A 144,179-nucleotide genomic window follows, 5' to 3' on the forward strand; every position below is an offset into this window, starting at 1 on the left:
TGCCTTCAGGTGTCACTTTGGGCGCTTGAAATCACCGATAGTGAAGCGTATTTATACCATGGGCATTGGCAGATGTTACAAAGGGCTACTTTAAAAAAAATTCAGAGCACTGATTTTTTTTTTTTTCTTTTTATAGCCACACTTGTACACGTGGAATTTCCTGGGCTAGGAGTCAGATTGGAGCTACAGCTGCAGGCCTACAGCACAGCCAAGACACATCTGTGACCCATGCTGCAGCTCACGGCAATGGTGGATTGTTAACTCACTGAGTGAGGCCAGGGATTGCACCTGCATCCTCTGAGACCACATTGGGTCCTTAACCTGCTGAGCCACAGTGGGAACTCCACTAACTATTAAAACATTTACCAGCATACCAACAAAAATGTATAAAAAAAATGGTTATTGAAACATTCTTTGTGATAAAGGACAATAGAAGGGCTAGGTGATTAACTATAGGGAACTGTTGAATTCTGAAGAATACTATGCAGCGTTAAAAAAAGAATCAGGGAGTTCCTGTCGTGGCGCAGTGGTTAACGAATCCGACTAGGAACCATGAGGTTGCGGGTTCGGTCCCTGCCCTTGCTCAGTGGGTTAACGATCTAGTGTTGCTGTGAGCTGTGGTGTAGGTTGCAGACGTGGCTCGGATCCCGAGTTGCTGTGGCTCTGGTGTAGGCCGGTGGCTGCAGCTCCGATTTGACCCCTGGCCTGGGAACCTCCATATGCTGCGGGAGCGGCCCAAAGAAATAGCAAAAAAAAGACCAAAAAAAGACTCAGGTATAGCATTGAAGGACATGATTGTTGAGTGAGAAAATATTGCAGGATAATATGCATAGTATGATGCTATCTTTTGTAAAAATAAACAAATATTTGTGTATGTATGTATATATATGTTATATATTAAATGACAATTAGGGAAATAGAATAGCAGGGGTATTTCACCATTTATTTTACATACTTATGTAATGATAGAATTAAAAAAAAAAATCCAGCATGTGCACGTATAACCTTTGCGATGGACAATATTTTTCTGCGTGATTTTTTTTTTTTTTTTCTTTTTTGGCCTCCTCATGCCATGTGGAGTTCCCAGGCTAGGGATCAGACCTGAGCCACAGTTGCATCCTAAGCTGCAGATGTGGCCATGCTGAGTCCTTAACCCACTGTGCAGGCCAGTGATTGAACCAGTGTCCCAGCGGTCCCAAGACACCGCCAATCCCATTGCACCACAGTGGGAGCTCCGGTGTGATTAATTTTTAAAAATCACTATTTTGGATGGAGTGATCATTGTTCGTAAATGCTTATCTTTGTCTCTCCCAGTAGACGGTGAGCTGGGAAAGACAGGAGTCTGTCATCTACTTCTTCCTGCTTCCATGGCGTCTGGGTACACAGAAGGAATCCAAGTAATGTATGTTGCTAAAGGAAAAAGTAAATAAATCTTTAACATTTGCAATGAAGCTGTTTGGTTAGCCCTGTACAGCTCCTTTACGGAATAAGCAAAAGTATTGTTGCTATATAATAGGTTACGGGTACACACTACAGTAATTCACAATTTTTAAAGGTTCTATTCCATTTATAGCTATTAAAAATATTGGCTGTATACCTTGTGTTGTACAATACATCCTCACAGCATATTTCGTATCTTAAGAGCTTGTACCTCTTCATCCTTCATTGCCCCTCTCTGCTTCCCTCTCCCCACTGGTAACCACCGGTTTGTTCTCTGCAGCATGAGCAGTCTTTACACCTCGGAGCCAGATTACATCTTGGGATGGAAGATCCAGGAAGACAGGAGAAGAGACATTGGTGGGACCTCACCAGGGAGGCCCCTGGCAAGAGCTGCGAGACTGGGCTTGCTCCCGGACAAGGGGAGCTACCGTGTGTCCTTTAGTAATCCAGGACGGTGTTCGGTGATGAACTGGCGAGGATTGGGGAGACTGGAGGCAGGGGTGGGCAGGGAGACACAGCTCCTGCAGCCACCCAGACACGAGGTAGACTTGGGCTAAGGTTGGCAGGGTATCCACCCCCTTCCTTTTATAATTAGAGAGAAAAAGGTACCTTTTGGAGGTGGTTTGAAGGGAAAAAATAAGACTATGGTGACTGAACAAATAGGGAGCAGGGAAAGATAAGACAAAATTAAAGATGACTCTGAGATTTCTGGCCTGGGCATCCACACAATGTCAAGACATGCAGCAGTGGTAAGGAGAGGTGGTTCTGGAAAATGAAACAATTACCTATGCTTGAATGGGCTGAGTTGTACATGCATTGGGGGCAGACAGGTAGGTGGCTGAAGTGAAAGGCTGGGGATGAACTTTTAGGGACCAACATGGATGTGGGGCGGAAAACTCCCAACAGACCAGCTTCCCCACAGAGGCAGTGATGGGGAGCGGATCAGGCGGCCAGCTGCTTGGGAGGGGAGAGGGTAAGGAGAAGGAAATGGGCCTGACAAGAGAGGAGGCCAAGGAGTGGCAAGAGAGATGGAAGGAAAACACTGTCACAAAAATCAATGCGAGGCCAAATTTCCAGGAGTGGGTGGACCGTAGTGTCAAATGCTGCAGACAGTTAAAGAAGACGAAGTGCTGAAAAGACTCCAAAACGGGAAGAAGGAGGTCGTTTTTAACTTTCCTGAGAGTTGTTATTTGCGTGGGGGGATGTTCGTGGTGGAGGGCGGTGGAAGATTTAAAAGAAATCAGACATTGAGGGATAAAAATGAGAATGCAGAGAGTTTTGCAGCCAAAGTCAGAGCGGATAAGAACCAGAAGGGTCCAGGAGGGTTAATTAATACTTGGCTAGCTTTTTAGAATAGGAGAGAACAGAGACGATTTCAAGGTTTAATGGAAAGGGCTAGCAAACGAGAATGAAAATGGGGGAATTCCCTTGTGGGTTAAGGATCCAGCATTGTCACTGCTGTGGCTCTGGTTACAGCTGTGGCTCTGATTTGATCCCTGGCCCAGGAAATGCCACATGCATGCACATGGCCAAAAAAAAAAAAAAAAAAAAAAAAAAGAATTCAAGATGGCAGATAAGAAGGGATTATTGCAGAAGAGGGTTCAAATAAGTAGGACAGTGTTACAGGGAAGATGGATCTTGCCTTCTGAGATTGTAGCTAAGATTAGGAGGAAAGATGTGATGTGTTGAAGACCTGGCTGCATGAAGGAACTTAGATTGGGTGAGCTCCAATTTCCCTGGGTGGTCGAGCCTTAGCCACACTCCATGGACAGAAAACACAGCAAATAGGGTCTTGAGGAATGAGGGAAGGTCTGGGGAACAGCCATGAGTGGTGGGATGGGAAGTCCACCAGAGATGAACCAGGAGGGCTGTAGAGCACCAGCTCGGATCACACCCAAACTGGGTAACAAGATTCAGTCATGAGTGAGAGTGGCAGGCTCTTCCACGGTGCGGTAGAGATAGAGCAGAGAGAGCGCAGGCTTGGGAGGAGACCAGCTGGGGTTTGAATCCTTTCCAAGCAGCATGACTCTGGTCAAGTTATATAATCTTCTAGGGTCATAGTTTTCTCATTTGTGAAATAAGGATTTTAGTAGCTTTTCCTTAAGGCTATTATGAGACTTAAATTAGAAAGCATCTCACCCAGCTTGAAGTAAGGTAGCAGTTAAATGGCTTTTTTCCCCCCTCTCTGGGAGGTGAGTAATGTCACCAAGGGAAGCAGGCAGCGGATGTAAACCTGAACGGGTGACTTGTGCACAGGACAGGATAGACGGTCAGGGGACAGGGAGAAGGGGGACACCCCGTGGTGGTTAATCATGCGGTCCAGCACTCAGAAGAGCTAATGAGCGGGGTGAGGGACAGACCCAGAGGGTTTTAGGTGTGGAACGAGCTATGGGAGGGTCAGCTAATGCAGACACCCGAACTAGAGAAACAAGCCCTCTTAGAGTGACACTGGCCAGGGAGCAGACCAGGATTTAGGGGCTGGTCTTCAATCCTAAAGGCACAGAGTCGGTTTTGTCAGGATCTCCAGAGGCCATCAGATCTTGAGGATAGGTTTAATGCTTACTGTAATAGTTAAGGTAACTTGGGTAGTAAATCACTTAAAAGCCAATTCAAAATGGCTTGAACAGGCAATCTGTTAGCTCATATATCAGAAAACGCAGCAGTTGGGCTCATCAGTGGATGTTATTGCAGCCCGCTTTATGTCCATTCCATCCTTCCTTGTTGTGTAGCAGCAATGCGAGCTGAGGGACAAGACCCTGAGGGTTCATCTTGATTCATTTAAGCCAATCAGGATATAATCTCCCCTATTCCTCTTCCTTGACAACGACTGGTTCAGTGTTTGGCAAACCTGCACCATCTGGACTAATGTGATATGAAGGAAGAATCATCCTCACTTTTGAGAGAATTATGGAAATTCAGTCTCCTCCACTGGATGAGAAGGAAGAAGTGGGTAGCTCTGATTGTTATCAATGTCAGCCAGTACGTATGAGAGTAACAGACCTGGGACGAGGAACTGTGGAGAGTGGGGCAGAGAAAAGCAAAGAACCCACTTCTTTGATGATATCACTGACCTGCTGGACCAGAAGCTGTTCTACCACTGGAGTTTCTACTTTGTAAATCATACATTCCCACATTGTTTAAGGCAGTTGGGCTTTTTGTTACTTGCTTCTAAAATATCCTAATTGATACATGTGGGCTTCAGACTGGGTTTGATACAGGCTGGCTTAGGTCCCTCATAATTGCCTTGGCTCTTCTCTTTTCTGTGTGTCTGCTTTGTTCCCTGACAGGAGCTGTACTAGTTGTACTAGTTAGAGTTCTCTAAAGAAACAGAACTAATGGGAGATCTCTCTATCTACATATCTACCTATATAATCTATTTTACAGGTTTATAGGGACTGGCAATCCCAAATATGTAGGATAGGTTGGCAGACTGGAGACCCAGAGGAGTTGATGTTGCATTCTTACGTCCCAAGGCAGTCTGGAGAAGAAATCCTTTTGGGGGGGTATCCCAGTCTTTTCTCTTAAGGTCTTGAATTGATTGCATGAGGCCTACCCACCTTTGGAGGATAATCTGTGTTACTCAAAGTCCAGTGATTTAAATGCTAGTCACATCTAAAAAATATCTTGACAGCAACAGCTAGACTGGTGTTTGACCAAACAACTGGGCACTATAGCCTTACCACACTGACGCACGAACCTAAACACACAGCAGCAAACTGGATCCCAGTCATGTCCATGCTTCCTTTCTCATCCTTAGGAAGGAGATGATCTGTTCCAGTTTTGCGAGAAAAACTCTTGAATTTCACTTAGACCACTTTTGGCCATGTGCCAACATCTGAACTAAACTCTATGGCCCCACTTAATTGTGATGCTTGACTTTAGACTCCCAGATGGAAACAACCTAAATGTCCATTGACAGACGAATGGATTAAAAGATGTGGTATATTGGAGTTCCCGTCATGGTGCAGTGGTTAACGAATCCGACTAGGAACCATGAGGTGGTGAGTTCGATCCCTGGCCTTGCTCAGTGCGTCGAGGATCCAGTGTTGCTGTGAGCTATGGTGTAGGTTGCAGACACGGCTCAGATGCCTGCGTTGCTGTGGCTCTGGCATGGCCGGTGGCTACGCTCTGATTAGACCCCTAGCCTGGGAATCTCCATATGCTGCGGCAGCGGCCCTAGAAAAGGCAAAAAGACAAAAAAAAAAAAAAAAAGATGTGGTATATATACATAATGGAATACTACTCAGTTATTAAAAAGAACAAAATGACGCCATTTGCAGCAACATGGACAGAACTAGAGACTCTCATACTAAGTTAAGTAAGTCAGAAAGAGAAAGACAAATACCATATGATATCACTTATATCTGGAATCTAATATATGGCACAAATGAACCTTTCCACAGAAAATAAACTCATGGACTTGGAGAACAGACTTGTGGTTGCCAAGGGGGTGGGGGAGGGAGTGGGATGGACTGGGAGTCTGGGGTTAATAGATACAAACTTTTGCCTTTGGATAAGCAATGAGATCCTGCTGTATAGCACTGGGAACTATATCTAGTCACTTATGATGGAGCATGATGGAGGATAGTGTGAGAAAAGCATGTATATATGTATGCGTGACTGGGTCATTTTGCTGTACAGTAAAAACTACAGAACACTGTAAACCAGCTATAATGGAAAAAATAAAAATCATTTTTTAAAAAAAGGACCAGCTGGAGGAGGGGTCAGCCCAGAAGCACATCGACTACATGGTGGAGGGATAGGTAACTAAATGGAAAAACAGACTTAGTGACTGAAAGAGGAAGGGGAGACAGATGCTAGATAAACAACCCCAAGTGTCCATTATACTGACCAAACACAACACAGATGGATACATCAATCATAAAGCCAACTTAATCACTTATGGCAAAAGTAGAAATAGAAACCAGGCTGGAAAGTTGGTGTCAGATCATCAGTACATTTTATGCTCCCAAAATATTCACAGGAAGCCAGATTGTGATCAGAAAGTTGCTTGTGAGCATGGAATCCAATTTAACCCAATTCACTTCAAACAAATATTTATTGACCGTCTACTAGGCAGGATGAAATTAACAGCTGGAGCCATTGAGTTATTATAGACTAATATACTCATTTATACCATCAGCTACACCTGCAGATCTGGACGCTGCTGCTGAAGACACACTACTAAATGCTCACTCTTTTGGCTCCTACTGTTTTAGCCCCCAGGCTGGCTGCCCTTGTGGTAAGGTGGTCTGTCTTCAGACTGAGTACATACAATGGAAAAGATTTCAACTTTTGTGTATAGCAGTCACCTTTCTTCATTAGGATTTAGAGGATCCCTCATTCATCCCTCATACATTTCAAAACCTTAACATCAAGTTTCAGGGGCACTTGGTTGCCCCAAATAAATTCCTCTCCATGATTGTCAAAACTATTAGTTTTCCAGCCCATTCTCTGCCCAGCATCCAGAGTTCTTCTTCTTTTTAAAAATTTGTTTAGCATAGTTTTAGGCTCATAGCACAATTGAGTAGAAGGTACAGAGATGTCCCGTGTGCCCCCTGACCCCACACATGCATAGGCTCTCCTATTACCAACACCCCCCACCAAAATGGTACATCAGTCACAGGCGATGAACCTCCACTGACATGTCATTATCACCCAAAGCCTATAATTTACATTAGGGCTCCCTTTTGGTGTTGAACATTTCATGGGTTTGGACAAATGTATAGTGACATGTATTCACCATAATAATAGCATACAGAGTAGTTTCACTGCCCTAGGAATCTTTAATTCTCCACCTACTCATCCATCCCCCCACCTCTAATCTCTGTCAACGACTAATCCTTTTACTGTCTCCATAGTTTTGCCTTTTATAGAATGTCACATAATTGTTATCATACTGCATGTAGCCTTTTCAGATTGGCTTCCTTCATTTAATAATACGCATTTAAGCTTCTTTCACCTCTTTTCATGGCTTGTTGATCATTTCTTTTCAGTGCTGAATAATATTCCAGATGTACACAGTTTATTTATCCATTCACCTTTGGAAAGACCTCTTGGTTGCTTTCAAGTTTTGGCAATTATCAATAAGCACGACAAATATCCATGCGGATGTTTATGTGTGGACATAAACTTACAGTTCCTAAGTAAATACCAAGGAGAGCAATTGCTGGATCATATGGTGAGAGTATGTTAGTTTTCTAAGAACTGTCAAAATGTTTTTTTTTTTTTTTTTTTTTAGTCTTTTTCTGGCCACTTCCATGGCATATGAAGGTTCTCAGGCTAGGGCTCAAATCGAGCTACAGCTGCTGGCCTCTACCACAGCCACAGACACGCAGGATCTGAGCCGGTCTGCAACCTGCACCACAGCTCACAGCAGCGCCCACTGAATGAGGCCAGGGATCAAACCTGCGTCCCCTCATGGATACCAGATTCATTTCCACTGAGCCACAATGTAAACTCCCCTAAAAATGTCTTCCAAAGTGGCTGTATAATTTTGCATTCCCACCAGCAAGGAATGGAAATTTCCTGTTGCTCCATATCCCTGCCAGCATTTGGTGGTGTTGGTGTTTCAGACCTTGGCCATGTAATAGATATATGGTAGTATCTCACTGTTATTTTATTGTTAATTCATTAATTAATTTTTGGCCATACCAGCGGCATGTGGAAGTTGTCAGGTGAGGGATTGAAACCCATGCCACAGCAGTGATCCGAGCCACGGCAGCAACAATGCCAGATCCTTAACCCCCTGCACCCCAAGGGCACGCCTCTCATTTTTATTTTAATTTGCAATGCCCCGATGAAATATGATGTGAATCCAGAGTGATTCTTTAAGATAGACCCTGTCATTCTTCTGCTTAAAGGCTTTCAGTGACTTCCAGTTGTCCTTGACATGAAATTCAAACATTTGTTCATGGCTTTGAAGCTCTTCATTTCCTTTTACTTGCCCCCTGAAGCCTGAGAGCTCACCTCATTCTTGTGTTGCTTTCTCATCTCTCAGCCTTTGTACACACTATTTCCCCTGCCTAGGTTATTTCCTCTTCTTCAATGGTTTAACTCCTATGCATCCTTCAGGTGTGGGCTTCATTGTCAATTTCTCCAGGAAGCCTCTTTCACCACCAGGTATCCTCCTGTTGTGCCTTCCATAGCTTCCATACAGCTTCCACCCCAACACACATCACTTGTGCTATGGTTTCAGTTCCCCTCTAGACTGTAAGCTTCTTGAACAAAGGGCATGTCTCTATGTCTGACACTCACTCCCAGAGAGTCAATCAACAGTGAAGGAAGTGGGTAAATGAAGAGGCAAGTGACTTATCTATCGATGTCAATTTCTTAGTATCACTGAAGCCAACTAGAAAAAGATTGTGTGATGATGCAGTTGGGGATGGCAGTCTTCTGGGTTTTGAGGGGCTGTGCTGGGGTCGCGGCATCACTGTGGCTCACACAGCCCTTAGCACACATACCGCCTTACGTAAGGCAGTGCTGTAAATGTTTGTGGAATTGAACTGAACTGCCTTAATGAACTTCAAACAAGACTTCAGGTGACTTTGAATTAAACCAAGCCGGTTCCCCCCACCTCCTGTGGCTCATTGATAACCAGAGAGAACACATTTCACATTTTCAGCTCTGGAAAAAAAAAAAAAAAAAAAGCCGCTGGCTTAGACACAAGTCTTGTCTCGTGCTTCAGTAACAAGTTAAAAATCCATCTCCCAATAGTCTCATGATTCATTTGCTCCACTGAGTTTGTTAAATGAATTTTTCAGTTGTGATTTGCATTGTTGCCTGTTATTTCAAGGTAGAACAAAGAATGCCACCATATGATTAACTTCAGGAGAAAACCTAGATAGGATGGCTAAAAACAAAAATCAAATTCTCGAGTGGTGGACTGTGTCTTCAGGATGTGTTTTAAAGAGCTGCTGAAATCCTCTTCTGTATAAGAAAGCCAGAAATACCAAACTGAGATTTTTATCATAGCATTTTCTGAATCAATTCAAGCTCTGTCGATGAGTCAGTACGTTTCTATTATGGGCTTCATAAAAATTCAATGCAGTCATGTACACAATGGAGATTTTTATAAAAAGCAAATAAATATATATTGATGGACTGCTAATTGCATTGTAGAGGTTGGATAGTTTCTTGTTCTAGGATTTCCCAAGGGTCTTTTATCCTTAAGAATGTTATTTTCAAGCAGAATAAATCCATCCTATTTTTGAAATTCATAGCAGGAGAGAAAGAGAAGTTTCTAATTATGGCACTTGTTATATAGTCATGATAGAATTACTGTATAATTTTTTCCTCAGGGTTCACCATCTTGGCTTTTTCCCTCAGTATAGACTTTGGCTTTCTTATCACCAAAATAAATTTTAGAGTCAGAAGTCAATAGCTCCCAATTTTTTTTTTTTGAGTGAAAAACCCTTGAATCATTTCTTTTCTTTTTTTAAAATTACTCAATGAATTTTATTACATTTATAGTTGTACAATGATCGTCACATCCCAATTTTATAACATTTCCATCTCAAACCCCCAGCGCATCCCTCTCCACCCCCCAACTTGTCTCATTTGGAAACCATAAGTTTTTCAAAGTCTGTGAGTCAGTATCTATTCTGCAGAGTTCACTGTGTCTTTTTTTTTCAGATTCCACATGCAAGTGACAGCATTTGATGTTGGGGTCTCACCGTTTGACCATTCCACTAATGGTGATTAGCCTTGCCCATTTCTGCTCCATCTCCTTCCTAACAATGACAGACAAGATAGTTTGGCTTTCTGGCGTGCTGATGACGAATGCTAAGAGACAGGTGACAATAAGCACCAGCTTCAGAATGTGTTATCACTGAGATTCTGAAATGATTAAGCTCTGATTTACTCGGGAGGGAAAGAAGTTTATAGAGGCTGCTCTGGACAAAGATGAAGGGTTTTAACCTCCACTGCGTTCTCCTGAAGAAAGCCAGTTGTTTGGGTGGGAGGGAAAAGAATTGAAAGCTAGAAGAAAAGCCCAAAGTATTTAATAAAAATGATATCATTCAACACATAGAACATTCTTATTGGGCACGAGGTGTAGGGGACTCAGTTTCTTCTTATGTTTTTCTTTTTCTTTTGGCCATACCCACTGTGGCATGTGGAAGTTCCAGGGCCAGGGATTGAACCCACGCCACAGTAGCAACTCAAGCCACTGCAGTGACAATGCAAGGTCCTTAACTCACTGCACCACAAGGGAATGCCAGGGAACTGAATTTCTGATGAGCATGCCTACAGAAGATAAAAAGATTGTGACACAAGGGTAGCAGGCAGTAAGTATTTGTTGAATGAATGAATAAATGAATGAGTAGCTGAATCAGACTGTGGCAAAATTTGTCCAGCTCAGTTATTCTTTTTTTTTTTTTTTTTTTTTAGGGCTGCACCCACGGCATATGGAAATTCCCAGGCCAGGGGTCAGATTGGAGCTGTACTTGCCAGCCTGCACCACAGCCATAGCAATGCAGGATTGGAGCCTTGTCTGGAGCCTACATCACAGCTCATGCCAACACTGGATCCTTAACCCACTGAGTGAGGCAAGGGTTGAACCCATGTCCTCATGGATCATGGATACTAGTTGGGTTTGTTACCATTGAGTCATGACCGGAACTCCCCAGCTTAGCATTTTTTTTTTCCTGTATTTTTGCCTTTTCTAGGGCCGAGCCTGAGGCATATGGAGGTTCCCAGGCTAGGGGTCTAATGGGAGCTCTAGCCACAAGCCTACGCCACAGCCAGAGCACCAAGGGATCCAAGCCGCATATGTGACCTACACCACAGCTCATGGCAACACTGGATCCTTAACCCACTGAGCGAGGCCAGGGATCAAACCCATAACCTCATGGTTAATAGTCGGATTTGTTTCTGCACACCACAACAGGAACCCCTTTTTTATTTTTATTTTATTCTTAACTGTAAATTCAGGACACACTGATGTGTTGTGCCAAGTTAAGAAACATATAACAAATAATTAGTTAATAATTGTACAACAATCAGGTTCTGGAGTGATTTTTCTTTTTAAAAAATAAATTGGAGCTGACTTAAGATTACGTTTATAATGCTCCATCCTTTCCCATTCTAATATGATTTCTTTTGATAATTACTGATATGCTGTTGTAATCGTGCTTACAAATGACTGTAGAACCTGTGATCATAGCTACTTCTGTTTATTTTTTAATTTTACCCATGAATAAATTTTAACAAGCAAGAAGGCAAGGGTAGATGAAGGGCATATGTAAAGTACATCTGTATCGGCATCGCGTGAGAGCAAAAAGGATGCCGTGACTATATCTCTTAATGATGACATATGAGTTATTATTCCTGAATCAAAGGTAGAGCAGTGAGGCAAATGAAACTTGGAATAACATTATTCATAATAATAACTTTAACTTTCATGTTTTGATTTCAAGTTTTAACAGTAGAACACCATGGCTTTATATTTATTCTTTAGTGGTATTTACTGACTTGAATATTAACTTGGGAGTAGAAGTCTAGAGAAAAATCAAGTCTTTAAAAAATGTTCAGTGAAATAGATTAGCTATATTTATTATTCAAAGTCTTTGACTGATATATATAAATACCTTAATAGTGCCATGATTGAAAATAAAAGTGTGTGGAGCTGTTTATTTCACTGCAAAAGTCAGAGGAGAGGGCCAAAATTTGAGGACATCTGAACATGCCCTCTTTTGTATGTATCATGTTATACCTGCCAGAGTGGGAAAACCAAGATTAAGGACTTCTGAGAGGCAGTAAAGTCTAGCAGTTAAGACCATTCTTTGGAAAAACATCTATTCAGGTCCTCTCCCCATGTTTTAATCTGGTTATTTGCTTGTTTTGATGTTGAGTTGTAGGTATACGTGTATATTTTGGGTATTAACCCCTTATCAGACATGTCATTGGCAAATACATTGTCCAATTTAGTAGGCTGTCTTTTTGTTTGGTTGACAGTTTCCTTCATTATGCAAAAGTTTTAGTTTGATGTAGTCCCATTTGTCTATTTTGGCTTTTATTTCTCTTGCTTAAGGAGACATACCCAAAAAACATTGCTAAGACTAATGTCAAAGAGCGTACTGCCTATATTTTCTTCTAGGAGTTTTATGGTTTCGGTCTTACATGTAAGTCTCTAATCCATTTTAAGTTTATTTTTGCATATGTTGTGAGAAAGTAGTCTATTTTGCATGTAGCTGTCCAGTCTTCCCAATACTGTTTACTGAAGAAGCTATGTTTTCCTCATTGTATATTCTTGCCTCCTCTGTCATAGATGATCTTTTTTTTTTTTCCCTCGAGATGCTGGAGTCTGGACCCAAACACTTCTCTGGTAAACACTGAGCCGGTAATCTTGGAGTATATTTTTATCATGTTTTGTTTCAATTACAGCTGATTTATTTTTTATTTATTTATTTTTGTCTTTTTGCCATTTCTTGGGCCTCTTCTGCAGCATATGGAGGTTCCCAGGCTAGGGGTCCAATCGGAGCCATAGCTGCCAGCCTATACCACAGCCACAGCAACGTGGGATCCGAGCCGAATCTGCAACCCACACCATAGCTTGCGGCAATGCCGGATCCTTAACCCACTGAGCAAGGCCAGGGATGGAACCCACAACCTCATGGTTCCTGGTCAGATTCGTTAACTGCTGAGCCATGACAGGAACTCCCATAGATGATCTTTTGAGTGCATTCTAACAACTCTGAAATTTTACTCCTCTATCCCATGTTTAATATTTTTGACAGCATATTTTACATCTTTGGTTTTGTGTATCACTTAACTTTTTGTGGATATAGTTGATTTTACTACTTTGTTAACCTTCTTACCAACTTTATAAATGATTGATCTACTACCTTTACTGTATGTTTGCTTTTACTGATGAGATTTTTTTTTTTTTTGTAATTTTCCTATTTCCAGTTGTGGTCTTTCTTTCTTATTTGAGAAGTTCCTTTAACATTTCTTATAAAACTGGTTGGTTTGTGGTGCCGAACTCTTAGCTTTTGCTTGTCTGTAAAACTCCTTATCATTCCCCCAAACTGAATGATAGCCTTGCTGGGTAGAATATTCTTGGTTGTAGGTGTTTTCCCTTCATTACTTTGACTATATTATGCCACTTCCTTCTGGCTGGCAAGTTTCTGCTGAAAAGTCAGCTGAAAGCCTTATGGGAGTTCCTTTGTATGTAATTTATTGCCTTTTCCTTGGCACTTTTAAGTCCTCTATCTTTAATTAGTACCATTTTAATCATAACTTGTCTTGGTGTGGATCTCTTTGGGTTCCTCTCTTTGGGTTCCTCTCTATGCTTCCTGGACTGGATGTATGTTTCCTTCCCACATTAGGGAAGTTTTCAGTTATTATTTCTTCAAATAAGTTTTCTGCCCTGTTCTCTCTCTCTTTTCTTTCTGAGACCCTTCTATAATGCAAATGTTAGTATGCTCAATGTTGTCACAAAGTTTCTTAAACAATTCTCATTTTTAAAAAAATATTTTCTTCTTTTGTTTAGCTTGGGCATTTTCCATTACTCTGTCTTCAAGCTTGCATGTCTGTTCCTCTGTATCATCTAATCTACTATGGATTCCTCCTCATATATTTTTTATATCAAATATTGTATTCTTCAGATTTTTTTGGTTCTTCATGTAATTCTTTGTTAAACTTCTCATAACTCTTTGTTAAACTTCTCACTATGTTCATCCATTCTTTTCCTGAGTTCATTGAGCATCTTTATGATCATTACCTTGAACTCTTCGTTGGATAAATTTATCTCCAATTTGCTTAGTTCTTCTTTTGGGGTTTGGTATTGTTCCTTCATTTGGAACATATTTTTCTGTCTCCTCATTTTGCCCAATTCTCTCTGTTTATATCTAAGTATTAGGTAGGTTGATTATGCTTCCTGCTCTTAGAGAAGTGGCTCACATAGGAGATGTCCAATGGAGCCCAGTAGCACATTCCCCTCTGGTCACCAGAGCTATATGGTCTAAGAGTGTTCCCACATGGGCTGCACAAGTCCTTCTATGGGGTAATACTGATGCTGTGGGCGTACTGGTAGGAAGGACTGGCCCTTTGCCAGGTTGGCTGCCAGGTCCTGCCTAGTGTCATGGCTCCTGGCCCACTGATGGGTGAAGCTGTGTCCTGGCTGATCATGCAGCCTGGGGGATCCTTGGGCTGCTGCTGGCCCACTGGTGCCAGAGCTGAGTCCCAAGGTGAATGACTATGGGGCCTATGGGGGTCCAGGGCTTGTGTAAGCCTGATGGTAGGCAGAGATGGGTAACAGGGTGGCTGGCTGAGGGTTCAGGGGGTCCTTGCAGCTGGTACCAGCCTTCTGATGGGTAGGTAAGCTCCTGGCACTAGTATGGTAGAAGGAGGACTCCAAAATGGTCCTTACCAGCCCCAGTATCCTTGTGGTAGAATGAGATCCCTGATTTGTCTGCTGCCAGTCTGTGTTCCCAAGGGTGTCCCAGTTACCTCCTGCTTCCCCAGGAGGCTTCTCATTATCAGCAAGTGGGTGTGACCAGGCTCCTTTCAAATGACTGCCTCTGTCCTGGGACTCAGAGCATGTGATATTTTGCAAGCACATTTTAATAGCAAGTCTCTGTTTCTATAGCCCCCCAGTTCTCCCATATGCAAGCCTGCTGCCCTTTGAAGCCAGACACTCTAGGAGCATATGTTCTCCGTGCAAGATCCCTGGACTGAGGAGTCTGACCTGGGGCTCAGGCCCCTTGTTCCCTGGGAAAAACTTCTGCAATTATGATTATCCTCCTCTTTGTGAGTCACCTACCTGGGGGTGTAAGTCTTTATTTACCACATCTCTGCCCTCCTACCTGTCTCATTTTGGTTCTTTCTTTACATCTTTGTGGAAAAATATTTTCTGCTAGTCTTCAGGTTGTTCTTATGATAGTTGCTCTGTAAATAACTATAATTTGGTGTGTCCATGGGAGAAGGTATGCTTGGGGTCTTCCCACTCTGCCATCTTGACTACATTTGGAGACAGCATGCATTTACATTTTGGCTTTACCACTTGCTAGGTATGTGACCTTGAGAAAGTTACACACCTCTCTGATCCTTAGTTTCTGTATTTGTAAAGTGGAATTAAGAATATACCAATACAGGAGTTTCCACTGTAGCTCAGTGGGTTAAGAACCCAACATAGTGTCCTTGAGGACACAGGTTTGATCCTTGGCCTCACTCAGTTGGGTAAAGGATCCAGCATTGCCTCCAGCTGCAGCATAGGTTGCAGATGTGGCTTGGATCTGGTATCACTGTAGCTGTGGTGTAGACTGAAGCCACAGCTCCAATTTGATCCCTAGCCCAGGAACTTCCCCATGCAGCATGTGCAGCCATAAAAAGAAAAACAAAATAGAAAGAATATACCAATACATTCAAAGCACTTAGAACACAGGTGGCATGTAGCAGGCACTAGTGAATACAAACAATTACAATCTAATTCAAATCTCTATTATTTGAATTTCATTCATTCATTCAGTATTTTTTTCTTTTTCTTTTCTGCACCTGTGGCATATGGAAGTTCCCAAGCTAGGGGTCAAATCAGAGCTGCAGGTGCTGGCCTACGACACAGCCATAGCCATGCAGGATCCAAGCTGTGTCAGTGACCTACACAACAGTTCATGGCAACCCTGGATCCTTAACCCACTGAGTGAGGCCAGGGATCAAACCTGAGTCCTCATGGATACTAGTTGGGTTCATTACCGCTGAGCTACAAAGGGAACTGCCATTCAATCATCTTTAGCCTTAAAAAAATTTTAAGGCCGGCATTCCCGTTGTGGCTCAGTGGAAATGAATCTGATATGATTGAGGATGCACGTTGGATCCCCGGCCTCACTCAGTGGGTTAAGGATCTAGTGTTGCTGTGAGCTGTGGTGTAGGTCACAGATGTGGATCAGATCTGGCCTTGCTGGAGCTACAGCTCCAGTTCTGATCCCCACCCTGGGAACCTCCATATGCTGAGGGTGAGGCCCTAAAAAGAAAAAAAAAAAGAAAAAAAAAATCTAAGGCCTTTACATAAAAGCACGTGGCAACAAAAGTCACTTTACAACTCAAATACTGCTGACTCAGACTCTGTTACATAGGACTTCTACGTCCCCTCGGCTCCATGGCTGTGTGTTTTGGTAGCAAATACAACCTGTACACCTTTTCACTCCATGAATCTTTTTTGCTGGGGGACCGAATTAAGTTTTGTAATTCCTCCCTGGAAAGAAAATGGAACGGCATGCTTTCCCCTTTGACTCTCTTTCTCTTAAAACAGTTCTGAATGTCTCCCTCTCATTCCTGTGGGAGCATCACCTTCCTGGCAAATTAAGACAAATAAAAAAAATTAAAAAAAGAGTTATGTTTGTGGCTCTTTAGAATCTTGCCAAATTGGTTTTAATTTTCTTTTGGCAAGAGCAGTGGTCCCAAGAGATGGCACAGCCTGTTGCATCTGAGCTGAATGCAGAATGGGGGGAAGGTGCTTTCATCTTGGCGTTTTGGGGACTCGTGATATATCCTTTGGAGAGAACAAACACTTCAGCATCTGTCTCGGTGAAGACAGAATAGCACCGTGAGGGCAATCTCCTTCTGCTTCGGACAGGCCCCAGGATGAACTCGAGATCAGTGGACCTCACAGCAGCAATTACAGAGAGGGCTGTCCACAGATGCTGAGCCTGCCTAAGGCGGCTTCCTGCTGGGTGCAGCGCCTCCAGCTTCTCCAGATGGGGAGCTGGCGTTTAGGAGGAGAAACGGCAGAGTGACCTGGTCACCTCTGCCCCGTCTTAAGATCCAGTTCCCGCTTGATCCTGTCTTGCAGTCATTTGCAAACTAAAACACCTCACCCAGGAGAGAATTTTTGTGCTGCCTGCCTGGGTTTTTAGTTCCCTGATGCCTTGGTGTAACTACCAAAAAAAATCAATATGCCCTGAGCTGAGTTGTACAAACACAAAACCAGGCAGAATGCTGCCAGCCTGTTCCTTTCTGGAGGTGACATCAGAGTCCGGCCCCCTCCTCAGGCCCACATCTGTATTCCGCATTCATCCTGCTCAACACCAGCTGGGTCGGGCTCTGCAAATTAAACCGTACGCACAGGCCCAGACGGCTCCACCTTCAAGGGATGCAAAACCGAGCTGCTTCTTATTTGGAGGCCCTCCCTCAAGTGTGCTGATCTGTGAGCAGAAACAGGACAGTCTGGCCGCAGCCGCCAAGCAAGGTGAATGGGATGTTTATTTCGAAGTGTATCTGATGGTTCTTCTTTGACAAAGCTGTCACCAGAGAGGCCCTTTGGAAGGCATTCTTTGAAAGCATGGCGGTCTCGGCAGCCCCATCGTTTCTCTATTCTGCCTCTGGAGACAGCAAAAAAGCAATCTGGAGCTTATCATGCAGTTTCTCTTTGTACCAAAGCCCCGGTGGGCAATTGAATAGAGTGTCTGCATCCAGCCAGGCTAATTTACAAATGTCATGTGTTTCTCTGCCTGAGGTCTTATGCTCACCAGAACTTTTCCTCGTGGCATCCTGGCTTCCCTCTACCTCTACATTAAGGCTGTCTTAGTTTTGTCCCCTCGTCAAGACGGTTCACCTATTTCCAGAGTGGAGGATGATCCAAGCCCGTTCGGACGTGATTGTTTAGTTCTTGAGCTGGGAGACACACACTGGCAGGACCTTGACTCCAAAGGCGCCCTGCTCAGAGAGGGGCTCTCAGCTGGCAAGTCACAGACTTCTCTGCTCTACGCAGCCTCCCAGACAGAATGCAAAGATGTCAGCCTGTGCATTAGAAGTTTGTTTTCATCATTATACCACAACACCTACTTTATCTGTCAGGGTACTTTGCCAGATAAAGGAAGAAGGTATTTCCAGATCAGTCTAGTCTGAAGTTATTGGAATATTTTCACCCTAAAAAAAAAAATACACTTTTGGGGCTTGGCTTCATGGCTGGCACCTGTACTGAAGAACTTAACACAAGTGCTTATGGCTTGGTCTTCTCGATAGATTCCTAGATACCTTCCATGTCCTGGGTCTTCAATAGGTTTCATAAAGGATTATAGTTCAGACAATTGTGCCATAGTTGCCGACAAAGAAAACGGGTTCAAATCTATATGCACCCTTTTATTTCACGTGGAGGTTATGTCTCTTTTGCTTTGCAGTGAAATGGAATGTCTCCCACACAATATTACAGCTAGAAGCTTAAGACGCTAATAACCTGTTTCCCTTCCAGTGTGTTTTAGAAGGAGGAGCCAGGCAAAGGATAACTTTGGACCAACTGCAGACCTGTTTCTAAATAATAAGCAGTGTTTTATGAATCATCCTCTACAAGGAACTTGACCCAAAGAGAAAGTATTCTGAGTCTAGATAAGAAGATTGAGTTTTACATATTTTAAGAAGTCTGACTGTTTTAGAGAGAAAGGGGTTTTACCGAAAGACAATTTGCATCCTGGCTGGGCTGGAGAGAGAGAGCGAGCTGCAGGGCTGAGGCAAAAAACATCCAATCATTTGGCACAAAAACAACATGCAAAAATTAAGCCATTTTGAGTTTCACTCAGAGTGTTAGGAAAAACAAAATCAACCAAGGGGCTTGTTGTTTTTTCCTTTCCTCTCCCTTTGGAATCTCTCTGGAGCCAAGAACAAGACCGAGACACACACAAGCAGACAGTGAGAAAGTCACTTGTATTTGTTCTCTTGCCCCAGGTGCTGTTTAAAGGAACATTTTGAAACTAGCCCACTCCTGCCAAGGTGGTCTCCAGCCAGATTCGGATGTCTTAGGTCATATAAGCTGCCTGCTGTGAAGCTCACGTGTAATAGAGGCTTTCCTTTTAACAACCCCCCTGCTTCTTCCTTTCCCAATCCTTGGCTGCATCCCCCAGGGAATTTCCAGGCAATTTGAAAACCCATAAGAGATGAAGGACTCCACATGAGAATAAAGTCCTCAACGGAGACAGAGGTGGTATCATCCAGTAAGCCTCCCGATTCAGAATCTGAGACCACAATTCTGGCTCTGACAACGACTTTCCGTGAAAACTAAGGGAAGGAACTCCATTTCGTTCAGTTACCTCTCTAACCTGACAGCAGAGACAAAATTGGATCAGAAGTTCCATCCAATACTGCGTGACTGCTAATGAACGGTGCTTTGACATTTGAAGTTCCTTCCGCAGTATTAATCATGAGCCTGGATTTCATGATGTGCAAGGGGATGAGACTGAGGGCGTGTGTCTAGTGACAGCTGAGGAAAGGTAATTTGTATGGAAAGCAAATCCAGAGGGTGCCCCAGAAGAGGATCGCCAGAACATACACGAGACATTGTTAAATTAGAATTTCACATAATGACAAATATTTTCTTAGCCTGAGTATGTCCCAAATAGTGCTTGGAACCTGCTGATCCTAAAAAGAATGATATGCGTTTATCTGAAACTCAAATTTAATGGGGTATATTGTGTTTTATTTGCTAATCTTGCAAGCCTAAGCGAAACCGAGTTTGATCCACGGGGGAGGAGGAGTGGGGTTAGAGACCACGGGCTCTCTGATCAGAGGATTATTCTGAGTTGGGAAGTCTGAAGTCAGGGTTAGGGATGAGTTCCTAGGACAATTAGGACAACTGGGGCCTCAGTGTTTGCGTTGTGCTTTCAAAAGGATATCAGGTTCTACCATTAAGGCTTCCTGCAGCCCCCGCTCTTCTCCTCTTGCAGCCCTACCCAGAAACAGAGTGAATTAAGTGAATTCCTTTGTTGGAGGACTTGTCAATTCATCCATCGCTCCACAAATACTCACTGAGTGTCTATCACGTGCTAAATAGTCTTGGTTTCTGAGGAGTAGGAAGAGGCTACATGGCCTCTGCCCGTGGGGGTGCCCAGTCCACGGGGGACCAAGGTCAATTTTCCCCTTGCCGTTGGAACTCTAAATCCATCTCCTGGATTCAAAACCCCAACCTACGCTTTTTTTCTTCCCTGCCTGCCGTTTGATACCTGTTATGTTGGTCACTGTCACCTAGCATTTGGACGCTACACGTGCAAGAGAAATAAAGATAAACAAAATGTGGTTACTGAATGCAAGAGTCTAAAGGCAAAATGAGACACTAATGCCAACAAATATAATAAAAGATGGACTATGATAAGAACAGTGAAGGGACTGAGTGAGTGGGGGGATTTAGAGGAGCCGTCTTGTCAGTCTGGGAGGAAAGTTGCCTGTAGGAGGCTGAGTTGGGCTTGAGGAATGCTGAGATGTTCCCCCGGTATCTCTGGACTTAGAATCATGCAATCATGGAATCCTAGAATTAGAACTGTCCTCAGAAGTCCACACAAACAAACATTCCTTCTGTAGCCTCCTTTGCAGAGGGTCATGTGACTTTGCTTGAGTTCTTTCCCTAGCCTCCTAAGAAGTCCATTCCATTTTTGGAAAACAAATGATTAAAGATAACATTTTGGAGTTCCCATCATGGCTCAGCAGTAACAAACCCGACTAGTAGCCAAGAGGACTCAGGTTTGATTCCTGACCTCCCTTGGCAGATTAAGGACCTGGCGTTGCCATGAGCTGTGGCGTAGGTTGCAGACATGGCTTGGACCTCCTGTTGCTGTGGCTGTGGTGTAGGCTGGCAGGTGCAACTCCGATTTGACCCCTAGCCCGGGAATTTCCATATGCCACAGGTGTGGCCCTACAAAGCAAAAAAAAAAAAAAAAAAAAAAAAAATTCAAGAAAGCTGAGTCTCAACCTACTATCTCTGAGTTCCCCTCATTAACTCTCCATCTGTGGTTTACCCTGTGTACTACTTTAATCAAATACCTGAATGAAGATACTGAATATAAGCTTACTAATTTTTCCCATGATAGAGGTACAGAAGTGGTAGCAAATACTACAAATGACAGAGAAAAGATTCACAGCTAATATAGTGAGATGTAATCGCCATACATGTAAAATCCCCTATTTAAATTCAAAACATCGGTTATAGAATAGGAGAGAACTGGCTTAGTATAAGCTCCTGTGAAAAAGATCTAAAAGTTTAAATTAGTTCTTAACTTCATATGAGTTAACAATGTCATGTGACTGCGGAAAAAGCTCATCACCTTGGCCCGCACAGCTAAAGCAGTGTCAAGATCCCGGAAAGTAACTGCGCCAATATTTTTATATTGCCTCCATCAGATTGTATTTCTGGGAATTCCTGTTGTGGCACAGCAGAAACGAATCTGACCAGGAACCATGAGGTTGCGGGTTTGATCCCTGGCCTCATGCAATGGGTTAAGGGTCTGGTGTAGGCCAGAAGCTATAGCTCTGATTCAACCACTAGCCTGGGAACTTCCATATGCCGTGGGAGCGGCCCTAAAAAGAAAAAAGAAACAGATTCTATTTGTGAAGTGTGTTCAATTTTGCATGCTACATTTTAAGAGGTTGGTGGATACAAGCGCTGCCACCATTACTCTTGTCAAGAAGGAAAAAAAAAAAAATGGAGTTCCCGTTGTGGTGCAGTGGTTAATGAATCCGACTAGGAACCATGAGGTTGTGGGTTCGGTCCCTGGCCTTGCTCAGTGGATTAAGGATCCGGTGTTGCTGTGAGCTGTGGTGTAGGTCGCAGTCGTGGCTCGGATCCCGAGTTGCTGTGGCTCTGGCGTAGGCCGGTGGCTACAGCTCCGATTAGACCCCTAGGCTGGGAACCTCCACATGCCACGGGAGCAGTCCTAGAAAAGGCAAAAAAAAAAAAAAAAAAAGAAGGGCTCACATGTCATAATCATTAAGACAGAAAACCTTCTTTCTCCCGCTTTAGGTCTCCTAAATTTTTTTTTCAAAGTTTGGGAATTTGGGGAGAGGGACACACATGTGGAGCTAGACCCTGCCTCAGCCTCGCCTGAGGATGGAGGATGCTGTGGGCTACAAGCAGGATGGGGCGGTGGGTGCGAGCGTGGGTATTAGTTGCAAGAAAATCACAGCCTCTGTCTAGAAACCAGAGAAAGATCTGGGCTGCTCTGTATAATATTGGCTGTTTCAAATCCCCCAAAGCAGGTGTTTAGGCGACTGGGGTTCCCAGCTGATGGAATAATTTGGGGAAGCACTTAGAAGGGCTTCAGTTGGAAAAGCGAAGCTGTGTATTAGGGGATTAGCCTGCTGGGCTCCCTGTGACCGTGGTGACCGGGGCGATCAGGTCTGACCCTACCCTAATACCACGTCCTGGGCTCCTGGACTCAGCACCAGCTTCCACCTTGCTGCCCGGCAGATAAGTGCTACCACTTAGGAGAGCATGACTCTTTTAGCCTTCGGATTTCAAGGGTGAATCCATTGGATGGCCGTGGAGCACTGGTTGGAAACCCGGGCTGAATATGAGCAAAGCTTGTCTTATAAATTTTAAGCATTAGACATACGGTGAGTGGCCTTCATTTATATTCATTTACTCAAGGCTGTAAGAGTCAGGATATAGACAAGACATTATGATGCCTCTATTAGGGTTATGATAATTTCCGCAAACATCTCTTAACCACTCGCCCTTCTTTGTTAAACACGTGTTAGTCTATGTAACATATCTAGTACACACAGTAGGTGCTCAATAAATGTTCATTTTCCCCCCCTTCACATTCTCTTTCCTCATCTTCCAAGCACACCTGCAAATGTCAACATTTTCCACAAGTTTCACCTTGATCTGAGATTTCAGATCCTATTCATGCCGCATCTTTTGCCTTTGGCCTTGATTCTAAGACTTTCTTCCATTTTGTACATTTTTTTTGCACATGCTTTTAAAAATAAGGACCTTGCCCAACATTCTTGATAGTGACAATGTTTTCTATAGATGTTTCTTTCTTTCTCTTTAGATTTTGTGTGTGTGTGTGTGTTTGTGTGTCTGTGTCTGTGTCTGTGTGTCTGTGTGTGTGTGACATAGAAAGAGAAAGGAGAAAGAGAGGGAGAGAGAGTAATAGGAATTCAGGCAGAATTTTCTTTCCTCTGATCCTCCACTGTTTATGAGACCTACTATCCCCTTTCAGAGTATTTAGTCCAGAGTTTCATCGTAAAATTTTCATACCTATGTTTTCTTTAGCCACTTGGAAAGCAACTTAAAAAGATCAGAAAATATAGCTAAGTATGCTTTAACTCTCCTTTGTATTGAGATCTTAGATTTTAGGTAGGAGAAATAGATTCTGAAGCAAGGGAAAAAAGGATTCATTGAAAGCATGATGGGGCTAGGGACACAGACTTAAGGGAAGAAGGGTAACCCCAGATGCTGGGAAGAGCACTAATCACGCCAGCTCTAGGAGTCTGAGAAATGCTTGGGTGATTGAGTAACTCAGCTGCAACTGCCTGCCTGTGTGTCTGCTCCACATGCCGCATCCTGGGAGTGAGACTGATTGGCCAGTGTGATCAGGTGGTGATTGACAACCCCAGCAGAACTTCAGGGCTTGGACGCGGCAGGTCCCTAAAGGAAGGAAAGCCTGGGGAAAAAAATCCATGTTTGAGATCAAGGTTGTGGTCTCCTGGGTTTCTCCATATTGTCAATTTGTTGAGATTGAAAGTGAGAAAAATACATTTTTTTTTCATGGCTGCTGGTTTTCTGCTCCAAACTCTGCCTGCTTGAATCTTTAAGGCTTACTTAGATGGGGGATGGATCAGTTAGGGGGTTGGTACGGATATATACACACCACTACATATAGAATAGATGGGTAATGTGGACCTACTCTATAGCACAGGGAAAGTTACTCAATACTGGGTGGTAACCTATATGGGAAAAGAATCGGAAGAGGAATGGATAAATGTGTATGCATAATTGGTTTACTTTGCTGTATGCCTAAATGAACACAGCTTTGTACGTCAAATATATTTTCATAAAATTAAAGAGACTTACTTAAGGAGAGGCATAGGAAGAATGGGGGAGGACGGGCTTACGTGGGGCAGGATGGGGAAGACAGTGAATTTGAGTTGAGATTTGTTTGAAGTACCAGTGGGGCAGGCAGGTAGTGCTGTCCACCATCCAGTAGGAAATATGGGTCTTGAATTCATAATAAAAACTAGGACAAAGAATGTAGATTTGGAGGATATCATTCATTCAGTATTTTAATTAGAGATCCAAGAAGCAATTATTAAATACTTACAACATCCCCGACGGTGCCAAGGGCTAGGATTAAACTATTGAATAATTTAAGGGAGCAATTATTAAGAAGCTTGTTGTCTTTAGGAGACCATGGCCAAGTAAATCAATAATTGCGATAAAATAATGTCCATTAGGGTGATGTTTGAGGTTTCCTATGGTTGCCAGGGGGATACAAAGAAAGGGCACTTAACGTGGTTCCAGACCCTTCGCCTGGCTGTCACTTGCATTACCAGGGTATGCGCCACCTCCTGACTCTGCTTTGATCACATTATAAATTGCCTCTGCCCTGGACCCATCCTGTGCCCCTTCCTTGTCTGACTTACCCCCATGTAGCATCTTCATTGGCCTGAACCAACCTGTAGCCTCCGAGCCTGGCACTATCAATAAAATACCACAAGGGTAGAGCTTTTGAGTATACGTGAACAATTGATGATATTAAAAATATACCATTAAATAAATTAAAGATATGCAACTATAACCCCCCCAACTTTTTAGTCTTTGTCTATTATTTTTGATACTTGTATTCATTTCTCAATGTTCCTTAGGCAACCCCTTCTTTTTCAGACCAATTAACTGCTGTAGCAGCAAAGATATTCTTTAAAAAAACAAAACAACCTTCTACTCATCCAAGGAAAATTACTATTTAGTTGTACTCTTTAACTTCATTAGGGACCTGGAAGAGATGACCTAGAATAGAAATAATTCAGAATCCATTTTCAATTTTCTCAGCTACGAAACCTCTTTGAATGCATATTTGTTCATTAGTTTTAAACACTTGTTCTGAACAGAGAGTACAACATCATGTTTTTGCAAGCACTGCTAACATTCTTTTTAATCCTAATGCTTAATCTGCATTTTTTCCTTTTAATTACATTGTATAAAAATCTTCTACACATCAGTCTTAAAAGATGTTAATGAGTGTTGTATAATAGTCTCCTTTCCTAATTATACAAAGTACCCTTTTCTTGGCCTTAAGACTTTATTATCTTTTAACAGAATGCTTGATGTTTCAAAAAAAAAGTATTTAAGTATTTATATGTAAAAGCTTATTTATCAACTTTTGGGAGAAATTTCCGTGTTAAGACCCATGTACCATCTCCAAGTTAAGATGTTAAAATTAAGCCTGTAAACTTAAAGGCAATTTTTAACTCCCTATTTTTCCTGTCTTACCTAGTCAACCTTTTCCATGGAGTCTTGACACTTAACAGGTGACAGCAAGAGGTTGGGAGAAGAATCCTGGTGTGATGCTGGCTTGGGACCCGCCACCAGTCCATATCAACCTATGAAGATCCCCAGGAGAACAAGCCACACTGACCCACCCTCCAGGCACTGCAGTGCCAGCACTGGTGAAGTGATGGGGTTCCTGGAACAGGTCATTCATTTACTCTGCTTTCCATATATACCGGTACAGGTGTCTATAGACTCTAAGATATTCTGGGGCCCACAGGCTTCTTGTACCCTGCTTTCCCTAATAACTCAACTATATTTCCATGGGCTTCCAATGTTTGTCTCTTTCTTAAACACCCAAACTCCATCTAAGCTTCTTTCTCCTGTGAACCTAAGACTGACATAATTATATAATTTCCTTTTATCAGGACTGTTCTCCCAGAACCTTTATGATACAGATTCATTCCTTTTCTTTTGATATAAATATAATTGATGTGCAATATTATATGTTACAGGTATACAATATAGTGATTCACAATTTTAAAGGTTATATTCCATTTATAGAGCATAAAATAAGGTTATAAAACATTGGCTAATTCCCTGTGTTGTAAAAGATATCCTTGGAGGTTATTTATTTTATACATAATAGTTTGTACCTCTTAATCTCCTACCCCTATCTTGTCCCTCCCCGCTTCCCTCTTCCCACTGGTAACCACAAATTTGTTCTTTATGTCTGAGAGTCTATTTCTTTTTTGCTATATTTACTAGTTTGTTTTACTTTTTAGATTCCACACACGTGACAGCATACATTATTTGTATTTTCTAACTTATTTCACTTAGCATAATACCCTCCAAATCCATCCACATTGCTGCAAATGGCAAAATTTCATTCTTTTTTATGACTGAGTAGTATTCCATTGTATATACATACCATATCTTTATCTGCTTATCTATTGATGGATACTTAAGTTGCTTATATATCTTGGCAGTTGTAAATAATACTGCTATGAACACTGGGATGCAGAGTCATTCTTTTAAAAAATATTTTATTTTATTTTTTTTTGTCTTTGTCTTTTTAGGGCCACACGCACTGCATATAGATGTTCCCAGGCTAGGGGTCCCATCAGAGCTGTACCACCAGCCTACGCCAGAGCCACAGCAATGCTGGATTCCTATACTACAGCTCACGGCAACGCCAGATCCTTAACCCACTGAGCAAGGCCAGGGATCAAACCCGCATCCTCATGGATGCTAGTTGGGTTCGTTAACTGCTGAGCTGTGATGCGAACTCCTAAAAAATGTTTTATTTTTAATTGTGGTAAAATACACATAAAATTTATCACCCTATTTTTAAGTGCACAGTTCAGTAGCGTTAAGTACATTCACATAGTTATGCATCCAATCTCCAGAACTTTTTATCTTGCAAAACTGAAACTCTAGAGCCCTTAAACAGCTCCTCTGTCCTCCTCCCTTTCTCCCCTCCATCCCCCTCCCCTCCTCCCTTCCAACCCTGGCAACCACCTTTTTTTTTTTTTTTTTTTTTTTTTTGTCTTTTCAGGGCCACACCCACGGCATATGGAAGTTCCTAGGCTAGAGGTCAAATTGGAGCTATAAGTGCCGGCCTACATCACAGGTGCAGCCACACCAGATCCAAGCCCCAGAACTACACCACAGCTCATGGCAACGCTGGGCCCTTAACCCACTGAGAGATGCCAGGGATCAAATCCGTGTCCTCGTGGATACTAGTCGGATTCATTAACGCTGAGCCACGGCAGGAACTCCAGCCACCGCCATTGCACTTTCTGTCTCTATGAGTTTGATCACTTTAGGTGTCTCATATAAGTGAAATCATACAGTATTTGTCTGCTTGTGACTGGTTTATTTCACTTAGGATTTGTCCTCAAGATTCACCCATATTGTAGCATGTGTCAGATCTTCCTTGTAAAGGCTGAGTGATATTCAGTTGTATGCATACATGTTTTGTTTCTGCAGGTTCATCCGCAGGGGTACATTCGGTTGCATCCACCGTTGGGCTATTGGAAATAACGCTGTTATGAACTTGGATGTAAAATACCTCGTGGAGCACAGACTCATTCTTTTTGATAACATAGACTTATTTCTTAAAAAAAACACACACACACACACACTTTTTTTCATGGAAAATTTCAAACGTGAAAAAGCAGAAAGAATGGTATAATGAACTTCAAAATACCTGTCACTCAGCTTCAATAGTTATCAACGTGTAGCCTGTCATTATATTTCACCTACACCTCTACCCACAGTACCTACTCTGGATTATTGCAGCAAATCCCACACATCATACAGTTTCATCTGTTAATATTTCAGCACGTATCTCTAAAAAAAAAAAAAGGACTCTTTTAAAAGGTAAAGCCATAATATCATTTTCACACCAAAAATGTTACCAATTCCTCTTTATCATCAATTATCCAGTTAGGGTTCACATTTCCCCAGTTATTTTAAATTTTTAAAACAGTTGGTTTGTTTGAATTGGAATCCAAACAAAGTTCTTATATTGTGATTGGCGTATATGTCTCTTAAGTGGCCTTTTATCCATATGTTACACTTTCTCTTCTTTTCCTTGAAATTTCCTTGAAGTTTTTTTTTTTTTCCTGAGTTTTTCCAAATTTTAGACTTTTGCTAATTGTATTGCTGCAGTTCATTTAACATTGTTCTTGGTCTCCTGAATTTCTTATAAATTGGTAGTGGGATTTATATGCTTGATCAGATTTAGAGTCAATTTTTTTTTGTTAAAATTAACTTATAGATAGTGTTAAGTTTTTTCCATTGGGCAATACTTAATTTCTGGTTGACTTTCTCTCTCTCTGGCCACATTTGTGACATGCAGAAGTTCCCAAGACAGGGACTGAACCAAATCCTTAATCACCAGAGCCACCAGGGAACTCCTAGTTGTCTCTTCTTAAATGATTGATATTGATTAGATCCATAAATTCATTCAAAATTGCAAAATGGAGATATTCCAGTTCTATTATTCCTTCTTCATTTATTAACTAAAATGGTTCCATACAAAGTAATGTCTCTCATCAATTATTTAGTTTTTCTAAGTTACAGTTCTAATGGAGAAAGAAGGAAAAATGCTTAATTTTTCCCATTTACCAATTTTCTAAGTAATGATCTGGCTCCTAGTATCCTCCAAAAGTGGCCAATAATATTTTTCTTCTTTTAGTATAATTTTGAACTCATTTAAAAACCTACTTGATGTGTTTGAATTCATTGCACTTATTTTCTTTATTGACGTTGGCTCCTGACACCTTTCGTTATGAGCCTGATGGTCACTGATAGAATTTGTGTTATCTGTTATGGAAAGATATTCTGGGCTCCTTTTGTACTTTTTAATCCTAGGCCTGGAATGACCCTTACCTCTAAAGAACCTTGATTCCTTTATTGGGAAATGGTATTTAGAAGCCATAATCTGAGGAACAGGGATGCTCACTGCCACTGGCTGGGTTGTTTTCAGTGGTTATTGCTAGTAATAATGTTTTTCATTTTAAAGATAAAATATCTCATGAACTCATACTGATACTTGTAATTCAATCTCAGGTTTTTACATAATCTCATATATAATCTTACATTTATATCTCTTTTTACTTAATGCCAAATATAACTGCTTCTCAATTACACCAGTATAATTTCTAGTTTTTAAAATCTCTGTAATATGTGTACAACACTCTCAGAATAGGAACACCAAGACTACTACCAATCATAAGAATACTGGAACAGTTTAAGATTATTTTCTGTAGTAGTTATTTTTGTTATGAAGGTTTATCCCACTAGGAATATGTACAATAAGTTACTAGGTTTAAAACCACTTAGAAAATTTTTTTCTACGTGGCAATGCCACCAATTAGATATATAGTTAAATTCACTGTTTTATTTTGCTTGTATTTATGGATGTTAAAAATTATTCATAATTATGCAAAATATTTACATGGTCTGAAAATCAAATAAAAGTTAGATATAGTTTTAAAAGTTTAGCTTTTATTCCCATTATTTCTACCTGAGTGCCTTATAATATTCATTTTAATCCATTATTTATTTTAAATATAGCACTTATTTATTTTACTGATTGAATACATTCTATTTTGACCAAGGTATATTTAACAATTCCCAAATATAAAATATTTGATGTTTGTATTTTTGAGATCATGAAGTTCGAGGAGATGATGCTAACAGAGGTGTAGAAAATGAGAGAGGTTCAGATGGCTGTGAAAGAGTGAGAACGGGAGAGAATAGTATGAGATGACGTTGGTAGGATCACAGGAGAGGAACTTGGCTTTTATGTGGAGTGAGATGGGAGCCACCGGAGGTTTTCTGAACAAAAGAGCATCACGGTCTGACTTAGTTTTAACAGGAACACTGGGCTGGTGGGTTGAGAATAGATGCGGGGGAAGCGTAAGTACAGGAAGACCAGTTAGGATGTTATTCATCTATGAGAGAAGATGGTGACTTGCGTCTGGTGGGAAGAAGTGGCTGAATTCTAGGAATATTTTGAATACAGATCCTCTTGGGAGCAAATTTATGGCAAGGTAAGAAGGACTCAGGTTTATTTGTAGGTGGGGAGTTGGAAGAACTGGGGAGACAAAATGTGCGATTTCACTAAACCTCGATGACATTGCAGTCCAAGCAGCCCTGGTTTGGGGCCTCTCTAACCAGAGGGCAGCGGACAGCGGTCCATGGGACATGGTCTCTGGGGCCTGTCTGCCTGAAGAACGCAGGACTGATGGGAGATGTGGGTTAGAGGGGCAGCCAGGCAGAGCCAGGGGAAAGACAGACATGAGTGTTTGGGCCACCTGAAGACTCCAAATGCTACTCAGCATAGGGGACACACTTGATACTCTGTCAAGGTGGGCATGAAAGTCAGGGAAATTTGGCGTATTACCCTTAACAGGACTCCATTTATGTCCACAGGCTTGTGAAGTCGAGGAACTATGGTTATAGACTGACTCTACATGGACTTATGGAAGAACATTAGTTGTGTCCTCAAAGGATAGTGAGAAGTTAGGCCTATCAATTATCAGGCCAATGAATGGATGGATAACTGGGAAAAGATCACTCGGTGGCTAGATAAGGCAGCCTCTGGAGCACGTCATATCTGTGTGGCAAAGATGCCATGAGGAGAAGATCTCAGACCCAGGAAAGTGACAGGCAACAAGCAATGAGCCTCACCACAGCAAATCACAGATGGCCTGCCCACACCCTCTGCACAAGTTGGCATGTGACTGCTGCTTTGTTCACGTGAAGGTTGGCGTGAAGTCAGTGGTACCTACCCTCTTTCCATTTTCCCACAGCCTAGAATGCCAGTGCCATTTTTCAAAGCATTCTGGCCCTCAAAGTAGAGCTTAATAGTGAGGTTTAACCCAAGTGGACCTGTAACAGATCCTCAAGCAACTTGTGCCTAATTCAGTTAATTATTCAATTAACTGAAACACAGCCTGAAGGTTTGTTAGATGCCAGACACCACGCTAGGCTCTGCGGATGGAGAAAGGAGGAAAACATGGCCTTGTGTTTTTTTGTTTTTGTTTTTGTTTGGGGGATAGTTTGACAGGAAGCAGGCACAGAAATTAATTATTTCGGTACAGTATGTTCTAAGGTAAATCATGCATAAGCCACCGCCAGGCGTATAGACGTGGGGCCCCCAACCCAGCTCAGGGTTAAGAAGAGGCTTGCTAAGCAGGAGATGCTTACACTGTGCTAGAAGCTGATGGAGGTCAGTGGAGGGACAGTGGCCCAGAAATGGGTCCCCCAGGAAGAAGCAGGACAAGCATGAGAATGATGTGGAATCAGTCCCCGGAGTGCAAGGCAGGAAGTGGCCAAGGCCTGGGCTGGCTATCTCAGCAGAGATCCTCCCTAGAAAGCTTAAATGCCGTCCTAATGTGCATGACCTTTCCTTTGGGGCTGCCAATAAGCTACTTAAGCACTCTCAGGGTGGGGTATTAGGAATGAAGAGGCCATAATGGATATGAGAAATATCTGGTATAACTTTTGAGCCAGAAACAAAACATTTCTCTTATGCAAAATTCAAACATTACTGAGACATATGGAAAAGTGAAATTTCATTCGCCTTCCAAATGGTTTGGTTGCAATTCCTCCGATTTGCTTCTTTAAAGAGTGTAAATGACTTGTGAAGGTTGTGATGGGGGAAGATCAGATAATAATCTTTTTGCAACTAGCGTTTTGCATTTTTCAATGTATTTTGGACACTTCTGCATTATCTCATGATCTACCTTATTTTTCTAAAAAGTGGTATATATTCTACTGTATGAATGAGACATTTTTTATTTAACTATTTATCTACTGACAAATATTTGGGTGCTTCCCAACTTTTCTTTCTTTTTTTTCTAAATCACAGCAGTGTGTACATCTAGTCCAAAAAAACCAAATAACACTTCTGGACTTATGATAAACATAGGAGTTTCCCATCCATTTCTTCCTATTTCTGTTCCCTCTTTTCTTGGGCACATCAACTCTTCTGGTTCTTTTTTCTTTTTGGCTTTTTACGGCTGCACTCATGGCATATGGAAGTTCCCAGGCTAGGGATCGAATCAGAGCTACAGCTGCTGGCCTACACCACAGCCACAGCAATGCTAGATCTGAGCCATGGCTGCAAGCTACACCATAGCTTGCAGGACACTGGATCCTTAACCCACTGAGTGGGGCCAGGGATTGAACCTGCATCCTCACGGATTCTAGTCATGTTTGTTTGTGCTGAGCTCATGAGAACTCCCTGGTTCTTTTAAGTGCTATTTCTTGATTTTTCAATTTTAGATTATTTATTCATATTCTAAAATGGAAGATAAGAAATAGGCTCACTTAGAGTCCCTCCTCCCCCAACACATATACAAAACACTTTTCTTTTTCTTTCCAGTATAGTTATGTTTATATTTTAAATTAAGTCAATCTTCAGTGCTGATAATATTGTGATTGAGGAATTTTATTCAGAGTTGGCCATGTAGGTTTTCATGAGGGCAATTCTATACACACACACACACATATATATGTGTGTATACATACATATATTACATGTATATAATTTGGGATGAAATAATGATAACTTCACAGAAGTATATACTGTATATTTTTGATAGTACTACTCCCCTATCAAAAGTGACACAGATTATGCTTTTGAAGCTGTCATTAATTCATCTCCCAACATTGCCAAACTGAAATAACATCTTCCAGTGTTTTCCAACGTATTACATGCTCTAGCAGTCTCACTCCAGAAGTCCTCTGTCACCTCATTCCCTTGGGTGGGCTCTTCCCCGGGCTGTTGAGCAGCCATTGTCCTGGAACTTCTGTCCTCATAACTCTGGGAATCCCCTCCTCCTCCCTCCTGTATCCTGGTTACGGCATCTTCCTCTGTCTTACTTCCTTGTTTTGGTGTAGAGCATCCTTCAGTACTTCCTGAGAAATGCTTTAAGGCATTTCATGAAATTCTTAGGAGGGAGAATTCACAGACTTGGTTGCTGATTAGATGTAGAGTCATGAGAGAGAGGAAGGAATGAGAAATGACCATCCCACACTTTTGTATGAAGTGTCTGAAGGGCTGAGTGAAGAAGAGTTGAGGTGGGTTTGAGGGTAGAGTGAAGATAGCGGATGCACTGAATTAGCTGAGATCTCTGGGTGCAGGAGCCAGCAGGTATCAGTGTGAATTTCAGGAAAAGATGTTGGGGATAGAGATCTTGAACTTGTAGTTATCCATCTGGATGTGGTTACTCAGCTATGACAGTAAATGAGATCAGCTGGAAAGAGGACGGAGAATGGAAGCAAGAATGAGCCAAGGATAAAAGCCAGTTTTACGAGGATGTTCACAGGGTAACCAGGGAAAGAACTCGTGAAGAAGAAACCATGAGATAGGTGGGAGCACCAGGAAGAATCAGCGCCAATGGAACTGAGACAAATTATACGCATGTACAAGGTACAGCAGAGAATTTTAAGAAGGAGGGAGTCTACTAAAATTATGAGATACTGGCAAAAAGATAAAAAATGTTTACTGGAACATTATGAAGAATAGTAAAAAATGAAAATACACTTTAACATTCATCCTCTAGGGAACATGTTATATAATTAGTAGTACACAGAGTCGTTGGAGGACTATGTCCTGATCAAAAACTACACAGATTTATGCTTACTGACATTTATGCTTATTGTTCAGGAAAAGCAATGCAAGTTACTGACGAATGCGTATTACATGTTCCAATTTATGTAAATCTCTATACACATAGCCATCTGCTTGCACAAGTAGACACAGACTAGAGGGGTGTTTGGGAGAATGTTCACCAACATGTTAATGGTGATTGTCGCTGGAGAAGGAGATTTGGGGTAAGTTCTACTTTCTTCTTTGCATTTTAACGATGGCTTAAATTTATTACAATAATTACGTAATTTAAAAAAATAAGCTGCCTGTGCGGGGGGGGGGGGACAGGAAGTATATAGGGAATCGCTGTACCTTCTCGATTTCACTGTGAACAGAACACTGCGCTAAAAAATAAAGCTGAATAAAATTAAAAGATCAAGCTGTTTTTAAAAGATAAAATGCTAATGTTGAATACTTCGGAGAGATTGAATAGTTGAATACTGCGAAGTGGGAACAGAAGGTAGGTCAGAATGAGCTGAGGCGTGAATGGGGCTGGAAGATAATGAGATTCCCAAGATCCTTCTAGAAGCTTGAATGAGATGGGAGACAGAAGGATAGGTCGCGTTAACAATCACTCCCTTTTTCCTTCAACTCTCCCCCGCCTCTCCTTTAATTCATTCCGAACACCGTTGCCAGGTACATTCTCAGGACAGTGTTAGCTTGTCCTTCCTACCCCAGACTTCAGGGGTTCCCACCCAATGAAACCGAAATGGCCCAGTTGCCTTTCAGGGCCTCCCAAACCTGAATTCAATCACCATGGCTTAGATTAACGTGCTTTTTCACTCGAACCAATTTTTTTTTAAAAAAAGAATCTTAAATATGTATTTATTGAACATGTACTATAGCCCAGGCACTCATAAAACCACTGAATATTTAGGGACAAATTCATGATGATCCCTGGTATCACTGAAGTCGTAAGCCAGAGGGAGGTCAAACTACACACACTAATGGCAGTACAGAGTAACCGGGGCTGTAACTAAGTTATGAGCCAAGGGTGTTGTCCCCGCAGCAAGGGGTCATTAATGTCCATATTTGCATCTGCTCTCACTTCTGCCGTCCCTCTCCCCACCTCTTTGTTATTTTTATTTATTTTATTTATTTTTTTGTCTTTTTGCTATTTCTTTGAGCATCATCCCCCAGGACCTCAGAATGTGTGCTGATTTGGAAATAGGGTCTTTTTTTTTTTTTTTTTGTCTTTTTGCCATTTCTTGGGCTGCTCCCGCGGCATATGGAGGTTCCCAGGCTAGGGGTCGAATCGGAGCTGCAGCCACCGGCCTACGCCAGAGCCACAGCAACGTGGATCCGAGCCGAGTCTGCGACCTACACCACAGCCCACGGCAACGCCGGATCGTTAACCCACTGAGCAAGGGCAGGGACCGAACCCGCAACCTCATGGTTCCTAGTCGGATTCGTTAACCACTGCGCCACGACGGGAACTCCTTTTTATTATTTGTAGACACCCAACTCTCCTAAGCATTTATATCATAGATCAAGTCCAGTCCTGACAGCTTTCTTCTTGACTTTGGTGGCACTTACTTTTTGATTATTCCCTTGTCTTTTTGATCAGACAATACCTCCTCCTCTTAGTCAACTACTTGCCTGGATGAACAACTTCTTCTCAGTGACCATGAACTGTGAAAGCTGTCACAGGATCTAGCAGAGGGTTAAACAGGCAGCAAGTGAGCAAAAATGCCTGCTGAAACTTGTCAGGAAACTTCCTGCCCAAGCTACGTACTATTTAAAAATGAAATTAACTTCAAAAGTGGTATGTTTAGGAGTTCCCACTGTGGCACAGTGGGTTAAGAACCTGACTGCAGCAGTTCTGGTTGCTGCGGAGGTGCAGGTTCAATGCCCAGTGCAGTGGGTTGAAAGATCCTTTGCTGCAGCCGTGGCTCAGATTCAATCCCTAGCCCAGCAACTTCCCTATGCTGTGAGTGTGGCCATTAAAAAAAAAAGATGGTATATTTGAAAGCATCCTAATACAATCTATAGGTAACAGCGGTTCTGTTGGTTGGAGGAGTAGGGGGTGACAGAATGGGAGGTGCTTGCTAAGACATCAGAAGGATGGAATTTAAAATGATGAGAAAAAATTTGAGAAAAAAACCGGATAGTCAGAACCCCATCAAGACAGCCTACGAAGTAAATATATCCAAACTCAATTATCATGCAAGACGGAAAATAAAAGCTCAATTATTATGCAAGACTATAAAAGCACAAGTATGCTCTAAGCACGAGGTGGCATTATGAGTCTGTGGTTAAAGAGACAATTGCAATCATGAATATGTAAACAGAAATATGACCTTGCCAAGGCTGGGAAGTTATCTTCACACCGAGTGATACAAACAATGCCTTTACGAGGATATCACATCTAGCTTTTATCTTCATATTTAAAAGGGAATGGAGCCCTGTTTCCCAAAGTTTATTCCTCTGAACATTAGGTCAGAAGGATATTAATGGGTGTTCCATTTTTAACATGGCCTACCGAAACTGTGAAATGTTGTTTTAGAAGACCCTGAAATCTTTTGATTAAAATGACATGAAGGTCCTATGAATAGAATTTAAGGGAAAAGGCTTTTTTTTTTTTTTTTTCCAGGAGAAAAGTAAAACTGCAGGGAGAAGAAGTTGCTATATATACTAGAAGGGTTATTATAAGATAGATGCTTTATCTCCATAAAGTCAGAAACTGACATATCGCAACAACAGAGAGATGACTTAGACGTGGACTGCCTGGTGAAGGTGTGAGAGGAAGCTATTGAATTCTTATGTGAGAGCCTGTATATCATCTTCAATCTTGGACATACGATGGGAAAGACAGAACACTCTTAGGGATCATTTATGTGTCTTGCTGTCTGGAGCTGCCAGGCTAGTAACCCTTTGAATTTCTTTCTCTTTCCAGAATTTCATGAATCTAGGACTCCAGACCCTAGGATGAGGGCTATGACTGTAAAAAGATCTGGTTCCATCTCTGCTTCTGCTACCAACCCACCAAACCGTCTTAAAATGATGATCATGACCTCTCATGCCATCCTACAGGAATTTCCCCAGGGTTAGCTGTACCATGCTTGTGAGCTGCTTTCAGCTGCACGAAAAAAGACTCTGAAAACATTTACCGTAATGATTTGAGCCGTATGAAATTGCTGGTACTTGACCATTGGTAGCCTAGAAAAATGGCAGTTTCACATGGTTTAGGTGAATAAAATTCATCTTTTATCCAGCCTGCTGTGTGTCAGTGATGGGCTGGTTCTGAGGATTTACAGATGAGGAGGACATTATCCTTGACCTCAGGGAGGTCTCAGACCAGTGTGGGAAATGGACACTTGAATAAAACATTGCAATGTGGGTGGGCAGGTGCTCTGGTGGAAGTATTACAAGATGCTGTGGATAACAGAGAGGAAGCCAGAGAGTCTACTGGGCCAGGAGGGGAAGCCTGGAAAGAGGTGAGTGAAGAGAGGCTTTGTAGAGGACATGACATGAGTTTAGGCTGGATTTTTTTTTTTTTTTTTTGCTTTTTAGGGCTACACCTGCTGTATATGGAGGTTCCCAGGCTAGGGGTTGAATCAGAGCTACAGCCACGGGCCTACAGCAACAGCAACGCAGGATCCAAGCCATGTCTGTGAACTACACCACAGCTCACATCAACGCCGGATCCTTAACCCACTGAGCGAGGCCAGGGGTCAAACCTGAGTCCTCATGGATACTAGTCAGATTCGTTTCTGCTGCACCACAGTGGGAACTCTGGCTGGATTTTAAAGGTTGAGGAATTTGCCACTGGGAAGGACCACCTTAGCCAGAGGAAATAGTTGTACAAAAACGGGTATGAAAAGCCTTCTGGAGAAAAACTCATTTAAATATTAAAAAATACTGTGATAAGGAGATATAAGTCATTCCTGTTAGAATACCCTATTAATAGGACATAATTAATATTTATCATATTTTGTTCTTGTTTTAGGTCTTGCAAGTTTTCCAGAATGGCTCCAGCCCAGGATGCCTTTCAGCAGAAAGAGATATGAAGCTGGATGGATTGCCTGGAGTCCCAGGTACAGCAACAAGAAGGGGTTTCATCCTGTGGGTGCTTGAAAGGCGCTAGAGGATTTCAGGTACAGCAGTGACATGATCAGCTTTGGGAAAAGAAAGACCCCTCTGGCAGTTTCATGGAGGAGAGCTGAAGAGCAGTTGTCAACAGAAGCAAGAGCAGTGGGTGGGGAAGAGTTAAAAGGGGGAGATGCTAGCAAGTTGCCATATTTAAGGGACCAGACTAGTCTGGAGTCAGAAGAATTGGAGAGGATGAGCTACTGAAGCCAAGGGAGAAAAAGACTTCAAAAAAAAAAAAATGAAATCCATGCAATGAAATAGAAACCCAATATTATCCCTCAGGTCCAGAAGTTGGTCACTGGGGATCTTAGAAAGGGCAGTTCCAGTGGAGTGGCTGGAAGTCACATTTCTATGGATGAAGGCTCGAATGGGAGATAAGGATCTGGAATCAAAAAACATATTAATAATTTTAAGTATGTGTTTTATTGAGTTATATTTAACATGCAATATTATTACAGTAGTTTCAGGTGTACAACATAGTGAGTTGATGTTTTACTTATTATGAAATGATTACCAGAGTAAGTTCGGTTACCATCCATCACCAGACAAAGCGTTTACAGCATTATTGACTATATTCCCTATGTGTACATCACATCCCTGGACTTATTTCACTGCTCGAAGTTTGTACCTCTTCATCTGCTTCACCTATTTCACTGATTCCCTCATCCCTTCCTCTCTAGCAACCACTAATTGGTTCTCTGTATCCATGAGTTTGTTTATGTTTTGTTTTGTTTGGCCATTTGTTTTGTTTTTTGGATACTACGTATAAGTAAAATAATATGGTATTTTTTTTCTTTCTGATTTATTTAGCTTTTTTTTTTGGTCTTTTTAGGGCCACACTCATGGCATATGGATTTTCCCCACTAGGGATCTAGTTGGAGCTGTAGTCACCAGCCTATGCCAGAGCCACAGCAACACAGGATCTAAGCCATGTCTGTGACCCACATCACAGCTCATGGCAATGCCAGATCTTTAACCCACTGAGCGAGGCCAGGGATTGAACCCATGTCCTCATGGATGCCAGTCAAGTTTGTTAACCACTGAGCCACAGCGAAACTCCCCTATTTATTTAACTTAGTATAATAACCTCCAGGTCCATCCATGTAGCCCCAAATGTCAAGATTTCATACTTTTTATGGCTGAGTAATATTCCACTGAATATACATATACACCACATCTTTATCCATTCATCATTTTATTGTTGGATACTTAGGTTTCTTTCATATCTTGACTGTTCAAATAGTGCTGCAGTGAACATAGGGGTGCAATATCTTTGTGAATGAGTGTTTTTGTTTTCTTCAGATATGTACATACTGGAAGTAGAACTGCTACATCATATGGTAGTTCTATTTTTAATTTTTTGAACCTCCATGCTGTTTTCCATACACCCCTTTACGTTCCATCAACAGTGTACTAGTGTTCCCTTCCTCCATATCCTTGTTATTTGTCTTTTTGATGACAGCCTTTCTGACAGATAGGAAGTGATATCTCACTGGGTTTTGATTTGCCTTTCTCTAATGATTAGTAATGTTGAGTGCCTTTTCATGTGCCATTGGCCATCTGTATGTATTCTTTGGAAAGATGTCTATTCGGGTCCTCTGCCTGTTTTTGAGTCTAGCTGTTGCTTTTTTTTTTTATACATATATTGAGTTGTATGAGGTCTGTATTCTTTTTGGATATCAAACCCTTATTTGATATATCGAAAATATCTTCTCCCATTCAGTAAGGTATCCAAAAGGACAACTTTCTTTGGTAGTTTTGTTGGTAGTTTCCTTTGCATTGAAAGCTTTCTGGTTGGATGTAATCCCATTTGTTTATTTTTGCTTTTGTTTCTCTTGCCTGAGAAGACATATTCAAAAAAATATTGATAAGATTGATATCAAAGAGTATACTGCCTATGTTTTCTTCTAGGAATTTTATAGCTTCAGGTCTTATGTTTATGTCTTTAATCCATTTTTATTTATTTTATTTTTTGCTTTTTAGTGCTGCAACCACAGCATATGGAGGTTCACAGGCTAGGGTCAAATAAGAACTACAGCTACTGGCCTGTGCCACAGCTATAACAATGCAGGGTCCGAGCTGCAGCTGCAACCTATACCATAGCTCACGGCAATGCTGATCTTCAACCCAGTGAGCGAGGCCAGGGATTGAATCCACAACCTCATGGTTCCTATTCACATTTGTTTCTGATGTGTCATGATGAGAACTCCCTGATTTATTTTTATATATGGTATAAGAAAGTACAGTTTGATTCTTTTGTATGTAGCTGTTCACTTTCCCCTACAGTATTTATTGAAAAGGCTGTCTTTCCACCATTGTTATTCTTGGCTTTTTTGTCATAGATTAATTGGTTTATTTCTAGGCTCTCTATTTTATTGATCTATATGTCTGCTCTTTTGTCAGTACCATATTGTTTTGATTACTGTGGCTTTATAATATAGTTTGAAGTCAGGGAGCCTGATACCTCAGGTTTTTGTTCTTTCTCAAGGTTGTTTTGGTTATTCAGGGTCTTTTGTGTTTCCGCACAAATTTTGGGATTACTTATTTATGTGAAAAGTGCCATTGGTTTTTTTTTTAATTAAATTATAGTTGATTTACAATGTTGTGCTAATTTCTGTTGTACAGCTAGTGACCCAGACACACAAACATATATTTATACATTCTGTGTCTCATACTATCTTCCATCATATTCTATCCCAAGAGATTGGATGTAGTTCCCTGTGCTACACAGTAAGAGCTCATTGCTTATCCATTCTAAATGGATGTATCTACCAACCCCTAATTCCCCAGCCAATGGTATTTTGATTAGGATGGCCTGAAATTTTCCTTGTATAGAATGGTCACTTTAATAATATTAATTTGTTCAGTCCATAAGCATGGTATATATTTCCATTTGTTTGTGTTGTCTTCAGTTTCTTTCATCAATATCTTAACAGTTTTCAGAATACAGGTCTTTCACATTCTTGGTTAAATTTAGTCCCAAGTATTCTATTCTTGAACTATCTCAATATAATTCAAGATGTGCAAGAAAGAAAGCAGAGCCTCCCGATAAATGCTGGGTCTGGAACAATAGGTAGATTCAGAACACAGACGCTGAAGTCTTAGGAAGTCTCAAGAGGTAAGTATAATACGAACAAAGACAGAGGGAATTGTGTTTAGAAGGGGCTATGGCTGGGGAGTGATCAGAGTTCAAGGTCTCACAGTGGAATAGTCTGGAGGAGTTTCAAGATCCTGGTGTGGCTCCAAAGTGGGATACTCAAGTGAGGCTTAGATGAAGGTGGGAGGAGTGAGTAGCTTAAGAAACTTTCAAGCAACATTGAGAGACAAGTACTCCCAAAGATTTTTTTGTTGTTTTTTAGGATGGCAGGAAAGTTAGAGAAGGTAGAAATTGTAGATCAGGTTCCAAACTATTGTTTAAAAAAACACCCTCAATAATGTTCACTCTCTTTTTGAGCATCGTTTTTAGCCAGTGGGTTTCATATGCCATAATCTCCTTCTATAAAAATTATTTCCTCTTCTTCCTTGGGATGGGATGGGAATGATTCCTCTTCTTTGGCGAGGCTATGGCTCGCTCTCCTCTCTTTCCCAGTCTCCCTCCGGTTTCCCCATTGTTTGCTGCCCTCTGAGGCTGGCAAGTGCTTCAGCAACAATACCTTCTGATCTGCACAATTATCATTTACCTGCCTGAGAAGCTGATGTCAACATTTTAGGTGCCACAGAGGTTAACTTTCATGTAGGAGTGGGCATTTCAGAGCCCAGATCTTGTTTCTCTTTTGGCATCCTTTTCCACTCTAGGCTCAGAGGTTTCTAAATGGTTCCACCCCCACGCATGGGGAAGCTGTCTGTCTGCCAACCCCTTCTGTTCCTGCCAAGGCTGCTTGACAAGTTCAATGTGAACAATTTGAAATAGATTTCTCATCAATATAGCACATTAAATTCTTAACCCACAGTGCCGTTTCTCAATCCTTTTTTTCCTTTCTTTTTTTTTTTTTTTTTAAAGAAAGGATAGTATCTCAAACATCAAGCTTTAGGATTTTTCTGTGCACAAATGTTGAATAACTCCACTTCAACTCTACTCTGTTATAGTCTTTCCTGCAGCAGGAAATACAAAAATGCATCAAGTTAAAAGTTCTGGGGATTCTAGTCTAAGATCATGAAACCTCAGCTTAGCTTTTTGTGTTCCTAAGGCAGGGCCTCTGCAGGCGTCTTTCTTGGCTTCACAATGCCCCTTCTGAAGTGAGTCAGCATTTCTGTGTTTGTTTAACTTCTAAGGTTACTGAAGCACCAGGAGGACAGAGTTTGTCCAAAGTCATGCTGCAGGATCGTGGCAGGCGAAAATCAGGCCAAGAGCGTGTTTCCACCAGCCAGTACTCCTTGAACTGTTCCGTGTCCACTGGACACAGTGATGTTGATACCAGCCCTGTCTTTAAATAGACCCCTGGCAAGCGTGAGTGTAAGTGCCTTTGTGAGATGAACTCAGGCCCTGTGTGAAGTTAAGACTGCATTTTGAAGGGAGTCTGACGGTTTCTGACAAATACGATACTTTGCGAGGTGGCCAGGATTTCAGGTGGAGATTAAAACAGGTTGGTTCTTCTTCTGCTTTTCAACTGGCGGGCATACCCCACAGTCTTTTCTTCCTCTGGATAATTCTCCTAAATCCAAATTCATTTTTCTCTTGAAGCAATTAGACTGGATGTTCAGGATGCAAGCACTGTTCTTATTGTCTCCAGAAACTCTCATAGCGTGTGCAGGGACATGGGCCAGGGAAGAAGGTGGCTCCAGATGAACAGCATTCTAAATGCTTCATGTATTTTCTTTCCTTCTTTTCCTTGAATGTAATTTTGAAGAGACAGGAATCCAGTAGAGTGGACGTGGTCTTTGGTTGCTTACAGTCTGTTCCTTTCCTCCATGTTAAAAATGGTAGCCCTCTTTCCCTAATAATTGATCATAAAGTTATTGATAAGTCACCATAAATGACCACCCGCACAGTGAAGGACCTTAGTCAGCCGAGCAGGCTTTAGAAGGGGATGAGGGGTTGGAGATAATCTGGACCAACCCTCTCCTCAAAGCAGGAACCTGCTCAACAGCATCCCTGATGAGAATCCAGCTCAGTGCTTCTCACGTTTCACTGGGCATTAGAGTCCTCAGGGTGGGCAGCGGGCAGGGGTAGTTTTTAAAGACCCCGGGCTAGGGGGCTGTACCCCAAATCAGTTAAGTTAGAATTTTGGGGAATGGGGCCAAGGAATCAGTATTTAAAGAACTTCCCTGGGATTTGCCATGTACAAACAAGTTTTGTTTTTTTTTTTTCCTTTTTACCTGTGGCATATGGAAGTTCCCAGGCTAGGGGAGGAATCAGAGCTGCAGCTGAGGCCTACACCACAGACATAGCAACACGGGATCTGAGCCCCATCTGCGACTTTCGCCACAGCTTGTGGCAACCCTGGATCCTTCACCCACCGAGCAAGGCCAGGGATCCACCCCGCATCCTCATGTGGACTACCTAGGGTCCTTAGCCACTGAGCCACAGTGGAACTCCTACAAACAAATATTAACCAATGATCTAGGTTCTAGCCGTGCTCAGTAATGAAGAGTCCCCACTTGTGGGTTGGCCATTCCCTAATGGACACAGCCCTTTCTTTCAGAATAAACAGGAGTTAGTGCCTCTCTGGAAGCCACACAGAACCATTCAGCTCCCTCCTTCACTGGCTAGCCCTTTCAACATTGGAAGGCAGTAAGCAATTAGCAACATACTTAAACTGCATTAACTTTAATTATTTCCTTTCTATGGCCCCATATACCAATTTAAGTTAAACTTTATTTATTTGTTTATTTTGGTCTTTTTAGGGCCACACCCATGCCATATGGCAGTTCCTGGGCTAGGGGTAGAATCAGAGCTGTAGCCTCCGGCCTACACCACAGCCACAACAACGCCAGATCCAAGCTGTGTCCACAACCTACACCACAGTTCATGGCAACTCTGGATCCTTAACCCCTTGAGCAAGGCCAGGATTGAACCTGTGTCCTCATGGATACTCGTTACTGCTGAGCCACAACAGGAACTCCTGAATTAAACTCTTAAATATACTATTTCATAATGTGAGTTTTGATCCACTATTATCCTGTCCCAGTTTCATTACTTTGACTTCTTAATGCAACAGTTTGACAACTGAGAGAAAAATGTTAGATTTCTCTCCAAGTTGAAGTGATTTCTGAAGAGCCAGCATGGGACGTGAGGTGTGTTTTCCTTCTGCCCATCAGCTGCCTGGTCCTTCCTCTCCGTGGGCCTGGCACTGCCTGTCTCATTCCCAACTACCTTCCCGCTTTGCCGTCACACTCATTTTGCCCTCCCGTTGTGGGCACTTGAGCCGGGGGGACGGTCAGCCCTGCAGGAGCGCTGCTGAAGGAAGAAGAATGGGAGGGATGAGGGGGATGCTACTGTCGCATCACAGGCTAGGACCTCAGCTGCTGTGTGTGTCCTAGCAGTTTGATGTAGCACCGCAGGATGAGGTCAGTTGCAGGAGTCCTATCTTTTGGATGTGAGTCCGGGTTCCCTCGCTCACTGCAGGGTGACCTGGGGAAGACTTCATCTCTATAAGCCCCAGTTTCTTCCTATGTAAACCAAGTGAGATAACAGTAACTAACCTCTATGAAATAAAAAGATTATCGGTGCAATGTACTGGGTATCATGCCTACTGAATAGCTAGTGTCCAATAAGAATTAGCTTGTATGGTCTGTTACAGCCCTCCGCCCACCCCTACCCTGCCTCCCCATCCGCAGACTGGTCCCTTACACTCCTGTAATCTACGTTCCAACTCAGGCTCTCCACCACATTGTCAACCTGAGCTTTGCCAGCCTTGTCTCCAAGCACCCGTCGAGTGCTTAGATTTTCAATGTTAGATTTTCAAGTCTTTTGGCACTTCACCTGGGCTCATAATGTATCCCACAGGCGCTGAAAAGAAGAAGAGTTAATATTAGCTCTTGTTCCACCCGCTCACGTGGTTTGAAAAGAGAGAACCAGCAGCAAAAATCTTGCTCCTGATCAGAATTTTTCTTTTCTGCTTTCAGTTTTTCTTCTCAGGGGGCCATAGGAAATTGAACTTGAAACTATGATTTGTCCTTTCTTTTCCAGTCTCCCAGGAAAATCATTAAGTTTTTTAGCAGATGCTGGGGAGAGACTCATTTTCTTTTCCATTTAACAAACGATACATTTTTGACCAGGGTTTCTTGAACTCCACATACTAGCAAGATGGTTTTTGCTTTACTGCCTTCCTCATTTCATTTTATCAGCACTGCCAGCAAAACTCTGGGAATGCGATCTGTTAGGCCATGTCTTCAGCAGCCAAGATTTGAAGGGTGCAACAGATTGAAGGTTTTCAAACCACAGAACAATGCTTCCAATTTTTGTTCGGTGAGCAATGAAATGCTTTCTTGTGGGAGCCCTTGCTCCCTCTGTTGGGTAAATGGATGACTTTCCTTGGATGCTGTATAAAAGACTGATTAAAGAAAAATGGCTGCAGGCAGCTGCAAGATGGATTCTTCAGCCCAGTATACATTCCTTGCTGTTAAAAGCAAGTTTAAATCAGGTCCGATAACCATTCACTACATCCCTGAAGTCTGCACATAAGTCACCCACTCGGGAAGGGAGAAGGAGGCTGGTATATTAAGTGCTGGTGCACAGGTCTCAAATACCCGGCACCCCAAATGTCAGGTGAGTTTTACATGGGTCATGCTTAAATCCTCCATTTAATTGTGACTGTTGGTTTGTCCAAGTAGCAGAAAGCAAGCAAGAGGAGAAAAAAATGTTTGACTCTAAGAACTCTGACTCACTATAAATAAAACAAACTCCAATATTGCTTCCACTTTAGTTTATAGTCCTTTGATTTTTCCACTCTAATTTCCATTCACTTGACTTGCAGTGGGTAAATCTTGCCTGGCTTAAAGATGGGCTTGTATGCCTTTGTTCAAACCATGAATTTCCTACCTGGGCAGGCAGATAGATACATCCATAAACACACCTCTGGGTATAGGTGCACAAAGAGATCCCAGCAGCTAATCCTAGCCTTATAAAAAAGATGTGCATTCCACATGCACTCTCTAGAAGATAGAGTGCACTCCCTCCCCATCAATCCACAGTCACACAACATTGGGAGAAGTCATGTTTTTTTTTTAAGCATAAGCAAGATTTTTTTAGTAAATAACTATTTACTAAGCATGTACTATGTGCTATGAGTCCTTCTGGGTGCACACAGATATAAGACACTGATGAACAAAATCCAAAGAGTTGAGACACATCAGTGAACAAAGCAAAGACCCTCACTTTTGTGGAGGGAGAAACACCACAAGCATAATAATGAAGATAATTACATAGTATATTAGAGGATGATGTACACTATTTGGGGAAAAGAAAAAATAAAGCGAGGTAAGGTGGTTGGAAGTAAGGAAGCAGTTTTAAACAGTGGTCAGGATAGGCTTCAGTGAGAAGGTCATCTCTAAGAAAAGACGTGAGGGACTTGGGTTATAGCAGAGAGAGGATGGAGCTGCATCAGCTGAGATTAGGAAGGCTGAGTGCACTGCACATTTGTGCTATGACGGGACAGCTCAGGTTTAGCCATATTGGATTTCAGATACCTATCAGACATCTGAGAGGGGGATAGTGTTAAATAAGCAGTGGGGTGTGTGAGCCATGAATTCAGTTGACAGGTCTACACAACAGCTAAAAATGTGTGACTCATAGCCTATAGGTGGTTTTTAAAGTCATAAGGTTGTAGGGGTCACTAAGAAGGTGAGAGGAGTTAGAGACAAAAGAGGACCAGGATTCCAGAGCTGACATGGCACAGCTTTAAGAAAGTGGAGAGAAGAGGTACCTGTGGAGGGGGACTGAGAAGAGGCAGCCGGTGACGGAGGAGGAAAACCGAGATTGAGGTGACCCAGAAGCCACATGAAGACGTGCACTGAGGAGGAGAGAGTGATCACGGCTACAGAGGCTCAGGAAGGTGAGAAGTCAGAAGTGATCCCTGGATTTCGCAACAGTGAGGTCTTGACAAATAGCACTCGTGAACTGTTGGGGAAGAAAGCCTGACGGACATGGGTTTGAGAGTTAAGAGCTCACTAATAGAGGCTCCTTTGAAGAGTTTGGTGCAAAGGTGAGAAAGAAAATTACAGTCTATCTGCGGGCGGTCTTTTTAACGTGGGAAAATAGCCACATGTTTCTGGAATATTGGAGATGATCCTAAGGAGTGACGTAAAGACGGACGATGGAAGAGAAAGGGGGGCACTTGCTGGAGCACCGTCCGGAGTATCATCGGCGGAGTTCATTTTCTGCAGTGTTATTTTGAAAACATGTCCATAAATATTTAGACACATCTCCTTTTGAAAGAGGGAATTTCATTTTTCCTCGCCCTGAATACAGGCCGGATTTGGTGACTTGCTTTTAACAAAGAGAATAATGGCATGTGACTGTAGAGACTAGGTCATAAAAGGCATTGCCAGAGTGGTATGTGGAATAGTTGGCCAACGGGGATCTACTGTATAATACAGGGAACTGAACCCGATATTCTGTGACAATCTATATGGGAAAAGAATCTGAACGAGAATGGATATATGAATATATATAATGGAATTACTCTGTTGTACAGCAGAAAGTACCACAACATTTAAATCAATTATACTTCAATAAAAGTTAAAAAGTAAAAGTTCAAGGGACTCTGAACTGGTGCTGGAGAGACCAGAAACCAAGAGAACAGAAAAGAATCCAAGTAACTTTTGGTAAATTTTAGCAGTTTTGAAAACACATATTTAATATTAGTGCTTATATATACATATACTCTAGTTACAATTCTAAAGCTATTAAAATTATTTATACTTTCTTTAAAAAAGGCATTGGAGCCTCCCTCTTGTTTGCTCATGGTTCACCCCCTCTGGGGAAACTTGCTGCCACGTTGGGAGACCTCTCAAGCAACCCTGTGCAGAGACCCATGTGGTGGGGAACTGAGGCTTCCAGCCAACAGCCAATTGAGTGGGCCATCTTGGAAGCAGATCTTCCAGAACCAGCCAGGCCCCAAAGGACTGCAATTCAAGCCACCCCTTAATTACAACCTCATGAAAGCCTCTGAGCTAGAACTATCCAGCTCTATGTGGCTCCTTAACTCCTGACCCACAGAAACTGTGAGATAATTAATATTTGCTGTTTTAAGCCTCTAAGCACTGAGAGTAATTTGTTATGTATCAAGATAGGACTAATGCAGATGGAAACGGAGGACAGATCCTGTAAAGCAACGCACAGGCAGACAGAGCACATGAATGAGTACAGAGGTTGCGGTAGGGAGCAGATGCAGAGAAGGAACTGGGGGAGCTTCTCCTCTGGTTGCTTCAATTTTCTCAGTGGCATAGGAAGCAGGGTCAACAAGCATATGAGTGAGAGTGGACTTCTGAGAGTGAGACGCAGAGGAGACACTGGAGGATTGAGGGGAGAGGAGAAACTGCAAGTTAGGTGTATGGGGCAGGGATGGGGGCAGGTAGAATGGACCAGGGAGATGCAGTAGGAATACAGGCAGTGTTAAGGAAACTCAGAGAGCAGTGTATGCGGTCATCAATCAAGTAAAAGGAGACCTTTCAGTGTGGTTGTGTGTGTCTGCTCCACACAGATTCACATGCAGCCCTGCAGGAGCACAGAGTAGGTGGAGAGTTGAATCGAATTAGCAGCAAGTTCAAGAGTTGAGATGAAGCAGTTTTGCCAAGTGAGTGCTATGATGCAAAATAGGGCAAGGTGTTTGTAAGGGAGAGATTACAAAAATGAGGCTAGTTGCCTTAAAGTCATTTCAGCTTTGCTGCTTCTGGGAAGATGGAATAGACATACTTTGCCACTTTCCTCCTGCTGAGCTGTTTTGTGTCTGGGTCTTAATTTATAAAGGTGATTGAGTGGTCGTTGCCATTGCGAGGAAAGTTGAATATTATTCACAGTTCCCCTAGAAACAAGAGGCATGGCTCTCCAGGAGGGTTGCTTTTGGTTAGGAACGGAAGCAGAAGTGAGGCTAGAGCACAGGCCAGAAGCCTTTTCTGGGGTCTCTGCAGCAGAGGCAAGACAGGGCAGGGGTCTTTAGGATAGCTAGTTTCAATGATTTCAGAGGGCTTGGGGCCATAGGGTGGTCTCTAGTTTTCTCATCGCTGGCTCTGGAATGATTAAGGCAAAGGAATATTGCCTCCTGTGGTGCATAGACCTCAGAGGAGAGATGGGGTTCTGAATTGGTTAATTTGCATTTCAAAGGCCTGTTCCTAGCTGAGTGCTTAGCTTGCTGTCTCTACCCCGCCCCATTCTCATTCTCTCTCATTCTCATTCTCTTTCTCTCTCTCTCTCAGAATGGCCAGCTCAGGGAGGGACAGTCTCTCCTCAGCCAGAAAAGTATTTCAAGATGTCAAAACATCATAACTTACAGAAAATAATAAGTGCATTATTACACAAGGACAGCTAAAGCGCCTGGACATTACATATAAAACAAACATACAAAGACTGAAATGTGGAGAAAAGAAAGCAGATTGGCAAAGGACTCCAGGACCCAAGAAATGACCTTCTGGTGAGTTTCCCGGGTTTTCCTATTGCCTCATTTATCTCAGACTTGGAGCTGGCATCTGGGAATGCCAACAACAGGAGCAGACCAAAAAAAAAAAAAAAAAAAAAAAAAAATCCCAATAAAACCCTGATCTTTTTAGTAAAAGGATCAGGAAGAGGGCAGTCTTGCAATACAGAATCTTTTAGACAATAATGACTTTGCTCCAAACAGAAACAAAACTGTGACTCCACCCCACCCACCCCAGCAAAGGCCAGTGGGAAAGTAGACGTGCATCATCACAAAACTGCAAAAAGGCAGTTCACCAGCTGCATCTGACTCCCCCACTGGTATCGGAATGTAAGCAGATAGGGCAGGGGGTCTCCAGAGGAGGGAAACCAGTCTAGCTTTTGGGCACAAGAGAAGCCATTTTAGGCCTAAGCCATTTTGTTATCTCAACCTGACCACAAGGCCCCTGGACAGGTCTCAGTAATAATGTTCTTGTTATCCGGCAAGAGGAAAAATAAGAGCAAAGATGCTACATCAGTTGTAAAGACTCCCAGTTCTGTTTCAGCGGTAACGATTAGCCTGAAGTACTCAACCGCAGATCAGCTGGAACCTAAGGGCTGATGACATTGACCTTTTCTGGCACTTGTGACTTCAATCAATCAAAGCTTGGACTCCATTGACCTTTTCCCCAATTCTATGCTGAACTTTCCTCTGCTCAAGTCCCTTCCCACAGATGCACATACCTTTAGCTTAAAACTTCCCCAGTTTTGCTCTTTGGGAAGACACTGCTTGGGGAAAGATGACCGGTGTTCTGCTTTCTTGCAACAAGTAATAAATCCTTCCTTCTGCCAATCTTCGGCTTGGTTGTGTTTTTTTGGCTTGACACGCACAAAGAAGTGAACCCAGTTTTTGGGTAACAAGAAGAGCCAAGAAGGGAGTTGGGATTTCACAAGCCAGTAATGAGGCCCACTCTTTCTGTGATGAACTTCCATTTCTGCCCAGCAGCAATGTGGTGCCTCTCCCTCTCCCTACTAGAGTGGTTTCAGAGAGGCCTAGTGGAGAGTCATGACTTTCACCATCATCCAAGAGAAATTAAATTCTTCCCACTGCAAAGTCAGTGGAGACCACTTGGGAGGTTAGAATTCCCATTTTCATTTATATCCTGCAGTAACAAGAAATACCTCCTGCCCTCAGGGTGGCCAACTTCAGCCCTAACATATCAATAATTACATTTAATGCACACAGTCTAAATACATCAGTTAAAAGGCAGGAGTAGGCAGAATGGATTAAAAACACAGCCCCATATGTATTGGCGGTGAGAAACTGCTTCATACGCAAAAATATGGGCAAGTAAATGTAGAAAAAATAGAAAAAGATATACCATGCAAACATTAGCCAAAGAAAAGCAGCAGTAGCTATATTAATTTCAGATCAAGTGGACTCCAGAATAAAGAAAATTACCAGGGGCAAAGAAGCATATTTTGTAATGATAAAAGGGTCAATTCACCAAGAAGACAGAGCAATCTTAAGTATGTAGGCACCAAACAACAGATCTGCAAAATATGTAAAGTAGAAACTGATAGAACTGAAAGACATAGACAAATCAATGATTACTTCAGTGTGTCTCTCAACAATTGATAAACAACTGGACAGAAAATTAGTAAGGACATATAACTCCAACGGCATCATAAGCAGCAGGATTGAAGTAACATTTATAGAAGACTGCCCAACAATAGCAGTATCGTGGAGCATATACAAAGACAGACCATATCTTGGACCATAAAACAAATCTTTTTTTTTTTTCCTTTTTCAGCTGTGCCCATGGCATATGGAAGTTCCCAGCCAGAGATCAAATCTGAGCTGTAGCTGTGACATGCCACAGCTGTAGCAACACTGAATCCTTAACCCACTGCCCAGGCCCTGGATCAAACCCATTGCCACCTCAGAGACAACGCCAGATCCTTAACCCAGTGTACCACAGCAGGAACTCCCATAAAACGAATCTTAACAAATTTAAAATAATTGAAATTGTATAGAGTATGTTTTCTGACCACATTGAAATCAAAATAATAATCAGTAAAAAACAGGAAAGTCTCTAAATACTTGGAAACTAAACAACATACTTCTTTTTTATTTTTTTATTTTTTTGGTCTTTTTGCCTTTTCTACGGCTGCTCCCGCAGCATATGGAGATTCCCAGGCTAGGGGTCTAATTGGAGCTGTAGCCGCTGGCCTACACCACAGCCACAGCAACACGGGATCCAAGCCACAATTGCAACCTACACCACAGCTCAGAGCAACACCGATCCTTAACCCACTGAGCAAGGCCAGGGATCAAACCTGCAACCTCGTGGTTCCTAGTTGGATACGTTAACCACTGCGCCACAACGGCAACTCCTAAACAGCACACTTCTAAATAATCCATGGGATCAAAGAAGAGGTCTCAAGGGAAATTTTAAAAATACATTGAATTGAATAAAAATGAAAACACAACATATGAAAATTGGTGGGCCATATCTAAACCAGTACCAGATGGACATTTATAACACTAAGGGCATGCATTTAAAAAAAGGGAAAGTTTCAAATCCATAATCTAAGCTCTAACCTCAAGAACTTAGAAAAAGAGTAAAATAAATTCAAAGCAAGCAGAAAGACTAAAATGATACATATTAGAGTAGAAATCAATGAAATTGAAAATGAAAATAAAAAGTAGTGAAAAATCAAAGAAAGCAAGCACTGGTTCTTTGAAAGAGCAATAAAATTGACAAAGCTCTTCCCAAAACTGACCGAAAGAATACCGGATCTGCTCTAGACACTGAACACACTGAAGGAAATGACAACTTCACACACATACATCCGACAATTTAGACAAAATAAACCAATTCCTTGAACAACACAAACTACCAAAACTTACCCAACATGATGCTGATCATTTGAATAGCCTTATAACTATTAAGAAAATTGAATTGTAATTAAAATCTCTCCAAGACAAAGTCTCTGGACCCAGGCAGCTTCAGCAAAGAATTTTACCATAGGTTTAAAGAATAATTAACAACCAATTTACACAAACTCTTTCAGAAATAAGGAGAAGAAGGAGTTCCCGTCATGGCGCAGTGGTTAACGAATCCGACTAGGAACCATGAGGTTGTGGGTTCGGTCCCTGCCCTTGCTCAGTGGGTTAACGATCCGGCGTTGCTGTGAGCTGTGGTGTAGGTTGCAGACACGGCTCGGATCCCGCGTTGCTGTGGCTCTGGCGTAGGCCGGGGGCTACAGCTCCGATTCGACCCCTAGCCTGGGAACCTCCATATGCCGCGGGAGCGGCCCAAGAAATAGCAACAACAACAACAAAAAGACAAAAAAGACAAAAAAAAAAAAAAAAAAAAAAAAAAAAAGAAATAAGGAGAAGAAGAAACTTCTTGATTCATTTTTTGAAGCTAGTATGAATTTTGATCTCACAACCCAAGAGAGTCCAAAAAGGAAAAATGATTGAACATTATCCCTCATTAACATAGAAACAAAAGTCTGTAACATTAGCAAGTAGAATTTAGCAACATAATAAAAGAATTATACACCATAACCAAGTGAGACTTATTCTATGGCACAAGGTTGATTCAGTATTTGAAAATAAATTAATGTAATCCACCACATTAACACACTATAGAAGAAAAATCACATGATTATATCATTTGATGTCGGAAAAGTATTCAACAAAATTCAACATCATTTAGACTAAAAACTCTCAGAAAAATTGGAATAGAGGAGAATTTTCATCAACATGGTAGGAGTTCCCATTGTGGCTCAGTGGAAATGAATCTGACTAGTATTCATAAAGATGCGGGTTCAATCCCTGGCCCCACTCAGTAGGTTATGGATTCGATGTTGTCATGAGCTGTGGTGTAGGTCTCAGTCATGGCTTGGATCTGGCATTTTTGTGGCTGTGGCTGTTGCTGTAGCTCCCTAGTCTGGGAACTTCCACATGGCACACCTATGGCCCAAAATTAAAACAAACAAACAAAACCATGATAAAAAACACTTAAAAAAGAAAAATACTACTGCTAATATTATACTCAATAGTGAAACTTAAGGCTTTCTTCCTAAGTTCAGGAACTGAGCCAGGATGTTCACACTCACCACTCTTATTCAACACAGCGCTGGAAGTTATAGCTGGTGCAATAAGGTAAGAAAAGGAAATAAAATTCAAACATATTGAAAAGAAAAAATAAAAATGTCCTTTTTTTGCAGATGACATGATAATCTACTTAAGAAATCCCAAGGAATCTACAAAACTTCCTAAACAAAGAAGTGAGTTTAGCAACATTGCAGAATACAAGATAAGCATTTAAAAATCTATTGTATTACAATACATTGCCCATGAATCTGTGGATAGTAAAATTAAAATTCTAATGCCATTTATAATTACTCAAAAACAAAAGTGAAATACTTACATTTAAATCTCATATAACATGTTTAGGTCTCGTAAAATGAAAACTATAAAATTCTGTGAAAGATATAAAAATAGATGGAGAGAAGATGGTGTTTATGGATTGGAAAATTCAATATAATAAATATGCCAATTCTCCTGAAATTAATATATAGGTCTAACCCAATTTCTATCAAAGTTCCAGCAAGAGATATATATATATTTATATAAGATTATTCAAAAATTCATATGAAAAAGAAAAGCAAATAGAATAGTTAAAACAATCTAGGAAAACAAAATAAAGTGGGAGGAATAAATCTACCCAGTTTTAAGACTTATTAGGTAACTACCTTAATCAAGACTGGTATTGGTGAAGAGACAGACACATAAATCAATGCAACAGAATAGGGAACCTAGGAATAGATTCGCATATGTATGCCCAACTGATTTTTTTTTTTTTTCTTTTTTGGCTGCCCCATGGCATATGGAGTTCTTGGGCTAGGGATCAGATTCGAGCCATAGTTGTGACCTATATGACAGCTGTGGCAAGGCTGGATCCTTTAACCCACTGTGCCAGTTTGGGGATTGAACCTGAAGTCTGGCATTGTGGAGATGCTGCTGATACCATTGTGCCAGAGTGGGAACTTCTGCAACTGATTTTGACTACGGTACAAAAGGGATTCAGTGAAGAAAGATGCTTCTTTCAACAAATGGAGCAACTGGACATCCATAAGCAAAACAATGAGTCTTATGGCAAAACTTACCCCTTATACAAGAAATTAAGTCAAAATGGATAACAGACTTAAATGCATAACTTAAAATTACCATGCTTTTAAAAAATCATGGGAGGAAAATCTTTAGGATCTTAGGACTCTTTATAAAGAGTCATAAACTTGACAGCCAAAGCACAATCCATGAAAGGGAAAGCCAATAAACTGGATTTTATAAAAATTAAAAAGTTTTGTTTGTGAAAGATTTAATTAAGAGATGAAAAGATATGCTCTGAGGGAAGACATATTGTGACCTACGTATCTGAAAAAATCTAAAATATATAAGATACTCTCAAAATCTGACTTAAAAAGCCAACAAATCAATTAGAACATAGGCAAAAGACATGAAAAGGCAATTCTCCGAGGATTTGCAGGTGTCCAAGAGGCATATGAAAAAATGTTGAACATCATCAGTCATTAGGAATTGTAAATTAAAACCATAATGAGATTATATACGTATCAGAATGGCTAACTTAAAAAGTAGCGACACTGCCAAATTCTAATGAGGATGTAGAAAAATGGATTACTCATATACTGTTGGTGGAAATGTAAAGTATAAAATCACTCTTGAAAACAATTTGGCAGTTTCTTGATAAACTGAATAAGCAACTGCCTTGTAATGCATCAATTATACTCCTATGTATTTTTCCCAGCCCAATGAGGACACACAAAAACCTGAACATGAATGTTTATTGAAGCTTTACTTAGAATAAACCAACACTGGAAACAGCCCAGATGTATTTCAGAGGGTGATAGGTCAAACTGTGGTGTATCCTACGATGAAATATTACTCAGCAATGGAAAGGAATAAATGATACACAGAACAAACTGGATGACTCTTGAGAGATTTATGCTACGTGAAAAAAAGTCATCTCCAAAGTTTACATATTATGTGAGTTCACTTACATACCATCCTTGAAGTGATGAAATGGTGAAAGTTGATTACAGAGCAGTGGTTGCCAGGAGTTAAGGATGGAGTGGAAAAGGGAAGAAAGTGAGTGGGAAGGTGTGGCTAGAAAAGGGCAGCATGACGAATCCTTGTAGTGATGGAAATATTCTGTATCTTGACTCTATCCCTGGCATTCTCCTGGTTGTGATACTGTTCAATAAATTTACAAGATGTCAGTCACCCTTTGGGGGAAAGTGGATAAAGTGTATGCAGGCCTCTGTATCCTTTCTTACAACTGCAGATGAATTTACATTTCTCTCTCAAAATAAAATGTTCAATTAAAAACATTGTTTCACTTCCTATTGTTTTTAAAATAAAATGCGAAAGTCTTACTATGGTCTATGAGAGTCCACTTGATCCTGACCTCCGCTCATCTCACCTTTTGTCACACTGCTCTGCTCTTTCTCACTCTAGTCACATGACCGCTTTACTCTCTTGAATCACATGAAGCTCCCCCTGCCCCTCCTCTGCAAGGAAGTTCCCTGCCATCTCACTTTGGAGGAGCCTTTTTTCACCTTGGGTTTTAGTGAAGAGAAGATTCAGTGCGTTTGTGCCCACACACTTCCCTCTCAGCTTTTCCTGACATGCCTCTGACAGTTCCACCTCTGTCTCCTCCATGGGCTTCCTGTCCTCAGCTTCTTGCTGCCTGAGCGTGCATGTTTTCAGGGGTCTGACAGTTTCTTTATAGGCACACTCCTTGAACAACCCTTTTTGCCCCACAGCAGCATTTCTAATTCACACCCCTTTGTTGGCATATCCTTTCCACGAAGGTGTCCCAGAGGAACCTGGGCGCAACATGTCCAAGAGGAAACGTCTTGTTTTTCCCTCTTCCTTGTCATCTTATACTGGTTAGAGGTGTCATCGTTTACCCTGTTACCCAAGGTAGGAATTTGGGAGCCATTCTTCTTTCCTGCATTTGTCTCATTTCCTTTTTCTAGTCCTTAAAATGGTACCCCCTTGTCATGCCTCATATCACCCCTTTACTCTTCCTCCAGTGCTACTCAAGGTGCTATAGTGCATGACGTGACCATCCTGTACAAAGCTTCAAGTATCTCACCTACTGTTTGAACAAACTAATACCTTTGTTCTTGACCGTATAGCTCTATACATCCTCTACACAACCACATTACAATTAAATTCTTTTTGAAATGTACATTTGACTTCTTTTGCTCCATTGATTAAAATTATTTCAAAGGTCCCATGTTACAGATATGAGACCCCTCAGCACTCTGTCCTAGGTCCAGTCCTTTCTTACCAGTCCAGAAATCTCAATCTCTGCACCTTGCTTCAAAACCTATATAATCTCCATACCAACCTACCTAGCATCCTTAGCTTTTCAAATTCTTTTACAAATATCATTATTGTTATTACCATACTTTCTTCTGAGATGCTCAGGTAGAAACAAACATGCTTTCCTTTAAACCCCTTAGTATCAGTGAGGTTTTGCTGCAGTAACAAGTCTAAATTAGAATAACAAGCACTCACCTCTTGCAGCTCTGATCTAGGCTGTAGGTTAAATTCTGGTTTGCACTGAATGACTCTTCACTCACGAAGAAGCAGCTGTTCCCTGGGGCATGCTCCTCCTGTGCAGATTATCAGAAGTAAAAGTTAGAGGCTTAGCTGAAACATGTGGTTGCATTTAAAACTTTTGCTCACATTTCAGGACAGCTCCTTGATAAATGGAGTCACATTCCATTGTGTTCACGGCACCCTCACACCTGTGGGGTCTGACAGCAGATTCGGCTTTTGGGATAAAGATGCAAGAACCAAACAAAAACCTTAGAAATAGTTAGATCAACTGATATCAGCTTATTGCCTCAATCATAATGGAAACATTTTGCATATGCTTCCAGCTATAACTGGTCAAAGCGACATGAATTCTATAACCCGCAAAAGGAGAATGGCATTTTCCTGCTTGATACAGCTAGAGAGATAAAACCCAGGCATAAGAAGTGCTGGCTGACGACGTCTGCATTATTCGGTGCTGTTTTCTCTCCATTCTATCTGTCTCTGTACACATCTGCGTCCCAGCTTTTGGTGGGTTGTCCGCTGTGGATGTGGATTTCGACCCCTGGGGAAAGCGACGTCATTGTTCATCCGTCAAGATCCCAGTGGCCACGGCGATCGTCTGTCTTCACTTCACGTCTGTGATTCTAAGGTGTTGAAATTATTATAGATGTTGGAGTCATGCGGGCGACTGCCAGGTATTAGCAGTGCTTCATTCAGCAATGTATGTATTAGAGAACAGCAGGAAACGTTCTGGAATACTGGACTGTAGTTGGTAGTAAACTCTTTGGAAGATTGAGAAAAAAAAAAAAAAAAAACCTTGGCTAAAGCAACTTGCATCATTAGGCTCAACCTCAGCCCTGTAGAGAAGGACAGATTGAATACTGCGGAAAAAGTATCCAATTTACCCGACTACTCAATACCTGGTACATGTTTTCATTGCAGCAGTCCCTCCACCCCCACCGGGGCAAACCCTTTATTTGTTTAGCTCTCTCTCTCCTCCAGACCTTAAACTTCTGGGTAGAGTCTGATTTGCTCTCCTCTTCCTTGTCAGGACTTAGTGGAGCTGCTGGATAGGCAAATGAATTAATGATTGACTCAAAAATTCAAGACGGAAGATGCCGGAAAGAAGACGGAGTTTGTTGAAGACTGAGTTCAGTCTCAACCTCATAGGCTGTGCCCTGCGTACAGTTCTGGTAATGGAACTGTCATTTTTAATACAGTTACTAAGAGATAATGTGTTCTGAAGCTATGCTATCGATTTAGTATCATTCTTTTGGAAAAGAGCTAATAAGCCTTTCAACAGTGCATAATTTTTAAAAATAGACTTTAACTTTTTAGAGAAGTTTTAGGTTTATAGCAAAATTGAGTAGAAGGTACCAAGATTTCCCATCTACTCCCCACATATATTTATGCATAGTCTCCCTCATTAACGCCCACCACCATAGAAGTACATTGGTTACAGTGGAGCCTACATTTATAACCCAAAGTCCATAGTTCACATTTGGGTGCATACTTGGTGTTGTATAGTCTAAGGGTTTGGATAGACATATATGATATGTGTCCATCATTACGGTATCCCCTAGTCCCACTGCTCTAAAAATCCTGTGTTCCACCTATTCATCCTTCTCACCCCAACCCTTGGCAACCGCTGTTTTACTGTCTCCATAGTTTCACATCTTCCAGATGTCATGTAGGTGGAACCATAGAGTATACGGCCTTTTTAGATTGGCTTATTTCACTTACTAATATGCATTTGAGGTTCCTCCATTTCTCTTTATAGCTTGATAGCTCATTTCTTTTTAGCACTGAATAATATTCCACTGTCTGTATTACTACAGTCTTTTTTTTTTTTTTTTTAATCCATTCACCTACTGAAGGACATATTTGTTGCTTCCGGGCCTTGGCAATTATGTTGCCTCGGAAGGTTTATTTAATCCATAAAGTTGCTGTAAACCTCCAGGTGCAGGTTTATGTGTGGACCTAAGTTTAGAACTCCTTTGGGAAAATATCAATAAGTATGATTGCTGGGTGCCATGGTTTATGTTTAGTTTTGTAAGAAATCAACCAATGGTGTTGTAAAGTGACTACCACTTTGCATTCTCATCAGCAGGGAATGAATGAGAGTTCCTGTTCCACAGCCTCGCTAGCATTTGCTATTGCCAGTGTTCCAGATTTGGGCCATCCTAATAGGTGGGGAGTGGTAGCTCATTGTTTAATTTGCATTTCCCTGATGACATATGATATGGAGCATCTTTCCATATGCCTATTTGCCATCTGTACATGGTCTTTTATTTATTTATTTATTTGTCTTTTTAGGGCCGTACCTGTGGCATATGGAGGTTCCCAGGCTAGGGGTCCAATCAGAGCTATAGCTACCGGCCTACTCCAGAGCCTCAGCAACACCAGATCCGAGCCGCATCTGTGACCTACACCACAGCTCACGGCAATGCCAGATCCTTAACCCACTGACTGAGGCCAGGGATCAAACCTGCAACCTCATGGTTCCCAGTCGGATTCGTTTTCACCGTGCCACTACGGGAACTCATGTGTATCTTCTTTCGTGAGGTGTTTGTTAAGGTCTTTGGCCTATTTGTTAGTTAAATTGTTGGTTTTCTTATTGTTGAGTTGTCTTATAATTTTTGCACTGGCTTGCTTATTAATTCAATCTTAAATTATCTCAAATCTTAAATAGAAATATGGATAGGTTTAGAGTTGGCTTTCTTATTTCCAGAAACTGCCATTAAGGGAGACTAATTAGGCGGCTGTAAAATATAGATAGTCACAGAACTTACAAATAACAGAAAGGGAGAATGAAAAGATAGATGGGAGCAGAGCTTTTCAGACTCCAGAGTGTCCTTGAGCCTCTAAAGTTGCAAAATATTTAGTGCACATATTAGTATTATTATATATGTGTACTTATCTGGATAAGCAGACTATAGCTTTACATCAGAGTCTTAAGGAGTTTTTCAAGTCACAAAAGGTTCAGTAAACCCGCTGTTGCCAAGAGAAGCTAGAATAAATGCCATTTGAATTTATTTCCAGATGATAGCCTTAACGATAATTTATTGAACACTTATTTTGGGATGGCACTATTCTAAGCACTTTTGTGGAAATTCTAATTTAATTTTCAAAGCAACTCTTTATTATTACCTTTATTTTACAAACGAGAGACTGGGATTTAGAGAATTACTAGAAAATTGTTAGTTGTTCTAGGTCGTGTGCCTAGTCCATGGCAGAGAGAGAGAGATGCCCAAAGCTGCCCTCTCAACCATTATACTGTATCCCCTTCAGTCCTTAACTTAATTTTACTTTACCCCTCTCTGTTTTTCTTATTAATTTTGGTTAAAAAATAGCTTTTAAATTTAGCTCCCTGGCATTCACAACCCGGCCAGCTCTCAGATTTCTGGCAGGGCAACTCAGTTTGCATGTCACAAATATAACTGAAGACATAACTAGACACTTAGATACATTTTCATCATTGTGCAATCTTCCTAATGGGCTGGCTCCGCTTCCAAGTGGAGAAGTTGTGGTGCCTCATCTAACTGGCAGGCATTTTCCAAGTCCTGTTAGACGACTGAATTCTGCTCATTAGGTTAATGAAAAGCAAATTTGCAGTGCCCCTGCTAATGTAAAGCATTCCAGCAGCAATAAATTCATATGGAATTTATTTCTCAGTTCTGCAAACCTCCAGAAATGGTCCTGTGCATTATGGGACTTCACTTGCTGAGGATCAAACTGAAAATCTGTCCCATATCCAGAGATCCGCTTTCAGAGAGATATTTAAATGAGGACTTTAAATGGACTGTCCCACATACGATGAGAGGCCATCTCGAGTGTGCACAGGCAGGGGCGTTGGGTTTATGGGCTTCTTGGACTTAAGGATAAATCAGTGTCAGGCACTTTTGCTGGAGAGTTCAGCTTCGCTCACCTTTCATCTCGGAGTGGTTACTGTGCCCATGTGGCATTTACATTTGCAAAGTGCCTTTGTCCTCCAAATGTCACCATGGATGCAGGCACATTTTGTGATTGCTAGTTCAAAGGTGGAGAGACTGACAGGGCGATGGAGGATGGAGGTGGGAGTCGCTAACCAGGGTGCTGGGCCCCCTGGAAGCAGTCACAGTGGTCCTTGCTCTGACTTTACTCATCATAATCTTTTGTATTTGTTCCTTCCCCTTTTATCTGTTTTTTGCCTTGTATGTTTCCCAGTAATAACCCACAAACATGACTTAAATTACAGGAGGCAGCACATACCATAGCACTTAAGAGAAGGGGCTTTGGAGTCCGACTCTAGCCCAGCTGAAGTGGCCTTGGACAATGAATTCAACCGTAAAACGAAGCTGGTAGAGCATCCTTTATACAGAACCCATATGGGGATTATAATTTAGTTTGATCACCTATGTATACTGGCTGTTAAAATTTTTGTCACTGTCATCAGAAACAAAATAGCATGAGGCTGAATACAATGAAAGCTTTACTCTATGGTACAGACCATAGGCTGTGAGTTTTTGTTTGTTTGTTTGTTTGTTTTTTTCTGTCTTTTTGCCATTTCTTGGGCCGCTCAAGCGACATACGGAGGTTCCCAGGCTAGGGGTCCAATCGGAGCTGTAGCCGCCGGCCTACACTAGAGCCACAGCAACTCGGGATCCAAAACGCATCTGCGACCTACACCACAGCTCATGGCAATGCCAGATCCTTAACCCACTGAGCAAGGCCAGGGATCGAACCTGAAACCTCATGGTTCCTAGTCAGATTCGTTAACCACTGCACCACCATGGGAACTCTGAGATTTTTGTTAAAGGAGAAATGGCAGGCCTGGAGCAACCTGTGTTGTCTTCAGGGGACTGGGGACATTTGACCTGGCTGCAGAGGATGACAGAATTTGAATAAGCAGATAAGAAAGGGAAGGAACTTGTGACTGTGGTGGCTTGAAACACGTCTACAAATTCTTGGACACATCTTCCATAAAAATAGCATCTAATTCTGCTCCCTTTGAATGTGGGCCAAGTAGAATGTGGTAGAGTGAGACTGTGTGACCTTTGATAAAATTAGAAAATGTGATGCAGTCTGCCTGTCACTCTATTATCTATCCATCTATCTACCTGCCTACCCACTTGTCACCTGTAGAGCCCTGAGCTACCTTGTATAAGTCATGCTACCATGAAGCAACCATGAAACCACATGGGAAGAGCATGGAGTTGGAGACACCTGACCAAGGAGCCCCAGACACTCCAGCCCCAGCTGTTCCAGTCTTCCCACTCTGGTGTCAGACATGTGAGTGAGCCTTCAGATAATTCACCCCCAGCTAGCAGTAGCAATGTGGGAGACCTGGAAAAGAACTGCCTAGTGGACCCAGGTCAACTGCCAGATCCCTGAGAGATAAAGTGTTGTTATTTTAAGTCAGTAAATTTGGGAGTAATTTGTTACTCACCCATAGCAACTGGAACAATAACCAAGGGCATGGAGCATTTATAACCAAAGGAGGGGTACAATTAATAGCAACATGACAAAACCAGTAATATTCAGTTGAAACAGGTTCATTTATTTTGACAGATGATGTTTTGCAGTAGCCAAATTGACGCTCACATCATTAAAAGGTGAATGCCACAGTGCCAGCTTTCGGCAGCTTTATACTGCGTGACGTGTGATGTTTCAACGTTCCCGCCACGCTGCTCCATCCCAGGTACTGGGAAAATTTGCTTAAGTGGATCACAGGGAGGTGTGGCCTTCGCATAGAGCTAGCGTGTCATCACTGCGTTCTGTTCCTGCCTCTGTTCTTTTCACATTAGCCCACCGCAATTAAAATGTTCTCCTTGCTGTCAGCGTGCTTCTAAGGACAGACAAGAATCCAGGCACCTACACTGAGTGCTAGCACTCAATTTCAAGAGGTCATCCTAAGGACCCAGATTTTTAAAAATATTTTTCTTTTCAGATTAGCAATGAAAATACAAAATTTGAAACCTCTTGGAGGGGATTATCAACCAGAGGAAAGATATTAGGGAGCCTGGCTGGATTGAAAAGGGGGGGTGATACACTCCAGATTGTTCTAAGCAAAGAGTTTAGCTAACGTGGAGTGCAGGGGAGTTCTGGCCCTGAAATCCAGCTCCTAGAGTCTGAACTATTAACTTGCGGGCATCATTGGTTCTGGAGTAGGGCAGTGACCTGATGAATGCTCTACTTGAGATGCATTTCACAACCGTGTGTGTACGAAGGATTACACAGAGATGGCTGGAGTCGACTAAACTGGTTCACCTTCTCTCACCCATAGCAATGCTATAGTATAGCAATACTATAGCACTATAGTTTAGTGCTAAACTACTTCTAGAACTTAAAAAAAAAAAAATCAGTGTTCACTAAGTTCTCATTGAGTATATGGGACCCTACTGGGCTCTCTGAAAGACACAGTACAGGTTGGGTTTTCAATTTAGTTTCAGCACTCAGGAATTCATGGCATTCTTCCTTCTACTCCTGCTTGTCACTGATAAATAAACAGCCTTGGTCAAACCACTCATGTCCCTGCACCTCTGAGCCTTCATCTATTAAACATGAATAATGATATATACATTCTACCTATGTCATAAATATTAAATATATATATATAGGCTCTTCAAGAGTCTTCAAACCTTCACAGAATAGAATGAGTTTATACTCGAGTACACTTAATTATGAAGTCAGTCTTAGAGCATGTAAACTATGTAAAAAGGAACTAATAATGTTACACTTTTATTGTACAAACTATATTGTCACAGTGTTAATGGAAATTTCGACAATGAATAAAAACCCTCAATATGTCATAGCTACCAAATATCAACTTTTTTATTTTCCACATTTCTTGCTAGTTCGTATTCACATACATACATTTACTTAACAACACATGAGGTATTTTTTCACATAATCAGCACTCTCATGTTATTCTATACTGCTCGTGATCATAATTTTATAACAGTCCATCAGCTTGATATTCCACAATGTAAGTCACCTCTGTATTCGCTGAAGCACTTCTATACGTGTAAATCCTTTCCTTCCTTCCTTCCTTCCTTCCTTCAGCATGGAAGAGTAAAGGTAGATTATAAAGCACTGGGAATGGGATGGCTGAAACAAAGAGACTACATATTTTAATTTCTTTTAAATAATTTACTGACTGCTCCTATCATGTATTTTAGAAAAGGCAAACTTTGAAAACCCTGTATAGGCAGGATCCAATTAGGAGATCCCTTCACGGAAGTTCTCCATATCGGACCTGTGGTTTTCTTTGTCTCCATGGTAGGGAAGAGAGTAGGAGTTGCTTTCTGAGTCCGCTCTGAAGAGGGTTTTGAGGCGTATGACTTGAAAATCAGGGCTTGCTGATCACGTTAGGAAAAGGGTGATTGAATCAGCCCTGACGGAGGTGTGCTGTAGACTAAGTCCAACCTTAGCCCTTGGAGACATCAGACAGACATGGGTTTGAGAACAGCCACACAAGGTTAAGCTAGAGTGTTGACTTCTGGGTAGTTCTCTGATTTAGGAACCACCCGAAGTTTATCTTCCTGCTTGCATTAATCATTGAGGGACAGCTGCTGGAAGTGTAGTGCTGGACCTGGGGGTGCCAGACCTTCCGGAGAGCAAGTAAACAAGCCTCCCCGTGCCAGGGATCACGCTCCAGCAGGAGTGATAGTTAGGATCTGGGAAAATCCGAAGCTCGGAGAGACCAAAGTCCCTGAGCCCTGTCACACAGACCTCTGAACCCCCACCAGAGAATCAAACAAAATCTTGGAGCAGCAGATTCTCTTCTGTGTTCTGCGGGCTCGGGACTTATTGAACTGTTTTGTAAACAGTGTAAATGTTACCTTTGTGATGTGCCAAGCAGGGTTAGGTAATACTGAGCCGGTAATGACAGTTACTGAAAGCTAGATTTAGTCGGGTAAGGATAAAGGGATTTCAGTTTTGTTCGCTTTTGGGAGGCCTAGGCAAATGTCTGTTTTGAGGGAGAAGCGGCGCCGCACAGCCGCTTTCTACACACAGTGACTTTCCACCTTGGCTGACTTCAAACGTCCCCCAATACAGAAGACTGCACTTGAAACGTCCGTGTGTTTGTGGGGTTGGGAATGAGGGGACATCGGGAATTTTAAAACCTGAATGAGAATGGGGGATCACGGTTCTCACACGACGGCAAAACATGCCTGCGGTGCGGATTTAAACACAGCGAATGCTGTGTTACCGATATGTGCATGCTGTTTGCTTAATGTCATGCATGTGATTGCTGTTATTCATTGAAATCCTGCCCCTTGCATGCGGAGCACTAGTTCCTTATCTGCAGCTCCCAATGTTTATTTCTCCTAGTTTCTCCCGAACCACAATATAAAAGTTGGCAGGCGCAACCTATAATCTCATCTACAGCGTGGGATACAATATCCGATACTTTGAAAATTCTGACTCCTTCTTGGAAAAGGGAAGTGCACAGTCTTTGCCAAAGGTAGGGGCCAAAGGAGGAGCTTCTCGAACTCAGAGAAGCAGGAGGGAATTCCAGAAAAAGCTGATCGGAAGACTTCGAAAATCACAGCGATTAGAATGGAAGGAACCTTGATGTCTCTCTCTGTGGGTGAAAGAATCGAGAACAGAGAGGCTGGAACTTGTTCAGGCTGCCACAAAGCCAGAGACGTGGGGTCTGGCACTCCGTCTCCCCGCTCCCTGTACCCACGTGGAGGGGTGGAAGGGGGCGGGATTTCAGGGAAAGCAGAGTGCGCATGCTCCTCCCTCTCCGGCCGAGGCCAGAGCAGCTTTGCTGAAGTGTTTTCAGCAGGAGGCTCTTAGGAAGCGTTGGAAACCACCGCCTACCAGAACATAGTGATGGTTCTGGTTTCAGGCACCATATCTTTTGCAGGTTCTGCTAATCCAACAAAGCTTGTTTACAGGGCATTTAACAAAGACGTTTCCAGTTCTTTGAAACAGAACACACACACACACACTGCAGATTCCACCAAACCACAACTCTACAGCTCCATTGCTCCCTTTCACTCAAGCCCTTTAACTTGCGAAAGCGCCAAGATACGAGTCCTGGACATTCTGAATATAAGAAGTTAGTCTTTTTTTAATGCCTCTGTGCAAGGACACGTCTCTTGATTTACCATAAACAGCCTTGAGTTTTCACTATATGACCTCTGCAAAATTCTCTTTTCAGATTATGGGCACATATGCAAAGTTCTAGCCATAACCATTCTAAAAACAAAACATATCATAACAGTTTGATCCTTGCTTATGTTGTCTGCAAGACTGCATCATTGACTTCTCAGAGCAACCCAATTACGTTAACAGCATTTTACAGAGAAAGTTAACCCAGAGACTGGGTTCTGTGCCTATGGTCAAATATATAATGAGAAGGACATCTGAACCCAGACACTCTGATTCCAAGGCTGAATCCTTAGCCACTAAGACCAAAGCATGCCTCTCCCATGAACAATGATTATAAATTCATTTTTTATTTGGCTGAGGCATATAAAAATCACTCTATTTTCTTTTTAGCATCCCCAAATAGAAGCATCTTGCCTCACCTCGTATTTATCTGAAGACACACACAGGGAATTATTTCAAGAACAGCTAGGATTGCCATGAGCCTGCAATAGTTGGAAGTCTCATCCAGAGCAAAGGAAAGTAATAAGGCTCCAGAGAGATGGACAAGGTACCACTAGCATCTGTCATATTATTTATTCAGCATTATATGCACTGTGCTAAGCACTACAGCAACATAGCAAAGTAAGAAGATGCTTTCCGTCTTGGAGAAATTCATAGTCTAATAGGGAAACCAGACTTATGAATGGATAATAACTTTGGAAATAACTTATGGTGATATAACATATACTCAATTAGCATGATGCACAAGGCATGTTTTGAGCACAGAGATGAGTCAGCGAATCCAGCTCATGAGGACGGGTTGGGCAGAAAAGTCTAACTCGAAGGCATGACCTACATGCTAAGCCTGGAAGGAGGAGGGGGTGCCAGCCAGACAGAAGATGGTTGAGGAGCAGCTTGGGAAGGGTACTGCAGGCAGAAGAAACAGCACAAGGGGTAGGGCACAGTCTAGAATAACACAGCCGGTCCAAGGGAGTGGTGAGCTGATCCATTCATCGGAATGTAGAGCATGAGGTGGGAGGGAGGCTGGTGAGCCCATGGGCAGCACTGTGTGTTACTCTGAGTTTGGAATTCGTTGTAGACGTCAGGAAGTCATTTAAGAGTCTTAAGTTTCTTGAGTGACATGATCAGATTTGCATTTTGGGTGGACCCCCTGACCGGCCATCAGCTGTTTCCTTCTATCACCAATGAGTCTCATACATGAGACATCCTTCCCGTGAGCTTATCCAGTTCTTGACCCCTTTCCCCTGTAAATCACATTCTTTAAAGTGACTTTGCTGCTTCTGCCATCAACACACGGAGTCTGTCTCCCCCAGCCCCCCCGCCCCCCAACACACACACACGTTCAATCTGGACTAGTTTGTGCTTTGCTTTGGCCATTAGAATAAGGTAAAAATGACTGCCAGAGCCTAGCGAGACCTCAAGAGGCCACACCCACTTCCGCTCTCTCCCCTGGATCCCTGACTCCCCCGTGCAAGCTGCAGGAGGGAGAGACCCTATTAACCAGCCCTGTGTCCAGGAGAAGCATTAGACATGAGAAAGCCCAGCCAAGGAGTGGGCTTCAGCTGACTCCAGGCAGATCACTGACACACTTAAGCACTTCATGGCATCCAGTGCGAAGTTCTGACCAACTGTGAGCTAAATAAAGCATTTTCAAGTTGCCAAGTGTTGGAGTGGTTGGTTATTCTACAAAAAGTACCTGGAAGGTAGGATAACCCGGTATTTGCTCTAATCTCACAAAGAGTAAATAAATCATTTGCAAGCCTTGGCGCTTTATCCATTGTAAGCAACAAGGTACTTTGAACATGCTGGGCTGTTGCAACACAACGGCAGAGCATGATAAAGTGCAGCTTCTCAAAGTGCATCCTGGAAAGGCTCCTGCTTCCGGAAGATGGAGCAGATAGGCTTGGCCCTACTCCTCCAAGTCCAACTGAAAACGCTGGACCTTATATGTACACAAACCCAACTCTGGAAGGTGGAAAGTAAAGGCAGACCAGTTAGGGAGCATGGAAGCTGAGGAATGGTGACTCTCCTGGGGTTTCTTTTTGCCTTGTGGATTCCAGGTTTCAAGCTGAAGAAGCCACCTGGAAATGCCAACAGACCCAGACTGAAAGAATCCCAATGAAAACTTGCTCTCTCCAGTCAAAGCTGTAGGAAAGGGACAGCCTGCATGACAAAACACTTCTAGACAATAACCACACTCCTCTAGCCAACATGACAGGAAGAACTGTGCCACTCCCTGTCCCCAACCTCTACCAGTAAAGGCTGCGTGGGAAGCCTAGACTTCTGCTCTTGAGATGCTCTAAGGAGCACCTTAACCAGGGTGGTATCAAAGAAGGACAAGCAGATGCTGGGATTTTCGTCTCAGGCGTCAATGCGCTGCCTCCATCTCCTGCCCTCCCGCTGTATCTGCCGAGACCACAGGGGAGCCTGGACTTGCGCTTCCACCTGGCCGAAGGAGGTGCCCTCTTCCTCCCCCGGGGATGGTGTCAGGGGAAGCCTAGTGGAGTGAAGCCAGACTTTCCTTGTTGCCAGCAGTAATGAGCTGTCACTAATCAGGTTCATTACTACTGAGCCACAGCGGGAACTCCCTATTCACTCTTTACAATACATTTATCATTGGTATTATGACATTAACTTAAAAAATAGGGAATTGAAATTCAAGAAGTTAAATTTGAAAGGTCACAACTAATAAGAGGTAGAGCCAGGATTTGATCTCAGAGTTGACTCCCAAATATCTGCTTTTTTTTTTTTTTTTTTTTCTCTTTTTCTGGCTGCAGCTGCAGCATATGGAAGTTCCCGGGCCAGGGACTGAATCCAAGCCACAGCTGCAACTGACACCATAGCTGTGGCAATGCCAGATCCTTAACTCACTGTGCCACAGTAGGAACTTCTCTGCTCTCAATTTTCCTTTTTCTTTTTTTGTTTTTAGGGCCGCACCCAGGGCATATGGAGGTTCCCAGGCTAGGGGTCCAATCGGAGCTACAGCTGCTGGCCTATACCACAGCCACAGCCATGCGGATCAGAGTCGCATCTGCGACCTACATACACTACTGCTCATGGCAACACTGGATCCCCAACCCACTGAGCAAGGCCAGGGATTAACCCACAACCTCATGGTTCCTAGTTGGATTCATTTCTGCTGTACCACAATGGAACTCCCTCTGCCCCCAATTTTGATGCATTATTCTCTCAGAGTATGATTAAAAAAACCTCAAAAAGACAAAAGGGCAAACTAGGAAAGTGTTTAGAATTATATCACTGTCAAAGGGTTTCATTTATTACTATATAAATAGCTAAATAATAAACTTTTGCTAATAAAACAATGGGAAAATTATTGATACCTCAATTCATGAGAATGGCTAAAGGACATCTGAACGTGTTCAGATTCAAACTGGGTTTTAATAAATCTATTAAATAGGCAAATGCCATTTTTCTCTATTTTTTTCCCCGAATGAGAAAATCCTACATCCACTCCTAAAACGGCTGTTATGAAATAGGCACTCTCAAACAGCTGCTGTCATCATTAGTGGCAATGAGTTTGCGTCAGGTAATTTGCCTTAAAATTCCTACCTTTTGACCTGGTTGTTTAATTTCTAAGAATCGAGAAAACTTAAAAAAATGAATCAGCTACATAAACAAAACCTTATATTCGAGGATGTTTGTCACAGCATTATTTATATGAGCAAAACTATGAGAAGAACATTCATATCTGTCCGTAGAGAATGGTTTAAGAAGTAAGGGATGGGCGTATGGGTGCCGTCATTACGGTCATGTTTTAGGAAAGTGATGGTATGAGAAAATGCGTATGACAAATTTTTATGCGAAAAAAGTCAGGAAACCCCCAATTTTATAAAAGCACAATATGTGTGAATGTGAATAGGTATATATATACATATATATCTTTCAAAGGAAATGTGTCAAAAGGTCAAGTGTGTCTCTCTCATGAATAATATTCATTTTCTTTACCTAATTTCCAAAATGTCTGCAGTGGTGATTCAGGAAAAGCAGCAATAGTTTACTTCCCACTGCTCTTTAAGTTCCAGCGTCTTTGATGTGACTACCAGCAAGTCCCTGTGTTTCAATCAGCACCTTATAGATGGCACCCAACTAGTCTCAAGCAGCGTGGGGGGGACTCCTACTTCAGGGAGTTCCCAGGGTCATGGGGGAGGAGAGGGTGTTGAAAGAAGGCAGGGCATCAGCAGAAATCCTCTCCCTACACGGAGATTAGTCAGCAGCCAGGGTGAAATGGGAGAGCACTGGGATTTGGCTTCCCCCACCGAAGCCGCCCCAGCTCCTTCTGTTCACCACGGACAGACTCTGCAGTCACATGGCCACCAGGTGACATGTGTGAGTGGAAAACCAGTGGCTGTCAAAGTATTTTTGCCAATTTGTTGAAAGGAGTAATGATAAAACAGAATGGTCGTGGTGGCATGATGTAATTTGATAGCCAGAGGACACCACTGTCCGTAGCAAACATCATTTAGACTTGTTAACAAGTGGGGATGCTGGGCTTTTCTATTTGCTGTGAAATTGCCCAGCACATTGAGTGTATAAAGATTTTTTAGTGATGGGTGTCTATTAGGCATCTTAAACGTCGCTTTTCTCCCATCTACACATCTCTTGGTTTCTTTTGCCATATCTGTTCTTCACTCTCTTTTCCTCATCTCAGGAAAAGCTATTTTTATTTTTACCTTGCCTTAAAAAAAAAAAAAAAAAACTTTTCAGGACAATTTTTTATACTGCACTTTTTGTCAAAATAAAGATGTTCACGTTAAAAATGAACCATTTGTTTAACTTCCACTCCATGGGTTGAAATACCCTCTTGGTATCCACTTTGTCCCCAAATATATTCTGAATCTACCCACTTGTATCTGTGTTATAACCCACTAGTCAAAGCCAAGCGCACTGTACCTGGGCTGATGTATTTTTCCCTTCAGACAGGCCTCCCTGCTTCCACCCCCAACCTCGACAATGTGTTCTCTGCCTGGCAACGCAAGTGATGTTTCACAAATGTAGACTGGATCCCTTCGTGCCTGTACCTAAAGGCCGTCAAAGGCTTTTGATGACACGTAGCATAGTAACCATCCTCCTACACCGTGTCTAGGTTCTACCTGATCTGATTCCGCCGACCTCTCTGATGTCACCTGGTACCACTCTCCCCTCCACGCCCACCTCCATAGCCGTGTCACTGTCCCGATGAGGTCAAGCTTGTTGCCGCCACGGGACCTTTGTCCTAGCTCATCCTCTGTCTGGAACCCTTTCCCCAGACCTTTCTGTCATTCACGCCTTAGCTCAAATACCGCCTCTTCCTCATTCACCACCTAATTTAAAGGTGCTCTCACTGCATCCTGCTCTATTTGCTTCATCGCATTTACTCAGCAGCACATTTTTAATGTGTTTAATGCCATTCTCCTCTAACAAGAATGTAAGTCCCATGGAGCAGGAACCTGGTCTTGCACCCTCCACCTCTAGAATCATGGCTGGCAGACAAAAGGTTGAATGACGGAACATGTATTTAATCACACAAAATAGAACATTTCTGTTATTGATCTGTTGAGTAGTAAGCACATAAATTACGTATATACCCTAAAAAGCATTTCAAACACATGAGACTATCATGGGGATGAAGGGTATCAACACATAAAAGCCAGGGACTGCCCGCCCTTAGGAAGCGCTCCTGCCTGGTCACAAGAGGATTCCACTAAGTTCGGCGGGGGGATGGGTGGAGAGGAAGTGACAGCGTGGGCGGGGCTGGGGCAGAGGCAAGCCCAGGGCAGCACCGGGAAGGATCTGCAGCAAAGAGGATAAGGATCCCGTCCAGCAGCGAACAGCCACCAACGGGAGTGTGTGCTCAGGGTGTAAAACACAGAAAAGGGAGAGGTAGGAAACGGGTCTTTATGAACAACTGTCTGTGAGTCGCAGGCCTGAGGCAGTTTGAAGTTGCAGGTAGCTCTCTGGTTCAGGGAGACAGATAAAGCCCAAAGTATAGGAATTGGAGTGTGAGGCAGGTTATTAAAACAGGAATTCAGGAGTTCCCTTCGTGGCTCAGCGGTTAAGCCCCACTAGGATCCATGAGGATGCGGGTTTGATCCCTGGCCTTGCTCAGTGGGTTAAGGATCTGGCCTTGCCATGAGCTGTGGTATAGGTTGCAGACGTGGCTCAGATCTGGTGTTGCTGTGCTGTGGTGTAGGCCGGCAGCTGTAGCTCCAATTCTCTGCAATTCGCCCCATAGCCTGGCCTGGGAACCTCCATATGCCGCAGGTGCGGCCCTAAAAAGCCAAAAACACCACCCCCCAAAAAAAACCAGGAATTCAGACTCAAGGAACAAGGGGGGCAGTGATTGTAACTGATGCATCAGATAGAGCCTTGGTCTAAAGATAAAGGTAGAAGCCCAGCCCTCTGTCCAGGCTTTCTGCTGAGCTGGATGGCTGCCAGTTGTGTGTGTGTGTGTGTGTGTGTTTCAGCAATTTTCGGGGGCTGTGCTTGCAGCAGTGGAATTCCCAGGTCAGGGATCAAACCCACCCCACAACAGTGACCCAAGCCCCTGCAGTGACAACGATGCACCACAAGGAACTCCTTATCTCAGCAATTTTAGTACAGTCAAGAATATGTAATTAAACAAAATAAAAAGTATCACCATCAGTAGAAGCCTGCAGTTCAGAGAAATAGAAACAGAACTGGCCCTTTGGCAGTAAAGAGGCACCGAGACTTCCTGGAGGCTTCACAGCAAGTGCCATGGGGCTCCAACTCCTCAGAATATCACTTTTAGATATTTATGCCCGTCTATAATGACCACATAAAGCCAACATAAAGCTTACTAGAAAAAGCAAGATTCTCACCTGTTGCAAATGGGGGCAGGCGGGGGCCAGGCACCACTACATGACCGGATGTGGGGAGGGGGTTGGGGAGGTGAGCCCCCAGACAGGCTGCCGGGTCGCTGACCCCTTCAGCCCCTCTTTCCAAGGTCTGCCTAGATCCAGAGCAGCGTTCTGAGCTGTGACTGAAGAGCGGAATCACCTGGAAAGCTTTAAACACCACCCCCCCCACCGAAGCCCCAGGCCCCCACCTAAAGATTCTCCTGTAATTGACCTGAGGTTATGGCAGGGCTTCCAGGATTTTTAAAATCTTCTAAGGGCATAGCCAAAGCTGAGAACCTTGGCCCTGGAGACGGGGCTGGACTGGTCGCAGATGGAGGGGTCAACTATGTTGGCACTGGTGGGGAGGGGTGCCACTGAGAGGTACCTGGAAGCCAGGTGGTCAGTTCTGTCAATTCCCAGCATCAATGGCTGGGAATCTACTGAATCTGCTTTTGTTTCTTGTTCTATCAGATCAATTCCCAGAACAAATAGCTTTCATGTATCTTGGCATTATCAGTAAATAATTTTTAAAAATTATATCCGGATTTTACGTCATTGTCTACAAGACGAATTTTTGCTCCTTGTTCTTTCGTGTGGTAGCATAAGATAGTCAAGCTCAGGGTCTGGCTTGGGGCCCACACGGGGCACTAATTTTTTGAAGCAGTATTGCTTAGTGATGAATAAAGTGAGCTCGAGAACCAGATCTAAAATCCCAGCTCTGGAGTTCCCATTGTGGTGCAGTGGAAATGAATCCGACCAGCATCCATGAGGATGCAGGTTCGATCCCTAGCCTTGTTCAGTGGGTTGGGGATCCGGTGTTGCTCTGTGCTGTGGTGTAGTCTCAGATGTGGCTTGGATTCTGTGTTGCTGTGGTCAGAAGCTGCAGCTCCAATTCGACCCCTAGCTTGGGAACCTCCATATGCCTCAGGGGTGGCCCTTAAAAAAAAAGAAAAGAAAAAAGAAAAGAAAAAAAAATGAAACAAAAAAACCCCAGTTCTGCCGCTTCTGATATCTGCAAATGGGAGGTGAGCTTGAAGACGCTCCTCCAGAGCCCTCTTTGTCTCTCACCCAAGTCAGCTGTCTCTGGGGGCATATTCATACCTACACCTACATTTTGCTGCCCTGGTGCCTCCACCTGGAGGAACGGAGCCCCTCCTCAATAGTGTCCTAAAGCAGCACAGCTGTGCTCAACACAGTTTCAAGAAGCACCTGATGCTTGCACTTAGAGTTTTTTCCCTCCTAGATCAGATCTGAAGGTGAGACCGGGTAGAGATTCAGGTCATAGTCACTGTGTGGCACTAGGAAACCCGATCTGTTTGAGTCGGTCCAGCTGCTCTTAGCGAAATACCATAAAGCTTAGAAACAATTAGAAATTTGTTTTTCATAGTTCTGGAGATTCTGGCGTTCTGCAGAGGGTGCTCTTTCTGGGTCCTAGATGGCTCTTTTCTCCCTGGTCCTCACAAGTCAGAGAGGCTAGGGAGGTCTGTGGGGTCCCAGCCCAATCGAGAGGATGCTGCCCTTGGGACCAATCACCTCCCAAAGGTCCCACCTCTTATACTGTCATCTTGAGGTTAGGATCTCGGCGTGTGAATTTGCGGGGGGAACACAAGCATCCCAACCACAGCACCATCCTTCTCCAAAGGCTTTTTCAAGATCTCCTTAGTACCCTCTTTCCTTAGGATAAGTTTTCTCTAAAGAGTTCAAAACCTCCCTCCACCACCTCAATTTCATGACCCCCCCTCCCCTGGTCATCCGAAAGGTCCAGTGCTTCTTAGTTCTAGCAATGGATGGGACCAGCGCTGTTTCTCAGGACGCTTCTTAACAAGCATGTCAAAGGCCTTCGTGAAGGTCCCACTGGTTCAGCAGAAAAGCCCCGAAGATCTGAACGCTATCAGAGAACAGCAGAAGGCTCTGGATCAAGATTTTTGCTGTGTCTACCTCAAAGCTTCTTTTAATGCCTTTCCTTCTCTTCCTTTCAATTTTGTCTCCTTTCCTTACACATATTTTAATTCAAAGGATACATCCTTCTGAGTTTTCTTTTAACAACAGAATTCCAGAATGTCAGAAGAGAAATAAAGGCAGCAACACACAAGAAAATCAACTGAGGAATGTATTTACTTCAGCTGAATTTATCATCTCAGCACTGATAAAAAAATATTACGATGGAATAGAAAATGAGTGAGAGGGACACATTTTTCTTTCACATAGTTTAGAATATCCAGGGGCACAGGCGTTCTGTTCACCATTTGAAATGTCCCACATGGGGCATATTCAAAGTCTAAAACTCCAACAGCAATGTAATTTAGTACTTAGAAAAAAAGAACTGTGTGTCAGAATATAGTACTTTGCCAGAGGAACATTCCACACAGATAAAAAGTCAGGCTAAAGATAAAACAGGCATTTCAACTGAACAAACACTTGAAGATCTTGGTCCAACAGACTGTTGCTGAGTGGCCAGCTCTGCGCTAGTTACCAGATTCTTGAACTCAATAATCAGAGTTGAGTCTTTTAAAAAATTTTGACATGTAGACTTTTCCAAATGCAATGCTTTCATTTCATTAGTGAAATATTTTGTGCCCGTTGCAGCATAATCAGCAAACAGCGTTTCTTCTCCAGTAAGGGACTTCTGAATTGCTTACAGGGAAGGAAGGATCTCAACTTGCTTCCTGGCACTGCTTTAAAAATAGAAGTTTACCCTGCTTCCTCGTGTTATCAATACCAGATTAGCCACATCTGTCACATTTAGTCTGTAAATCAAGAAGTTAGTAGAATCTCATTACTGTTCAGTGAAGAACACTGTTTAGTTTCTTAAACCCCATCTCAAATCAGTAAAGTCGTTTTCCTTTGGCAGATGGGACCTGCCAGTTCTCAGGGAGCATGTGCGCGGTCACTGCGCAGGCTCAGTGGATGGCCCGTGGGAGCCCGATTAAAGTGGGGGGGGGGCGGGGAGGCAAAACAATGATTTACTTGCACAGACAGAATTAATTATCTCTATCCAACACATTCAGTATCAAAGCGAGCCGATCTCACCTACTGTCAGATACTGCAGAGCTGAGAAACAGATGATGGTTCCATGGCAAACACCCTTTTGCTAAAGATTCTATGTATGGTTAGTGAAATGATTGAACGATGAGTTCCAGTACTGAAGCTTTTATAGCATCCAGCTGTTGCAGCCCCTCTGTTCTTTTTCTGCTCACTAGACACCTTTGGTTTCAGAAAAGCTCTTTTAACATTTTTCCACAGGCAAGTATAATCTGAACCACCTTGCTGTCTGGCCCCCAAAGCCATCCAACTAATACACAAAGATCCTTGAAACCCCCTAAAAATGTGACTCTTTAATTATCCAGCAACATGTTGTTTAGTGGCAGATGAAATACCAAAAGCATTGGAAGGAGAAATGTTTCAGGGCTATGGAGCTAAATTGGGAATGCAAATGTGTTATGATTGAAATAAGTATCCTTGTTGGGACTACTATTTTTTCAAATCAAACTCATCTTTTCTCTATTAAATAATCCTCTCTCTTTATCCCAGGCGTCTTATCTTTTTCAGTGGAAAATAAAGCTAAGCAGCATTTTACTGATGACTTATTTTCCCATTATAAATAACCAAGTCCATTCCCGTTGGTACACAATGCTGGGACGGAACCCTTGGGTTCACAGTCTTGTGGTCCATCTTTCTTGGCATCTTTGCAGGGGAATAAATGGCAACAATGAAAATAGTGTGACACTGAAATTATCTCTCTACAGGGAGGATGTTTATGGGGGGTTGCCTAATTGTCACAGTCACCTCTGAGATGGGGGCACGTAAGGGGAGGCAAAGAGGAGTCTTGTTTAACGGGAGCCCCCAGTGGGCCTTCTAGGAGGGAAATATATTAAGACATGGTGGAGCTGCCCTATAACCTCAGCCCTGAGACTTGTGAAGGAGAAGCAGAGCACAGAAGCCTACACCTTGCCCTTCTTGCAGTGTCCAGTAGGGGCAGGGAATTTATACTTGGAGCAGAGGGGAGCTATCAGAACTCAGTCCTGGAGAGGTGTAACATTGAGTGGGGTCATTTTTTGGTTTTTGGTCTTTCTAACCTCAGGGCTTCGCCCAATACCTAGCAAGTGGTGAGTGTTCTATGAAGATTTGTTGAGTTAGTTTATATTTTCTCTCCACCCAAATTGTAGGCAACTTGTCCAGGCTTAAAGATGCAAAGGATCTGTTGAGAAGCAACGAGACAGATTGTAGTTGTTATGCAAGGAGCACTTTAAGAAACAAAGAAATTAGGGCTGTACGATTTGGGAGTTGTATTAGCCAGGATATGCTGGGCTACTCTCTGGTAACAGACAGCTCCTCCAATCTCAGAGACTTAACACAATGATGATTTACTTCTTACTCAGGCAAAGTCCAATACAGATGTTTCTGGTCAGGTCATTCTTTTAGGTGGCTCTCTTCCAAGTGGTGACACACGGGTACAGGCTCTTGCCATCTAGTACCTTCGTCATCCCCTATGCCACCATTGTCCTCAATCTACCATTTTCAACCAGTCAACCATGAGGTGAAAAGAGAGCATGGAGAAGGTACACTAACTTGCAGCTGTTTTATCCTGAAAGTTATGCATCAGTTCTGCAACAGAGTTTTATTATTGGAGGGGAAGTGGGATGGACTGGGAGGCTGGGGTTAATATATGCAAACTATTGCATTTGGGGTGGAGAAGCAGTGAGATCCTGCTGTATACACAGGGAATATATCTAGTCACTTGTGATGGAACATGATGGAGGATAATGTGAGAAAAAGACCATACACACACACATATATGTGACCGGGTCACTTTGCTGTACAGTAGAAATTGACGGAACTCCCTAAACCAACTATAATGGAAAAAATAAAAACATTAAAAACAATTTTTAAAAAACTTTATTATTGGAAACTAGTTACATGGCTCAACAGACGTTAGGGACTAGAAAACATAGTTCAGCTATGTATCTAGAGAGAAATGGGTTTGATGAGTATCTAGCCAGTCTTTGCCACGAGAACCTGATAATTGTACTGATAAAAGAGTAAGAAGATAGAGCTAATGGCTGGAGAAGCAAAGCCGTGGGAATAACGTCAGCATGTCAGCTGTCGCGAAGACCACAGGAGGAGCAATGAAACAAAAGAAACAAACCAGGGAGGCAGGGCAAGCTCAGTGCGGTCACACTGAACCAGAGCAGAAGTCCAGCAGGAGTGACGCTACTGGTGGAGAGTGAAGGTCTGGGCCAGATCATTTCCAGATCTGCATGGAGAATCACCTTGACATTGCTCTAGGAGAAAGTTACCTTGGTTTGTGGCAGGCCTCTTGTGAGGGCCAGATACATAAACCCCTCTAACAGTTAAACATTTATTGCTTATAACCTGTGGCTCCAGGAAGGTGAAACTTATCGCCTACAAGTCACATAACAGTGAACAGAAACATACCAGTAATTCTCATTTAATGGGCACTTATTTTCCAGGCACTTTAGATATATCATCTTCTAATCCTTACAATAGCCCTTCTAAACTGAAGTTTAGAGGAATTAACTTGTCAGCCAATTTGTAGTGATGTAGCTGGGACTTGAACACGATGGATCTTTTTTTTTTTTAAATTTTGTTGGGTGTGGTTGATTTACAATGCTGTACTAGCTTTAGGTTCACAGCAAAGCGAATTAGTTATACGTATACATAGGTCTAGTCTTTCCTCCCCATGTACGTTGTTATAGAATATTGAATAGACCACCCTGTGCTATGCTGCAGGTCCTTGTTAGTTATCAATCTGACACTAAATTCCAAACGACAGTGTAGTGGCACCTACATCTATGTTCGTACCCTCTATGGCATATGTGCACATGTATAAACATGCCTGTTTTCAGGAAGTGAATCAAATAGCTAATGCCACATACAAACCATCCCAAAATAGAGTGTTTTAAGAACAACTCTTCATTATTTTTCAAGAGTCTATGGTTGGCTGAGCAGGTGTGCTGATGGGGGCTGGGTTTGCCTGGTATCGCTCACGTATCTGTGGCCAGCCAGCAGGAAGGCTGGGGGCTGCCGCATCCCACGTGGCTTCCCTTGGGGTAAATGTGGTTCTCTTCCAGAGTTTTCTCATCCACCAGCAACAAGCCCAGCCTTGTTCTTGTGGCAGCAGCAAGATTCCAAGAGAGAATGAAGCACAAGGCCTCTTGAGGTCTAGGTTTGGAATTGGGACACCACCACTTCTGCTATGTTGGCTGAAGAGAGTATAAGACCATGCCAGTTTCAAGGGGAGGGTTGGGAATAAAATCTACTTCCTGTTGGGAGGAGCTAAAAAATCACCTTGAAAAGGGTGTGGATTTGAGAAGAGGTAGAGGTAGGATTAGGGCCGTTTTTGTAGTCGACCACCCACATCTAATACCTTCCACCCCCCCAAAAAAATAAAGTAGATAACATGTTCGCTTAAAATGCGGTTTTATCAGTTGGTGGAATAGCATATGAGTCTTCCAAAATGTATGTAGTTACCTCTTTCCTCTGGTCTGACAAGTGCTGAGATACACAGTATGTTGAATGGTTAAATACCTTTCTTATTTAGGGAGTCAGGGCACAAAAATACCCACTTCCAGGCACCAGATCCATTTAAACAGAAAATAGCAGTGGAAGATTTTTAAAAAGCAAGACAAAACTGAAAATTTAACTTCCTGCATGCCTGCAAAGAAGGGGGGCGGGCAGGGAAGGAAGCTGTGAATCTGTGATGAGCAGCTGGCTTTTATTTTTAAACACATATTACTGTTACCCAGGTTTTTTTTCTAGGAAAATGAAAGGAGGCCTCTAAGGGATTATAACACCCAGGACCACTTCAAGTAGATGCTAACGTGCTTGCCCTGGTCTTCCCAAACTAAAGTCTTCTCTTTGAAAGTCACGTGTTTAGTCGACAGAATGGGAAAGAAAAATGCTCCATAAATGCTGAAAGGTGAAAAATGCCATTGATTCTTAGTCGGCCCTCCAAAGATATTGGAAATGCTCTATCAGGCTTTATGCACTAAAGCTACAGGATTTTCTTTTTCTTTTTTCTTTTTTTTTATCTTTTTGCCATTTCTAGGGCCACTCCCGTGGCATATGGAGGTTCCTAGGCCAGGGGTCGAATGGGAGCTGTAGCTGCCAGCTTATGCCACAGCAATGCCAGATCTGAGCCGCATCTGTGACCTACACCACAGCCCACGGCAACACTGGATCCCCCCCACCAGCAAGGCCAGGGATCGAACCCGCAACCTCATAGTTCCTAGTCGGATTCATTAACCACTGAGCCACGACGGGAACTCCGCTACAGGACTTTCTTTCAGGGAGGTCAGTTTTGATATTTGTGAGCATGAGACCCTGCATCTCAGGTCTTTGTTCAGAGGGAGTGATCCAGTATCATCAGTGGTCACCAGGTTGCTTCAATATTATTTTTGGGTCCACACGGACAGGTGAACTAAAATTAAGAAATCCACAGGGAGAGCCAAGCAAATTCTCCCTATTTTCTTCTGAGACCACTTGGTAGTAAATCTAGAAATAATAAGGCAACTGACTGAAAACTGAATTGTTTTGTAGATTTTATGGCCAACTTATGGGACTAATTTCTATAAACGGTCACCAAAGATTGCAAAATAAAACAAAAACGAAAAAAAACCCAAACCCTCCCCAAACCGCAAAGCTCCCAAACAAACAACCAAATAAAAATGTCCACAGGGACCAGTAAGATGATGTGAAAACTCAAGGCAGCGAGGGTAAGGAGTATTGGTGCATACGGGGAACCCCGTCTCAAGGGACCTGATTGAGACTTAAGCCAAACAAAAAACAATGTGTAAGCCATGCAAAGCCTGTCTGTGGGTCAGAGCTGATCTGGGCTGTCCTGAGTCAGTATGCTCACTCCAGGTCAAGGCTGGAGGGAGACAGACGAGACACCTCTCATCCTGACGTCTGGAACCAAATCGACACAAGGATTTAAGAACGTTTTCCTGCTCCTTTTCTATTTTCTCCTTTGGACAGTTAAAATAATATGACACAATTACGTGCCAGTCTCCAGAAGCACATTTATATATGACTCTTACCTCTGGGATTCGCCTTGAGTTTTCTGTGAAATTATCTATGTACCTTGAGAAATTCAAAAACAAGTATGGGGGGGTAACACGGGTTCTAAGCACCCTATTTTCTCTTGAAACATACATGAAATTTAGGCAAAAGCTATTTTTGCTACTTTCAGCAGGCCTTAAAATATAGATTGTAAAGCCTGGATATAACTGGGACTTGATGGGTGCATTGTTAGTTGAAAGAGACCGTGGAGAAGCACACGGCAAAGTGACATTTACCTGTGTCTCCAAGTAAAACCACGTGATATAAAGAACATCCCTATTTTCCCAGTAAGAAAAATCACTAAAATATGACTAGACTTACTTTTTCAACCATTCTTCACAGTATCCCAGACTGTATCATCTTTAACTCCATCTAAGCTGTCGGAAAATTAGTGTGTTTTGATTCCAGGTATGATGCTGTCCCTGGAAATGTTACCTCAAAGAGCATGTACCCATCTGTATAATATTAGAGCCCTTGTCTTTTTTTTAATTCATCTTTGTGTTTATGTTTGATCTCCATGACATAAACATGTACTGTTTTGCTTTTTAAAGACCTAGAAAGATCTATTTAAAGATTTATGAAAGACATAAAATCTATAAGAGACGTTCTATAGATAATCAATAATATCACTGTGATGGCAATTGTGAGCTGATACCCTAGAAATACACCAAATCTGTCACAAGTAGGTCTGCTTTCTTCTTAAGACCTGCCAGTTGATTTCCAGCTTTTCAGACTCACTCAAAGATGACATTGATGGAGCTCTTTCAGGCATAGATGCCTTCCCCAAACAGCTGCTCAAAATAAGGTCAATGACAGAGAGCCCTGAATGCAAGAAACTCTGGACACCCTTGTCCATGAGGCCTCTCCTCTAAAGGATGATTTTGAAAAAAAGAAAACACCCTGGTCTATAAGCGGCGCATATGATGATCAAACTATTTCAATGCTGTTTCGTCTTTGCATAAAGACCACAGCGGTGGAGGTGGGTAAACATTCTCGATGGCAACCGAACCTCATCACAAGCCTCCCTTCTGCTCGCAGTCACTATTTTGCACACAGGCAGCAGCTGCCACTCGTCAGTCTCCCCCCAGACTCCCAGTTGCCCACTATCAAATCTCACGGGCACCCGGCACAGTGTCACCCACTCTCAGAGGTGGCACAGGGGCTGCCAGTCTGTTTTTTTTCTCTCCCATCCATGCTCTTCCCTCCTCTCCACATGGCTGCTCTCTTCTCTCTCCACTCCAAGCCCTACCCCAGGCCTCCGTTTAAGCTCCCCATAGAAACACTCTGGGAAGTGTGGGCTACCCCCTCACTCTGATTTTTGTTTTGGGAAAAATCTGTCCATTATCCAGATTCTGCACCAGAAAGGAAAGTCCAGGTGCTAGCATACCCACAAAGCAGGACGCTTCTCCTCTCGAAAAACAGAGAGGAGAGAGAAAGGCCTCATGTTCATTAATCCTTTTGTTCTGGTGATGCCTGAATAGACACATCCTGTCCTGTGTGTCGCCCCAGGGAATTGCATAACTGTGCCAAGGAAGTTACAAGCCTCTACATGGCCGTAAAAATATAATCCTTGTCAGACACAATGCTAAAGTCCCTTTGTCTCCCAAACCACTTACTGTTTCATCTGATTGGCTCATGTTTCCTTCCAGAATTTTTGGACTGGAATTTTGTGGTAGGGAAACTTAATCTTCCCATGCTCTGATATGTAAGATAAGAGGTCAGTAGCTTGAAGCTTTACCTTGTGTTTGCCAAGCAGAGGAAACAAGGAGATTCAGTGACTCTGTTAGATTTTAAGTGGAATGAGAAGAATACTTTTGAATTAATCCATTGACTTTTCATTCATAATCTGTTCAGGCATCAGTGACATCAAAGGACAACTATTTCTGTGGGTTATAAACTTGGGCAGGACTTAGCAGGATGATTCTTCTGCATCCTGGGGTTTGGGCAGTGAGGGGGGAGCAGTCAGGGGACTTCAGCTGGGCTTCCTAAAGGACTCATGACAATTTCACTCACATGCCTGATGTCTTGGTAGGGACAGCTGGAAGACTGGGCTCCACGCACCCTCTCCTCTCCATGTCATCTCAGATCTCTCCATATACTCTACTCAGAGTAACTGAATTTTTCACAGGGCAGTTCAGGGTTTCAAGAGTGAGTTTTCCAAGAGACAGAAAGAGATCTACTACCCTCTCAAGGACTAAGCCAGCCATGGACCCGTTGCCATTTCCACCATATTCCACGGGACAACACAATTGCAAGCTTTTAAAGCAAAGATTCATACATCTACCATTTGATGGAAAGAGTATATATATATAAAAAAAATCCCCAAACTGACTATCTCTAACCCACCACACTTCCTCATCAGAAGCTGGAATGCTGGTGCCTGGAAGACTCAGTTCAACCGATTTCTTCCCTGGCAGGGCTTGACAAACAATGGTCCACACACCAAGTTCGACCGACCTCCTGTTTTTGCAAATAAAGCTTTACTGGAACACAATCACACTCATTCATTTCTATATCGGCCATGCCTGTTTTCGCACTACGACAGCAGACTTGAGTAGTTGTGACAGAGACCAGATGGCCCATGAAGCCTAAAATATTTACTATCTGGCCCTTTACAGAAAGTTTGCCAACTCCTGTTCTATAGCATCGAGAGAACCCAGTTATGACAGAGAGTAGAAAACATAAGTCCTTCCAGCCCTGGTCAGTTGTGAGGCAGAGACAGAGAGAGGGGTTGGGGACTCAGACATGTGTCTCATTGTGTCACTTATGAGTGGATCCTCCAGGAGGTCTAGAGCAAAACCCTCCAGATGTGAGGGACTCTGAGGTCATCAAGGGTGGAGGGCTGGTGGCATGCTCCCCTGGGGCAGGGGGACAGGGACAGCTGGTCTAGGAGAAGATCTGCATCCAGGCACTGCCAACATGGCCAGGCAGAATACTCTAGCGCTACCAGCAAGGCTGCCTCCCAGAGGTCAGAGGCCCTGCAGGCTTTGCTAAATAGGAGCACAGAGTGGGCATGTCCCGGGGAGAAGCTTGGAGAATTTATGACCAGGAAAATTGTCTGGAACCAGACACACCCCTGTGGCCATCAGTCTAGAGACTGGACCAGAGGCCTCACTCCCCAGCAGAACCATGAGAGTCTGAAGCTCTCCATGTGGTTACAGGCCCTCAGGTCTTGCAAACTGCACACTCCCCCTCTCTTCCCAAGAAAAGCCAGAGGAGAGGAAAGTTGAGCCGTCAAAAAAAGTAAGAGAGAGGGCTTAAACTCAATGACTCGTGTTGCCATCCACTGGGGCAAGTTCAGACTTTGTACTTGAACCCTACCCCCAACCCCAAGAAATCAATAAGGTAGGCATGAAAAATGTCACATTATTTATAGGATTATATTTCTTTTGCACATCCAAAGGCAGAGATGAAATTTCATGCCCTGTTGCAGTGAGAGTCTATGAACTTATATTCTTTTAAGTTAAATGCATACTGTAAAAGCAAACATCATTGCCAGGTCTTAACACCAAACTTCTACTAGGACTGGAATGAACCTCCTTCTTGACAGATGGAGGACATTCCTGAGGTAGGTCGTAAAGTGAGGTTTATGAGCGGTTTGGCCTTGTTCCACTGTGGCTTGGATTGATAATGACCTTGGTCAATGCATTGTAATATAATGTTGAAAGGAAGCCACTAAGGCCAGGTTCCTCCTCAGAAAATAACAGTGAAGTTAATTCAGATGACTCTCTCTCAAAGTTTCTGCCTCCACCCCCACAACACTGCCATTCTCTTCCCCATGTTAAAGGGTGTGGGGCCACTTTGCTTACTCGCTAATAAACAAATCATTGGCAGCTAGAAAGCAAAGTTGAAGGAGTTGTTTTTAGCTGCTGAGTTCAAGTGCAGAGAGAGGTGTGGTAGTATGACTTTCTCTTGCTGGAGTCCTGGCATGGTTGGCTGTAGCTGCCTGAAGACCTAGGAAAGACGGATTCTGGATTTGAAAATAAGGCCAGCCTTTCTCTTGCAGCCTTAATGGGTTCTTATGCGGCACAGATGAAGCCATTCAGAAAAACAGCTCTTTGTGTCTACCTTAGGCCAAATTCTAAGGTAGACTGTCTATTGCTATGTAACAAACCAGACCCTTGTGGTTTGTTGTGGCTTGAAACAACATCAGTTTTGTTATCTCTCATGGGTTGACTTGGCTCAGCTGGATTGTTCTTTCACTCTATGTGATGTCACCTAAGCCACTGTCCTCTGAGGGCTGATCTGGTTTTGGAAAATCTAAGATGGTGCTGAACTCCTCAATGGGGGCTGTCAACCAGAGTACCCAGGCTTTCCCCCACACAGTCTGTCTGTATGGCTGGGGTCTTTCAAAGCATGTTCAACCAGGAACATCCCAAGTGCAAACATTCCAAGAGGGAGGAAGTGGCAGTTCCAAGTGTCCTGGAACTGCCTGGACTTAGACATCTCGGAGTTCACATCTGTCACATTTCACTGGTCAAAGCAATCACAGGGCCAGTCCAGATTCAAGGGGAGGAGAAATAAGCCATTCTTGATTTAAGGAGCGGCACGGGTGTACAGGGAGGAGAGGTATTGTTAAGGACTGCATTAGCCATGGTTTTCTAGAAAACAGAACCAGTGGTGTGTGTGAGACATATACCAATAGTGGAGGTGGGGGAGATTGAGAGAGAAGGGAGATATTTAAAGAACTGATCCACACAATTGTGCAGGCTGACAAGTCTAAAATCTATGGGGTAGGCCAATTGATTGGAAACCTCGAGAAGAATTGCTTGGAGTCTGAAGGCAGTCAATGGTAGAATTTCTCCTTGCTCGAGTTCCCCAAGCAAAAGATCAGTCTTCAATTAAGACCTTCAACTGACTGCATGACCTCTACCCACATTATGAAGAGCAATTTGCTTTATTCAAAGTCTACCCATTTAAGTGCTAATCTGATCCAAAAAGTAACTTCACAGCAACATCTAGAATAATGTTGACCAAATATCTGGATATCATGGCTTAGCCAAGTTAACACATAAAATTAACCATCACAGGGGCCAACCTTGGAGTTTGGCTATGACAGGAGGCCAAGATTTTTCTGTCCACACCCCTTCTGGTCATCCCTTCCTCCTGTCCTTCCACCCCCAATGCTTCTCTGCATTTTCCTTTCTCTTCTTTTATTCCTTTTGGACTCCATCCAGGGTCCCCTGCGTCAGCCGCCTGGTCTGTGATCCTATCTCTCTTCCGATTTATTTTCTGTGGCCATCAAGGTTAATGAAATATCTTCAGCTTAGCTATTACGTGAGGATGCCTCATGTGTTTGGTGCTCGGGAATGAGGTATTCTAAGAACTGTGGTGAGTGAGGTGGAAGTGGGGTCACTAGGTGATGGAACAGGCCCTGATACTGCAGGATGTGAATAGTGATTTCACCCCCATGGCCTCAGGCCTTCCCTCCCCCTTTTCAGATGGTGCATTCTAGACTTCTTGTCTGTGTATCTGTTGGAAAAGACCAGAGGATCCCAAAGTTCTCACTCTCCTCCCAGGCACCATATGTTCTCATCAACAATGGCCATCTGGAGATAGTGTTGTCCTTTTATTTTGCTTTGTTTTGGAAAAGCAGACATTTCTGAGTTGATAGAAGGTGAGAGTGGTACCTTCTCTAGAGAGTGAGGAAAACATATTTCCAACAGGTGGAACTTGGAGGGCGCCAGTCAGATCTTTATGGGTAAACAGCTACCACCATGTGCATGCGAGTGTGGGTACACTTTGAGCTGGGCGGAAAACACCACAAAAAACTTGCATTCACACTCTTTACTCAACGCCTGCCTGTGGGCTGAGAACAAAGCAAATATTTCCATTTTTTTTCAATCTCTAAAAGCTTTTCTAATGTGTATATTTTGACTCAGGGAGATTCTTTTGTTAAGTTTTTTTTTCTTTGAGAGAATGATTATTCACACACACAATCACTCTCTCTCTCTCTCTCTCACACACACACACACACACACACCTTCAATGAGTTGTTGAAGAGAAAGAACACTTCCAACTAACAACCAGTAGACGAGTAAACACATTTTCAGCTAGCTGAGAGATATAATAGGTCGTGAAAACTTAAGAGTCAGAAAAATTGAGTTTAAAAATATCTATAAGAATCTTTACAAATACATATGTAAATGCAGAACATTCTAGAAGGATAGCTACCTGATATAACCATGTGACACTGGAACAGGGCTGTAGTGGCAGGTGAGGGAGAAGTTCACATCTTATTCTACGTATCTCCATGTTGTTTTAACATCTTATACCAAGCAGGGGTGCAGGTTTTTCTTTAATTTCTAAGGATTGGGGAATTGAGTATACATTGGTTTGCCAGGGCCGCCGTAACAAATGACCACAAACTAGATGGCTTGAACAAGAGAAAGTGATTGTCTCAGTTCTGGAGACTGGAAGTCTAAGGTCAGGATGGGTTCCTGCTGAGGACTTCGAGAGAAATCTGTTCTGTGCCTTTTGCCTAACTTCTGGTAGTTTGCCGGCAGTGTGGTCATTCCTTGGTTTGTAGAAGCATCACTCTGACCTCTGCCTTCATCTTTGCACACATCTGTGTGTGCATGTCTGTGTCCCAGTTTCCCTTCTTATGAGTTACTAGTTATTTTGGAATGGGGACCTCCCCTATTCCGGCGGCATGAGTTCATGTTCGATAATCACATCAGTCACAACCCTCTCACCAAATGAGGTCGCGTTCTGAGGTACGGGGAGGGTGGGGGAGCTGCAACACGTGAATTTTGGACGGAAGACAATTTTGTCCTCAGCAGAGCATAAAACAAAACGGAGTGTCTTGTAACTGGTTTTTAATTAAAGGCAATTTTTACAAGAATTGTAGTTGGTGCCCTGCTGGGCGTAAATTCCATCAGGACTGTGGACCAGTCATTATCTTCTCTAAGCTTCCCTTCCGCGTTTATAAAGTGGGGCCAAGACTATCTGCTGTCATTACCCCCTGGAGTTGTGCTAAGGGTCAAATGATATAATACACACTAAAGAGCTTTATCCTCTGCAAAGATCTGCATTAAGGTAAACTGATGGAGATTCAAGCAGCGGGGCAGCTGCTCACGTACTGTGACTGAAGGTGCGCTGTCCAGCCTCAGGAAGCATGAACCCTGAGCAGTGAAGAGAAGCAGAGGTGTCCAGCCCTTGTGACCAAGAGATGACAGATGTGCCATCTAGCTCTCCCTCCTAACTGTAAGGTGCCATTATAAGTTGGATCTGTGGCGAGGGATATCAGACATAACTTTGGGGTTTTTAAGGCCTTAATTCAGTGCACAGAATGATCATTTTCATTTGAACAGATCTTTATTTTTCTGAACTTCACCATTTGGTCAAGAGGATGCACGAAAGTCAAGGGGAAGGAGATTTGTGATCTTGGCTTAGAGTAACAGTTCTTAACCTTATCTGGATCACAAATTCTTTAAAAAAAATCTTGTGGATTTTTAAAAAACTGATTTAAAAAAAGCCATGGATACCTACCTCAGAAAAAAAAAAACAAACACCTAGACAAGTTTGCATATAATTTCAAGGAGTTCAGGAACCTCAGTTTCAGAATCTCTGATTTGAATAAAATTTCTTAGGATAGAAGACACCTGAATACTCAAGGAAGGCTTAAGAAAGGGATTACTTTAGAAGCCAGATTCTTTCTGCTTCAATTAAAGCCTTCTCAGTGAGAGGCTAAACTGCAAATGCTTTCTATCCATCCCATCTCCACGGCAGCTCCTGGTGTTCTGGGAGCACTTCTTTGTAACCTTGAACTGAGGTGCTCCAAGAGGCAAGCTGTCAGGTGACTCTCCGTAAATTCCTAGTGATGGGTACTGATGATGGAGACAGTGACGCTGGCACTTGAATTTTGCCTTAGGGAAGAGGTGCCCAGCAACACAAAAGCAGCCTTTTTGAATTTCAGAAGTTTAGGGCCTGAAGGTCTAGGAGAACATCTGATAATGGGAGAGTGCGGGTTCCTGAGAGGAAGCACAGAGCTGCATCGTTGGAGGGGAAGAGAGGTGCGCTTAGAATGTGGGCATCCCTGAGACGCGGGGTGTTGCTGCTCTTCCCACTGAGAGGAAGAAATAAAACCTCTAGATGGGTTGATGACAGGGCAGGTCTGTGGCCTCATTCCCAGCTGTGTCTGTTCTGAGAGGGGTCTGGGCTCAGCGTGAGGCAGGTTTGGAGTAGTTGTGTGAACCAAGGAGGAGCCCAGACGTGGGAAGGGTCTTAAGCAGATGCACAGGGTCTCCTGGCCAGAAGCAGGAACAGTTTCCTGGGCCTGGGAAGACACTGGAGGACTCCCAGTGAGCTGCATCTGGAGGGGCCTTGTGGTGGGGATGCAGGAAAGCTCTCCCTCACACTCACGGGCCAAAGCTTAGAGGCAAACTGGGTGTCTCTCCAGGGGCACAAAGTAGGCGACCCCGATGGGCCCCTGGCCGTGTACACACCTTTCTCTTCTCACCCTCCACCTCCCAGCTCAGATGCAAACCCGGGTATAGGGGATGACGGAGATGAGCAGAACCCCTCACAGAAACAGAAATTAACTTTAGCTAAATGTACATATATCAGTTTCATTTCTTGCTTTGACTCAAGCCATGCTATCCCAAAATACGGCATCTTGGCCTACGAAATATCTGAACTGGAACTTCTTTAAAAAAACAGAAGCTGGGAGGTCACTAACCTCTCTCCCCTTGGCCTTTTCCCCAAAATAAGTTGTAACACTCCCAAGTGAAAGGCACCTCCCTGGCCATTCTTCTCCAAAAGCACAATTGACAGCAGCTGGGTCTGTAGCAGATTTTATGGAAGGTTTTGGCAGGAAGAGAGGAGTTACAGCACAGACAACAGCTCCTAACTATGAGCCCGTCCTCAGCCCTTCCTGCCTCCCGGGAACACCTTGCTGGCCTTGGCTTTCTCTGCCCACCACCCCCACCCCCCCATGATATCCCTTGGGTGACTAATCTCTTCTTTTTCACTCCTCTTTGCAGAGCAATGTAGCTCTGTCTTTGTTCTGCTTTCTTTTTCTGCATTGTGCCCAGAGCCTCACTTTTCCTATGGAAATGGGCAATGGAGAACAACAGAAGGGCCTCTTTCAGAGAGTTTCCAGCATCAGCACTTGAAACAATTGTTCTTCTTCGCTGCCTACTTCCATCCTTCTCTGGTGAAAATACAAGGGTGCGAAACCCACGCTGATTTAGGGGGAGGGTAGCTTACAACCTTCCAACCATCCGCCAGCCTGGCCATCTTCTACTTTCCAGCCACTTCTGAATGGGCTGAGTGAGCTCTCTGGCAGCCGGTGTGTTCATTTTGGGGGTCGCTCATGCTGATCCAGAGGCTGCAGGCCAGCTGGCATGGTAACAATACACAATTATCATGCAAACAACCGAAACAAATGGGCAAGCAGTAGAGCCTAGTCTTTTCACACATACAAACACCACCAGCACAGAGCCTTCTGCACTAAGAAGTACATACCTGAGATCCTGAACTACGGTAATGAGAAGAAAGAAAGAGAGGTGCTCAGAGAGGAGACACTCTGCATAAAAAGTGGCTGAAAATAGCAGCCACACCAAGCAGGAAGCTGCCTAGAATACTAACAGCAAAAACCAAGTCACCAGTAATCACCAACAGAAACAAGTTGGCTTTTCTCCCTTCTCATAGGCTTCACATCTTACGTGCCGAAGACTAGCATTCCAGCAGGAAGGAACTGACTTAGGGAAAACTGAACGTGCTCTTCCCTTGAAAATCGTCTGGTTTAATTTTAGGAATATTTTTAGTTAAGGGTGAAAACAAGATTGAGAGGATATTGGTAAAGGTGTTACGATAATCTGGAACAAATAGGGTAGAATGGACGACAAGCCACCCCCTCTCAACCCTCATACCAGCCAGGGTGGCACCTGTGGGCAGGAGGGTGTGCACGGGACCTGCCTCAAATAGATCTCTTAGCGGCGCCCTGCGTGAAACCTGCGGTACTGGCCGTGGGAATCAGTTCTCGTGGTGAGTGAGCTGAGCTCCTGCTGCAACTTCAGCACACGGAGAGACCCTTTTGAGAATACGGATGACCTGCAGACCCAGTCCCTGCACGGATGCTTCCCTGCTTACTTCCTTTGGGAGTCGATGCCTGTGAAATAGAACATTTGCGCTAAAAGCCTGTTTTACAAAGTATCCATCTAAGCAAATTTCCATCTTTTGTAATTTTTTTTGTCTTTTTTTGCTATTTCTTTGGGCTGCTCCCACGGCATATGGAGGTTCCCAGGCTAGGGGTTGAATCGGAGCTGTAGCCCCCAGCCTAAGACAGAGCCACAGCAACACAGGATCCGAGCCGCGCCTGCGACCTACACCACAGCTCACGGCAATGCCGGATCGTTAACCCACTGAGCAAGGGCAGGGACCGAACCCGCAACCTCATGGTTCCTAGTCGGATTCGTTAATCATTGCGCCACGACAGGAACTCCTGTAATTTTTTTTTTTTTTAAGGGCTGCACTAGTGGCATATAGAAGTTCTCAGGCTAGGGGTCAAATTGGAGCTGCAGCTGCCAGGCTACACCACAGCCACAGCAACTCCAGATCAGAGCCATGTGTACAAGCTACACCACAGCTCATGGCAATGCTGGATTCCTAACCCACTGAGCGAAGCCAAGGATCGAACCCTCATCCTCGTGGATACTAGTTGGGTTTGTTTCCACCGAGTCTCAATGGGACCTCCCAAATTTCCATCTTTTGAATGTGCTGATATAACTGGTTTACTCAATTAACCAGCCAAATGGGCTCACTGAATTCAAGGAGATCAGTGTTCCATGGGCAAGGGATCGGGGAAGCGGGGGAGGAGCACCTCTGACATGTGGGGGCTTCAATGACCTTTTTAATAAGGTACAGCTATACCTGAGCCGAGTACGATGCAGCTGTGGAAGAATGAGCTCATTCTCAATGTTTTGGTAGGAAAGCTCTCCAGGATATATTGTTGAGTTAAAAAAAAAAGCAGAATTTTTTTTTTTTTTTTTTTTAGTATACCCCCATTTGTCAGGAAAGGGGAGAAAACAAGATCATATATGTATTTGTATAAGATTTTATTTGTGTAAGGTATTCTGAAATAATATATAAAACCCAATAAAAATGGCAACTCACAGTGGGCAGGTGTGGGTAGGGAAAGACATAGATGGAGGTAAGAATGACAGTGAGACTTTTTTTTTTTCTTTTTAGGGCTGCACCTGCAGCTTATGGAAGTTCCCAGCGTAGGGGTTGATCCGAGCTGCAGCTGCCCACCTAGACCACAGCCATGGCAGCACCGGATCGCAGCCACATCTGTGACCTATGCCGCTGCTTGTGGCAACACGGGGTCCGTTACCCACTGAGTGAGGCCAGAGGACGAACCTGCATCCTAATAGATACTAGTCGGCTTCGTAACCTGCTGAGCCACGACGGGAACTCCAACAGTGAGATCTCTTCATGTCTGTCTTGTTAGAATGTTTGGATGTTTGGGCTACGTGAATATATTAGCTGTTCAAATACATACATAATTTACATAAAGCCAAGTAATTAATAAACCATTCCTCTTTGCCACCAACTGAACTCTTTTTTTGTCCTTTAAGGCCCCACACAAAAGCCACCACACTGATTTACTCATTAATAAACATGAACACCTACTGTGTGCTAGTTGCTGAGCCAGGTTCCTGCCAGGCCCTGGGAATGGCCCTGTGAGCAGGGCACACATGCCTCTGCCTTCAGGATGCTGGCAGCTGGTGGAAGCCGGGCCCCTAAGGAGATCACCTGCTATGGAAGGAACGGACGCTGGTGTTCCCTTGAACCCCTGCACCCTTGGCCTTGAAGCCCCAAAACACTGTCCTCCGGGCTCTCAAACATGGCAGCTCCCTCCTTGACTGGGACTCCCACCTGTTTCTCGGGTCTCTCTCTCTCCTGCCTTCTGAGTTCCTGTGAGGTGGGAGCCCCTACACGTGTGCCTCTCTGGATCCTCACAGCCCAGGTCTTCTTCTTTTTTTTTGCCACACTTGTGGTATGCAGAAGATCCTGGGTCAGGGATCAAACCCATGCCACGGTAGCGACCCCAGCCATGGCAGTAACATCACTGGGTCCTTACCCTGCTGTGCCACAAGGGAACTCAGGCTCACAGCCCAGTTCTTGATGCGTATCGGGCATCCAGTGAACGCTGTTTGAATGGATGGATGGATGGATGAGAAGTTCCCCAGAGTGGGCAGCCAAGAGGTGGCAGAAGGAGAGCAGGAAGACAGAGCTTCTAGTGACGAACGGTGCCTGCCAAAGGCTCGGAGGAGTGGGAGGAAATGCAAAGTTCCAGGTGTGTACCATCTCAATTAGGTGGTCTAAACAGGAGTGGGTTACCCCGTCGGTCTCGGCCCAGGAGCTGGGGCCCTTCCTGAAATCCAGAATTGATCACTTTGAACCTAGAATACCAGACAACTAGAGTCCAGGCAAAGCCAACTCTGTATCTCTCAGCTCAAGGGGTTTTCTGAGGTCACCACTGCTCACTCTCTGGGCACATGAAGATCATTAAATACAGCAAATACACAGGAGGTCAAATTCATGCCGCACAGTATGAAATACTGAGAAATTTACGGAGTTCCCTATGTGGCACAGTAGGTTAAGAATCCAACTGCAGCCGCTCCGGTCACTGCAGATGTGCAGTTCAATCTCTGGCCTGACCCAGTGGGTTAAAGGACCTGGCACCGCAGCAGCTGCAGCAGCACAGACCACAGCTCAGATTCCATTCCTGGCCCAGGAACTTCTGTATGCCCTGAGTGTGGCCATTAAAAAAAAAAAAAAAAAAAAAAAAAAAAAAAAAAAGGAAAGACATATGAAGAAATTGAGATTCAGACTGAGAGCGAGCACCATTAACAATCTTAGAGACTGGCCTACTGCACCTGCCTGAATAGATTCTAAACTTGACCGAGTTCAGACACGACCCCTGTTTTTCCAATGTGGCAACTTAAATCATTTACTGAAAAGAAAAGCATGTCTTCAAGCTTTGTGTCTTAGCTGCAGATCACACTCAGGGCTGCGTTTTAAAGGCAACTTGTGATGATTTAACTTCTGGTCCTCTGCTCACAGCAGCACGTGTCAGGTGGATACTTCTCCCACCTCCATCATCAAAGCAAAGCCTATACTCATGAGGTGGTTCCAGCACTGCAAGCATTTTATATTTGATTTTGCCTGTCATGCCGACCCGCAGAGAGAGACTCGCCAATCGGGACGGTCTCTCCTCCTGTTTTTAATTACCGAGGCCCAGAGATGAATGAAAGTCCTTGCTGCATGGACACAAAGGCCAGGGTCACCAAGGGAAGGTTGCCTGAACGGTTAGCTTGGACCAGATAAGCCTCAGGCCAAGTTGAAAAGAAAGTCACAAAGCTTGGTCAGCAGCCTGGGGGCTGCCAGCATCAGCATTAAGCTAATGAGACAGAGACAAATTAAAACCTTTTCAGGATCAACAGCTGTCCTTGGGCCTCCTGCTCACAACTGGCTTTGTGGTTTTCAGGGCTGCAGCAGGTCCAGACCCAGGAGGAGAGAGAACATGAGGTTTGACTGGAGAGGAGCTGTGGCAGAGTGGGGGCTCAGAAGCTGCCTCTCTGTTCCGGAATGCTACCTGAGAACTGAGATGGTCGCAGACTTAGGACACAAGAAAGGAGAATTGATTTCAAACAGAAGAGAATAAATCAGGAAACTGGAAAACATAGCTGCACAATGGACAGAAAACTCAGACAAGGCAGCAATAAGAGTGATCTACTAGACAATGAAGGAAGTAAGAGGTGGAAAATGGGCAGGAAAGGTGGTTTAGAAGGGATGGGGGTGCAGAATTAGACAAAAGAAGAGAAGACATTGTACACAGAGGATGAGACGGAGAACTTACATATGTGTGTGTACACCTGTATACGTGTAAAGGCATATATACCCTTATGATAGAATATCCCATAGGGACTTCCCGTTGTGGTGCAGCAGAAACGAATCCGACTAGTATCCATGACGCTGTGGATTCAATCCCTGGCCTCGCTCAGTGGGTCAAGGATCCGGCATGGCTATGACCTGTGGTGTAGGTCGCAGATGCGGCTCAGATCTCACGTTGCTGTGGCTGTGGTGTAGGCCGGCAGCTACAGCTCCGATTCAACCCCTAGCCTGGGAACTTCCATGTGCTGGAGGTGCGGCCCCAAAAAGCAAGTGAATGAATGAATAAAATAAAAAGAACAGATATAATGTAGCACATTAAAATCCTCTAGTTTCCTACACGCCTTCCTTCAAAATAATACTGCCGACAGCTTGGTGAGGGTTCTGCCAGATTTTCCCTGTTTCCAGCCCAGCTCTAAGTAGAGGGAGGATGCATTAAGGGAAAAGAGAGTAGAGGAAGCACTGTGGGGAAGAATTTTGATGGGCAGATGTGGCCAAAGCTGCCAGGGTCTTGCTGGGCCCACAGGACCCCTGACGGCCATTCCTGCGCAAGCTGACAGCTCTGGCCCCTGGCACAGCAGAGGGCACTCTCTCACCTGGAGAGCCTGTTGGCGGCTCCTGGGACAGGGCGGATGCACGGGAGAGCTGTTGCCCGAGGAATGACCTTGACCAACGTGGGATGGGCAGTGGGGTACGGTTACTGGGCTTCTTCCCTCAGGGGGACCGTTCTGGGCTCTGTCTCACAGTTTGTCAAAGGGTCCCGAGCAGGATTCAGCTCCCACACCCCCATGATAACCCGCTCATGAGTGCACCCTTAATTACATGTCCTTTCTGCCAGTCTCACTGTCTCGCTTCCAAAACCAAGCAAAAGAAAACAGGAGTTCCCACTGTGGCTCAGCAGCAACGAACCCGACTAGTATCCGTGATGAGGAGAGCTTGATCCCTGGCCTTGCTCAGTGGGTTAAGCATCTGGAGTTGCCTTGAGCTGTGGTGTAGGTCATAGCCACAGATCAGATCTGGTGTTGCTGTGGCTGTGGTGTAGGCTGGCAGCTGCGGTTCCAATTCAACCCCTAGCCTGGGAACCTCCATATGCCGCAGGTGTGGCCCTAAAAAGACAAAAAAAAAAAAAAAAGGAAAGAAAAGAACAGAACCCCCCCTTAACCAACAAAACACTCCCCCCCCCAATTATTTGCACCTAAGTCTTTGCCTCAGGGTCTGCTCTGGAGAAAAGCCAGGCTGTGATGGAACAGCAACAGCAGTGGCAGTGGGGCAAGTCGACGGGCCTGGACACATTCGGGGCAGAGGGAACACATTTGCCAGCAAAGAGCAAGGAGAGGGAATGAGGAAGAGAGAAAGCCTCAGCTGGCTCAGGAATAAGTTTCAACCTCAACTCTTTCTATTTTTTTTAAGGGTAATTTATGAGAGGACTTTCTGGTTACACTCCGGAGAGGGTGAAGGAAAGGCTGAGAGCACAGATAGCAGAATGCACATGGTTGCAGAAGGAATTTAGGCTCAGAATTGCAGGGAGAGAAAGCAGAAAATGAGCGAACAGCAAAAGGCATGTGAGAATTAATGGCAGGGAGAAGAAAATGGGAGAAAAGTGACATAGAACAAAGAAAGTGATGGGTACAGTGTGATACCGAATGGATGAGGAGTGGGGCGAGATCATGACGGAGACGGTGAATAAAGCCGCGGAGGAGAGAAAAGATTATCTAGTAAATTAGAGACACTCGTTTGATGGGCAAGGACATGAGGAAATGGAAAGGAATATTAATAAAATTAATCTTGGCCCCCAACGCTGTGGGAAAATGGATAATGAATAAGTGAGCAGAAAGAATGGGTGAAGGGACACGAATTTTAAAAAGAAGAAAGGATCCCAAATAACTGAGTGACTGGGACCATGACAATAAGGCGGCCCTAAAAATGGAAGTAAAATTAAATTAAGGCATGAAGGAAGAGCCGATGAGCAGTTAGCAGAATGAGGGAAAGAAAAAAAAGATGTCTTCTGGGAAGAAATGAAAAGACGGAATGAACACTTCTTTCCAAACTTTAATCAGAACCTCTTGTAAAGTTCTGATTTTTTTTTTTCTCCAGATCTGCCTGCTGCTTCTCCTTCCAGCTGGATCCAGATGGCTGGATTGTCCTGGTGGAGAGAAGCCAGGATTTGTGGAGCCAATGAGCAGCAGCAGCAGCCAGGGAAGCACGAAAACTCACTGAATTGTAGACACAGCCCAAGATCATCTCCACCCTCAAAGGTCCCCCAATAAAGATAAAACCCTAAACCTTATACTCCGCCCTGTCATTTTTATTTGTCTGAGCATCTGTAAAATTAACGTTTTCTTCCCTAATATTAATCATGACAAGAATGAAACAGAGAAGTGGGTCTTGCTGTTATTCTTAGAAGACCATCAACTAAAGTCATAATTGTACTGTGGTAGATTCTTAAATAGCTCCCAAACCTTTTTAGGTTGGCACTTAGCTATCCATCCAAGTAAAGACCCCATTCCTCAGCCTCCCTTCTACTGGGTGTGGCCAGGGGCCAACTTGGACCAAGAGACGGTGAGCACAAAGTACACCACTACTGGATGGTGCCTTTAAAAGAGCTGGCTAGGAATCCCACTTTCTTCCCTCCTGCTGGCTGAGAGATGGTGAGCCCAGCGAAGGAAGCCAAGTGTTGAGAGGGTGGCAGACAGAGCAGAGCCCAGCCAAGCAATACATTCCTCTTAGAAATGGGTGGCATGTGAGAGGGAAATTCTCTTTTCAGTGACTGTATTTTGAGGTTCCATTGTTCTATCGGCTTAGCCAGTTTCCTAACTAAGAGCACGCATGTGCACGCATGCGTGTGCGTGCACACACACACAGAGCAGTACTGTTCCAGAAGGAGGAACGGACTTTCATTCTTGTGGGACCTTCCGCCTGACCGTTAACACATGTTTAACCTTTTAACCACTTTCCCACTTTCTCTGTCTCAGGAGGACTCCCCAGATTAAGACTGAGGCCCGTGTCTCCAAAACAGTGCACTTTAGCTCTGATCCTTGAGGGAATTAGCCTTATACTGTAAAGTGACTTGTGGGGTGGATGGGGGGTTAAGACTTGGGAACAGAGAGTCCAGAACCAAAAGGCCATGGTTTTCATCTCCATTCCTCCACTTACGAATTGTGTGACCTTGGGAAAGTTACTCCTCTTGGCCTCAGTTGTATCATCTGTCAAAGGGGATGACCATAGCGCCAACCTCAGAGTTGTGGTGAGAACAAAACAAAGATAAAAGGAGTATTTGCTAGGATTGCTTTTGCTATTACTATTGTGTCACTACGAGCACTTGGCTATCTCCAGAGCAGTCTGGGCGTATGATGCCCCCACTTGACAGAATAAAATAACTCGTTAAACCCTGGTTAGGAGTTCCCGCTGTGGTGCAGTGGCTTAAGAATCTCACTGCAGTGGCTCGGGTGCTGTGGAGGCACAGGTGGGTCCCCGGCACAGTGCAGTGGATTAAAGGATTGTCATTGCTGCAGCTGTGGCTCGGATTCAGTCTCTAGCCTGGGAGCATCCATATGCCCCAGGTATGTCCATAAAAACACAACGAAACAAAAGCCCACATTTTGGGGCTTCTCAGAAGAAGATCCAAAGTCTGCTATTTCCACAGACGCACAAACGCAACCATCACAAGATGAATTTCCCCCCAAGTTTATCTAAAAGGTGCCTTTGAATCACCAAGATGGAGAATCTCACTGTAACTGCTAAAATGCTATCATTCTCATGACCAATAAGCCCTTGTCAGAGCCTGGGACAGAAATACAATTAAATTAGCTCAAAAAGGTGAGACAGAGTCAACGTAACTTCCCCAGGTCACATAGTTAGTGTGTGAAGCAGGTGGGCCTTAGAATCCTGCTCTTAACTTTTGGACAATTCCTGGATGTCCTTCAGAATTCACTCATAATTCAAACTTGCCCCCATCCCCATCTTTGCCTTGTTATAGCACCAATCCCAGAAAAAGCATCCGATTAGCCCTTATGGAGTCTGATGGCTGCCTTTGGTCCCATTAGCTGTGGCTGCAGGGCTGGGTCACTTGATACAACTTGACTTCCCTTTTTTACATATAAAGCAAGTAAGAAAACACATTTTTATTGAAGGGATTCAAAATATAATTGAGTCCCCTTTTTGTAACAGGTTTATAAGTGAGAATAGAATGATTTTGGGGGCGACGACATTTCACCTAATTGGGGTTCAAAGTTTGGTTCCCTTTCATCACATCAGCTGCAAATGGTCATCTCTTAGGAGGGGCTACGAGTTCCAAGAAGAGAGAGTTTTAAGCACACACCACTCAAATGTACCTTCTGGAACTAAAACGTGCCAGGGAACCTGAGATTGGTGATTAGGAAAGAGAGTAAGCTGACGGGTTTATGGGCACAGGTCATGGAGAGAGGGAATGGGTTGCCATGTGACAGATTTATCGGGGCACAGAGCCCATAAAAGGTGATGACCACAGAGTGAGAACACAATACCTACAAAACTGCAGCAAACAGAGGAGGGTCCCTCTAGGGAGACAGAGACTGGTGGGATCAGATGCTCTAGCGAGGTCACGAGGGCAAAGGACTTGGAAATGTCCTCTGGATCTGGTGACTGGACAGCGTGGCAACCTTCACGGAAGCAAATTGGGGGGACATGGACCCGGACAGCAGAGAGCAGATCAGAGCTTTCGGGAAGGTGAGGAGGCAGAGGCAGGGACTGTACCTACGTTTCAAGATCAACTCAGAAGGAACAGAGAGCCACCGACAGAGTCGCAGGTAAAGGAAACGGGTGCAGAGAGAAGGCTATTACATTTTTGGTTTTAAAGGTTGAGAAGAAAGAGTCGGGAGAAAAGCACGGGTGGAACCCGAGAGAGGTTTGTGGATGGAGACGTTTCCAGGGTGGAGGGCTATGGGATTGATTTTGGCCCCTGAGAGAGCTACATCTTTTTTTAATTACCTGACATTTCATGAAATGCATTGATGAAGCTCAGGTGAGACGGTACTGGAAGAGTCCCAAATATTGTGGTTATATTTGTTTCTAAATTTTATGTTAAACCGGTACAATATGTGCATGGAGTTAAGAAAAAAATACATGGATAGGCTTATGATGAAATCAGTCGAGTCCTGCTCCACCATGCAACAGCCCCACCCTACATCCAAAGACAGCTAGTTGTTTTTGCTTTTTTTTTTTTTTTTTTTTTTTTTTTTGGCTACATCCACAGAATGTAGAAGTTCCTGGCCCAAGGTTGAACTTATGCCACAGCAGTGACCTGAGCCACAGCAGTGACAATGCCAAGTCCTTAACTGCTAGGTCACCAGAGGACTCCCAAAACAGCTACTTTTAACATTTACAGATTTTTCTTTCTTTTTTTTTTTTGTCTTTTTAGGGCAGCACCCAGGACATATGGAGGTTCCCAGGCTAGGGGTCTAATCGGAGCTATAGTTGCCAGCCTACACCACAGCCACAGCAATGCCAGATCTGAGCCGTGTCTGTGACCTACACCATAGCTCATGGCAACGCCAGATCCTTAACCCGCTGAGCTAGGCTGGGATTGAACCTGAAACCTCATGGTTCCAGTCGGATTCATTTCCGGTGCGCCACGATGGGAACTCAACACTTACGGATTTTCTTAATTTTGCTTTTTGTATTTATCTGCATTTTTTCTGAAGACTAGACCTATTTCCTTATTTCCTAATTTATCAGAGATAGTATTTACTGACTTTTCGCTGTGATAGATAAGGATTTAGATAACTGTGATATCCACAGCCCTGGCTTCTCTCAATAAAATTCTATCACTATTTCTGTTTCCTCTATTTAACTTTTGTAAATTTAAATATACTCTGCTCAAGACTTTTTCTTTCTTTCTTCTCTCCCTCCCTCTTCCTCCTTCCCACTGTCTTTCTCTCTTTCCTTCTTTTTTTTTTAATCCACCTATCATTCCAGAAATATCTATCAAATGCCTGATATACGCCTTGTACTCTTACAGGGGCTGAGAATATCGCAGCGACAAGTTAGATGAGGTGTCCGATTACATTAGAGTTTCAGCAGAGACAACAAACGAATGCAATTACAGATGAAGCCTCTCAACTCCCCACTTTGTATGATGAGACTAACATTTTCCCTCACCTCACCTCTTTTTTATTTAAAAAAAATTTTGATAGTTGACTTACAATGTTCTGTTAATTTCAGCAAGGGGACCCTGTTATACCTTCTTTTTCTCACATTATCCTCCATCACGTTCCATCACAAGGGCTGTGCTGTACAGCAGGATCTCATTGTGTATCCACTCTAAATGCATCTACCAACCCCAAACTTCTATCCCCTTGGCAATCATAAGTCTGTTTTCCACGTCCATGAGTTCGTTTCTTTCCTGTAGATAGGTTCATTTGGGCCGAATATTAGATTCCAGATAGAAGTGGTATCACATGGTATTTGTCTTTCTCGTTCTGACTTCCTTCACTCAGTATGAGAGTCTCTAGTTCCAGCCATGTTGCTGCAAATGACATTATTTTATTCTTTTTGATGACTGAGTAGTATTCCATTGTGTACGTACCACATCTTCTTAATCCATTGACCTACTGATGGACATTTAGGTTGTTTCCATGTCTTGGCTATTGTGAATAGGGCTGCAGTGAACACAAGGTGCATGTATCTTTTTCAAGGAAAGGTTTGTCCAGACAGCTGCCCAGGAGTGGGCTTGCTGGGTCATCTGGTCATTCTATATTTAGTCTTCTGAGGACCCTCCATACTGTTCTCCATAGTGGTTGTACCAATTTACACTCGCACCCGCAGTGCAGGTCCCTCACCTCTTCCGACCTGCTCTCCCATCCCCAGCATGGACACTTGCGCTTTAATTCAACGTTGTTCTCTGAAGACATAACGATGTTTATGGTTCTGTTTAGATTTGACACTAAAAGATGGAAATCAATAAACAGTGCTTTCATTGTCATGTTTAAGCGAATGTTGCTTATAGTACAGCTGGGTCGTACGTGACTGGGTTCCTGTCTCAGGCCGTGTTTCAAGGGCTCACGTGCTGGAGCCAGACTGCTGTGGTTTTTGCTGCTGGCTCTGTTCCTCACTAACTGCGGGCTCTGAGCAAGTTCGTTTTAATCATCTCTCTGCCTCAGGTCCATCATCTATAAAATGAGAATAATAATTGTACCAATCTCTAAATTGTTATGAAGATTAGAGGGCTAATAAAATAAGTGTTTAGATGTGTGTCTGGTCTCAAGCAAGTGCTCCCTAAAGTTAATGCAAGCACCATTTGTACTTTTCCCCCACTCCTCTTTGTTTTTCAGGGGGCCTTCTTTATCATCTTCTTAAGCAATTCCACTTTCTCATGGGCAGTCTTACGTCCCGTGGATACTCTTTCTCCCCAAGGCCCCTCTCTGCTGGAGTTCTTGATCCTTCTCTTGGAAACGGGACCACCTGTCCTTCAGGCCTGCCACACGGCTGTCTTACAGGGATGGCCCCTCATTACTCCCCAGGGTTGGAGCCACGGTTGTCCAGGTCCTGTGTAAGGTGGGACAGACCACAAAGGCCAGCCCAGGTTCAAGGACTGGAAAGATGACACCTTGGAATGGGCAGGACTACTTGGCTTCAGTTTAGTGTCCTTTCATGGATGACCACGAGATACAAGATCTAGGGTTCCAGACCTGGAAGTGAATCCCTCCCCCGCCTCCCATCTCAGAGTATCCTTTGTTTCTCATGAATGTTTAAAGTTCATTGGTTTCAGCACCCAGGAGAATAAGAAATCTGCTTGGTCAGGGAACCTAAAACTCCAGGTCCTCTGACTTTTAGCCCTTTATACAAGGGGAGCACAGAGGTACCCGTCCATGTTATCTGGACTTAATAATGGCTCTAGGGTCAAAATTTCCTGGTATTCCAGTTACAGACCTGACTCCCAGCTTTTGTTTATTGAGGCACCCCTGGGCCCACTTGGGGTCCCAGTGCAGCCTCCTCCTCCTTAGTTTCCCTCTTTTATTTTTGTTCTGGAGCACATCCTCTCCTAAGACAAGAACCAGGAGATAGAAATTCCTAAGCCCTGGAAGTTCCTGTTGCGGCTCAGCCGTAATGAGTCCAACTAGTATCCATGAGGATGCAGGTTGGATCCCTGGCCTCACTCAGTGGGTTAAAGGATCCGGCGTTGCTGTGAGCTGTGGTGTAGGTCACAAATGTGGCTCGGATCTGGCGTTGATCTGGTGTTGCTGTGGCTGAGCTGTAGGCCGACAGCTAGAGCTCCGATGTGACTCCTACCCTAGGAATTTCCATGTGCTGCAGGTGCAGCCTTAAAATGAAAAAAAAAAAAAATTTTTTTTGAAGGCTCTCTCCATTTTCTGCTCACATAATGAGAAATTCTGAGGCCAGTGTGATTTTGCTTCCTTGTGCAATGACCTATGGAAGCTTCTCTCTGGGATATTTTTCAGATCTTCTCTTTCAAGTCAGTGTTCTGAGAGTTCACATGTTGCTGTGAATGTTTTTTATTTTATTGGGCTGGACACTCGGTAGATATGACCACCCCTATCCTTCAGGACTGCAATTCTCTTATATTCTTCATTTGATAATTTCTTCCCCTCTGTTTTTTCTCTTTTTGGTCTCCTATTCGTCTGATGTCACATCTCTGAGACTGAGACTATATAGATTTGCATCTATTTTCTTATATTTTCCATCTCTTTTTTTTCATATTTCTTTTGGGAATGTAACTCTGATTTTATTTTGGAACGGCCTTACTTAACTCTATGCAGCAATCTTATCTAAGAGCTTTTTGTTTCTCTCCATTCTTCTTTCATGGCATTCTGTGAGGTTTTAATGTTGCAATATCTTCTCAGATGTCTCTGAGGATAATAATTTTTCTTCCCTGAGTGCTCTCTTGTTTCTTGAATTATATGTTCCTTCTGCTGTTATGCTTCTTTACCCCCTGTTATTCTTCGTCCCTTTCTTTCATATTGAAGATTTTCCTCAGATGACTTAAAATTCTTGGTTATTCATTTCTTTTTCAGGACAAAGTCTTAAAATTGAGGACTTGGTAATTAATGGTCAGGTTATTGCTATGAGTCAGTTTTAATTTTAGGGTGGTCAGGCATGGAGCTGGCCCTCCTTCTGGGGGCTTCATAAACCCAGAATTCAGAAGGCATTGTCTTGTACCCCTTTCTTTCCATAGGAAACAAGCCCCCAATTAGCCTGAGGTGGAGACAAGTGCAACCTCATGGTTCCTAGTCGGATTCGTTAACCACTGAGCCACGATGGGAACTCCAAAGTTCTGTGTCTTGAATGTGAATTGGAAGTATTCGTGTGAACTCTCCTTTATTATATTTGCAATTCCTTTTTTAAAATACAGAGAGTATTGGTTTTCAAGGTCATAGGGAATATTAGATTCTGTTTCCACTTTTATGCACTAGAGTCCAGTTTACATTCAGCAGCCAGCATGCTCTTATTTAAAAAAAAAAAAAGTCCTTTTATTTTAAAACAGTTTAGATTTACAGAGAAATGGGAAGGTAGACAGAAAATTCCCATACATTATCCCACACTGAATTTCCTGTTACATCCTAGATTAGTTTGGTACATTAATTACAATTAATGAACCAATATTGATACAATATTTATTTGTGTGGTCATACCCATGGCATTCAAAAATTCCCAGGATTGGAAATTGAATCCAAGCCACAGTTGCAACCTACACTGCAGCAGTGGCAACGCTGGCTCATTTAACCCATTGTGCCAGGCTAGGGATTGAACCCATGCCTCCACAGAGACCTGAGCTGCTGAAGTCAAATTTTTTTTGTTGTGTGTGTTTTTGTCTTTTTAGGGCCACGCTGGTGGCATATGGATGTTCCTAGGCTAGGGGTTGAATCAGAGCTGTAGCTGCTGACCTATGCCACAGCCACAGTCAGAGCAACACAGGATCTGAGCTGTGTCCGCGACCTACACCACAGCTCACGGCAACACCAGATCCTTAACACACTGAGCAAAGCCAGGGATTGAACCCGAATCCTCATGGATACTATCTGGGTTTGTTAACCACTGAGCCACGATAGGAATTCCTGCAGTTGAGTTCCTAACCCCTACGCCACAGTGGGAACTCCAATGCAGTATTTTTAACCAAGGCCCATGCTTTACTCAGACTTCCTTGAGTTTGTCCCTAAAGTCCTATTTCTGTTGCAGGATCCCACGCAGGACACCTCATTCCATTTAGTCATCATGTCTCCTTGGGCTCCTTCTGGCTGCATTTGTTTCTCAGATTTTCTATGTTTTTGATGACTTTGAGGAGGGCCGGTCACGTATTTTGCAGAATGTTCCTTAACTGGGATCTCCCTGACGGTTTTCTCAGGGTTAGGCTGAGTTGTGTATTTGGAGGATGAAGTCCACAAAGATAAGTGCATTCCTGTTGCCTTCATCCAGGGGACTTGCTACCAACACGACCTGTCATTGCTGCGCCTGACCTTGATCACCTGGCCGAGGCAGTGTCTGCCAGGCTTCTCCACCAGAAAGTGACTTTTCCCTTCCTTTTCATGCGGTACTCTTTGGAAGGACGTAATTATGCTCAGTCCACATGTAAGCCTTGGATATGCTCTACCTTCCTGAAGGTGAAGTGTCTACATAAATTATCTGGGATTCTTCTACACAGGATTCTTTTAAAAGCATCAATCAGGTTATGTCAAGTCCTTGATTGAAGTACTCTAATGACGTCCCAGCTTTCTTAGACTAAAACCTAAACTCCTTACCATGACCATGACCCCAAGCCACCTGGTCCCCAACCTCTGTGGTCTTTGTGGTCCACAGCACCGTGTGACCTGCCTCCCGGGCGCCACATGATCTGCTCCCAGCTTCTCTCTAACCCTGTCCCATTCCACTCCTCTCGTCTCAGAGCCACACTGTTTTACTTTCTAGTTCATAAAGATGTCAAGTGCGTTTTCATCTCAATAGTTTCACTCTAGCTCTTTCCTGCTATCTGTACAGGGCTGGTTCTTCTCATTGAGGTCTTAGTTTAAACATCTCTGACCATAGTGTTTAAACCAACCACCAATTCACCCTCTATAAAATTATCCTGTTTCTTTTCTTTTCTTTCTTTCTTTTTTTTTGGGGGGGCCACACCCATGGCAAATGGAGGTTCCCAGGCTAGGGGGCAAATCAGAGCTGTAGCTGCCAGCCTATATCACAGGCACAGCAATGCCAGATCTGAGATGCATCTGCTACCTACATCACAGCTCACGGCCACACTGGATCCTTAACCCACTGAGTGAGGCCAGGGATCGAACTCTCATCCTCATGAATACTAGTCGGGTTCGTTATCACTAGTCACGACGGAACTTCAAGTCATCCTGTTTCATTTTTATCATATTATTTATACACTTAGTGACTTCCTGTTCCTATTTTGTTTACTGTTTACCTCTGCCCATCTAGAATGTTCGACTGTTGTAAGAACAGTCTTCCTCTGTCTTGTCCACTGCTTTAATAATATTCATACTCAGAATTGGTCCTGATCCAGTATCAGTGAATAAATGAATGAATTCATTTACTTTCCTCTGGAGTCAGATAGAGGCAGAGAATATAAAAATATAAGGACAATCTCTTGAATCAGAAGTTTCTTTAAACTGAGCAGTCGGAAAAGGGTTAAAGTTGATAATGAACTGGAAACTCACTAAATAAAGGCGACATGGAGTGCATTTTTCAAAGGAAATTCATTAGCTGGCATTCTCCCAATAAAGCACAGAGCTTTCCACTGCCTGGCTCTTCAGTTTACTCTAGGTTAACTGAACCATAACTAAGTTGGGAGCTTCATAATATTTGCATGGTTAAAAGCACTGTCACCTTGAATGATGTGTTTTAAATAAAAAGAAATCTTCCCAGACTTAAAATCTGCACTAATATATTCCACGGGCGGGGACTGAGTTGAGTTGGAAAGGAACCAAACTTGCCTCCCCTTCCTCCTCAGGAAGACTTGCCACCACAGAAAGACTTTCAGGAGCTAGAACCAGACTTTCCAGGCCTGAGCCCCACTGGCCGGTACAATGGACTCTTCTTCTCTTTCAAGAACACAGCCAGATGGACTACTCAAGGAACGAGGACTCTCTGTCACAGTAGATATACAAATAGGTTGTGGTTAGTCAGCAGAAAAAGGAGAGTAAAGGCCACTTTACAACCCATTTCTTTCTTTTTTTTAAATTTTCCCACTGTACAGCAAGGGGATCAAGTTATCCTTACATGTATACATTACATTTACATTTTTTTCCCCACCTTTGTTCTGTTGCAACATGAGTATCTAGACAAAGTTCTCAATGCTACTCAGCAGGATCTCCTTGTAAATCTATTCTAAGTTGTGTCTGATAAGCCCAAGCTCCCGATCCCTCCCACTCCCTCCCCCTCCCATCAGGCAGCCACAAGTCTCTTCTCCAAGTCCATGATTTTCTTTTCTGAGGAGATGTTCATTTGTGCTGGATATTAGATTCCAGTTATAAGTGATGTCATATGGTATTTGTCTTTGTCTTTCTGGCTCATTTCACTCAGGATGAGATTCTCTAGTTCCATCCATGTTGCTGCACATGGCATTATGTCATTCTTTTTTATGGCTGAGTAGTATTCCATTGTGTATATATTCACCACGTCTTCCGAATCCAATCATCTGTTGATGGACATTTGGGTCGTTTCCATGTCCTGGCTATTGCGAATAGTGCTGCAATGAACATGCGGGTGCATGTGTCTCTTTTAAGTAGAGTATTGTCCGGATAGATGCCCAAGAGTGGGATTGTGGGGTCCTATGGAAGGAAGTTCTATGTATGGATTTCTAAGGTATCTCCAAACTGTTCTCCACAGTGGCTGTACCAGTTTACATTCCCACCAACAGTGCAGGAGGTTCCCTTTTCTCCACAGCCCTCCAGCACTTGTTATTTGTGGATTTATTAATGATGGCCATTCTGACTGGTGTGAGGTGGTATCTCATGGTAGTTTTGATTTGCATTTCTCTTATAATCAGCGATATTGAGCATTTTTTCATGTGTTTGTTGGCCATCTGTCTATCTTCTTTGGAGAAATGTCTATTCAGGTCTTTTGCCCATTTTTCCATTGATGATTGATTGGCTTTTTTGCTGTTGGGTTGTATAAGTTGTTTATATATTCTAGAGATTAAGCCCTTGTCAGTTGCATCATTTGAAACTATTTTCTCCCATTCTGAAAGTTGTTTTTAGGTTTTTTTTTTTTTTTTTTGGTTTCCTTTGCTGTGCAAAAGCTTTTCAGTTTGATTAGGTCCCATGGATTTATTTTTGCTCCAATTTCTATTGCTTTGGAGTCTCCCAGTCAGTCTCACAACCCATTTCTTAAATCAATATCATAGATGTGCTGTGACCCAAGTTTAATTTTCACAGACCACCTCTATCTTCAGAAGGGCTAGTGCATGCGGTCTGTACATGGGCCAGGCTCCATACTCTAAGCTCTGCTGTCCCATCCGATGGAACACAGGGGATCCAGTTCCCATCCATAACCTCTTCACAACCAGCTTCTAGGGCCTTCCTCCCTCTAGAGGAAAATCACTGATGCTATATGTAGAGAGTAGAGGGAGTCTTTGAGTCCAGAAATTTCATCATTTGTGATCCTGTAATTTCCTCTTGCCACCTGATGAAAGAATCATTTTATTTTGTTTATGATTAGTTATTTCATTTTACTTATTATTATTTTATTGCATGTTGTTATTTACTATTATTGTGGGATTTGATCATGTCTGGGTCTTTTCCACCCTTTCAGATTGTTTGTGGTCCATGGCTACCTTTTGGCAACACACGGGAGCTCGTTAGAAACACAGACCCTCGGTCCCACCCTGGACCTACCTGCACTTTACCAGGATTCCTGGTGATTACTGTGCTCATGTAAGTGTGAGAAGCACTGCTTTTCTCCATCAGGCCTGCCCCACACTGTGCAGACGGCTCGCAGGATAACAGGCCTCCGAGGCCCCCTTATCATTCACAGGCTCGGTTCTGAAGCCTCCCACATCCTGGGTCTGACCCCGTGGCTTGTCTTCCTTTCTTAGCCTCGCTGTTTACACGTGGGATCAGACAGTTTTCTGTGGCTTTTGCCTTTTCTTTTTCGTCTGCATCCAAGGCATATGGAAGCTCCTGGGCCAGGGATCAAATCTGAGCTGTAGCGCCTGCAATTCGGGTCCTTAACCCACTGTGCCAGGCATGGGATCAAATCTGTGCTTCCTCAGCTACCTGAGCTGCTGCAGAGACGGTGCTGGACCATTAACCTGCTGTGCTACAGCAGGACTGCTCTTTCCTTCTGAAACAGGGATGAAGCTCTTTCCTCTGCTTCTATCAGCAGGGGCATAGGGACAGACGTGAGGGAGCCAGGGAGCCCAGAGGGCACCTGACAGGTGAGGAGCAGACACCACTTTAAAGTACCTTAGGTAAAAGTGTTTTATTAGAAAGCCACAACCTTCCTGGAAACAGAAAGAAAGTTGGGTCCCCATGACTCAGGCACCAGGGCTGCCCAGAGGGCCCTCATCAGCCGTGATTTGGGGACAGAGACACCAGTGCGCCACTGCCAGTGTGCTTCAGCTACCATCTAACTTGGCTTCTGTGTTTCTCTGTGATCAGACAGAGGGAGAGAGAGAGGGGTTTGGTGGCTCAGTCTGGTGTATTAAACGCTTTCCTGTGCCTCAGGGCTGTGCTCGGGCTGGTCCAAACAGCTGTGGTTCAGGGTGAGTTTGCAAAGGACAAATCTGGCAGCAGGGGTTGGGGGTGATGAGTCAGATTCTCTGAGATGGGAAAGCGGTTGGAAGAAATTAGCATCTCGGACGCAATACCTTCAACCACAGCGAGGAAAACACGCGCTGACCTGGGGGCCAACCTTGGTTTCTCTACATCGGCTGCCCTAAAATATATCCACAGACTTCTAGACCCTAGAACACGGTGGCTAGTTTAACGTAGATTCCAATGTGTTTATAATTATCCCAGGTATTTATAAGGTATATTTCATCTTTAGTCATGCTAGATATATCATTTCTTAGGACAATGTCCAGATCACGGAAAGACATCATATAACATATAAATAATCTCTAAGTAGCCCAGGGGAGAGTTTCCCATCCATTTAAGTATTAGTTCAGTTTAGCTTTAATTCAGAAGATGTTGGTATTCTGGTTCAAAGGTTTTAAATGAGTACAATTCTGGATCAGTCTGCTTCCGTAAATGTTTGATTTAAAACTTTTTGGTTTATGAAGAAAAAAACATTATGTCTGGGTTTGGTGCAGTGTTCTGCAAAGAAGAATGGTTCATTCCTGTTTTTGTAAACAGGATATTGCATGTGGGTTCTAGAGGTGCATATAGTAACCCAAACAGGTCTTAATTATAATTCTCTAAAAGGAAGGGGGGGAAAACTAAAAGCCTGCATTGTTGTCCCTGTCGCCAGGCTGGTTTCTAACTAAACCATCTTGTTTAATGGGTTTTTGTGATATTTTAAAACTCTTTCTAATAATGGAGATGCCAAATTGCCCTTGGTTAGACCATTCCAGTATGTTTTCCCATGGGACATTCTTCCATATAATTACTTGGCAATTTACATTCCCGGCTTTATTTCCAACAGCTTGTGAAAATAGTTGGTTACTGTCTTCTGTCCATTGGGCAGATGAAGAAAGTCAACCTTCTTAAGTTAAGGAAAAATAACTATACTTTTGAGTACAGACTCTTAAGTGACAACAAAAAGTATAATTAACTTGTCCTCAGTTTGACACCCAGGGGGTTTTAGAACCTGCAGATATTAAGGTTTTAGTAAATCTGACAGCGATACTTTCACATTAATGCATATAATACGAGGCAGCTTCAAGGAATCTGCCCAAACACACGTAGCAAACTGAAGACCCAGGATATTTTATTTTATTGAAGGATAGTTAACTTACAATGTTGTGTTAGTTTCTGGTGTACAGCAAAGTAATTCAGTTATATTTTCTTTTTCAGTCTTTTCCATTATAGTTTAAGATATTGAATACAGTTCTCCATGCTATACAGTAGGACCTTGCTGTTTATCTATCTTATGTGTAGTAGTTTGTATATGCTAATCCCAAACTCCTAATTTACCCTCTCCCACTCCTTTTCCTGTTTGGTATCCATAAGTTTGTCTTTGAAGTCTGTGAGTCTCTTTCTGTTTTGGAAATAAGTTCATATATGTCATATTTTAGATTCCACATATAAGTGATATCATATGATATTTCTTTTTCTCTTTCTGCCTTACCTCACTTAGTATGACAATCTCTAAGTCCATCCATGCTACTGCAAATGGCTTTATTTCATTCTTTTTTATGGCTGAGTAGTAGTCTATTGTTTATATATACCACATCTTTTTTTATCCATTCATCTATGGATGGACATTTAGGTTGCTTCCATGACTTGGCTATTGTAAAAGGGGCTGCGATGAACACTGGGGTGCGTGTATTTTTTTAATTAAAAAAATTTTTTTTGCACCCACAGCATAGGAAAATTCCCAGGCTAGGGATCCAATCAAAGCTACAGCTGCTGGCCTACACTATAGCCACAGCAATGCCAGATCTGAGCCACATCTGAGACCTATACCACAGCTCATGGCAATGCTGGATCCCCAACCCACTGAGGAGGCCAGGGATTGAACCAGCATCCTCATGGATACTAGTCAGATTCTTAACCGGCTGAGCCACCATAGGAAATCCTTAATTTTTAAAATTTTTATTTTCCGTGTATCTTTTTGAATTAGAGTTTTCTCCAAATACATGCCCAGCAGTGGGATTGCTAGATCGTATGGTAAGTCTATTTTAAGTTTTTTAAGGAATCTCTGCACTATTTTCCATAGTGGTTGTACCAGTTTACATTCTCACCAGCAGTGTGGAAGGGTTCTCTTTTCTGCACACCCTCTTTAGCATTTATTCTTTGTAAACTTTTGGATTATGGCCATTCCGACTAGTTTTAAGGTGGTACCTCATGGTAGTTTTGGTTTGCATTTCTCTATAGTTAGCAATGTTGAGCATCTTTTCATGTGCCTGTTGGCCAATGTGTATGTCTTCTTTGGAGAAATGTCTATTTAGGTCTTCTGCTCATTTTTTGATTGGGTCGTTTGTTTGTTATTGAGTTGGATGAGCTGTTTGTATATTTTGGAATTTAAGCCCTTGTCAGTTGCACTGATTGTAGATATTTTGTTTCAGTCTGTAGGCTGTGTTTCATGTTTCTGATAATTTCCTTTGCTGTGCAAAAACTTGTAAGTTTGATTAAGAACCATTTCTTATTTTTGCTTTTAATCCTATTGCCTCAGGAGATTGACCTAAGAAAACATTGCTACAATTTATTTCAGAGAATGCTTTGCCTATGTTCTCTCATAGGAGTTTTATGGTGTCATATCTTATGTTTAAGTCTTTAAGCCATTTTGAGTTTATTTTGTCTTTATTGAAAGGATATCACTCTACCTGAATGAGTTCCCGAGCAAATGGAGACAATTGAGACTGACAAGTCAATGATGGTCTAAGTGGATTTGGTGAGGTGGGGGCACGTGGTGGTGGGGGGGGAGGCACATTTGTAAAATGGAGAAGAAAAGACTTAAGTGAAATAGGATTATATCGACTTAGAATTCATAAGCATTTGGACAAAGAGGATTATATTTACCTTCGGTTACTTATAAAGAGCAACTTTTCAAAGCACATTAACAGGACATAGGGAATTCTAGGGGACATGTTGAGCTCGCTTAGGAAAATAAGCAGCCCTAGTTCTTCACATTTGATATATAGACCTTAAATGATCCTTCTTTATTTTTCAAAGCAACTTTGCCAAAAATTTTATATGGGGAAAAACATTTTTAATCATGTACTTATAATACCTCTATGTTTAAAATAGAATATTTCAGTTCAGATTTTAATTTCATGTCGTCTTTTCCAAACGCTAACTTACTTAGACTTTACTGTATTGATGTGCCAGAAAGAAATGCTCTGGGGCAATGGAGTGAAAAAAAAATTAGAGAATATAATCTCACTAGGAGGGAAGATCTTCCCAGTCTGACCTTCAAATAGAATATGGAATGTGAACATATGCAGCAAGCAGGAAATTCTTCACATAGAGCCAGACTGGACTTGGGTGAACTAATGCCACCTTCCGTGAGTATCATCTCTACACTTTGGAAAAGGGACAATGTCTAGTCTTGTAAAGACTAGCTGGGTTTCTTGAGACAGGAGGGTCAAAGATTATACAGTGAGACAGGTGTATTCAGAGGGATGTGCTGGGAAACTGACAGATGTGGCAACTGCAGTCAAGGTCATAGCCTTCAGGTGCTGCTCTGAACTCATGCTCATCCAGCCCTCACCCCCCTGGGGATGTTGATGTAGTTTTCTTGGCTTGGGCAACGGCTCAGTGTGGTCACGCCTGGCTCAGGCTGCAGCACTGGCTCCATTCTGGCATGAAAGAAGGCTCTCATGATGGTTCTCTCATCGATTGCTCTGCTATTTCATCTTTTGGTGAAAAGATGTCACAACATGCAATCATGAGCAGAATCCCAGCTCTCCAAAACCACACTGGGCTGCTAATCTCTGACCTCCAGGGCTTCAGCTATTTAGCGGTTCAATAACCCTTACTTTAAAAGCCTGACTAGCAAGATTTCAGCCCTGTCTGCCTTGAGGGAGTCTCTTTAAAATGCTATTTATAGCGCATCATCAACATAATCCTGTTTGCAAGTGTAGTATCATAAGTAATGAACTATTTGATTTGCAAATTTCCTGATGCCATTAATCTGACAATTTTTGTGCCAGGTCAAGCTGCCTGAGAGGGCTGCCTTCACTAATAGCATCTCCAGGCTGATGCCTTGGTGGCCCATTTCAAATGCGATGGTGTGGATTATAGGAAGGGGATATTCTGGAAAAGGGGGTGTTCCCTGCATTCTTGCGTCAGGTCTTTTGTCCCAACTTTCAAAGTCATTGAATGGCATAAGATTAGTTATCAGATAACAGGATTTTGTCTCTGTTTTGGCCCCTACATGGTGTATTATCTTGGGCCAGGCACTTAGCTTCTGAGGGGATTGAGCAAACTGGACACTACATGACCGTCTCCTCCAGGGAGACCTCCTTGAACTCCCAGAAGGATGTCTCTGGCCATACCCTCGTAGTTCTCCTTGTGTACTTCTATTACATAATCCATGGCATTATATTGAAGTTACTCATTTACGGTCTTGTTACCTGAGACAAACTGACTGCCAGTTATTCCTTCAGCCAAAACGGGTTGCTTTGGATTGGCAAAGAATTGCAGTTCAGGATCTGCAACCATGGCAAGCGACATGCAAGTCCCATGCAAGTCCCCAACTATAAGGAGAGGAGAACTCTTACAGAGGGGAAAAGGAAGTTAGGAGGGCTGTAGTGAACGGAGTCCCTTGGAGGAGTGTGAAGAATAGTGGTTTTTCATTGGCTGATTTGTGACAGTCTCTCATGGCTGAGATCTTTCCAGGAAAGAAGAGGAAGTCTTTCTTCTTCCTGTTGGGCTCTTCATGAGACCTCCTCCTTCTAGCCTCTCGACTCTATTTTAATTGAGGTTTCTGTTTTAATTTTTACAGTCTTTTTTTTTTTCCACTAGGGTACAAGCTGTGTAAGGGCAGGGGCCGGATTTTATTCATCTGCAACCCCCTGGCACCTAGCAAGTGACTGGCACATAAGTGTCAGGTTTGCTAATCTGAACTGATTCTAAATTAGGCAGTATTGAAGAATTTCAGTGAGAAGTCAAAATGGGAATCTACTGAGGTAATATTTGCTAAGGAGTCTTATCTAAATGGTAACCAGTAAAACTGAACTAATGATGCTCATCCTTGAACATGTATTAGAATCATCTAGGAATTTAACAACAAATCAACAAAAACAACGCTCTGTCACCGCCCCCCCCCAAGATTCTGATTTAATCGCTCACTGTTCCCACCCTTTCTTTCTTCTTTCTTTCTTTCTTTTTCTTTCTTTCTTTTTCTTCCTTCTTTCCTCCCTTCTTTTCTTTTGCTTTTTAGGGTTGCACTCAAGTCATATGGAAGTTCCCAGGCTAGGGATAGAATACAAGCTGCAGCTGGAGTTCCCGTCGTGGCGCAGTGGTTAACGAATCCGACTAGGAACCACGAGGTTGCGGGTTGGATCCCTGCCCTTGCTCAGTGGTTTAAGGATCCGGCGTTGCCATGAGCTGTGGTGTAGGTCACAGACATGGCTTGGATCCTGCGTTGCTGTGGCTCTGGCATAGCTGGCAGCTACAGCTCCGATTCGACCCCTAGCCTGGGAACCTCCATATGCCGTGGGAGCAGCCCAAGAAATGACAAAAAGACAAAAAAAAAAAAAATACAAGGTGCAGCTGCTGGCCTACACCACAGCCACAGCAATGCCAGATCTGAGCCGCATCTGGGATGTATACCGCAGCTCATGGCAACGCCAGATCACCAACCCACTGAGAGAAGCCAGGGGTGGAACCTGCGTCCTCGTGGATGCTAGTCAGATTCGCTTCTGCTGCACCACAATGGGAACTCCTGTTCCCACATTCCCACCCTTTGCAGCAAGACAGGCGACCACCCCCAGACCCTCTCCCCAGGCATTTCTGTGTGCAGCTAGGGTTGCAGAAATCTGACTCAAAGTGAGGAGCAAGGTATTACTCTCCACTGGAGTTTCTAAACTTCACAATAAAACATCAAACAAGTAACATGCTCATTGTATAAATTTAAAAAATATATATATAAATATATATATGGAAGATAAAAAGTACCTGAATTTTATTACTCAGATATAATTACATTTTTATATTTTGCTCTATCCCCTCCCCAACATACATCTAAGAAAAACACGGATTCCATTTAGCAACTTGCTTTTTTCATTTCACAGTACACCGAAAACAGCTTTCGGTGTCAATAAAAAACTTGTCTTCATCCCTACTGATTAATTTTCCATGGAAAGAACAACTGAGTTGTGCTTTTTCTTCAACCTTTCCCTTTGCAGACCGAGATAAGGCACCATCTTGGATATGCTTAGAATTTAGATTTGTTTTGAAAATAGTGTTGTTTTCCTTAACATCTCAAACAACCATTCCCCGCAGAAGGCATCTATTAAAGAATATTCTCTACTGCTTGGGTATCTGTTCTATTGTACATACAGCTCTTGGGACACAGGAGATCTGAGGATAAAGGATTAGGAGTGACTGGATTTCTATGTTTGTGTTAATGCTAACCAGTCTGCACTTAGATACAAAGTTTCTTTGGGAAATTTTCCATAAATGGAATTCTGTAGATAGGATATATGAAACAATGGTACTTTCCCATCAAAGGGTAGACTTTTTTTTTTTTTTTGCTTTTTAGGGCCACTCCCTAAAAAGTGGCATATGGAAGTTCCCAGGCTAGGGATGGAATTGGAGCTACAGCTGTCAACCTACACCACAGCTACAGCAATGCCAGATCTGAGCCATGCCCGCAATCTACGCCACAGCTCACGGCAATGCCGGATCTTTAACGCACTGAGTGGGGCCAGGAATCGAACCTGCATCCTCATGGATCCTAGTCAGGTTGTTACCCCTGAGCCATGACGAGACCTCCCCAGGGTAGATATTTTTAATATAAAAATTACACAAATTAACTCAGCGTTTAACCTAAATTGTAGTCAGAAACAGAATGCACCAACAAAGTTCCTGCCTGATCCTTATAAAGGGTCCGGAGAGAAATAAATGATTTCTAAAAAAATCACTAGAGATTATGGGGCTTGACAGATCATCCGCATATCTCCTAGATCACCAAGAGATTCTGGGTGGAGATACTTTCCTCCTCCCACACAACCCCCCACTTCCCAAAACAAAATTTCCAGAAGCTCTGGAAGCCACCTGCTATGCTGAACCAGTATCACTAATACTAATACTGAACACTAACACAGAGGGGTCTTAGTCTGCCCTTTCCCAGGCTCACCGCTTGCTCCTCTGGGGAAGGTGGGCAAGCCCACGGTTGCTGACTCACCCAAGGCTGGTCCTGTGCTTCAACATAAGCTCTCCTTGCCTAGCATCTTCAACATGTTCCTGGAAGCTCTGCCACTGAGTACAGAGCTGTTCAAGGAAAAGTGCTTTCATTCATCTTAACAGGAAAAATTGTGATTAATCTCATCCCAATCCAAGATCTAACCATGCACGTCTCACTAGCCAACATGGAAACGTTTCAGTCAAATGATAAAGACAAAGTTACCTGAGTAATATACAAGACTGGAAAATAAAGACATGCAACCTGGTTATAAAAAGTAATAAAAATGTATCAGGGAGGGGGAGAACTCTGCTAATAGATGCGGACGGGTGGAGGAGGTGTAAGGTGGAGTGTCAGGTGATTGACTCAGGCAATGTTTCTGGGGCTGAGGAGTGCATTTAATAACAAAATTAAAACACAGAGAAAAGAGCTGTACAATAATACAAGGATGGGAGGCTTTGGAAATGTATGGAAATGGCAAACGTACATCACAGACCAAGGAGCTATAGAAGCTGCTCGATTCTAGTCTTAGTGAATGCACTTAGTGAATGCACAAAGGCAAAGCGTTTCGGGTGCATCCGAATATGGGGTAAAATTTAAACTTGTTCCATGTGATGTTTGGTAACTGGAAATTTTTGTACTGAATAAACTGATGTGTGTGTTTGACTGCAGCGGAAATGTCAAAATAGCACTTCTCGTGGTGTGTTGATTTAGTGTGTTTTTGAATGAAAATCGTTATTCCAAAAAACCAAAAATTCAAAGAAGAAGTCGGTGCCTGCAAAATGGTTTCACTTTTCGAAAGTCATCATGGTGAAATGTCATTAACCGAAAGTCTGTCAGTTGGGTCTGGGTACATTGGCTGTAATCAGAGGTGTGTCTTGGTCCTTTAGAAGTGAGTCCTGTAGTTCTGGAGGTTTCCTCTGTATGGCTCATTTCATCCCTCTGAATAAAGTCCAGGATTCCTCATAATAAGCTAGCATTTTAAATTTTTATAATTTTAACTTCCATTAAAGCGACACTTTACTGGTAGCACAAAGATTTATGTGAGTACAAGATGGATTTAGGATAATTGCAGAATGGATAATGAATACACAAAAAGCTTGTAGAGAAGCACATGGCCATTTTTCAGGAATGGTTGAGTCTGACCAAAGAGCAGCCATCATTTACTGCTGCAGCCAGCCCTTTGTCACTATGTTAAAGGCGCAATCCCATCTGCAGTCATTTCCACGTTTTTAGCCATCAAGGCATTCCATTTTGTTAGAGCATGGGAGACTTTGGGCATTAGGAAATAAAAATCCCTTAAATATACTTTGCTAATTGTCTGTCATTAACTGTTAAAGCTGTTAAATAGCCAGAGCGGCACCTTTAGTAAGGGAATGAAGGATGAAGCTGAATGCTTAAAAAAAAAAAAAAAAGTCTTTCCCCTGACTTTCAGAAGAGACTACATCTTTGAAGCAAAGAATAAACAGTTGGAAACAGTTGGTGTTTTCATTGAAGAAGTATGATTACTACGTGTGGACCAAGTCAGAAACAGAACAAAGAAGCAAGGAGTAATTTTAATTTAATTTTGCCATTCAACATACGAGAAATAGGGAATAAGTAAGATGTCTCTCTCGCTCTCTCTCTCTTTTTTAAAATGAAAACACTGGTAAGAATTGAAAATAAAGCATTCTTTCCACTGTTATACAAGCGACCTACCAACCTCCTCCAAATTCAAAGTCTAGCTCTGAGGGGGAAGCAGGCCTCCCGTGATGCTATTTTGGAGGTAAAGCGGGGGAGATGGGGGCTTCGAGGAGAGAATATAAGGGAGGTCTTGTCTCTGCATTTTTACCTTGAATTTATTAGGTGTGTGCTTTTCCTCTCTGTAATACATTCTGCACTCCCTCTAGTGTCAGAATTTGTATATGATCCGAAACCTGGTTTGACAAAGCAGTGCTATAAACATTAACATAAGGTTCAGGCTCCTAATTATGCCATATTTCAAAGATATTAAAGGCCACCTAATAATCACAGAGAATGGCCCTGGCTCAGGAAAGAACGTGTATTTTAACCTATATTATGAAGCAGCCTCTTCCAAGCCTTGCTCTTCTCCCCAAAGTGACCTATAAATAAGCTGAGAGCTTTATGAAAACATTAAATTCCTTTAATAATCTGAAGTATTTATAAATGCTAAATTCTAGAACTAAAAAAAAACCCACATAAAAACAAAAAAAAATAATGATCAGAGATGAAAGAAAACCTAAGCTAGAAAGTAAAGCCTGTTGGGGACGTGATAAAATGTGTTGGCGTCAAGATGTGCTGAAGTTTATTAGCTATTTTCTTTCCGTGTCTCTTTAAAGAACTGGGACTTCTAATGGCTGTTGTCTGTTTCCGTCACCTCACAGAAACTCTGCTCTTGGTGGCGTCTCCAGCACAGATGCCACCCTTTCTTCTAGCATGCCTCTACACTGTTTAGCTCCCACCTAGCTCAGTGGTAATGAACCTGGCGAGTTTCCATGAGGATGTGGGTTCAATCCTGGCCCCTCTCAATGGGTTAAGGATCCAGCACTGCCATGAGCTGTGGTGTAGGTCACAGACATGGCTTGGATCCTGTGTTGCTGTGGCTGTGGTATAGGCTGACAGCTCCAGCTCTGATTCAACCCCTAGCCTGGGAGCTTCCATATGCCCACAGGTGCAGCCTTGATACGCAAAAATCCAAAACCCAACCAAATAAAAAAATATTTCAAGAAAATGGGGGTATTTCTAAACAAGTCTCACCTGTAAATATAACCCATTTCCTTATGAGTAAATAAAGTTTCTCCCTGGATACTTAGACATTTCAGGGATAACTCAGTTAGCTACATATCTTCCCACCTGAGCACATGCTCCTGAGGCTTCTCAGTCATTCTTTCCAGAAATCTCGCTGAGCCTCCACTGACTCCCAGGCAGGCAGGAGCCACGCAAAGGGAAGCAGCACTGAGCAGGCAGCCTGACTTTATGGAGGGTTAGCCAAGTGGGGTGCCATGGGATGGGGTCGGCTACTCACAGACCCTATTACCAGGAGGGACTTGTGGCTGTGAACATGAGGTGGGAACTATTTCACTTCTATCTCTGACACATTTCCCTGACAGAAAACCGGAGCCTTTGGAACCAGGTCCACTGAATTCCTGCCATTGTGATTCTGGTATGAAAGACTTATATGCCTCACAAGGGCATCAGCACAAGCCATTACAGGGAGATTAAAAAAAAAAAAACTGGAAGGAGGCATAGATTTGTTTTCAGCTGAGTAGGGAACAGGCTCCAACTCACATCAATCTCTCCCTGGCTAATTTATAACGTTAATAATCGGTACCACACTCTTTAGCACTTGATTACTGCTCAGACGCCATCTGCTACAATTTTTCAGTGGCTTCCCCAGTCCATCATGAGTTAGCTGCCCAACAAGCTCGTTAGCCCCTCAAAGGCAGGGAGTGACCTCTCTCCTTGGGGCTAAGCCCGGGCTGGTTCTGCAGGGCACCTTAGTAAACTGTAAACACCAGCTGACACCCCAGCAGGTGTCACCATGTCTCAGGCTTCCCTGAGGTGCCTCTATCCCTTTTCTTCTTCAAATTCATCCCTGTGGACTTGGCCTTTTTGCCCCAGCATCCTTATCTTGCCCCCATCCCCTTGGGGTCTATCTCTGTTACTGTCTTTTCTCTGTCCTGACCTCAGCTTGAAAGTGCCCTTTCTACTCATTCACATAATGCACATTACTGAGTATTACCAAGAACCAGGCACAGGGTACTAAAGACATAAATACAGCTGAGACATGGCTCTCTGCCTTAAAGGGGTTCAAAGACTCATGAGGGGAGAGACTCAAGTGAATCAAGGATTCTGGGACCAAGGGAAAAGCAACATGATGGACATAAGTGCAGGGTACCGTGAGAGCCCCAGGAATGCAAATCAGGTGGGAGAATGAAATCAGACTCCCCAGGCATAAGAGGTTTTTAAACAAACACTTTTAAGGGTCAGAGTGTGATAAATAGATCACCCTCAAATATTAAAGCTTCAAGAAGCCTAAGGCATTTAATCCACTATCCTATTACAGATGAGGAGAGAGGCCCACTGAGGAGAGGGTCACTGTCAAAAGCTACACCCCCTGCTGCTGGTGAAGCCAAGGCTAAAGCCTGGACTGGGCTGCAGCTAGACTTGGTGGTGGGGGGGGTGATGGTGCTACAGTTCAGGTGTGGAGGAAAGGTGGCACCAGTAAAGCAGTCAGTACAGTAACTCAGGGGAGAAAGGAGAAATGATGACATTATGGTGGCAGGGACCAGGTAGAGGGGGTAACATGTGGTTAGACTCAACCTATATTTAAAAGGAAAAATTGCCAGAATTTGCCCATGGACTGGATATGTTGGAAGAAAGAGGAATCCAGGATGGCTCCAAAGTTTGGGTCTGAGCAATTGGAAGCTTAGAGTTCAGCAATTAAGATGTAGATGATGGGAGTTCCCATCATGGCTCAGTGGTTAACAAATCCACTAGGAACCATGAGGTTGCAGGTTCGATCCCTGGCCTCGCTCAGTGGGTTAAGGATCTGGTGTTGCCGTGAGCTGTGGTGTAGGTTGCAGACGTGGCTCAGATCCGCCTTGTTGTGGCTCTGGCGTAGGCCGGCAGCTACAGCTCCAGTTGGACCCCTAGCCTGGGAACCTCCATATGCCGCGGGTGCGGCCCTAGAAAAGGCAAGAAGACCAAAAAAAGAAGATGTAGACAATGGTAGAGGAAATAGGAAAATAAGGATTTTTTTTGTGGGGGGGGACATGTTAAATTTGTGATGCCTCTTAAATATCCAGTAGAGAAGTCTGATTGGCAGTTGGATATACAAGCCTGCAGCTGGGCTGAAGATAGATATTTCGGATGTATCATCATGTAGATGGAATTTAAAGACGTGAGAGGATGAAATCGCCTCGGGAGAGTGAAGACAGAATGAAACAGAACAAAACCCCATGTCCTTCCCCTCCCGCCCCCCCCCCCTCCTCCACCTGCCTCCTGTCCGTAGAAAAACTTTAGCCAAAGAACAAATTTAATCAGAGAAGTGGGGAAATGCAGAGGCAAAGGAAAACATCAAACAAGCCCAAATAATAACCGTTTGGTCACTGAACAAAGTCAAGGACGTTCCTCCTTAAGAACTATCATGTTTCTTATAGACACTGGAGCCTTCACCAGATGGAAGAAGTTAGCTGTGTGATGACCAGACTGTCGTCATGACATAAGCTGCCATAATTCCAAGAACTGGCCTCAAAGAAATGGGAGCAAACTGACCCTGGAACTGAAGACTGGTTGTGTTTAAAACAATCAAGGTGATGCTGATCAGACACCACGTGGCCAGTTCCAAAATGACTGTCAGATCTGACTACGCTCTTTCTTTTTTTAGGGTCACACCTGTGGCATATGGAAGGCCCTGGGCTGCTGACCTACACCGCAGCTCATGACAACACCAGAACCATAATGCACTGAGCGAGGCCAGGGGTCAAACCCGCATCCTCATGGATGCAAGTCGGGTTCTTAACCCGCTGAGCCATAACGGGAATTTCTGACCATGCTCTTTCTGCATGCGGCCCCCTCCCTCCACTTACACACCCTTGAAGGTCCCCTTTAAAAGCTCTCATCCACTGATTATCAGAGGCAGTTGCCTTTGGCCACGAGTCTGCCGTTTCCCCTGGTTGCTGGCCTCTGAAATAAAGCAAAATTCTCTTTCCACTAAGCCCGCCTCTTGAGTATTGGTTTCCAAGTGGCAAGCAGCTGAACCCCACTTTCTGTAACAATAAGAGGTCTAAGGACACAGTTTTGGATACTCCAGGGTTTAGAGTGGGACAGATAAGGTAGGAAGAGAAGCAGGTGTTTCCCAGAGGCTAAGTTCAAAGAGTACCTCTGGAGGATGAAATGATTTATTGTTGAATAACACTGTGTTTAATTAAATAGCTAGTGAGAAAGTCCCATTGGCTCTGGCAAGATGAAGGTCCTTAGAGACCTCAATAAAAGCTGTTTAGGCAGAGTGAAGGGATCAACAGTCTGAGTAGTTTCAAGAAAAAGTGGGAGCCCAGAGTTCCAGTTGTGGCTCAACAGGTTAAAAACCCAAATAGTATCCACGAAGATGCAGGTTCTATCCCCGGCCTTGCTCAGTGGATTAAGGATCCAGTGCTGCCGTGAGCAGTGGTGTAGGTTGCAGACTTGGCTTGGATCCTGAGTAGCTGTGGCTGTGATGCAGGCGGGCAGCTGCAGCTCTGATTGGACCCTTAGCCTGGGAACTGCCATATGTTGCAGGTGTGGCCCAAAAAAGAAGAAAAAAAAAAATAAACCAAGGAATCTAAGCTGGGGAAAGAGGAAACTCAGGATAACAGAGGTAGAGCCAATAAATAGTGCTAGAGTTGGAGTTCCCTTGTGGCACAGGGGTTAAGGGTCTGGAATTGTCACTGCAGTGCTCAGGTGACTGCAGTGGTGTGGGTTCGACCCCTGGCCTGGGAAGTTTCATGTGCCACAGAGGCAGCCAAAAAAAAGAAAAAAAGAAAAAAGAGAGAGAGAGAGAAAAAAAAACAACTAGTGCTAGAATTGCTAGATTGGGAGTCTGTAGGGCTGGAGAACTATTGGAATCCACATAACTGGGAGGGAGATAGAAAAATAGGGGATGGTAGTCAGACAATGGGTGACTATCGTCTAGGGCATGGCCATGGGTTGGATGGCTGACTGCAGAGTGGAAAATCATTGCAGGATCAGAGGTCAAGGATGAGAAGTCAGGGTTTTAAGAGAATCATTGCCTGGGATACTGAAATCTCTAAGAATGATATCAGGGATAGGCTGAAGGGGAGAGAGTGAATCAGGTGCTAAAATCCTCAGCGGATAAGGAGGAGTGGCCAGGAGTGGCCAGATGACTATGAAATTTTTATTACAGTTTTTAAAAGCAATAGTACATCAGACATGAATCTGGGCATAGAAACGCAGCCCACTTAGCTTCTTCTTAGAAATCAAATGGCCAGGCCATTTATCTTGGCTGGCAGTTCAGGACAACACCTCTTTCACAGAAATCAGTTAGTGCAGCTCCATTCAGGCAGCTGCTCCACATGGCCCCTCAATTTCCTAGAGGTGCCTGAGGGATTGTCAATTGTGTGTGTGTCTGTGTGTGTGTGGGCGATGGCAGGGGAGGAGGGAGGCAGAGAGGGTGTGGAAAGGGAGTAACTGTCCAGTGAAAAGAAGAAGGAATAGATGGGGCTCTGTGTTTCTATGTCCATCCAACCCAAGAAACTCTATTTTTCATTATTTATGTCTGGGGTTTTCCTTTGCCGTGTGTGATGTACACAGGACACATTACTCTTTCAAACTTAGAGTCCTTGTGAATTTCGGATTTAAGAGGGATTCCAACACATTCCTTGCAAATGCCATCAGTTCACTGCATGGGTTTTCATCGTGTAGAAAACAGTTTTAACGCGTGGCCCACATAAACCCGTGGCGTAGTGGATTAGGTTATAAAGATACTCTGGTCTACTTGCAATCAACTTCTCAGGAATTCCTCTTTTATTGGGAGCAATTTCTCTCTCATTTTATTTGCAAAGTTTTCATTCTAGTAAGTGGAACTGAAGTTTAGGCAGAGGTGTATAACACAGACAAATATAACCATTGATTTTTTTTTTTTTTGCCCTGATACAATTTTATTGTGACATATGTTTTGTCAAGAAGTTGTGACATTACCTCAGGGAAGGCTGACACATTCTTCTGACTTTACAGTGTCAATGTTTTGACTCAGCAAATACGTCCTTCAGGACAAACACTGAAAGTTGGCAAATCTACGTGGCTAGAAAGCCTCCTGGATGATACACTAGTCATCCCTGAAGATGTAGCCTGACCATCGAGAACTTGTTTTGGTGGTTTTAAATCATAGAGGGAAGCTCAGAGCCTTTTGGTAATTCCTCTAGGTGAAAGTCAAGAAATTGATCTTGTCCAATTTTTTTTTCCTGAGAAGGCAACCTTGCCTCTTCTTTTTATTTTTTTATTTTATTTTATTTTTTTTTTTGTCTTTTCTAGGGCTACTCCCGTGGCATATGGAGATTCCCAGGTTAGGGGTCTAATCGGAGCTGTAGCTGCCAGCCTATGCCAGAGCCACAGCAATGCTGGATCCGAGCCACGTCTGCGACCTTCACCACAGCTCACAGCAATGCTGATCCTTAACCCACTGAGCAAGGCCAGGGATTGAACCTGCAACCTCATGGTTCCTAGTCAGATTCGTTAACCACTGAGCCATGACAGGAACTCCTAAAATTCTTTTTTTTTTTTTTGCCTCTTCTTTTTAAAGCAAACTCCAAAGAGTGTCGTACCAGATGAAATGAAAAAGCAATCACTCTCGTGCTCCACTGTGTGCGATGTACTGAATCAAAAAAGGTTTGCTTATCTGGTACTTGGGTAAATTTGCTGGGGATTATGAAATTGGCTCACCCAGGTTTCTGCGGACGTTCAAATGTGCCCAGAGCAGCATTTATTCCTGGGCTGTCAGGCAGATTAGATTTGAGCTGTCCAGGCTGGCTGTGCGGAGCAGCACCTGCGGAAGCCACAGACAACTCATCTGTGCTGGTGCAGAGTCCTGGACTTGATGTGTGCTGTTGTTCCCTAATTACGACTCCCTGAGAAACTTCCAGACAATCTTTGTAAATCTCCTTGGGGTTTTCCTCCTCTGCTAAGAAACTGAGCAGTGGACCTTCCTCTCGGCTGGTCCTAATGGGCTTAGATGCCAGCTGCTATCACTGTCACAGACAGCTTGGGTCACTGGGTCCAGAGGTCACTCTTTGAGCCTTGGCTGGAGGGCCATGATGAGAAGAGAGCTGTTGGATGGGGTGATATAAATATAGCCCCGAATCCACATGCTTAAATCCAATATCCTGGATAGCCTACTCTCTTGCCCTTGGTGGGGTGGGTTTTGATTTATATAGGACATCTTTGGTTTTGAACATTTTCTCCTTTCCCTACATACCTGATAAAGTCAAGCATGAAGGCAATGCATCAAGGTGGTAAGAACTCCGTTTGGAGTCAGGACACCTTAAAGCCTGGCTCTGTACTAACACTGCAGTTGTAGAACACATATCCGACCTTTCTGCGTTTCTCTCTTTTGTCTGTTGTAAGGGTCAAGTGGAACTTGATGATGGCTCACATAGAAGGTGTATTTACTATGAAGGTTACTGCATATACTTGAAACACAAAGATCCTTTTTGTTCAGTTCTTCTCATAAACGAATGTTAAGTGGTTCTTATGGGGGTGGCTAGATGCATATCCAGTGCCCAGAATTTCTGCCATCAATTCCTGTATATTTGCTGTTTACTGAAGGAAGGAAGGAATAAAATTTTCAGAGATCTAAATGTATCGGGTTAGAATTCCTGCCTCCCATGGGTAGGATGGCTACGTCTTCACAGCTGCCAACCACCAAATACTAGCTCGTGCTTACATCTCTCATGGGTTCAGGGTGGGGCGCAGTCTGGGATATCCCCGGTCCTTGGAGAGCATATACAATCTCAGTCGATGGGTGCTGTGAAAGACCTGAGAAATGGGGCTACTCGGAGGCACCATGGGCAAATAAGCAGTGAGCGAGGGATACTATGAGAGGGAGAGATGCTAGAAGCAGGTGCTTGGAGTTGACCTTGATCATTCATCCTTGGAATGACTCCCATTATTCCCAGGCTCATCGTGGGCCTTGATGGGCAAGGGACTATCTACCAAGGGTTGGCCTAGTGGGGAGTCACATGACCAAGGGTGCTCTCTGAGGTCCCCTTGGGTGTGCAGGCATGAGATCTCACTTTCTATTGGAAGGAGAGAGGATTTCTTTTCACATTCAGTACATCGAGTTCTGCTTCCACCTTGGATATAGAATGGAAGGGAAGGCCACTCCTTGAGCAGGTAAAACTTGATAAACCATAAAGGTATGATTCTGCTTGACACCATTTGTGAACGGATGTTGTGGACAAGCAAACAGCCTGAAATCTAAGGAAAGACAGAGAATGCCATTGCCAAGGAGCAATGGAAGGGAAGCCCTGGCTTAGCTGGGCAGAGCATGGGGGAAGGAGACGCCGGGTCACAGAAGTGAAGAAGATGAATTCAGCCGAAACTTTAAACAGTTGGAATGCCAAGTGTGGACTAGGGTGAGAGGACTGCATCCTGATCAACCGCAGCCACAGTGCGAGTGCAGAGGTCCCGCAGGCTGTCCTCCAGGGACCTTACGGAGAAACACGAGGTACCAGGTAGGAGACTGGCCTGGAGATGTGCAGGTTGGCCACCGCGAGGACATGGTCTTTGATTCCCTCCCCTTGGTATGAGCTGGACCCCGCGACTCCTTTCCAATGAAGAGGGTTCGGAAAGTGGAAAAGTAACCTGAAAAAACCTCAATGACTTTTATTGTATTTACGGTTGTACAACCATCATCACACCCCAGTTTCACAACATTTCATCCCAAACCCCCAGCCCATCCCTCCCCCACCTGCAACCTGTCTCCTTTGGCACCATAAGTTTTTCAAAGTCTGTGAATCAGTTTCTGTTCTGCAAAGACATTCATTGTATCCTTTATTTTATTTTTTTGTCTTTTTGTCTTCTTTTTTTTTAGGGCCATACCCACAGCAAATGGAGGTTCCCAGGCTAGGGGTCCAGTCAGAACTGTAGCCACCGGCCCATGCCACATCCATGCCAAATCTGAACCATGTCTGTGACCTACAACACAGCTCACGGCAACGTCGGATCCTTAACCCACTGAGCAAACCCAGGGATGGAACCCGCATCCTCATGGATGCTCGTCGGGTGTGCTAACCCCTGAGCCACAACAGGAACTCCTGTATCCTTTCTTTAGATCCCACATATAAGTGACAGCATATGACATTTGTGTCTCACTGTCGGAGAAAAAGTAACTTTATAGTGGAGAAAACTGGTCACGATCAAGGTTAACCAACGAGTCACGGGGACATCATAGTCCCTGATATGATGCTATGAGAAGGACACTTCGCCTCTGCGATATTTATCCCTCAAACCCATAACCTCTGCCTAATCATGAGAAGATGGAAGATAAACCCCAGTTGAGGAAAATATTACAAAATGCTTTTACAAAGTGGCAAGATCATGAGCAGTAAGGAAAGATGGAGAAGGTGTCCCAGCTAAGACTAAGGAGACAGGTGGACCAAGTGTCAGGTGGGCTCCTGGGTGGGACCTGGAACATCACAAATGGAGAAACTGGTGGAACCCGCGTAAAGTCTGCGGTTTAGTTAGTAGTAACCTACCAGCATCGGTTTCCTGGTGTCGATAGATGAAGCGTGTTCTGTGAGCTGTGGACACAAGGGGAAGCTAGGGAGGGATCTGTGAGAACCCTATTATCTTGGCAGACTCTCTGTGAGTATAACATTGCTCCCTAGTGAGGAGGGTGTGAAGGTTTAGCGATAAAGGGGAGAGAGGGAACTTCCCGAGGTGATAGAATTGTTCTGTATGTTCAGAACTTACTGAACTATACTCTTAAGAAGGGGAATTGTACTGTGTATAAGCTACACCTCAATGAACCCGACCTAAAAAATACTCATCACTGTTGGAGACTTTTACAACGTAAGCTTTAGTGGAGAATGAAAGGGAAAGCTTCACTCCTTAGTAAGCTCCTCATGCTCTTGTGCTTCTCCTATTAAGAATCTGACTTTTAATACGGGGAAAAATACATTGAGCTCAAATCGACTTTTTCTAAGGAGATGGGCCAATGTTTCATTGTCAGTAGCCTAGAAGGGCTATTTCTAGACCTCTCGGCAGCTCTGGGTCTTAACAGAACCAGGGAGTCCCCACTGCAACAGAAACTCAGTGGATGAGGGTAGGTCAGATTCTCCTCTGCACACACCTCTTCCTGTTGGTAAAACTGCTGCACTGCAAGAGTGGCGCTTGCAGCAATGGGTGGCTCTTTAGAGCAAAGGGGAGGGCTTTTAAAAATGTTTTAAAAGTATGTTTGTTGCATAAAGATAAAATAGAGGAATTCCCCTTGTGGCTCAGCAGTAACGAACCTGGCTAGTATCCATGAGGATGCTGGTTCGATCCCTGGCTTTGCCAAGTGGGTTAAAGATCTGGCATTGCCATGAGCTGTGGTGTAGGTCGCAGATGCAGCTCAGATCTGATGTTGCTGTGGCTGTGGCCTAGGCAGGCAGCTGCAGCTCCAATTCAACCCCTAGCCTGGGAACTTCCATATGCCACAGGTGTGGCCTTAAAAAGCAAGCAAAGAAAGAAACAAAAACAAACAAAACAACCAAACAAAAAAACTTAGTTATCAATAAGACTGCATTTGCCTCTGTCCCCTAGCCCCTTTAGGTAACTGAAATTGCTATCCCTCCAGACATTTGATGCGTAAGTGAACATATGCCTATGGCTTGTTTGTAAATAAATTTTACTGGAGCATAGTTGACTTAGAAAGTTGTGTTACTTTCAGGTGTACAACAAAGTAAACCAGTGCTGCATATACGTATATCCATTCCTTTTCAGATTCTTTCCCCATATAGATTGGGGCACAGTACTCAGTAGATTACCCTGTGCTTTGAGTGCAAATGGTAGCGTAATACATACTTTTTTCTTCATTTTGCTTTCCTTTTACTATTATTTTAAAATACACCTGCTTTGTTACAAGAGGCATTGGAAGCAGTTTATTACAATACATGGAAAACAATGATTTATGAAAGTAAGATTAGGGAAAATTAGCCAGGGGTTAGTTTAGGATAAAATGTTCATCCCTGAAGATACTGTGCATCCAAAGCAGCGGGCTGCTAACGTGGCCCTGAGGCTTTCTAGCGGCTAATGCTGCGGAAAACACAAGCAGGTGCATGACTATTGTGTCCACAACATAAAAACTACCAGTTGGTTCTTTCATCATATCCATGTAGTCCCCCATGATAATTTTGAGCTGATTGAATGCAAAATAAAAGGATATTAACACCAAAAACACTTTAAAAAATCACTAACTGGTTCTAAGAACGGAGAAAAAAAAATTCTCTCGTGGATCTTCATTAAAAAAATAATGGATCATATGGTGGTTCTATATTTAGTTTTTTAAGGAACCTCCATACTGTCCTCCATAGTGGTCGCCCCAATTTACATTCCCAAGAATTAGGAGGATGGGAATAAAATATGCACACTACCGCATAAAATAGATAATTAACAAGAACCTAATAATAGATTATTAACAATAGTACAGGAAAATCTACTCAATAGTTTGTAATAACCTATATGGGAAAAAACGATGGAGATACATCTATAAATCAGTTACATATATAAATCAGTTATATATAATAAATATTATATACAAAGTATATATAATGTACATAAAAGTATGCAATAAACATGTGTAAAGTATATATATTATATATATAACTGATTTATATATATAAAGTAAATAAATATAACTGGTTTATATATAATATAAAATATAACTTATTTAACTGATATAACTAATAGAACTGATTTATATTTAAAGTAAATAAATATAAAATATAATTGATTCATATATATAATATAAAATACAACTGATTTAACTGGTATGATAGAACTGATGTATATTTAAAGTAAATAAATATAAAATATAACTGATTTATGTATATAAATAAATCAGTTATATATATAGCAAAGTAAATCAGTTACATATATATATCAGTTGTATATATATTTATTATATACAACTATATAATATATACAAATACACAGTAAATATATGTTTATAAATACATATTATGTACATAATAAATATATATAACTGATTTACTTTACACTTAAAACTAATACAACATTGTAAGTCAACTGTACGTCAATAAAATTTAAAAATATATAATGGAGTATAATGGAAAATCCCCCATATTCTCACGGCACCTTGCTTTTTCACTTTAAGTATCTGGAAGAGCCATCCAGTCACTGTATACAGAGTTGACCTGTTTTTAGGAATAGGGAGCCCTGGCTGTGGAGGATTCTGCCATGTGAAGGTGTCGTGCATTATTTCTCTAGCCCTCGATTCCGGGGCATTCAGAGTGTTTCTAGGATTTTGCTTTTTCAAACCACACTGCTCTGAATTTCCTCATGCATGCATGAATTCACACTCCTGCAAGGATATCTGTAAGGTAAATTCGCACAAACGGATTTGCTGGGTCACTGTGTATGGCTCCTGTTTATTTTGACAACCACTGCAAAACTGCTCTTCCTGGACAGGGTACTGCTGTGTATTCTCCATTCTCACGTATCGCTGAGCCTGCTTCCCCATGCCTCCCCTACTCAAATGTGTGATCCTCCTCTCCAGCCTTGAAAAACAACTGTAAAGGAGATTGAACATCATTGTGTAAGTTTCAAGGCTTATTCTTTTATTCACTGTCACCATCCAGATGCCTTGTGCATTTTTTCTACTGGATGGTAGGGCTTTTGCTTATGGGCCATAGGAACACCTTATTTATTAAGGAAATTATCTGTTTATGCTATCTGTTACAATTTTTCCCTACGTGCTATTTTTCTTTTGAATATGTTCACAGCATCTTTTTTTGCCATGCGGCAAAATTTTATTTTTATGTCATAAAATGTATCCATAGTTTCTTTTATGGCTTATGGATTTGAGGTTTCCTTTGGCAAGGCATTCACCATTCTAATGTAATTTCTACTGCTTCCTTCTGTGGTATGTATGTATGTATGTATTTACTTACTTGTCTTAGGGCTGCACCTGTGACATATGGAAGTTCTCAGGCTAGGGGTTGAATCAGAGCTGCAGCTTTCAGCCTATACCACAGTCACAGGACCCCAGGATCCAAGCGGCGTCTGTGACCTATACCACAGCTCACAGCAATGCTGGATCCTGAACCCACTGAGCAAGGCCAAGGATCGAACCTGCATCATCATGGATACTAGCTGGGCTCTTTACTGCTGGACCACAATGGGAACTCCCTCCTATTTGTTTTAATTTGGACTTTATTTAGTGTAAAAACAAAAGCAAGTTAAGGCTCCAAATATATCCTCTTCCTGAGAGCAGTCTGGCTCTCCCAATAGTGAATAATCCGTCTTTGTCTTGTGATTTGATAAGAGAACAGAAGCTTCCTGAACTGAAGGAACTCCACAGTAACCTGCAAAATCTTCCTTTGCAGCAGCTTTAACTTCCAAATACTGCTTTTGTGCACTTCGGCACCAGAGGGACCAGGCTCCATCGAGGTTTTTAAGAAAGGCCCGTTCAGCCCATGCCCCCTCCTCACCGAGCCGGCCCTGGCAGTCACCGAGCAAGCTGATGCCCCTGGTATCCAGTCATGGCCATGAAGACACTGCAGACTTAGGCTTCCATTTCTCATGCTTTGGTCATACATGATTTCAAAACATCCTGTTTTTTTTTTTTTTTTTTTTTTTTCTTGGAGGGCGAGTTTCTCTGGGAACTGTGATCTTCTTTGGGTGTTCCACTAGAGGGTGCTTCAACTATGCATATTTCCATATGCATAAGCACACAGCCTACGTTGTTGGTGTGGGCTGCACACACATGCCCAGCACAGCGTTCTCACTCATGATTTACATCACGAGAGTACACCTGCAGTTTTCATTCTCGCCCACTCCTTCCCCACGTGACCAGATGGCCCCACCAAAGACTCACCCTCATCCCTTGAGCTGTGGGGAATGGAAATCTACCAGAAATGAAACTGTTAGCAGCGATGAAAAAAGGGGAGGGGGGCTCATGAGTTCACTTCCTCTCCTTGCTCTCTTTCCCTGGAAGAGATCTGGGGGGAAGATTCTTCTGAAATATCAGGAAAGAGGGAGCCAGCGTAAAATTGAAAGTCTCAGGTTAAGTGTCCAAAGTCCGGGAGTTACACCCACAATGGGAGGGAGCCAGGAGCAGGCCGATGTTCCCAGGTGAAGAGGGGTCCTCGGGGGCTGTGGGAGGCGGGGTGAAGGGTGATCACTGCTGAGGAAACCTACAGTTTGGGACTGGCAGCCCTGGGGAGGAGCTAAGAGATACGGGACTTTGAAAGGAGATTTCCGCTTTAGCAAAGGGATGGCGGAAGGGGATTTAAAAGATTACTTTTGTCTAAAAAAATCAAGGTAGAATAAATAAGAAACCTGCAAATGGGGATTTTGGTGAGAAGAGACTGAAATATTATAGGAAGATGATGATGGGGCCCAGAAACTGACTTTGAAGCTTAAGATAAAGGGGGCATCTATGAGAAACAGTGAGTTTTTACACTTTGTTATATGTTAGAATCATCTGGGAGACTTTTTTTTTTTTTTTAATCTTGATTTCTGAGACTGGGACCCATGCATAAGTATTTTTGTTTGTTTCTTTTGTTTCCCAGGTGATTTCAACATGCATCCACGTTCAGAAAACAAGAGCCTAGATCAGCAGTTTGCAAACTTAAGTGAGCATCAGAATCACCCAGAGGGCGAATTGAAACAGAAGTTACTGGGCTCCACCCCAGAATTTATGATTCAGTGGGTTTGTGGGGCAACCAAAGTTGAATGCTTAAATTGTGGTGAGTTAGTTCAAATTGAGGTGTAGGGTACATTAAAATACACACTAGATTTCAAAGCCTTAGTACAAAAAATGTTAAATAATGATTATATGATAAAATGATAACACCCAGTGGGTTCAATAAAATACATGGTTAAAATTAATGTCATCTATTTCTTTTCTAAAATGTGGCTACCAGAATTTCTAAAATTATGTATGAGCTGACACTATATTTGTATTGAACTGTGCTGGCTTAGGTTAGCATCTCACAAGGGATAATTCTTAAACCACCTGTAGAAGAATTCTCTGGAGGAGGGGGATCAAGATGGTAGGGTGAGAAGACGTGGAGCTCACCTGCCCCCCCAACAAACACATCAAAAATACATCTACCTGTGGACCAATTCTCATGGAGAACTAACTGGAAACTGGCCTAAGAAACCTTTTACAACTAAAGTTGCAGGAAAGACTCCCACATAAACTGGTAGAATGGAGAAAAAGCACAAAGTTGGGACCTGAACCCCTGGGAGAGGACTCAGAGGAAAACAAAGACCACACAGGGGGATACTTGCCCTGGAGAGTGAGCAAGTCAAACCACAGACTGGACGTCCCAGTCCTGGGGTCCCATGCAGATGAAACAAGCCCCTTGGCTGGCTTGGAAAACTGCTGGGACAGAGAGAAAGGCAGGAGAAGCCTAGACTCCACTTGTGAGTGCTGCCTTGCCACAGGGCAGAGGGAGGTCATCCCAGAGCCTGCCACTTCCTGTGCTCCCCAACCTGAGCAGAGCAAAGACCCTGGTCCCAACCACTCCACACCACAGCTTGGCACAGGATCTAGGATGGCCAGGTCCTGGGAAAAGACAATTTAGGGATACAGAGATGGCCTCAGGGGCCTGGGTGGTGGTCCTGGTGGAACAGCAGTGCCCACTGTTGGTGCTTACTGAACCATCATCACAGAAGCAACCCAGACCTCTGATGGCAGCAGCGTCACTTAAGCCCCTGTGACCAATACTCCATGATCCCCAGTCCCCAGCTGATTGGACCCTCTGGCCCTACTCACTGCACCCACAGATTAGCACTGGATCTAGGGCAGACAGGTCCTGGGAAAGGACTTGATCTAGGGATGTACAGGCAGCTCGAGGCTCTAATGGGGGCAGTCCAAGCGAGGCAGTCGCAGCCAGTATTGGTGACTGCTCAAATAGCACCCCAGAAGTGGCCCAGGGTATCGATGGCAGCACGTTGCTTCAATTCCTGGGACCACAGTGCCTGCAGATGCTTACACAGGCAGCACATCAGACCTCTACAAGCACGTGAGCCTCACTTACTGCAGCACTCCCTTCCTTTGGGACAAAGGCCCCAGCACAGGGAGGAGGAAAAATACACTTAAAGGGAAAAGAGTCCACTCAATCCCTCACAGCATTCACTCCAGCAACCTGGGAGCAGACCCCACCCTGTATGACAGCCACTGAACAGAGAGGAAGAAGTCCCACCTCACACCCTGCACAGGCCCTAGTTCCCCCAACACCAGCCACACCTTCTACCAAGGTGTGAGGGACCAGAACACACTGAAGGAAGATGTAGCTGGTGTCCACATCAAATCCAGCCCTTAGACCAAAGACACTGGGTACGTACAGTCTCCACAGGGATGCTCCCACATAAAAACACCACTTTAAGACCAACAAGATAAGTATTTCACCTAAATTCATAGAGACAGAGAAAGTTAAGTAAAATGAGAAGGCAGAGGAATCACTCCCAATTGAACAAGAGAAAACATCTGAAAAATAATAATAAGGAACTTGAGATAAATAGCCTACCAGACACTGAGTTCAAAAAGTTGGTAATAAAAATGCTAACTGAATTAAGAAAGAGAATTGATTTAAACACAGACTATTTTAACAAAACCTAGAAACTATAAAAAAAGACTCAATCAAAAGTGAATAATTTGGGAGTTTCTGTCATGGCTCAGTAGAAATGAATCTGACTAGTATCCATGAGGACGCAGGTTTGATCCCTGGCCTTGCTCAGCCGGTTAAGGATCCAGTGTTGCCCTAAGCTGTGGTGTAGGTCACAGATGGAGCTTGGATCTGGCATTGCAGTGGCTGTGGTGTGGGCCAGCAGCTACAGCTTCCATTCAACCCCTAGCCTGGGAACCTCCATATACCATGGGTGTGGCCCTAAAAAAGACAAAAAAAAAAGTAAATAATTCAACTTCTGAGATAAAGAGCTCTCAAGAAGCAGTGAAGAGCTGACTAAATGACACAGAAGAACACACAAGTGATCTGGAAGACAGAATGATGGAAATCACCTCATCAGAAGAATGGCTAGAAAGACAAAAGAAAAAATGAAAGCAACATACGAGATCTATGGGAAAATATAACACACACACACAAATTGGTGTTCCACCAAGAGAAGAGAGAAGAGGATTGAAAATGTATTTGAAGAAATTATGGCTGGAAATTTCCCAAACTCAAGGAAGGAAACAACCAGGTACAGGACACACAGAGGGTTCCAAGCAAGACAAACCTCAAAAGACCTACATCAAGACATATCATAATTAAAATGGCAAAATTCAAGATAAATACATAATTCTAAAGGCAGGAAGAGAAAAACAAGGAGTCATATAAAAGGGAACCCCCATGAGACTATCAGCTGATTTCTCTGCAGAAATGAATGGCATGATACATTCAAAATCCTGAAAGGGAAAAACCTGCAACCTGGGATGCTCTACTCAGTAATACTATCTTTAGAATAGAACAAGAGATAAAGAATTACTTGGACAAGCAACCACTAAAAGATTTCAGCAATACTAAACCTGCTCTGAAAGAAATATTGAAAGATCCTCTCTAAATGGAAAAGAAGTAAGAATCTTCAGAAAAAAAAATCTCATTAGAAGAGGCAAGTATATAATAAGCATTGAATATCGCTTATATAAGCCAGGACATAAAATTTAAAAATTGTAAAAAATAACCATAATTAAAATAAACAGTAAAGGGATATGGATGAATACGCAAAATATGACATCAAAACCACAAAATGTGGGGTAGCAGAGTTAAAAATGCAGGTCTTTTAGAGTGTGCTTGAACTAAATGATTATTAATTTAAAGCAAGCATAAACATTGATGGGAGAACGTATATGAACCTAATGGTAACCACAAATGGAAAACCTACGACAGACACATAAACCCAAAGAGAAAGGAACTCAAGCATACTACACAAGAAAAACGTCAAACCACAGTGGAAAAATAAAAAGAAGAAATGAACAAAGAAGAACTATAGAAACAACTGGAAAACAGGAATAAAGTGATAATAAGTAACACACTTATCAATAATTACTTTAAACATCAAATAGACTAAATCTGATCAAAAGACATGGGTCAGTTGACTGGATAAAAAAAAAATGAGATCCTTCAATATATCGCCTATTAGAGACTTATTTTAGGGCCAAAGACACACACACAGACTGAAAATGAGGGGTTGGAAAAAGATAGTTTGTTCAAACAGAAACAGAAAGTGGAGAGAGCAATACTCCCATCAGACAAAACAGACGTTATAATAAAGGTCATAATGAGAGACAAAGAAGGGCATTTTATATGATAAAAGAACAATACAAGAAGAAGATATTAGACAAAAAAAAAAAGAAAAGAAAAAAAGAAAGGGGTTCTCGTCATGGCGCAGTGGTTAACGAATCCGACTAGGAACCATGAGGTTGCGGGTTCGATCCCTGGCCTCGCTCAGTGGGTTAATGATCCGGCGTTGCCGTGAGCTGTGGTGTAGGTTGCAGATGCGGCTCGGATCCCGCGTTGCTGTTGCTCTGGCATAGGCCTGTGGCTACAGCTCCGATTAGACCCCTAGTCTGGGAGCCTCCATATGCCGCGGAAGCGGCCCAAAGAAATAGCAAAAAAAAAAGACAAAAAAAAAAAAAAAAGAAGAAGATATTACTCTTATTAATATATACATACCCAATACGGAAGCACCTAAATATATAAAGCAAATTTAAAACAGACATAAAGAGAGAAATTGACATTAATACAATGATAGTATGAGACCTCATTGATATCAATGGAGAGGTTAGCCAGACAGAAAATCAGTAAGTCAAAAGAGGTCCTAAATGACATAATAGGCCAGTTACTCAATATCTAAAGGACACTATATCCAAAAAAATGCAGAATAGACATTCTTTTCAAGAGTGCCTGGAACAGAAAGAAAAATAGGAAAAGAACAAACACATGGAGACTAAACAACCTGCTACTAAAAAATTAATGAGTCAGTGATGAAGTCATAGAGGAAATCAGAAAATACTCCAATACAGGGAGTTCCCATAGTAGCTCAGGGGAAACGAATCTGACTAGCATCCATGAGGACTCAGGTTCGATCCCTGCCCTTGCTCAGTGGGTTAAGGATCTGGCATTGCTGTGAGTTGTGGTATAGGTCGCAGATGCAGCTCAGATCCCATGTTGCTGTGGCTGTGGCATAAGCTGGCAGCTACAGCTCTGATTTGACCCCTAGCCTGGGAACCTCCATATGTTGTGAGTGTGCACCCCCCCAAAAGAAAATACTTCAATACAAGTGAAAATACAACTTTCCAAAACCTGTGGGATGTAGTGAAAGCAGTTCTAAAAGGGCAGTTGATAGCAATACAGGCCTTCTCCAAGAGACAAGAAAAATCTCAAACAATCTAACTTACCACCTAAAAAAAAAAAAAAAAAAAAAAAAAAAAAAAAAAAAAAACAAGAAAAAACAAGGTCAGAGAAGAAATACATAAAACAGAGATAAAAAAAAAAAAACAACAGAAAAGATTAATGAAACCAAAAGCTGCTTTTGTTTTTTTTTTCCAAAAAATAAGCAAAATTGATAAACCTTTAGCAAGGTTCAAGAAGAGAAAGGACTCATATAAACAAAATAAAAAATAAAAAAGAAAAAATAACAACCAATACCATAGAAGTAAAAAAATCATAAGAGAATACTATGAAGAGTTATATGCCAACAAATTGAACAAACTAGAATAAAAGGACTGGTTTCTAGAAACAAACAGCCCACTAAAACTGAATCAAGATGAAATAGATAATTTGAACAGAATGTGTATATGTGTGTGTGTGTGTGTGTGTGTGTGTGTGTGAGACTGGGTCACTTTGCTATACAGTAGAAAATTGACAGGACGCTGTAAACCAACTATAATGGAAAAAATAAAGATCATTAAAAAAGATAATTTTAACAGACTGATGACTAGAAGTGAAATAGGATCTGTAATTAAAAAATAAAAAACCTCCCTGCCAACAAAAGTCCAGAACTGGATGGCTTCACTGGGGAATTCTAACAAAAGTTCAACGAATCTCTTATATTTCTCTTTCCCAAACTATGCTAAAAGATTTAAGATGGCAGAACACTCCTCAGTTAATTCTATGAAGTCACCATCACTCTGATACTAAAACCAAAGACATTAGAAAATAAGAAAATTACAGGCCCAAAATCTTTGATGAACAGAGGCAAAACCCTTCAAAAATATTAGCAAACAGAATTCAACAATACATAAAAAGGATCATACGCCATGATCAAGTGGGATTCATTCCAGTTATCACCAGGATGGTTCAATACATGCAAATGAATTGCTGTGATACACCACATTAACAAAAGGAAAGACAAAAACTACATGATCATTTCATTCAACAGAGAAAGCACTTGACAAAATTCAACATCCATTCATGATTAAAAACTCTAATCAAAGTGGGTACAGAGGGAACCTGTCACAACATAATAAAAGTCTTTTATGACAAATCCATAGCCAACATAATATTCAATGGTGAAAAACTAAAAGCTTTCCTGATAAATTCAGGAATGAATTTAGAGAAGGATGCCCACTCCTACGACTTCTATTCAACACAGTATTGGAATTCCTAGCCACAGAAATCAGACAAGAAAGAAAATAAAAACTATCTATATTGGAAAAGAAGTGATAAAACTACAACTATTTGCAGATTACAGGATACCCCTTAGAATAGAGAACTCTAAAGACTCCACACAGAACATTTAGAACTAATAAATGATTTCAGCAAGATAGCGGGGTATAAGATTAATAAACATGTATATGTTGCATTTCTTTAAGGTAACAGTGACCTATCAGAAAGAGAAATTAAGGAAACAATTCCTTTTAAATATCACACAAAACAGTAAAATACTTAGGAATAAACCAAGGAGGTGAAAGACTTAATCCATGCTGAGATCTATACAACACTGATAAAGGAAATTGAAGATGATTCAAAGAAATGGAAAGCTATTCCATGCTCTTGGAGTGGAACAATTAATATTGTTAAAATAGCCATACTACCCAAAGCAATCTGTAGACTTAATGCAACTGCTATCAAAATACCCAAAACATTTTTTTTACAAAACTAGAATGAATAATCCTAAAATTTATATGGAGCCACAAAAGACCTAGAATTACCAAAGCAATCCTGAGGGAAAAGGACAAAGCAGGAGGCATAATCTTCCCAGACTTCAGACAATACTACAAAACTACAGTAGTCAAAACTGTGTGGTACAAAAAACAAACATATAGATCAATGGACCAGAATAGAAAGCCCAGAAATAAACCCACACAATTAATGGTCAATTAACCTACAACAAAGGAGGCAAAAATATACAACAGAGAAAAGACAGTCTCTTCAATAAGTGGTGTTGGGAAAGCTGGACAGCAACATGTAAATTAATGGAATTAGAATGCTCCCTCACACCATATACAAAAATGAAGTCATGACTGTTTAAAGACCTAAATATGAGACATGATACCATAAAAATTCTAGAAGAGGTCATGGCTAACACATTCTCAGACATAAATTGTAGGAATATTTTCTTAGGTCTGGCTCCCAAGGCAAAAGAAATAAAAGTAAAAATTGACAAAGGGAACTTAATTAAACTTAAAAGCTTTTGCACAGCAAAGAAAACCATCAAGAAAACAAAAAAGACAACCTACAGAGTGGGAGAAAATGTTTGCAAATGATATGACTGACAAGAGGTTAATATCCAAAATATCCAAAAAACTCACACAAATAATTCACTCAAAAAATGGACAGAAGTCTTGAACATTTTCCCTCCCAAAAAAACATACATGACTAAGAGGCACATGAAAAGATGCTCAACATCCCTAATTATTAGAAAAATATAAATCAAAACCACAATGAGGTATTGCTTCATACCTCTCAGAATGGTTGTTATCAAAAAATTCTACAAATAACAAATGCTGAAGAGGATACAGAGAAAAGGGAACCTTCACACACTGTTGGTGGGAATGTAAATTGATGCAGCCACTATGGAAAACAGTATGGAAATTACGTAAAAAAAAATCAAAATAAAGGTAGAACTACCATGTGATATAGCAATTCCACTCCTGGGTATATATCCAGAAAAGAAAATGGAAAAAACTAACAAAAAAGATACATGCACTCCAATATTCATAGCAGCACTATTTACAAGAGCCAAGACATGGAAGAAATCCAAATGCTTGTTAGCAGATGATTGGATTAAGAAGACGTGATATATAAACTGGGCTGGCTGAGTTAGAGGTAGAAATTTGGACATCTATCTCCCAGCTATTCAACTCATGGAACTTTGACCAGCTGCATTAGCATCATTTGGGAGCTTATAAGAAATGCAAATTTCAGACCTCACCCCAACCTATTGATCAGAATCTGCAGGTTAAGAAAATCTCAAGATGATTCAACAGCACATTAAAATATCGTTACAACTTAATTTAGGCATATTTTTCATAACATTTAATTCGTCCAACTGTACAATTCAATAACTCTTAGTGAAATTAGCAAGGTAGGTATTCATTGTCATAAATGTTCAAAAACATTTCATTTTAAAATCCTGATAAGGGATTTTTGTATCCTTGTTCCCTAGTCCTGTCCAGTCCACCATTGATCTGCTGTCTGTCTAAATTTGCTTTTTCTAGATCTTTCCTATAAATGGAATCATAGTATGAGGTCCTCTGTGTCTTCTTTCATTTAGCACAATCTTATTTGAGGCTCATCCTTGTCATATCCATACCAGACCTTCATTTCTTCTTATTGCCAAATAGCATTCCGTTGTACGGATACATCCCCTTTGGGTAGCTGTGCTTTCGCTGATGGACATCTCCTCCCCCATCCTTCTGAGTACTATGAATAAGGCTGCGAAGAACATTTGCTCACACGTCTTTGCGTGGACATGGGTTTTCATTTCTCTTGGGTACATACTGAGGCGTGGGATCACTGGGTAGGTGGGACTGTGCATTAAAATTCGGGGGCGCTTTCCATATGTGCCACAATATGGTCATGTTCCTGGGCTTGGGAGTCACTCGGTAAAGCTTCACTGGGTAAAACTTGGTTATCTCACTAGCAGTTGTATGATGTTGAGCAAGTAACTTTATTTGGTCCATGAAATAGGCATACAGTCCCTACTGTATAGGGTTCTGGTGAGGATTAATGAGCTACCGGGACCACACACAGACATGAGCAGGGGAACCTACCTTGAAGGCTGTTTTCGTCACTTTGTATGATCTTGGGCAAGTTCCCAAACCTCTCAATGGCTCAGTTTCTTTTTCTGTAAATGGCAGATAATAACACACCACTGTGAAGTCATTGTGAGGCTTGAATAAAGCAATGTGTATAAGATCATGAAACACAGTATCAGTAGTTAGCTTCTACTATATAAAACACTTAGCTCAGAGTGGGTGTGCTGGAAATGCTGGGTCACTAAGAGATGGTTTCTACATCTTGTATCTTTCCCAGGAAAGAAAAGAATTAAGGGAAAACACACGTTATCTTGCTCTGTGTGGTAGAATCAGGAGTTTCTTATAAGCGAGGCTAAACATTCTTGATGAGCTCACTTGTGATTAACAGACATTCAACCCCAAGTCCAGAGGCGGAGGTTGCAGTTCTGGGGCATGCAAATGCTCTCTGCTTGCTTAGAGGCTCAGATTAGCTCAGAAGCCCTTTGAGCCTCAGCCTAAAGATTCACCAGGTGACCCTGGGCTGGATCCGCTCCATTTAGCAGAACGAAGAAACAACCTGCAGCAGCCAGAGTGGTCACGGACCTGTGAGCCTGACCGAGCAATTCTAGGACCCGCTTTCAAGGGGAAAGTAAATCCTGTCAATGCTGGGGGTTAACCGTGCCACCCCTCCTTCCATAAACATACACCTGCGAGGACACGCCCTCTCCCCCATTGGGATTTAAAACACTCTTGCTAAAAGCCCACTCCACACAGGCACAGCGACACTTAAGGACAAAAGCTCCTGCATATGACCATTTCCTTAGATGAGGTCCTACGCCCTTGACCGTGTCACCCAGTTCCTCTGCTTGAGGGGCTGGAGGCTGGCAGGACGGCCGCCCTCTCCTTGGGCAGAAAACTTCAGCGAAATCATCCTGCGTCTCCGCCAGCCAAACCCTGCCCACTGTCTGCTCTGGCTGTGAGGGTCTGCCTGGTGGAGAAGTGGGGGAGCTTCTGCCTCACCTTCAGAGGCCACTGTATTATTCAGCTCAGGCTGCTGCAACGACCTCCAACTATGTGGCTTAAACCACAGAAATTAGTTTTCTCACAGTTCTGGAGGCTTAGAAAACCAAGATCAAGGCCCAGCAGGGTTTGATCTCGGGTGAAGGCTCTCCCGCTGGCTTGCAGTGGCTCCCTTAGAGCCCTGTCTCCAGATACAGCCATTTGAGGGGTCTGGACTTCAACAAACAGATTTTGGTAGGGACACAACTCAGTCCCTGGAGCCACTTGCCAGAAGCATGGTTTAGAGAGGTCTTGTTCATTTGGTGAATCCAACTGTCCTCCCCTGTTGGTGGAGGTAAGAAGGCGTGGAGCAGGAACGAGAAACACCTGCTGTGAAGGCAACGCCATCATCACAACAGCCCCAAATCCGTTGAGTTCACAGGAGAGAATTATTATTACTGCCGAAAGGGAGGCTAAAAGTTGGGATATGGCTACTGTTTCATTTTATGCATTTTAAAAAAATGGAAGAAAAGAAAAAGCCTTCTGACTGGGGCCCCAATTGCTTAGCTTTGAGACTGCGATCACACTGCAGCTGTCTCCCAGCATTTAGCAGAGGTATTAAAGCGTATTAGATCTCTGCTGGGGCTTAATGACAACAGGAATCATCCCAATTCAGAAGGCAATTATTTATCTGGTGACCTTTTACAAAGTGGCGAGTTTTCCTTTGGGATTTTTCTTGCAGTGAGCTTTTTCCAATCAACTTGGGGCTCTTCCCTCCCCCCAATCAATTGTGGGTATGTGAGCATCATGAAACTAAAAGCTGTGAAATTAAGCCTGCAGGGTGAGCTATGCAAATGGGGAGCTGAGATGAGACTGTAGGTCCCTGTCATATAATATCCACGCACCATTATGATACAAATTATGAGTAACATTAGCAAAAGGACACCATGGACCGCTGTGACGATGGGAAGATGTACCATTGAGCACAGTGTTTGTCTGGAAGGGTTAATGTTAATTTCTTTTTCTTTTTTTTTTGATTTTACTGTCTTTATTTATTTTTTTCCCACTGTACAGCAAGGGGATCAAGTTATCCTTACATGTATACATTACATTTACATTTTTCCCCCACCCTTTGTTCTGTTGCAACATGAGTATCTAGACAAAGTTCTCAATGCTACTCAGCAGGATCTCCTTGTAAATCTATTCTAAATTGTGTCTGATAAGCCCAAGCTCCCGATCCCTCCCACTCCCTCCCCCTCCCATCAGGCAGCCACAAGTCTCT

General features: G+C 43.0%; 2 long non-coding RNA genes across 5 annotated transcripts; one reads left to right on the forward strand and one right to left on the reverse strand.

Moving 5' to 3' along the window:
* On the reverse strand, positions 1,211 to 73,141 carry LOC110257552. Of its 2 annotated transcripts, none has more exons than XR_002340327.1 (3): positions 73,042 to 73,141; positions 57,074 to 57,171; positions 1,211 to 1,410 (listed from the first exon to the last, which is right to left on the reverse strand). It is a non-coding gene; the product is annotated as an uncharacterized LOC110257552 (long non-coding RNA). The 2 variants fall into 2 exon arrangements; XR_002340326.1 differs by lacking the exon at positions 1,211 to 1,410 and adding an exon at positions 55,320 to 55,738.
* On the forward strand, positions 42,154 to 50,683 carry LOC110257551. 3 transcript variants are annotated; one of them, XR_002340325.1, is made up of 3 exons: positions 43,915 to 47,041; positions 49,254 to 49,468; positions 50,016 to 50,683. It is a non-coding gene; the product is annotated as an uncharacterized LOC110257551 (long non-coding RNA). The 3 variants fall into 3 exon arrangements; XR_002340324.1 differs by lacking the exons at positions 43,915 to 47,041; positions 50,016 to 50,683 and adding an exon at positions 42,154 to 42,481 and having other exon boundaries at positions 49,254 to 49,578; XR_002340323.1 differs by lacking the exon at positions 50,016 to 50,683 and having other exon boundaries at positions 49,254 to 49,578.

This window comes from Sus scrofa, chromosome 18 (genome assembly GCF_000003025.6).
Source record: "Sus scrofa isolate TJ Tabasco breed Duroc chromosome 18, Sscrofa11.1, whole genome shotgun sequence".
NCBI classification, from domain to species: Eukaryota; Metazoa; Chordata; class Mammalia; order Artiodactyla; family Suidae; genus Sus; species Sus scrofa.